The 109,746-nt window shown below is 38.8% G+C and overlaps 4 protein-coding genes across 4 annotated transcripts; 2 read left to right on the top strand and 2 right to left on the bottom strand.

The window, feature by feature from the left end:
* Positions 1-28,460: 28,460 nt before the first annotated feature.
* Positions 28,461-29,628, bottom strand: LOC117274810 (uncharacterized). Its single transcript, XM_033654172.2, has 2 exons — positions 29,134-29,628; positions 28,461-29,057 (listed from the first exon to the last, which is right to left on the bottom strand). The coding sequence occupies exons 1-2, from the start codon at positions 29,626-29,628 to the stop codon at positions 28,461-28,463; spliced, it is 1,092 nt and encodes a 363-aa protein (XP_033510063.1).
* A 4,007-nt stretch (positions 29,629-33,635) lies between these two features.
* LOC104088838 (zinc finger A20 and AN1 domain-containing stress-associated protein 4-like) lies at positions 33,636-36,922 on the bottom strand. The gene is made up of 3 exons (XM_009593585.4): positions 36,824-36,922; positions 36,600-36,653; positions 33,636-34,438 (listed from the first exon to the last, which is right to left on the bottom strand). The coding sequence occupies exon 3, from the start codon at positions 34,425-34,427 to the stop codon at positions 33,921-33,923; it is 507 nt and encodes a 168-aa protein (XP_009591880.1). The 5' UTR covers positions 34,428-34,438; positions 36,600-36,653; positions 36,824-36,922; the 3' UTR covers positions 33,636-33,920.
* A 22,994-nt stretch (positions 36,923-59,916) lies between these two features.
* Positions 59,917-69,788, top strand: LOC104094389 (uncharacterized). Its single transcript, XM_009600312.4, has 9 exons — positions 59,917-60,287; positions 61,278-61,378; positions 61,464-61,812; positions 64,155-65,018; positions 65,105-65,162; positions 65,443-65,504; positions 65,603-65,709; positions 65,793-65,880; positions 68,830-69,788. Exons 1-9 carry the CDS (start codon positions 60,150-60,152, stop codon positions 69,145-69,147), a joined length of 2,085 nt encoding a protein of 694 aa, XP_009598607.1. The 5' UTR covers positions 59,917-60,149; the 3' UTR covers positions 69,148-69,788.
* An 8,017-nt stretch (positions 69,789-77,805) lies between these two features.
* LOC104094390 (expansin-B6-like) lies at positions 77,806-87,993 on the top strand. The gene is made up of 5 exons (XM_018770180.2): positions 77,806-77,950; positions 78,327-78,439; positions 78,792-78,988; positions 79,144-79,450; positions 87,856-87,993. The coding sequence occupies exons 1-5, from the start codon at positions 77,806-77,808 to the stop codon at positions 87,991-87,993; spliced, it is 900 nt and encodes a 299-aa protein (XP_018625696.2).
* The last annotated feature ends 21,753 nt before the right edge of the window (positions 87,994-109,746 follow it).

The following is a 109,746-nucleotide window of genomic DNA, read 5'->3' as shown; positions in this document are numbered from 1 at the left end:
AGAATCTTTAATATCATAGTACCTCTTTATTTTTTAACTTTTTATATTTGATAAAAGTATATAGGTTAATTTTACCCTATTCAAGCTTACATTAGAAATACAAAAATCTCTATCAAGATCAATTAATAAATATTTTTTCTTTGTTAATCAGTAGTCACAACTCGTGTATTTGAGCAAAATAAGGGATAACACTTTGATCAATAAAATATATTTATAATTAATTAATAATTATGTGTTAGATATTACATTATCATAACTTATCATAAAAGAATAAGAACTTAAGGTGCAAGCATTGGGTTCAAAGTTCAAACAATATGAGACTTTATTTTGCTTCAATATATTAAGTGGAATCAATTTCATCTTCGGAAAGTCAGAAAATTGAGTTTCCTTCTTTAATGAAGTTTTTAAACCCGCACCGCATCACACCCGTATATGTTTAACCCGCACTGCCCCGCATGTGTCTAAACCCGTACCGCCCCGCATTCGCACCACCCTATTGTCATCCCTACTCAACATCCCTTATGTATACGGATAAAATCAAGCTCATGATACATCCCGGCCTCCGACGAGATAAGCCATGCTCGAGACATGCTAGCAAGGGACCAAAATCGAGCCAAAAGTCCCATCGAGCCAGAATCCGGAGGTAGGACGCCTGCCCTCGAGAATTTCGAGGTCATGGTTCCGGAATCGGTCCTAGCCTCGAACGACTTCGAAAAATATTGTCGGACAATCAAGCATAGCCAACAGAAGGCCGAAACATCTGTGACCGGCCGGATATCACGGCGGGGATCTCGGCACGTAACGATAAGAAACCGACAATCAGTTAATCAGAAGATTTTTTTACCTTATATAGAGTTGTACCTAAAATAGGACTCCCCTACTATATAAAAGGTGTATGATAATTCATGAAGGACATTGTAACACTCATACCAAAGCAATATATCGTTATTTTCTGTATCCCTAACTCTTTCTCTTCTTCATTGGTATTGGCTGTGGTGAGCCCGACTCGAGAGTGACTATTTCACTAAGGATGGAACTAGGAGTGGCAAACGGGCAGGTCGGGTCGTATATGGTTCGGATCGGATACGGGTAATGAAAAATTGGATAAATTATTCAACCCGACCCATATTTAATACGGATAAAAAATGAGTTAACCGGCGGATAATATGGGTAACCATATTATCCATGACTTCTTACATATGATCACTTTTGGGAGAATTCTTAGTCTCTCTAACTTGAGGAACCCCAAATTTGAGGCTTTACAAATGTAAAAGTTAGACCCATTGGTTATCCGTTTTCTAAATGGATAATATGGTTCTTATCCATATTTGACCCGTTTTTAAAAAGTTCATTATCCAACCCATTTTTAGCGGATAATATGGGTGGTTAACTGTTTTCTTTTAACCTTTTTACCACCCCTAGCTGGAACTATCCTACTCGTGTGGTTTGAATTTATTTTATCTTTGTTTGTTCAGTAGTAACGTAATTTATCGCTTTGTATTAAATTAATCCGTGTGTCCTTAAAACCACTTACAAATTTAATTGTTATCCCATTTTGAGGGTAAAAAGTTTGGCGCCTACCGTGGGACTAAGGATAATAATGATGATTTGATACAAATTTTCGTAACACACCCTACTTTACACTTGTTCTTTGAAGTGCCTTTGCTTTTCGGTCTACGTTAAAATGTCGAACTCCCAATCTGCCCCTCTAAACACGGATGCTGAGTCTGGACACCATGGCGAGAACAACAATATAACACCCGGTAACGAGGTGCCCCCCGCCTACCCCAACGGAATTCCGGTCGCGAACCCGATCGACGCCAGCTCACATATGGCCATCAACACGAATTTGCCCACCGATCCTGAGAACAACATCCGCGGGAGAGTCCGGTCGGTAGCTCAAAATGCTCGTGACGGTGAGGGAGATGGGATCAGCTTACGGGTGATCTTCGAAATATTATAGGCTCAGCAGGCAGCGATAGCCTAACTGCAGAACCGAAGCCGCGCTCCCAGTAGAGTTGAGCCCGAATCATCTCGGGAAAATACTCGCAGAAATAAACCACTGTAGATAGGCCAAATGAAGTTGAACCTGGAACCAATCCCGAAATAATAAAAATCATCGAGGAATTGAAAAATGGGGTGGAAACGGGAGAAAATAAAATTGAAGCTAACGACAAGAAGGTGGAGACTTACAACACCGGGGTCGACCAAATCCCCGGAGCGCCACCAATATTGAAAGGCCTAGACTCCAAGAAGTTTGCTCAAAAACCCTTCCCTCCGAGCGCATCCCCGAAGCCGATCCCTAAAAAGTTGCGCATGCCTGAAATTCCTAAGTACAACGGAACAACTGACCCAAATGAACATGTGACCTCATACACGTGTACAATCAAGGGGAATGACTTAGAAGAAGGTGAGATCGAATATGTCTTGCTGAAAAAATTTGAAGAGACCCTGTCAAAAGGAGTTATGATACGGTATCACAACCTACCTCCTAACTCTATTGACTTGTTTGTTATGCTTGCAGATTCCTTCATAAAAGCACACACCGGAGCTACCAAGGTCGAGACGAGGAAGTCGGACCTTTTCAAAGTGAAACAGAGGGATAATGAGATGCTCAGAGGATCCGTGTCCCGGTTTCAGATGGAACGGATGGACATGCCTCTGGTCGCGGACGATTGGGCCGTTCAAGCCTTCACTCAAGGACTCATTACTCGAAGCTCATTCGCTTCACAGCAGTTGAAGCAAAATCTGGTAGAACATCCGGCCGTAACTTGGGCCGATATGCATAATCGATATCAGTCAAAAATTAGAGTCGAAGATGATCAGTTCGGAGCTCCTTCCGGGTCTGTTTATCATATTCGAGCCAGTGACAGACCCAAAAGAGACATTGATCGTGAATTGAGGCTAAGTAGGGACCGATATCAGCCGTATATCAGTGATCGTAGGAGTAACGGATCCGGACGAAATCCTGCGATAAATGAAAGGAGAAGCGATCGAAGTCAAAATAACCGGTGACTCATAAGCAAAACGGTTTTGACAGGCCCATCGGGCCTAAGGAAGCACCAAGGTTATCATAATACAACTTCAACGTTGATGCTACTGCTATCGTAACGGCCATCGAACGCATCAGAGACATCAAGTGGCCTCGACCTCTACAGTCCAATCCAGCCCAAAGGGATCCTAACCTAATGTGCAAATATCATGGCACTCACGACCACATAACGGAGGACTGCCAATAATTAAGAGAGGAAGTAGCCCGGTTATTCAACAACGTACATCTACGAGAGTTTCTGAGCGATTGAGCCAAGAATCATTTCAGGAATAGAGATTATAATAAACAGATCGGGCAGGAGGAACCTCAGCATGTCATTAACATGATCATCGGCGGGGTCGACGTTCCCCAGGGGCCGATGTTGAAGCACACCAAAGTATCCATCACAAGGGAAAAACGAACTCGAGATTACATACCGGAGGGAACCTTGTCTTTTAACGACGAAGACGCTGAAGGGATCATGCAGCCCCACAATGATGCACTGGTAATAACTGTACTCATAAATAAATCTCGAGTTAAGCGTGTGTTGATTGATCCAGGTAGCTCGGCCAACATCATCAGATCGAGGGTCGTTGAACAACTCGGTCTACAAGATCAGATCGCGCCTGCAGTCCGAGTTCTAAACAGATTCAATATGGCATGTGAGACTACTGAAGGGAAGATAACATTATCGGTAAACGTCACTGGGACCATTCAGGAAGCTAAGTTCTATGTAATCGAAGGAGACATGAGGTACAACGCTCTGTTCGGAAGGCCATTGATCCACAACATGAGAGCGGTACCCTCGACTCTGCACCAAGTGATGAAATTCCCAACTCCAGAAGGGATAAAAATAATTTACGGAGAACAACCGGCCCCAAAAGAGATGTTCGCGGTCGACGAGGTGGTTCCGGTATCCGCACTTACAACGATAAAAGATATGGGTTCGGCGCCAAGCAAAAAGCCAAATAGCAATTACCTACACCGTCCCCGACCCAACCGTAGAAGTAGGGGAATGTTGAAGATGATGATTATGGGGTTCCCAGGTCTTTTATTACCCCCGACGATTCCGATTCTACCAAATCGACAGTCGAGGAACTGGATCAAGTCGTACTGATCGAGCACTTGCCCGATTGAAAGGTATACCTGGGCACAGGGTTGAGTCCCGAGCTTCGGGAAAAACTCATTCAATTACTTATAGCTAACATAGGTTGTTTCGCTTGGTCCCACCTTGCTATGACAGGGATCCCGCCGGAAATAACCACTCACAAGCTAAGCCTGGACCAGAAGTTCCCCCCAGTCAAGCAGAAGAGGAGACCCCAGTCCGAGGCCAAGGATCACAATCTTCCACAGTAAAGGATGAATCTGATCGAGACATACCTCGTATCTCTTACATAAATATATAATTATCGGGTCCACCGATCCCAATGTAAAGGGATAAGTGTAAATACTCAGGAATCCCTCGACATGGGTGGTAATGGCCTCCTTAGGGTCGGGGACCACTATGTTTTTATTGGCCCAGTTGCAGTCTTTTCGGACCGTAGGGAGGACCTTTTCGGTAATCGAGCAGATGTATCTCGAGACCTCCTCACACCGGCCCTATACGGAGGAAGGCTTTTTAACCTTGAAATCGTCGTTGACCGAGCATCCCCATGTGGTGAACATTTTCAAGGGGGGTTCGGATACTGATTCATCAACAGTCACGCCCGGAGCGGTCTCCTCGACCTCAGTGGTCGGCCGGGAAGTAGAAGGAGCTTCTTTCTGGGAAACAATTTTGGAAGTCTTTGTCATTCCTTTAGAAAGTAATAATGGAGGAATATCTGAAAAAGATGAAGAAAGAAAGGAAGTTGAAGGATTAAACTTGTTAGCTTGAGTAGAAGATGGGTAAATTTTTTTGCAAAGGACCTCGAGTAACGGGGGTAAAAGTGCTAAAGGATATTGAAATCGTGAGGATACGAGGGTAGAAGGTTTGATGTAAAGTGAAAATGAACAAAGAAGGGGGTATTTATAGTAGTTCAGCGACGTTTCACGTCTAGGGACAGCCAACCAGCGGCCTACATGCATTTAATGCCATTATGACGTGATTGGCGAGACTTTTCGGGTTTTTTGTCGTTTCTGCCGCGACATGTCGAAGTAGGAATTAGAAGCTCATGTCGTTTCTCGTCATTTACTCTCTGAGAAACGAGGGGACTATCTGTATATGGGTAAAACCAAGCTCATGGTACACCTCGGCTTCCGACGAGATAAGCCAGGCTCGAGATATGGTAGCAAGGTACTAAAAGTCCCATCGAGCCAAAGGTCCCACCGATCCAGAATCCGAGGGCATGACGCCTGCCCTCGAGAATGTCGAGGTTATGGTTCTGGAATCGGTCCTAGCCTCGAACGACTTCGAAAAACATTGTCGGACAATCAAGCATAGCCAACAGAAGGCCGAAATATCCGTGACCGGCCGGATATCACGGCAGGGATCTCTGCATGTATCGATAAGAAACCGACAATCAGTTAGGCAGAAGATTTTTTACATTATATAGAGTTATACCTAAAGTAGGACTCTTCTACTATATAAAGGGGGTCTGATAATTCATGAAGTTTATTGTAACACTCACACCAAAGCAATATATCGTTACTTTCTCTGTTACTAGCTCTTTCTCTTCTTCATTGGTGTTGGCCGTGGTGAGCCCGACTTGAGGGTGACTATTTCATTAAGGTTGGAACTATCCTACTCGTGTGGTTTGAATTTATTTTATCTTTGTTTGTTTAACAGTATCTTAATTTATTGTTTTGTATCAAATTAATCCGCGTATCCTTAAAATCACTTACAAATTTAATTGTTATCCAAGTTTGTGGGTAAACACCTTCCAAGCTCCGTCTCTCATAATTGAAGTAGATACAACAACAATAACATACCCAATATTATCCCACACCGCGGAGTTTGAGGAAGGTAGTGATATAACATATCAATTTATTTATACAGTTATTAAACGTGATTTTATTGTTGGAATATTTTTTTCCTTGAAAAAAGTTAATAGTTGAGTAACAAATAAGAGTAATACACAGGGGCGACTCTAAGGCTTTGGGCAATGAGGTCATTGCCTTAGGCTCCCAAATTTTGAAGGCCCCCAAATTTATTTTAAATTCTTATTATTATTGTTACTATTATATATTATATAATTTATATAAATAATTAGAATAAAAAAAGTGTTACAGTATATTTTTTGTTACTTGATTGAGGTTATTTTATATAATAAATTTATAAATTATGATAATTTTCTTCCCTCATTAAATAGTATATTTGACAAGAGTCGGTTGCTCTAGTGGTGAGCACCATCTACTTTCAACCAAGAGGTTGTGAGTTCGAGTCACCCAAGAGCAAGGTGGAGAGTTCTTGGAGGGAGGGAGCATAGGGTCTATCGAAAACAGTCTCTCTACTCCAGGGTAGGGGTAAGATCTGCGTACAAACTACCCTCCCCAGATCTCACTAGTGGAATTATACTAAAATTAAGGGCCTCCAAATATGATTTCGTCTTAGGCCACGAGATTCGTTGAGCCGCCTGGTAATACATATCACATCAGTTTTTATCAGTGAACGCTAGATATCAAAATGCAAAAGATTCTCTCTTCTTTTTTTTTTTTTTTTTGGGCTATTGAGTGCTAACCGAACATTTGGAGTTCGAAAGACATAAAATCTGAAGAAAGGAAAATACAGTACAGCATGACTAGAATTTTTGAGAAATATATAGACTTGATATTTGATCAAATATCGCAAAGATATGAAGACAGCAGGAAAAGAAAAGAAAAAAAAAAGGGAAAAACATATGATGGTGGATTGCTGAAAGTTGTTGGAATCAATATAGTTTCAACAGTAACATAGTAATGGGATCAATTGGTTTTGTGGCTCATTACAAATTTATATTTAGTTTTATGACCACATCTTTTTTTTTTATACATGAGAGATTTGTTTTTACACATAAGAAATATGTCTTTTACACATAATAGATCTAAAAAAAATATTTTCTTAAATTCAACATTGTAAAATGTCAAAGCCTAAAACCTCCATAGTAACTATGTGTGTTAATTCTAATGGTTTCCATCTAAGTCCATCCCAAGGTCCAAATTAAAAATAAATTAACGCTTTATTATTTTTAACTTTAACATATAAATAAATTTTATGCATATAAATTTATTCAACTCAGTTTGATATTTGTTTCTTTTATAGAAGTAAAATTTTTACCTATAATTATAGATATATACCGAAATCTGCGATATTATTACTAAAACTATAATAATTTGTTCGATAAATTTCGGTTTAATTATTTTTTTAATATTTATGGTTTAAGAAAGTAGGTTAAATTAAGAGTAACTTCATATAAGTCTGTGGTATAATATCGATCCCTTTCTAATTTCATTTTGGATCATATCCGGATGAGTAAGAAGATTAGGTCAGGACAAGTGTGGTCTTAGAGTTTCTTCTACCAATAACTTTTGCACTAATAAATTTACTGAATATTTATAAAAATTTAATAATAATTTTATTATTATTATATATTTATTTGATGTGGTCGTAGAAATTCATAAACTTCAAAATATAAAAGAACATAACGTTAAAGGCACAAGTTGATCCACTGGACAATTTTTCTAATATAAAATCAGTAACATTTAATATCACATTTCTTACATTTCAAATGGCTGTCTCCTCTTGACTTACCAAAGTTATTAAAAGTTGGTCACTTGAGCATGTGAAAAATACTAAATAAAAAAATCTCCAACTTCTATAGCAAATTGCAATACAACTTGGTTTCCTCTTTTTTTACTCACCACTTGACATGATTTGCCTAAAGACGGCACATTTATTTATTTGTTTCTTTAAAAAGGAAAAAAACATAACATGATAAGTTGATACATGCAACCTGAGGTTATATTTGGAATTTTACGCAAACCTCGTACCCCACAAGTTGAGCGGCTTTGAGTTGATAAGGGAAAAAGAAAGGATAAAGGCAAATGCCTCAGCTCCAGCTTTTACAGCCGCCCACTCTGACTCCTTTTCCTTTCCCTTTCCCTTGGGGTCACTCTTGTGAATGAAAATTTATTCTGATATTTTTATGAAAATATCATAATTTACTATAATTATAAATAATAAACTAATATGATATTGGTGCGTTTAGTTAGTGTGACGGAAAATAAATTTTTAAAAATATTCTTATTTTTTGATAATTAGTTGAAGAGGACAAGAAATTTTCAAAAAATATATTTTTAAAGAGTGATAATAATGTAAAAATTCAATAATGTTTGGAGGAAATTTTTGAGTATTAAAAGGGTAGCGAATTGCAATAATTATTATCACGTTCAAGCTTGATTGCGTGAAAGTTGTTGCCTCTAGGCGCATCTGTTTTTTTGCTCCTAATGAGCGCAAATTTTAATCCAATACTCCATGAGTTATGCATTTAGAGATGAAAAAAAAAGATTTTTATGCTTATTTTAGCATTTGGTCTTTTCCTCAAAGACGAATACACTTGAATTAGTGTTAGACTACGAAAGAGTTAGGATAACGAGGATGAAAAGTTGAATATGTCGAAATGTTAATAGGAACAATAACATGAAGTTAAGAGTTAAAACCTGTGAATGACCATAATTTTCACTCAAATCAGTAAAGTCATATTCCCATTTAATGAAAAATATTCTGTCAACTAAATACCACAAAGACTTATTTTTTACGGAACATTATTTTACAAAAAATTATCATATCAAACACTTTAATTTATTATTTGATCGCAAAACTAATAAAATTATGAAAATTTACATATTACGATTAGTTTGATGAAACGTAACGACTGAACTTGAATAAATATTTTATGACATCCACGTGGCACTTTGAACACTGCGACGTGTATTGTTTATATAGGTGTGGTTCAATTTGCCTTAGTTGCCGGTCTCCGCGTTCATATGCGCTTCCTTGAAAGATTCTATGGCCACATAATGGACACTCCCATTATACTTTTGAGAAAAAGGAAATGACGGGAGGGTTTATCCTTCTCTTTTGTTTGGTAATGGTATGTATATATAAAGAAAAAGAGCGAATAGAAGGAAAATGGTCGCAAAAATATATTTAATCAGATGGAAACGAAACAATTTTTTTTTGGTTCTTCATTTCCTCTCAAACTGACAATCCATATTAAAGGAAAGAGCATAATTAGGTTACTTTGCTTAGAAATAAGGGAGAAAAAAAGAAATGAAGCGAAGTCGAAGCCTTTTCCTTCCCTTGTAAAGTAAAGATAGAGGAGTACTTCTTCTCCATTGAGCCCACAAAATTATTCTCCATTATCATTTGTTTTTGAAAACAAATGTATGTTGTCTTTTATTTATCTGTTTGTACCTTTCCCTTTCTTTAACTTATCTAATTATTTTCTGACGCAAACTTGCTTTCTCATTTATCTTTTGCTCCTTTGTTCGGATAAATGGACATCGAATCTAACTCAACCCCAAAAGCTAGCTTATGAGGTGATGATCGACCAAAATTATATAAGGAGACCTAAATCCCTCAGATGTGGTGGGACAACTCAACATGTTTTCCTTTTCCCTTCTCTTCCTTATTTTGATATAGAAAAAAGATATAAGAACTCAAATTGAAGTGTAAATGTCTTTCGTTCATGTCACTTAACTTATCAGGAGAGAATGGGCTGTTTTTTCTAATGTTCAAATCAGTAAAAATCCTTAAAAAGATCGTTGAAAGAAAAAGAAAAAACAAATGGACGACATAGCACTGGAAAATATAAATGAAAGAGACACGAAAACTTTTTGTTTTCAAAAAGTTCTCACAGTTTTACTTGAGTGCATACACTTCTTGTAGTTATAACCTGAAAAGTATTGTCGGTGTTGTTTCTCATTTTTGTAGTGGAATTTGGTCTTCTCAGAAATTAAGTATTTGGTTCGCGCATATAGATCAAATAGATCAAATGTTCATTTGAGATTTGGACTAGTTGAAAATAAAGTTAAGAAATAATACATAAGTAACAGTCTCTGAAAGTATTTTTTTTAAAAATTTATTAGGAGTACTACTTTTCAACTCTTCTTTAAGTGACAAACCAGAAAAAGAAAAGATTTCATCCTCAGATAATTGTCAAGTTAAATAAAAATAAATAGTAGTTGAATCTTTGACGAAGCTAGTAATATTGGGACCAAAAGTTTCAAATTCATATTCCAGAAAAAAAAAGGCACATTCAATTTAAATGTTACTCATATTCTTCTTAACTAGTCGTATATTAGATTAGATCAGTTTCAACCACTTAGTTGTGTAACTATAGATATATGGCCTCGTACTCTTTAACAAAAATAGAATTAGATAAAAAAAAAATTCACTTATATGCACTAAGTTAACCAATTGATATACTGTACTTGCACTGAAAAGAATTAAACTTATAAAATAGAATAGCAAGGAGAAATTCTTGTTGTACAAGAAAGTAGTTCACCTAAACCAACAGTAGTTAATTAGCGAGAAAAAAACAAAAGAAAAAACAAACAGTTCATGAATTATGAAAGAGGACTCATTGGCTGCTAGTTTCTTACGTGGCAAGTTGTGAACTAGGGTGTATACTTGTCTCTTTTTGTTAGTTCACATGTAATATCCTCCCAAAGTGGTCCCCACATATCAACTTCCTGTGGGACCAGTCAAATGGCGCCCCCACAGTTTCCTTTTAATTTTGCTGATGAGGATTGGGTCTTACTTTAGTCTTTCTGTTTCTTCTTTTTTCCTTTTTGTGTTTTTTGAAATACTATTCAAATCCAGGCATAGAAAAAAGTTCCAGCAATAATCCAATTTTGTGCTAAGTATATGATTGGGTAAATATTTTATTTGTCATAATAAATTTTTAGATTATTATCATAATTTAACTTAATATAGCATGTTACTCACAGTTTATTTATGTTATCAATTAATATTAGTAAATAAAAATAATTATAATTACCGTTTAAGTGACCTCATTGTATAATATTTTTATATTATCATGCATACTAAATTAAATTGTTGTACCATAAGTTTTTTATAAAACTTATGGTAAAAACGTATCCGCACCGAATATTTAAATTAAATTAATAAATAAAAGACATATATCTTGTACAAATATTTTTAACACTTAACTATAATTAACTAATATACATTTTTACTTTATTTTTACGAATTCTTAAAGTTAATTATTTAGTTAAATGTAAACATCCCATGCGGAAAAGTATTTACTACTGTAGTTTTTATCGAGCGTAAGAGAAGAAGAACCCAAAAATCAAGGGGAAGGTTGGGAGGAGAAACAACAACCAATATTGTTGCGAAACAGGTTGGCTAACCAGCATTGCTGAGATTGCACATGACACACTTACTAATCATTTACTACTAGCATGTTTGGTTAAACCGGAGAAATCAGCTTATTTTGATAAGTATTTTTTTCAAAAATACTTTTGAAAAAAGTACTTTTGGAAAGAAATAGTTTGTGTTTGGCTAATCACTCTGAAAAATACTTTTGAACAATAATTTGTGTTTGGCCAACCTTTTCAGAAAATGCATTTAAGTATCAAATTACGAATAATGACATGAATAAATTTACTTAATAGTTAATAATATAAGTAAATAAATAATCTTAAAAATTTGTTATTACATCCAATAATTAAATCTTTTCATTTTATTTAAGTAAAACATGAAAATAAAATTTAAAAGTACTTAATTCTTTTAATATAAGTTAAATATATTAAAAATTATTTAACAAATATAAAAGCATTCACCCCTAAAGTCACTATATATTAGAAAGCTATCCTAAAAATAATAAGAAATATTTATACATTAATATCCTAAGTAAGAAGAAAAGTCAAAATTGTTTTTGCTTCTGCTTTTGGGAAGAAGCTACTTTTTCTGCTTTTCAGAAACTGTTTCTGCTTCTTCCCAAAAGCACTTTTTCCCCAAAAAAACTTGGTCAAACACCTCAAGTTAGGAAAAAAAATACTTTTGAGAAAAAAAACACTCTTGAGAAGCTTGGCCAAACAGGCTATACATCACCTTCTCCCCACCCCAAACCCCCAAAACAACCCACACCCCTCTTAAAAGTCAAATCTTTTTAACCTTTCTGGAGATTTTATGGAGAGTTGTCAAAACCTTCACTCCGCCTTCAGATAAAAAAAATCTCAAAATTCAATTACCAAGAATTGGGAGGATATGGAAATCTGTGAAGAGAAGTATCTCAAAGTACTTTGCCTTCAGATAAAAAAATTGATATGGACCACCCAAATCCTTCAAATGGGGGAAATGGCATAATTCTTGTTTACCTTAAAATATATGTTAGAATGTTATTAGTTACATTCCTTTATATTAAAAGACTTAAAATTTTGTCCATTCTAATAAAATACTTAGATATTGTTAAAAAGTGTTGTATAGGCCAAAATCCGTTTTCAATGGGCCGACTCATCGACTGACCTCAGTATAAGCAGAATCCAGAAAAGATCGAAAAAGTGATAACAGGAGAGATTCGGCGACCTCACGGCCGAACCGGGAACGACATCTCCCATATGTCAGGACTACCGCTGTATCCTCACCTCGCCATGAAGAAGGCCCACCCCGACTCACCGGAATGAAAGAGGTATGCCCCATTTATTATCCGCTCACAACTTTTGCATGTCACCTACAGAGATCGTCTACGCCCTGGAGAAGCTCGGACCAAAGGTAAAGTGGCCGCAGAAAATGAGGTCAGACCCTAATACCAGAAAATCAGACGCCCTATGCGATTTCCATCAAGAGCGAGGGCACAAAATCGAAGATTGCATCGCCCTACGACAAAAAGTCGTAAACATGTTGCGACACGGACACCTCAAAGAATTGCTGAGCGATCGGGGAAGAACCAACTTTGCTAGGGGACGCAAACAACATCAAGGGTCGCCGAAGCCGCCCTCGCCAGCCCGCACCATCCACATGATCATCGGCGGAGGAGACGACGCTTCCATCAATAGTGTGAAGTTCACCACGACCCACAAGCTCAAACGGTTGATCACCCATGAACGATATGATGAACTCGAAGAAAGTATCATCTACGATAAGTCAGATACCAATGGTTTGGCATTCCTTCACTATGACGCTCTTGTTATTACTTTACAAATTTTAGATACCGACGTAATACAGATTATAGTAGATGACGGGAGCGACGCGTGTATTATCCATCCCCGAGTACTCACACAAATGAAACTCGAGGACAAGGTAGTACCACGCTACATCACCCTAATAAGATTTAACAATGTAGTTGAACGAACATCTGGCAAGATCACACTCCCCGTCCTGGCGGGTGACATCACTCCGAGACCACATTCCACATCATGGACCAGGATATGGCATACAACGCCATAATAGGACGACCGTGGGTACACACCATGAGGGCCATACCATCCAGCTTGTACCAGGTCATAAAATTCCCAACTCCGTGGGGCATATTCAGCATAAACGGGGAACAACGCACATCCCAAGAGTGCTACCGCATCGCCCTAGACTGCATGGCCGCTCAACAAATGAGAGACAAAGAGAAGGAAGCATAGCAATCAACATGGTTGAGGTCAGTAGGCGACGACATCGAGGACGTCATTAGAGACCCCGATGTGGTCGAAGCCACAAGATCGACCATAGAGGACATCGACCTCGTTTAGCTAGACGCCAATGACCATAACAAGAAGGCTTACATCGGCTGCAAACTCCAAGAACCGGGTAAGTTTCGCAAATTTCTTAATTCTAAAGCGGACTTGTTTGCTTTTAGCCATGCAGATATACCAGGTATCCCAAAAGAGATCGCCACACACAGATTGAACGTCGACCCACTCTACCCTCCGGTAAGGCAGGTTAGACGTAAGTTCAACCCCGCAATCAATAACGCGGTGCGCGAAGAAGTGGAGCAACTATTGGAAAATGGTTCCATCACGGAGTCGAAGTACCCCCAATTGGTTGCCAACGTGATCATGGTGAAAAAAAGAATGGTAAGTGGCGGATGTGTCTAGATTTCACCGACCTAAACAAAGCCTACCATTAGGACTTTTTCCCATGGCCCCACATTGACCAACTCATCGACGCGACAGCCGGGCACGAGTTGCTAAGTTTCTTGGATGCCTACTCGGGCTACAACCAGATTCTTATGGCGGAAGAGGATTAGGAAAAGACCACCTTCATCACCCACCAGGGGACGTACTGCTACAGGGTCATGCCTTTCGGATTGAGAAATGTGGGGGCAACTTACCAATGGTTGGTGACGAAGTTGTTCAAAGAACAACTCGAAAAGACGATGGAGGTATACATCGACAACATGCTGGTCAAGTCTAAAAGAAGAGAAGATCACATCGGCCACTTAAAAAAAGCATTCAGTATACTCAGGCAATACGATATGAAACTGAACCCCGAGAAATGTGCCTTCGGCGTGGCCTCAGGAAAATTCTTGTGTTTCCTAGTGTCGCAACGGGGTGTCGAGGTCAATCCCGACCAAATCAAGGCCATCAAGGGTATACCAGAGCACTTGACTACCAAAAAGCAAGTCCATAAGCTAACCGACCGAGTAGTCGCTCTGTCAAGGTTCATGTCACGACCCAATTTTCCCTCCGTTGGGTATCGTGATAGCACTTAGTCTTAGGGACTAGGTAAGCCTTACATTTACTGAATAACAACCATAATAAATAACATCCAACAACTTGAAATGGAATTCTTTATAAAAATTTATAATTCCCAAAACCGGTAGTACAAGTCATAAGCTCTACAGAGATTGCTACAAATTTCTAAATACAACTGTTTGGAAATAGGTAAACAGTGTGAATACAAAATAGGAAGGTGACTCCGAAGCCTGCGAACGCAACAGGAGGTTTACCTTGAGTCTCCACAACAACAATCCGCACAGCTAGCTAATGATCAACTCACTTCGAAATACCTGGATCTGCACAAAAATGTACAAAAGTGTAGTATGAGTACACACGGCGATACCCAGCAAGTATCAAGACTAACCTCAGTGGAGTAGTGACGAGGAACAGTCAAGACACCTACTGGACTAAATGACCTGAACACAGTATAAGTATAGAAACCACAGAGTATAATATCTACATAAAGACTACGCAATATGACTAACAATACAGTAATTGCAATAGGAAAGGACAAGAACAACTATCAGCGGAATCGCATAATAATGACACAGAAGGGTAAACGTATACACAACCTAAATCTGAAATCACAAATACAACAAAAACAAATAATAACTCAGCAACAACGACCGCTTTCACATCATGTTTTAGTTAACAAACTCCATAAGGTACCGAACCTCGGACAAATCACAACTCACGGGTCTCAATACCTGAACCCTAACACTTGGCATCTTGTGCCCTCATTACACCTCATAACCGCACTGACGACTCGCGTGCCAAATAGAGCCATTCTTACATAGAAGGCAAGTAAGCAAGGTTGTGCATTTATACTCAACAATATCAAGAAAACCTCTTATCCGATAAGAGTGCTTAACTACGTGTATGCTTGTGCAAGTGTTCTAACATAGTTCATACCAGCTAGTGAGCACAAGAAAAAAGAACGGACAACACGTAGAATGTTTTCTCACAACTTTCACAAGATAAGCTCACACGGGTAAGTGTACCACTACACAAATATCAATAATAAGAATGCCCTCAGGCTATCACAAATCAATCCCTAACATAGCCCACCTTGTCTCGCCACGTGTGCAATAGTAAACTAAATGCCCGCCTTATCTTGCCACACGTACATAATAATGTTCCCACCTTGTCTTGCCACATGCACAACCCACAAATATATATCCTGCCTTGTCACACCGCATGTGCAAATATCAATAGTAACAATAGCATGGCAGAAATCTCGTGCAACCCCATAACAAAGAGATGTCAACAAAGGGCACTCCCGAGATATCGTCTCGTAATCCCAAAAGTAAATTCTCAACAGGGGATCTCCCGAGGTACCGCCTCGTAGTCCCGAAAGTAAATATGCAAGACGGGGGGATCTCCCGAGGTACCGCCTCGTAGTCCCAAAGTAAATATGCAAGACAAGGGGATCTTCCGAAGTACCGCCTCGTAGTCCCAAAGTAAATATGCAATAACAACAGGTACACCAACAATAATAAAACTAATACAAGGGTACGACAAATAAATCAACTCAGAAATTCCAGAACTCCAAGGAACGGAGGAATTAATTCACGAGGAGTGGCCACAATAGAGAATGCTAGTCATAATAAGAACAACTCAACAAGATAGGAAATATTATGTAACAACGGTCCACAATGTACAGTTCGACAACGAGGGAGCTAACACAAGGCGAATAATTCCAAATAAGGACAAGTCAACTAAAATATAGAATATCTAACTTCTTTTAAGGTTGGCAAATAAGAAAGAGATACAACAAATTTAATTAGGGATAAACAACAGAAAGATAATCATAGCCTCAATTAAGGATGAGCAATTACCAAAGAGATAATTATAACTTCAAATAAAAATAAGCAGTTAGGGGAAAGATAACATGGCAATATAAGAGATAACAATTTCAGTTAAGGCATAGATGACTCAAATAAGCATCAAGGGAGGATCATGCAGCAATTAATTCTAATTAAAGCAGGTAGAGGTGAAACTAGTAATTAGGAGACATATTCATAACATAACAAATGCATAATCAGTGAATACAAGGATCTAAGAACCCTAAAAGGCCAATTTCCACAAATAAGTCCGAGCACGTACTCGTCACCTAGCGTACACGGACTACAATTAGCATAGAAGACTCAAATCTTAAGGGGTAGTTCCCCCACACGAAGTTAGGCAAGATACTTACCTCAAAGAAGACAGACTGGTACTCTAAAATGAACTTCTTAGGTGAAATAACCTCCGGACGGCTCAAATCTAACCAAAATAACTTCAAAGCACAAATAAAACTCATAAGAAACTATTCCAGATCATAAAGCCTCAATCTTTATCAAAATCTAAAAATCGACCCAAAAGTCGACCCCCGGGACCGCACCTCGAAACCCGACAATTTTTACAGAACCCGAATACCAATTTCGATACGGGTTCAACCATACTAAAATTATCAAATTTCGATACCATTTCATCCCTCAAATCAGGATTTTTCATTTTTCATTTTTCTTCAAAAACCTCCATTTTCCTCAACTCAAAACACAATTTAAATGATAAAAATGAAGATAAAATCATAAAATATATTAAATTCTAGGTGAAGAACACTTACCCAATCGTTTTGCTTGAAAAACCCACAAGGAAGCTCCCAAAACCGAAGTCTAAAACTCAAAATATGAAGAAAATGGCCAAACCATAGACTTAAATGATTCTGCCAGGAATTCCGCATCTGCGGACAAGGAGGCGCACCTGCGCACACGCATTTGCGAGAAAGAGTCCGCATCTGCGAACTCAGCTAGCCAGGCCTGGAACCACATCTGTGGATTTACAGCCGCACCAACGGCACCGCTGAAGCGCAAGGGGGAAACGCAGAAGCGAGATTCTTCGCAGATGCGACCACTGGACCGCAAAAGCGGCCTTCGCACATGCGAGCCGGCCTCCGCAGAAGCGAGCGAGCCTCCAGGCAACCATGACCGCAGAAGCGACCAGGCTCGCGTGGAAGCGAAGCCACACCTGCGCTCCAAAGCGTCGCAGGTGCGAAAACACCAGAACCAGACTTGTTCAAAACCATTAAAAACATCTGAAACTCGTCCGAAACACACCCAGGCCCCGGGAAACCGTCCAAGCATACCAACAATTTCCATACCCTCATACACACTCGCTCGAGGTCTCAAATCACATCAAACAACGCTAAAAACACGAATCACCCTCCAATTCAAACTTAATGAACTTGGAACTTCAAATTTCTACAACCGATGCCGAAACCTATCAAACCGCGCCTGATTGACCCCTGATTTTGCATACAAGTCATATTTAACATTACGGACCTACTCCAACTTCCGGAATTGGATTCCGAATCCGATATCAAAAAGTCCACTACCGGTCAAAATCTCCAAAAATTCGACTTTCGCCATTTCAAGCCTAAATGAGCTACAGACCTCCAAAGCACAATCCGGACACGCCCCTAAGTCCAAAATCACCCAACGGAGCTAACGGAACCAATGAAACTCCATTCCGGAGTCGTATTCACGCAGTTTCGCTTCCGTTTTAGGGACTAAGTGTCCCAAATCACTCTGAATCATCCGGTAATTGAATTCAACCACGCACGCAAGTCAATACACATAATATGAAGCTGATCAGGGATTTATGTAGCCGAGCGAAACTTAAATTCTCAAAACGACCGACCGGGTCGTTACATCCTTCACCTATTAAACAAACGTTCGTCCTCGAACGTGCCAATAATCGCCTCGAAGTCTTCAAATCACTAAAAGCACATCTCCAACATATATACGCGGGTGACCCCACGTCACCCCAATCCACGTAAGCCTGACGACACCATCTCAACTGTAATTTATCCTTTCTACCAGCACCGATAAGCCTTAGAGTCAGAATTCTCACCTTCCATTCATCTCCAAAAGATCCGATTCTAAATCCATACCCGGTATCAGTCTCAACCAGCTTCGGCAACTCATGCCTACACCCGCAAGGTACAACCACACAACGTGACACACCACACATAGGCCTATAATAACATTCCTGATCACAATAGCTGCCCGTAATCAAAACCAGCACCGACAATTAGCCTCATATCCGTTAGCAACCCATTTCAAACCTCCACAACGCTGACAATGATGCAGCAACACGAAGACCTCATAACTATAAACCCGGATCAACAAGTCACAACTAACACCACCGGGCACACACCCCGCAAGCTAAAACTCAAGAAGCACATAACGAAAATGACTAAATATTTAAAGAGAAACACATAAGAGAAATATCAAACAAGCCCGACAGACACAACTCTCTATCAGTACCATACTACGAATCAATTTAAAAAGGAAGAATTGATGTATATGAACAAATCACAAGAATCTCATCCTGATATAACTTCCACCGCGACACGCAACCCGACTCAAACATATCAAATCACATGGAAATCGCGAGGGTCTCACCCTCAACTCTGAATCAGAAGTCGAATACACATCATACCAATTGAAATCATTCACTAACTCAATTCTACCAATAAAGTCACAACACTTACTGAACTCTCACCCCGGTAGAGTATCAAATTACAAATCGTATCGAAATTACTCAGGAATCACATCAAACCTGCCATAATAGACAACATGAATTTACTTCTAGTCTCATAACTTTCAATAATGAATTAAAACAACGATAAACACGGCTATCATTCATAGAATCTCCCAACAAGGGCAAACACATAAACATAATACTAGGTCATGAACTCACCCATAGGTGGGACAACAAATAGGGGAACTCGCCCCGATAAGAAGAACCGAATCAAAATACGAATGGTGCCCCTCTGTAACAAATAAAAAGCATACCGGTAGGACATCATCTGGTGCAGTGGCCTCAAGCCTACTATATGAAACACATCAACAGGCTGGGCCTTCCCCTCTTGGGCGCCCTCTACTCGCCTAAATACTCCGTTGTGACACATCTGTCTAGAGTCTAGGAGAATCTCTCACCCAATGGCTGGCATCTCCACACTCGAAGCAACCTCTTTGCTGACGTGGCTGTGATAACTGTGCGGTACAGGTACTGTGAGACCCATGAGCACCTAAAACGTTGTGTGCAGTCTGAAGTGCAAACTGAACTGGCTGACCCACAAAACCTCTATCATGTCGTACCTGTCTCCAAAATAAGGACCAGTAGATCTCTCCGGTCTACGAGGCCTCCTCGCCTCCCTATCCTCTCTCTCATGGTCCCACATGCTCTCCAATCGGCGAGCGGTACCTACCATCTACTGAAACGAAACATTCAACTCTAGCTCTCGAGCCATGCTGAACCGAATATCATGCCTGAGCCCCTCAATGAATATACAGACACGCTCTCTAACTGTAGCGACCAAAGGAGGTGCATGTCCAGCCAAATCACTGAATCTAACAGCATACTTTGACACTGACATAGTGCCCTGGCGCAGCTGCTCAAACTCTGTGCGCCATACATCTCGAAGGGACTGAGGTACAAACTCTCTCAGGAACATCTCTAAAAACTGAACCCATGTAAGTGAAGCTGACTCGACCGGGCTACCCAACTCGTATGCCCGCCACCACTGATAAGCCGCTCACCTGAGGTGGAACGTAGTAAAAGCAACCCCGCTCGTCTCCACAATACCCATAGTACGGAGAATGCGGTGACACTCCTCCAGAAAACCCTGCGCATCATCTGTCGCCAATCCATTGAAGGTAGGAGGGTGGTACTTCTTGTACCTCTCGAGTCTAAGCTGTTCTTCCTCAGATGCTGCTACCTTAACCGCGGGCTGAACTGGGACCACAGGTTGTGTCGCCATGACACCTAGAACCTGACCAACATGAACTCGCTGCTCTGGAGTGTGGGCGGCGGGAGTCTGAGCTCCTCCCCCTGTCTGTGAAATAGCTGGTGCAACCGAAATCAACCCCGCCTCAGCCAATGTACCAAACATGCTCAGGAACTAGGAAGGTTTCCTGAAGTCCGGGGGTAACACCAGGCGCCTTCGGTACCTGTCCCCCAATCGGAGCTACTGGCAGCTCCTCAATTGCTACTCTGGTGGATGCTCTAGATGCGACGCGTGCTCCTCTTCGGACTCTGCCTCTTCCCCTAGCGACATCTGCTCCGGGGGTAACGTCATCAGTGACTGCAACTCATGTCCTTACCATCTGTGAGAGAATGGAATGATAAAAGTTCAAACTTCGAGATCAATGAACTCGCACGATAGGAATGAAGGAAGTGAAACTGTCCTAATAGTTACGTAGCCTCTCGAACATAAGTACAGACGTCTTCGTACCGATACGCAAGACTCTACTAAACTTACTTATGACTCGTAGGACCTATGAATCTACAGCTCCGATAACAACTTGTCACGACCCAATTTTCCCTCCGTTGGGTATCGTGATGGCACCTAGTCTTAGGGACTAGGTAAGCCTTACATTTACTGAATAACAACCATAATAAATAACATCCAACAACTTGAAATGGAATTCTTTATAAAAATTTATAATTCCCAAAACCGGTAGTACAAGTCATAAGCTCTACAGAGATTGCTACAAATTTCTAAATACAACTGTTTGGAAATAGGTAAACAGTGTGAATACAAAATAGGAAGGTGACTCCGAAGCCTGCAAATGCAACATGAGGTTTACCTTGAGTCTCCACAACAACAATCCGCACAACTAGCTAATGATCAACTCACTTCGAAATACCTGGATCTGCACAAAAATGTACAAAAGTGTAGTATGAGTACACACGGCGATACCCAGCAAGTATCAAGACTAACCTCAGTGGAGTAGTGACGAGGAACAGTCAAGACACCTACTGGACTAAATGACCTGAACACAGTATAAGTATAGAAACCACAGAGTATAATATCTACATAAAGACTACGCAATATGACTAACAATACAGTAATTGCAATAGGAAAGGACAACAACAACTATCAGCGGAATCGCATAATAATGACACAGAAGGGTAAATGTAAACACAACCTAAATTTGAAATCACAAATACAACAAAAACAAATAATAACTCAGCAACAACGACCGCTTTCACATCATGTTTTAGTTAACAAACTTCATGAGGTACCGAACCTCGGACAAATCACAACTCACGGGTCTCAATACCTGAACCCTAACACTTGGCATCTTGTGCCCTCATTACACCTCATAACCGCACTGACGACTCGCGTGCCAAATAGAGCCATTCTTACATAGAAGGCAAGTAAGCAAGGTTGTGCATTTATACTCAACAATATCAAGAAAACCTCTTATCCGATAAGAGTGCTTAACTACGTGTATGCTTGTGCAAGTGTTCTAACATAGTTCATACCAGCTAGTGAGCACAAGAAAAAAGAACGGACAACACGTAGAATATTTTCTCACAACTTTCACAAGATAAGCTCACACGGGTAAGTGTACCACTACACAAATATCAATAATAAGAATGCCCTCAGGCCATCACAAATCAATCCCTGACATAGCCCACCTTGTCTCGCCACGTGTGCAATAGTAAACTAAATGCAGCCTTATCTTGTCACACGTGCATAATAATGTTCCCACCTTGTCTCGCCACATGCACAACCCACAAATATATATCCTGCCTTGTCACACCGCATGTGCAAATATCAATAGTAACAATAGCATGGCAGAAATCTCGTGCAACCCCATAACAAAGAGATGTCAACAAAGGGCACTCCCGAGATATCGTCTCGTAATCCCAAAAGTAAATTCTCAACAGGGGATCTCCCGAGGTACCGCCTCGTAGTCCCCAAGTAAATATGCAAGACAAGGGGATCTTCCGAAGTACCGCCTCGTAGTCCCAAAGTAAATATGCAAGAACAACAAGTACAAAAACAACAATAACACTAATACAAGGGTAGGGCAAATAAATCAACTCAGAAATTCCAGAACTCCAAGGAACAGAGGAATTAATTCACGAGGAGTAGCCACAATAGAGAATGCTAGTCATAATAAGAACAACTTAACAAGATAGGAAGTATTATGTAACAACGGTCCACAATGTACAGTTCGACAACGAGGGAGCTAACACAAGGCGAATAATTCCAAATAAGGACAAGTCAACTAAAATATAGGATATCTAACTTCTTTTACGATTGGCAAATAAGAAAGAGATACAACAAATTCAATTAGGGATAAACATCATAAAGATAATCATAGCCTCAATTAAGGATAAATAATTACAAAAGAGATAATTATAACTTTAAATAAAAATAAGCAATTAAGGGAAAGACAATATGGCAATAGAAGAGATAAAAATTTCAGTTAAGGCACAGACGACTCAAACAAGCATCAAGGGCTGATCATGAAGCAATTAATTCTAATTAAAGAAGGTAGAGGTGAAACTAGTAATTAAGAGACGTATTCATAACATAACAAATGCATAATCAGTGAATACAAGGACCTAAGAACCCTAAAAGGCCAATTTCCACAAATAAGTCCGAGCACGTACTCGTCACCTCGCGTACACGGACTATAATTAGCATAGAAGACTCAAATCCTAAGGGGTAGTTCCCCAACACAAAGTTAGGCAAGATACTTACCTCAAAGAAGACAGGTCGGTACTCTAAAATGAACTTCTTAGGTGAAATGACCTCCGGACGGCTCAAATCTAACCAAAATAACTTCAAAGCACAAATAAAACTCATAAGAAACTATTCTGGATCATAAAGCCTCAATCTTTATCAAAATCTAAAAATCGACCCAAAAGTCGACCCCCGGGCCCGCACCTCGAAACCCGACAATTTTCACAGAACCCGAACACCAATTTCGAACACCAATTTCGATACGGGTTCAACCATACTAAAATTATCAAATTCTGATACCATTTCGTCCCTCAAATCAAGATTTTTTATTTTGAAATTTTTCTTCAAAAACCTCTATTTTCCTCAACTCAAAACACAATTTAAATGATAAAAATGAAGATAAAATCAAAAAATATATTAAATTCTAGGTGAAGAACACTTACCCAATCGTTTTGCTTGAAAAACCCACAAGGAAGCTCCCAAAACCGAAGTGTAAAACTCAAAATATGAAGAAAATGGCCAAACCCTCAACTTAAAATAATTCTGCCAGGATTTTCGCATCTGCGAACAAGGAGGCGCACCTGCGCACACACATTTGCGAGAAAGAGTCTGCATCTGCGAACTCAGCTTGCCAGGCTTGGAACCGCATCTGCAAATTTACAGCCGCGAGCGAGCCTCCAGGCCACCATGACCGCAGAAGCGACCAGGCTCACGCAGAAGCGGAGCCGCACCTGCGCTCCAAAGCATCGCAGGTGCGAAAACACCAGAACGAGACTTGTTCAAAACAATGAAAAACATCTGAAATACACCCAGGCCCCCAGGACCCCGTCCAAGCATACCAAAAAGTTCCATACCCTAATACGGACTTACTCGAGGTCTCAAATCACATCAAACAACTCTAAAAATATGAATCACCCTCCAATTCAAACTTAATGAACTTGAAACTTTAAATTTCTACAACCGATGCCGAAAACCTATCGAACCGCGTCCGATTGACCCCAAATTTTGCACACAAGTCATATTCAACATTACGGACCTATTCCAACTTCCAGAATCGGATTCCGACCCCGATATCAAAAAGTCCACTACCAATCAAAATCTCCAAAAATTTGACTTTCGCAATTTCAAGCCTAAATGAGCTAGATACTTCCAAAGCACAATCCAGACACGCCCCTAAGTCCAAAATCACCTAACGGAGGTAACAGAACCGATGAAATTCCATTCCGGAGTTATCTTCACACAGTTTCGACTACGGTCAAAATTCTAAGGCTTAAGCTTCCGTTTTAGGGACTAAGTGTTCCAAATCACTCTGAATCATCCGGTAATTGAATTCAACCACACACGCAAATTAATACCCATAATACGAAGCTGCTCAGGGCCTTATGCCGCCGAACGAGACTTATATTCTCAAAACGATCGGCCGGGTCGTTACAGTTTATCTCGCGATCCTCTCATAGGTGCCACAAGTTCTTCGGCGTACTCAAAAAGGAGTGCGGCCTCTAATGGACCATGAGTGTGTCCAAGCACTGAAAGAGTTAAAGGTGTACCTATCCTCGCCGTCTTTTATCTCAAAATCAGAACCAGGACAACCCCTTCTTATATATCTCGTCGTGTCCGAAGTAGTTGTGAATGCAGTCTTAGTCCAAGAAAAAAAAGGTACGCAATCTCCCATATATTTCATTAGCAAAACACTAGTCGACGCTGAGACGAGGTACCCACGTCTTGAAAAACTGGTTCTACGTTAGACCGTATTTCCAATGCCATCCCATCTCGGTGGTCACGACTTTCCCCCTAAGAAGCATTTTACACAAACCCAAACTTTCGGGCAGATTGGCCAAATGGTTCATTGAACTAAGAGAGCATGATATTACATATCGACCGCGAACGACAATAAAGTCTTAGGTCCTCACCGACTTCAGTGCGCACATATTGCTTGAAGTCGTAAAGGAAGCTGTCCACGCTCCTTCCCAAATACACGACCTCTGGGTCCTATACACTGACGTCGCATCTAACGCGTCGGGGTCCGGGTTGGGACTCGTACTCGAAGTCCCAACAGGCGAAGGGATTCGCCAGTCCATAAGATGCTCGGACACGACTAACAACGAGACCGAATATGAGGCCGTAATTGCAGGATTAAGACTAGCACTCAAATACGGGGCGAAACGGCTAAGGTTGCGCTGCGACTCTCAGATCGTGGTCAACCAAGTTACAGGAACTTTCCAAATCAAGGAGCAGAGGTTACGAAAATACCACACCGAAATCTGCAAACTACTACCCGAGTTCGACGAATGTCAGCTCGACCAGATTCCCCGAACAAAGAATATTAAGGCGGACGTCCTCGCCAAATTAGTGGCAACCACCAAAAACATCACAATCGGAGACCAAAATATGGTTCACCTCCTCAACTCGTCGGTAGACCAAATCGAGGTAAGAACTATAAACCTAACTTGGGACAGGCGCAACCGTATTATTACATATTTGCAGGACGACGCACTCCCCAGTGACAATAAAAGGCCAAGAAGCTGCGAATGCAAGCGGCCAGGTACAACCTCGTTCACAACTACCTGTACAAAAGGACATATGGCGCCTCCCCTAGCGAAATGCTTGGGTCCAAATCAGACGTGGCGCGTCCTTGAAGAAGTGTACGAACGCCACTGTGGAGCTCATTTCGGCAATCGAGCGTTGGTCAGGTGCCTCATACGAGCAGGATACTATTGGCGCACCATGAAAAATGAGGCCGAAGATTTCGTAAACTAATGTGAGCAATGCCAGAAGTACGCCCCAATGATCCACCAGGCACACAAACATCTACACTCAGTAACTTTCCCTTAGTCGTTCATCAAATGAGGAATGAATATCGTGGGCCCTTTCCCGGCCGGACGAGGTAACGTACCATTTCTCTTAGTTTTAACTGACTATTTCTCTAAATGGCTGGAAGCAGGAGCATTCGCTCAAATACGCGAACAGGAAGTAATCACCTTCATATGGAAGAACATCATATGCCGTTTTGGGCTCCCCAAAGAAATCAGTTGTGACAACGGACCTCAATTTGCAGGAAATAAGGTCATCGACTTTTACGAAAAAGGCACATCAAAATAATACTATCAATGCCTTACCACCCCGCGGGTAACGGGCAAGCGAAATCCTCCAACAAGTCAATACTGAACATCATGAAGAAGAAGCTCGAAGACGCAAAGGGACTGTGGCCGGAGATATTACCAGAAGTACTCTGGGCCTACCGAACAACGCCAAAAATGAGCACAGGGGAAACGCCATACTCGTTAGTCTATGGGACTGATCCAGTAATACCAGTCGAGGTCGGAGAGCCCAGCATAAGATACTTCCGTGAAAGAGGACCCTAGAACGATGACGGTAGAAGGCAGGAGCTCGATGAAGTCAAGGAACGAAGAGATATGGCCTATGTGAGAATGGTCGCCCAAAAGCGGCAAGCAGAACACTACTATAACAAAAGAGCAAAGATCAGGCCACTTAAAGTCAGGGACTACGTGCTGAAAGCTAAAACACAAGCAAGCAAAAATCTACGAGAAGGCAAACTAGGAGAAAACTGGGACGGCCCCTACAAAGTCACGGCAACGGCAAGAAAATGGTCATTCACACTAGAAATAATGGAAGGAAAGCGACTACCAAACAACTGGAACATTACACACCTCAAGTACTTTAACTTTTAAAGGAAGAGGTCCCCAAAGTCGCATTATTTTTCCCTTACTCGAAGTTTTGTCCTAATTGGGTTTTCTCGAGGAGGTTTTTAACCAGGTGAGGACGAGGATACTTCAGGATTGAGGTGCACACAGACGAGGGCACTGAACGACTAGTTCATTGCTCGATCTCTCACTATTTTTCCAGTTCGACCAATGAAAGGACTAGATAGACTATGACTGGGACTGAACTACCAGCCAGCGCCCGAAAAATATGTAAATCTCTCCAAGAATATGAATAAAGCATAAGCATATAAAGTTTATCCCCGTTCTCCCCAAGTAAAGGTTACATTCGACCTCGTTCGAATTAACACTTATTCGGCCCACGACCTCAATTAAGTAAGGGTTATATTCGACCTCGTTCGAATTAACACCCTTTCGGCCCACGACCTCAATTAAGTAAGGGTTATATTCGACTTGGTTCGAATTAACACCTTTTTCGGCCCACGACCTCAATTAAGTAAGGATTACATTCGACCTCGTTCGAATTAACACTTTTTCGGCCCACAACCTCAATTAAGTAAGGGTTGCATTCGACCTCGTTCGAATTAACACCTTTTCGGCCCACTGCCCCAATTAAGTAAAGGTTACATTCGACCTCGTTCGAATTAACATCTTTTCGGCCTACAACCTCAATTATGTAAGGGTTACATTCGACCTTGTTCGAATTAACACATTTTCGGCCCACGGTCTCAATTAAGTAAGGATTACATTCGACCTCGTTCGAATTAACACCTATTTGGCCCACAACCTCGATTAAGGGTTACATTCAACCTCGTTCAAATTAACACTTTTTCGGCCCATGTCCTCAATTAATTAAAGGTTACATCCGACCTCAATCGAATTAACACCTTTTCGGCCTATGGCCTCAATTAATTAAAGGTTACACCCGACCTCATTCGAATTGACTCTTATTCGGCCTACGACCTCAAATAATTAAATGTTATGTTCGACCTCATTCGAATTAACACCTACTCGGCCCACAGTCTTAACTAAATGAAGGCTACTTTCAACCTTGTTCAGCCTACTCAAATGAATTAGTTACGACAAAGGCAATCAAGCAACGAAATCAGAAAAAAGCACACAAACTCGAACAAAGAAAAGGAATCAGGTACGAATAATAAAACACTTCATACTTTGAATAGTTGTTCTTTACAAAGGCTTGAATCCTCGCCTACAAACAATATGCACAAATCTGCGGCTAAACAAAAAAGAACAACTAATCACCACGAGCTTTATCGCCCAGACCGTCTCCACCTACCACATCGCCATCGCTAGCGGGATATTCACCCTCGTACCAGGCGGCCTATTCAATCTGATCCACACCCGCATTCTCCTCCTCGTCGTCAGCTTACGGTCTAGCGGGATCATATCCACAAGCAAACCGAGCCTCACACGCCTTAGCACGAGCATCCTCGAGGTCGGCTTCTGAAACAACCCCCGCCCCCATCAGATCCCTGAATATGTCCAGCTAAGCCTCAGCATGAATCCATTCCTCGTACAAATCCAGCGGAACATCAGGGAAAGCAGAAGTCCGGGATGAGGACGGCTAAGCCAACAACTGCGCTTTCTCGGCCTCGAGAGCAGCAACCCGATCTCTAATGCTCGAAGCCTCTTTTTCCAGCTCTCCTACCCGCTCATCAAGTCGCTTCTCTCTGAGCTTGGCCGTCTCCAGGGAACTCTCCCTCTCAGAAAGCAGGACGCGGATCACGATTGTAAAAGTTTTCTCTCTTCTCACATCCGACAACTGAGCCGACTCCGCCTTCTCTAAGCTCGCTGCCTTTTCAGCAACCTCACCACTCAGAGCAACTGCTTTGAGTTGGTACTCCTCAAGCTCGGCGCGCTGTGAAACCACCTGATCCTGAAGATCGGCGCATTGGGCCTCAACCCCCTTACTGACCATAAGTTCTTCCTCTTTATCCCTCAACGCCCCCTCGAGGATGCTGCATTTTCTGATGACCCTCACCAACTCATCGTCCTTCTCCGTCAAATCGTCTCGGAGAGCCCGAAAATTACTGCTCCCACCAAGCCTCCTGCAAAGCTCGCGATGTTTATCACGGTATTCGCGATACTTCCGCTCCATCTTCTGAAAAATGGCCTTACGCCTCTCCTCCCGCCGGGAACTCTCGATCTCCAAAATCACAGTCTGAAAGAAAGACAGAAAACAAGGAATAAGAACAAAACTGAGCTCAACAAAAAAAAAAAAAAATCAAAAGGCTCACCCTGAGAGCGAGGCCGGCTATACTCCTCGACAAAGTAGCATCCTTTAACTTCTCAAGGGTCTTACCCTCCACATCAGAACAGAGAGGACCAAGAGAAGGGACCACGTCCTCGGTATCCACCAGCAAATCCCGGTCTAAGGGGATCGCAATGGTTCGCGTGGTCCTCTCCAATCTCACCTCTAGTCGAGTAAGCCCTTCCCCAATCATCCTCACCTCCTCGATGTCCATGTCGTAGCCCGTTTCGTAACCTTCCTCGGCTATGCTTTTACCCTTTGCGTCAACCCGGGAAGAAGGACCCTTGGCTGGTAGCGAGGCTGATGTCTCATCCTGCCATAAGGCGTCATGGACTCTCGCCGACGGCCCTTCAAAGTTCATCACGGTCTCGGGGAGAGACGTACCCTCCTCGGTCCCCAGTGACGGCAGAATCGTGAGCGACAACTCAACATCAACTCCGATGTTTATGGTCGACGTTTCTCGAATGACGAAATCACTCATTACCGAACTCGCCACTCGGACGGCATCATTGCCGACATCTACAGATCACCTCTTACGGGGGAGCAAGTTATCATTATTCGGCGATAACTCCTCCTCATCGTCCTCGTCTACTAGATGGCGTAGAGGGGAGGTCAAGATCCTTGCCGCAGGTGTAGTCAACGACCGAGCGGACCTCAACGCAACAGAAGGAATAGAAGTTGCCTTCCTTTTACGGAATGCTAAAGTTGGAGCCTTCGACCTCCTTGAAGACCCTCGAGCTGAAAAAGAAAGCCAAATTTTTTTTTAGAAGACTATCACCTCTTGTGAAAAATCGTGACGAACAGACGACAACGCTGTCAAAACGACAGAGAAAGGATAACAAGTACCCATGTATAAATAAAAACATATAGACGAACTCACTAGTCACGGAAGGTGCGGGCCCAAATTTCTTGATGAAAGTCGTCCATTCACGAATCCCCAATGTGTGAGGTAAGACTTGGCTGACCCAGTCGTGGATGTCCCTAACCAAAGGAGGGGGCGAAGTCTCGGCTGCACAAAGAAAGGACGGAATGTCAGGTCATGACTAAAACGGATAAAATAAGTTCGAAAGAAAATACTTACGGGCATAATTCCAAGCCTCAGGCAACCAGCTCGCGTTGGCTACCATGTCCTCGGTCTTGACGAAGAAATCGATTCGCCTTATCGTCCATCTTTACCACCAAACTCTTACTTCCTCGATGGCGAAGATGCAACATCATCTCCCTATAGAAACTGGGGGCGAAGAGATGCATCAGGTGGCGAAGAGAGACCCCACGGCCAGCCAACTCTGCATATTTTGCCAACATACGGATAAGCTTATAGACGTAGGGGGAAAGTTGAGCCGGGCAGACGCCATAGTAACGGCAAAACTCCTCCGCCAATGGGAGAAGAGGAAAGGAATAACCTACAAAGAACGGGTACGCGTAGAACGCGCGATAACCCAGGTGATGTATCTGTACCACATCGCACCCCGCCGGAATCAGATTGATGTAAGCCGAGATTTTGGACTTTGCCCTGAACTCGGCAAGGTCGGCCTCGTTCATCATCGACTTTGAGGCCTCGGAATCGTCTTCAGGCAATTTCGAAAAATCAGATTTATTCTCACTACGAAGAATTATTTCCTCTACCATAGGAAACCTCTCGTCTTCAAGGGCAACAGAGACATCGTCACCGTGAGGAGTCATACGCACCACCAAAGGGGTAGGACCAGCCTCCATGCGAGAACCAGAAGGTGCGTTAACCATATTCTCGAGAAAGAAGGTTTTAAACGCAGAAGGGTTGAAAATAGTAAGAATCACTAAAATTGCTAAGGAGCTTCGAACAATGGAGAGAGAAAAAAATACAAAGTATGCCGAGTATCAGAGGATTTGTAAATGTTAAAACGTTGCCCACACATCCCTATTTATAAGGATACATGCATCAAAATCGAGAAATCAGGCCATCATTACCCAGCGCAAGTATCGAAACATCACATGCGCAGGAAACGACGCAAGGTGTCAGGAAAACGCGTCATAACGATGCATAATATCGTGACGTCATTCTGAAACAATGCATCCCTAAAGTTTGCATCTCACGAAGAGTCATGGCGCCACCTCGCCTAAAACAACGCTACCCAGCTCGCTCGCCTTATTTCGTCGACTATGACATACGGAGTCCGCTCACCAAGGCCATCTGAGCTCGGCCTTAATAAGCGGAGGGACTAACTGTATAGGCCAAAATCCGTGTTCAGAATATTTAGCGTAATATGATATTGAAGAAAGTTATCGATCGAGCTCGCCCAAGATGCAGCGAGGTCAATGGCCGACGTGCCGACATGAGCCGTGGTCAAGATATCGACGGTTGTCGCAATCAAGATGTCAGCAAAGGTCGGGGTCGAGATCGACTGCTGATGATAGGATTTGTAACTGCTAATTTGTTAAGATAGGGTACTAAAAGGGAATATTCTCTGCCTTTGTACTATTAAGATTTTCTTAGAAAAAGGCCATATATATATATATATATATATATATATATATATATATATATATATATATATATATATATATATATAGAGAGAGAGAGAGAGAGAGAGAGAGAGAGAGAGAGAAAGAAAGAAGAGACAATGAGAGGGGGGAGTATCCATTTTCAAATCAGAACACTTTTGAGAAGGAGACTTTTCCTCTTACAAAAATACAAATATTACCTTTTTACAAAGATTCTTGTCGATACTGTTCTCCACTTTTCCATCAGATTCGAGAACCGTTCTTGCGAATCTTAGATTTATCTGTCATTCATCGCTGTCAGGCAAGTTATTCGTTTAACCCATCCATTATTGGGTGAATCATTCTCATTATTTACTCAAATGCCATTTATTGACATTTATTGTTCATTATATCTTCCTTAATTCTTGCTTTAAGTGTATCCTATATTTATTGCCACCAGTCAGATACAGAATCTGTTCCAACTAATACACGTCTTAGTACTTAAATATCTAGACTTATTATCATTGACTAAATTTAACCCATCACCGTATAAATTTAATAATTTAAACCGAAAATTATATTCTTCGGTCAAACAAGTGCATCTCCGAAAATCATATACTTCGACACCTACTAAGGCACCTTCCTTTGAGATGAATCACTGGTAGAGGAAATTAGGAATATTTTGAAACTGTGGGCTCTAAAAAGATAAACAAGAATGGCCATAGCAGCCATGTATTAATTCAAGTGCCCAAGTGACAGGTAAATTATGGAAATTATAAAAGATTGCTGCATTTGCATGTGCACCCTACACATGCAATACCCCATTCATCACCCCTGTACTTCTTTGTTTTCCCAAAGCATAGAAAGACAAAGCTGTCTTTGGCTGTTGGCAACCGTCGTGAGAAATTTTTCAATGAAAACACACCACACAGTAGAAGGAAAAGGGGAACACGCAATCAATGGTTTTGAGACTGTGTCAAAACATGTGAATGATACAAGCCAGGAAGAGTCTACCATATACAAATTTAGTAATATTATGATTTTGGCCTTGACCATACTCACTTCTATCGCAAAATAAATACACTCGTTTTACAAGGGCTTAACCACGGGAAAAAAAAATCCTTCTGCGCTTCCTCATATATTATCTCCAATACTATACTTATTTCCTTTGTGATCGTCTGATTCGGAACAAAATTATCCTGGGACACATCCAATATGAAACGGATATACCAAGATTTTGGTATAAAAATATAAAAATACTACTAACTAATACTAATAGCTAAACGCTGAATAATCATAATTTCAAATTTATATCGAAACTAGTGGGCATGTGAACTCGTGGTCTCTTTATAAAATTAGATATTTTATGTACATATTTTCTAAAATTGGTATAATATTAATTGTTGGCACACATGTTCCAAGAAGGTTAAATGGTGCATTTGATTGAATGTTAAGTTATTTACCAAGAGGTATAGGGATCAATTCCCATTGGATACTTATTTTTAGTGGTGCACTTATGTACTGAAAATCCTAGATCCGCTTACGGGAGTTAGCATTCTTTTCCTTGGAAAATGGAATAGGAAGGAAGCAGTTGGCTTGGTATTAACTATTAAGGTTGTATTTGGTTTAGTTCTTTATTATCTAAGTGCAAATTTTTATTTTTAAATTTAAAACCCGCAATGCAATGCTATAAAAATCAAATAAATTCTGAAGGTTAGAAAGGCACTTACTACAAACAAAAAGGTGGAGTATCTTTGCATAGAAAACTCATGTTCAAACGCACCGCGACAATGGTCACACGAGTCATATCCAAGAAAAGCAAGGAATTAAACTGCCGGATTCTCACACCCCAAAAATGATGAAAGCTGCAATGTAAAAGCCAGAAACAATTTAAAGCGTAACCTTTTGAAAACTCTTAGTCCAATGTAACAAAGCCTGAATTTTCGTATCTCATGTTCTTACCCAGTAATCCTGAATTTCTTGTTCGACAAAAACTCATTTTTCTTTAAAGAACAGGATAGAAAAGGATTTGATAGAAAGAAACTTCTTTTATACTTAAAAGACACCAGCTTTTATGTTATTAAATTGGGAATCACTACATCAAAAGATAACCCAAAAGAATGTCCATCACAAGCACAAACAAGCACTAAAGATATAACCACAACATTCCTTGCTCGATTCCAGGATGCCTTATGCTTCTTTCTCTCAACCCCTTGTAATCCTAGGCACCTAACAACAGTCGTCAACAGAGAGCCCCACGGGTGTAGAAGACAACTTTGATAATACTGCAGCTCATAAACTCAGAACCTTCCATTATATCTTGTCAAGCTTTTCAGCCTTAACAACTGGGTTGGCTTTCGCAATAGCATCTTGAGCAGCCTTGTGATAATCATAGGGACAGTCATGCTTGTCAGAGTAGCGATGGGTTGAGCAGAAAAGATGCCCACATCGGCAATTGAAGCCAGTCAAACCAACTCGTTTCCTACAGGTATTGCACCGCTTTGGCCCCTCTTTAGGCTTCTCTACATTGTCATTCTCTGGTGGTACGCATACAACTTGCTTGGGTATTACCAGGGACTCTGCCGGACCTTCCTGAACACCCACAGCAACATCAACAGCCTTTGCAGTGGGGCTTGAACTTCCATTCACAAAGCTCTCAATAGATGAAGCAGCAAGTTCAGCTTGTTCTTGCTTAAACATCATGTCCTTGTAGCACTTTGAGCACATGTTCATTGTTGTTGCAGTTCCAAAAAACCCACAATTGTTAACACAAAGGGTAGGAGCTTGAGGAGCTTGGCAGCCTGCGTCATTTTGCTCCATCTTAAATTTTCCTGGAAAAAAGGATGAGTTAGTGTACCATTCTAGCAACCGCGGGATACAATATCCCTAATTTCATTTTACCCCACTGCATTGCATGCGTTCTTACAGAGAATAAATTGCATTTAGCCAACATTTAGCCAGAGGCCATTGGCACATATTGACTGAGAAAGTAATATCAAAACTGCCAAGTATACCAAGTTATATTGGAAAGTGAAAACTTCTCATTTCCTTGAAAGGCAATTCATGATGGTAATTTATCAGCTGATACATCATGGACTGCATTCACATATTGCAGTAATCCGTTTTGTATGTCCGAGCAGCATAGAGAAAAAGGCAAGGTACAACCAAGACCTCAAGAAAATGACAGAATCAAACGCCAAAGCTACATGTGTTATTCTTATGCTATTGTATCTTAATGGTCTGACGACCAACCAATGGCTAGCTACTTTCCACTTAAGCATCATAACTAAAATACATATAAATTTCAATAACCATGGATTGCCTCCATATCTTGTTCTACAAGGTGAAATCACGCCTTCAGAGACTGCCAACAAGAACTATTACCATATTGGGTCCACAATATTATAAACACAACTATAATCCACCTTGTGTTGTTGCCTTGCCCCACGGATACATCAATGTAATCACCACTACCCAATCTCCTTCTTAAAAGATCACCACAAGCCCATAGCCAAAAGAGCTTGACATGACTGTACCATTCAGGATTATCAAAAGGAATAGATAGGGTACAAGGAACAGGTGCTACTAAATGGACACTGTTCCAGTCTGTTGTAAGTTTGTAATAGGCCTTATTACCAAGGCTAGTACCCATCTTCCCTTTGGCCGAACATTCTCAAATTCAGATCTAGACCACCTATATAGCATATTAAAATTCACTACCTTCCGTTTAAGATACTGCCACAATTATAAGTACTTATGAAGCAGATCAACTGTGGAAGTCAAGAATATAGAACAATGAGGCGGTCAACGAAAATTCGGTGGGGAGGTCCGACGCTTGAGTTAAGCCAAGTACTTGTAAGGGTCGCATAACACATGTATGGCCAGAATGTAGAAGGTTGAAGGGAAACTTTGCAGACTTACATGGTAAGTCAAAAGGGAGTTGGAAACTAAGGAAGACGAGAAAAGGAAATGATGACTAACAGCTGAAGGCTGTGTCGCCCTAGAAAATGCTGAACAAGAGAGATGCATGTAGGAGGTAACTGCATTGAAAGCAATCAAACTAAGCTCAGATATAGAACACCAAAACTAGCCCCACATGTTCCTCTCACCTCAGCGACAAATAAGCTTTGGAGGAAAATTATCTCAAAGAACCTATAGTTTTACAGAATAAACACGGACTCAACAAAAAACGAAACACAATAGGAGCAAATATTGGTGAGAATAACTAGTTGGAATTCAAGCATAATTATAAAATCACACTCATATTAAAATCTTCTTATCATCCAGTAAAAACTTGTCTGTTCGTGTAGAGATAGATATTAGAGCACCTCAACTTTCACAGATCCTTAATTTCCGATAAAGGCAAATTATTTAGTATTGTGAAAAGAAACTTGAATAGATCAAAGTACATAAAAGGAGCTACGTGGGGATTGAGGCATAGTGAATGGATATGAATGCACCAGAGGTCAAAGGGCCATACCATTCTCCCCAATCTTTCTCCTAAACTAAAAAAAAAAAAAAAAAAAAAAATGAGGATACTATTGAAAGGGCTCTCATCGCCTTCAAGGAAATCCATTATATTAATTGGAAGACTCTAAAATCAGCCAATAAATTCAATCCATAGCCACGTTGTGGGCTGATAGTAACTTTTTATATATTGAACGTATAAAATTTTGAAATTTCTAAATTCTTACCATATTTTTTTGTTGATAAAGCTATATAAAAGAAAAAAGTTAGATGCTTTTAATATTTTACAATCGCTAAAAGGTAGTACCAAAGCTGAGCTAATGAATCTCTATTCATCTCCCCCTCTTACAAAATCAACAAAAGCATGACTCAGAGAATAAGAGCACGCAAGTTTAGCTATTTTGGTTTGTTTGGATTGAATCAAGTATAAACCTCCCTGCTGAGATCAAAAGTGAACTGACAACTACACCCTATTACCCAATTTCAATTTGAAACAATTTTTTTTAAAAAAAAAAAAACTCTCACCTGTTCGCAGAAGACAACAAAATCCTTTCTTTAGAGAATTTTCGCCTCCTATCCCTTCAAAAAAACAAACAAACATATTAAACCACACAAAACCTACTATACCACTTCAAAAAAAAAGTAATAATAATACAAAACAAAAGATCAAAACCATAAAAAGTCTAATTTTGCAGCGATAATCAAACCCAGTAAGAGAAAAAGGGGGGAAAAAGAAGAAGAAAACTAACCCTAGAAACGAACAGGAAAAGGTCTGGAGAAGCCAGAGAAGAGAGAATAGAAGAAACTGGAGAAAAAGAAATTATTTATTATTATATAGAGGTGGAAAGAGTGAAAATGGAGTTGTACTTGGAGGTGGAAAAGTGCTTAACACGTGTTGATTTGTAATTGGATATTGTAAAGATTTTAGGAGCTAATATCCAATTGAATGGGAAATAGGTGAAAAGGTGGTGGGCGTGAGTATAGGAGATTGTACCAGAAAAAGCAGTAGTTTTACGTGTTCACGCATGTTGGGCTTCGGCTTTGTTGATTTGAAAGAGGGCGAGTCATGTGAAACGTGGCATGTTACGTGCTGTTGATCGGCTTCTAACCGACTTATCAAGTCAAATTCAAGTTGTCGTTCGAAAAACAAATTACTCTCTCTTTGGGTACTTGTATTTGTTTCTGTTCTAGTTCTACGCCTGACATGGGGCCGGCCGGTTCATCGTTTTAACTCGGCAACCCGACCCTTATCTAGCTTGAAAATAGCATGAGCTAATAATTGGGAGTTTGGACATAAGAAATGTAAAATTTCAAAAAGAAATTTAAGTGAAAATAATATTTAAAAATTAGAGTTGTGTTTGGACATGAATATAATTTTGGGTTGTTTTTGAAGTTTTGTGAGTGATATAAGTGAAAATTTTGAAAAACAGCTTTTTGGAGTTTTTCAAATTTTCGAAAATTTTCAAAATTCATCTTCAAATAAAAATTGAAAATTTTATGGCCAAACACTCATTTCGAAAAAAAGTAAAACAAATTCGAAAAAAAAAAGTGAATTTTTTTAATGTCCAAACGGGCTCTAAGTTTTCGGACTAGTAATCGAAAAATAACTAACGTTTGCAAAGTCAATAAAAAATAACTACTATTTAGTCCAGCCAGCATATTATGTTGGAACTCCAACACATTATGAAATTTCAGCACATTATGTTGGAATCTCATATGTAAATAATTCGAACTCCAGCATATTATGCTGGAATTATTTTGGATTTTAAGGGTATTTTTGTTTAGATTTTATCTTTATATGAAAAAGTGGCTAAATTTCGATTACTTTTGAAATTGTGACTATTTTTCTATTACCAGTTATAAATCAGACTATTTCTAATTTTCCCCCTTAACTAGCTCATGTTACTGTAGCGGGTTCAGGTTGGCCCAACTCTCTAGTGGGCTTCAGTTGCTTCTAGATTTTTTGGCCCATAACTAAAAGACCATATCTTCAGAAAAAAGATTTTTACCGAGATGTACTATATTTTTACAGTAACTGTATGTATCATTGTATTTCAGTATGTTGTATGCGTTGATACAGCCATTTAGAGCGAATTAATACAAGTGATACATGTTCGTAATAATAGAACAAACTATAAATGGTAATAAGGCAAACTATATTTACGTATGATAATTAAGCTCTAAAGTTATTTACTCTTACTAAAGAAGTTTTAACTTAATAATTTAATATATAATTATATATAAATTAGTTATAAATCAAGATTATTTAATATTAGAAATTTAATACGAAATAAATGATACCCACATATCTCTCTCCTCTACCTTATTTTTCTTCCTTCATGTTATGTGTTTTTCTTCCCTTTTTTCATCTCCTTTCTTCTTGAGGAAATTCAACAATAGATTTCACATTATCACATGTCATCAGCCGTTGTCTGCTAGCCGTCGACTCTTCATCATTGACAACCATTAAAATATTTCAAAGCTTTGATTTTAAATTCGAGTTTTCTAAAGTTATTATTTGTTTAGATGATGTGTTGTTGCAAACGATTGCAATATCTTTTGAAGTTTATATCTCTATTTTGAGGGTATTTGGTGAAAATTATAATTGATTTTGACTGAATTTTCAGATTTGCAGATTGACTTTCAAAATTTTATTAAAGTTATATACAAAATTATAAAAATTATATTTAAATTGTATGGTGTTGTAGTTATAATACTTGTGTATAAATGTTGTAAAAGAGTTGTTAATAAATTGTATATTGGATGAATAGTTGTATGAAATTTATATTGAAGTTATAAATACTCTCTCTTACGTAAATTATATATACCCATCACAATTGTATTAAAATTATATTATAGTTGTACGAAAATTATATTTAAGTGTATGCAAGTTAATCTTGTCGGACTGCTAGTTGAGCTTCTTAAATAGAAATATTTCACCCTTATTGCTTGTGTCACATAGTTGTCACTGCCATTTATTTTTCGTCAATATTTTATAAGATTTAATGGCTTTACTTTTTTATTTTTAAAGAATATTTAAATTTTCAGTTGAGCAAGCCTATTATAAATTATGTACATATTATTGCTCTCCTATATATATATATATATACTATGTCAGATGACACACTTGATAAATTTTGTGTTCACCATTACAATTGTTTGTTTTAGATGTTAGTTGAAAATTAAAAATAAAAGGGGAAGAACTAAATAATACAAAGTGAGGTGAGTAGGAACAAAAATTGGTGAAGAAAAATAAAGATGAGTTGCAGTAGCCGTGGGAGAGACAGAAATAGAGAGATTAAGGGTGTGTTTCGTATGAAAGAAAAAATATTTTTCGGAAAATATTTTTAAATTTTTTTTCAACCTTCTCAACCCTATTCTTCATCCCCACCAACCCCACCAAGCCACCCTCACCCACTCCACCCCAACCCCCCTGCAATCCACCTTAAATATAACTATTATTAAGAGTAATTTTCTTTTCATGTTGTAGATAGAGTATTTTATTTTATTTCAACAAAATGAATATTTTTTTTCATGATGTAGTAAAAGTATTTTCTTTCATTTCAACGTACGAGTAATTTTTTTTATGATGTAGAAAAAGTATTTTCTTTTATTTCAAGAAAACGAGTACTTTCTTTTCATGATATAGAAAAAATATTTTCTTTTATTTCAACAAACTAAGTATTTTATTTTCCTGAAATAGAAAAAGTATTTTTTTTTTCAACAAAATGAGTACTTTCTTTTCATGATATAGAAAAAATATTTTTTTTTCATTTCAACAAACTATGTATTTTCTTTTTCTGATGTAGAAAAAAATATTTTCTTTCAATTCAACAAACTGAGTATTTTCTTTTAATTCAACAAAATGAGTAATTTCTTTTCATGTTGTAGAAAGGATACTTTTTTTCAACAAAATAAAGTATTTTCTTTTTAGTTATCGAGCTCAGATTTCAACGTTGTTCTTGTGTGAAAAAATAAAGTATCACATTAGTTCCTTTGGGTTTGTGTGAATTTTGAAAAGAATAATTAAACTATTGAAGAAAATAGAGTCCGGGGAAGGGGAGAGGAGTACAGGAAACATGGAGATTTTGGGGAAGGTGGGTTGAGGAGAGTAGCATAAAAATAATTTTTCTAAAAATATTTTATACTCTCTAATCAAACACTAGAAAATATTTTCAAAATTGTTTTCACTCCCCAACCAAAGAACGAAAAATAAGTGATAAAACCACTCATTTTTCAGAAAAATATTTGTATGGGGTAAAATTGGTTTATAATGAATGGTCGAATAATGGCATGACAAGTGAAATCGAAGACAGGTAAAAGGCGAGTCAACTAACAACCAGTACCGGGAACAATAACTACAATCAACATCGGGTAAATGCCGAAGGGAGAATAGTCAACGTGAGTAAATCGAGTATTTATTATTGGATAGCATTCAATGAGAGAATATTCTTTAACATTAAATGGGCAACCGTTGTAGAGAATATTTGTATTCATAGCCTGTCGTTACATGTTCATCAATGACTCTTTTATTGTCATTTAAGTAGCGCTTGATCTTAGGATCTTGTTTTCCTAGATATAGCTATAAATAGGTGGCTCAACACCCATTTTAGGACAGGAAATTCTTAGCAAAAATATATGCTATATTTTATTTTTGCTCTCAATTAAACAGCTCTATTTACTTTTTTACATTGCTTTTATTTTTATCTTCGGAGACATTGCGCTCGGAGCCAAGCTTGTCATCTTCTTCAATTTTGATTGCTAAGTCTTATTTTAAATCTTATTTCTTTATCATTTTTGGATAAATCACTTCACTTGTCTATAAATCACGTGACAAATTCAATTGTTCTGTTTTACGGGTAAACAGTTTGGCGCCCACCGTGGGGCTTAGACAGTTGTGTTATTGCTTTGATATTACGCTTGTTACTAACGTATTTGATTTTTTCCTTTGCAAGGAATCAGAAATAGCAGCTAATGATGTCCACATCATACACAACGTTGAGAGATGCGAATACTTGCCTCAACATGAAGACTCAATCAACGACACCCGTAGTGAAGGGGAAGAAGCGACCCCGGTTCATGAAGGGCAGTATCCCCGCCATGTGCGGAAGCAAACTTCCGATGATGCGGAGGAGGAACATGTCATGAAAACCTTAAGAGAGCAACAGAAAGCCATCACGAGCTACCTTTCAATGCAGTATGGGGTAATGACGAAGTTGAAACTGGTGATGTCAGGCGCTTCCAATAATGCGAGTAGAAGGGGCCTGGTTCCTCCCAACATTCCTGCAAATCAAACGACTTAGAGAGTCGGTAACAACACCCCAAGAGGTGAGGTTGGTTTCGACGGTGCCGGAGGGACCAATAGCAAATCTGGTAATGACAACGAGAATGATCCCTTCAAAACTGAGCTTATGAGGAAATAAATGAGCAGCTGGATCAAAATGTGAAGGAGTTTCACGCCCGAATGGATCAAATTCTGGGCGCACCACCAATTTTAAAAGGCCTACATTTGAAAGAATACACACAATTACCATTCAAACCGAGCACAACACCAGAGTTGATCCCGAAGAGGTTCAAGATGTGGGACATACCAAAATATGATAGGACCTCGAATCTACAGGATCACATCACAACCTACACCACGGCTGTGAAAGGGAACGATTTGTCTTAACATGAGATCGAATAGGTCTTACTTAAGAAGTTTGGTGAAACCCTCACAAAGGGGCCCCTAACTTGGTATTCACTCTTATCCGAGCATTCGATTGATTCTTTTTAAATGTTTGTAGATTCATTCATTAAGCCCATGTCGGGATAAGGAAGGTCCAAACCAGGAAGAAAGACATATCTAGGATTAAGCAAGGTAGTCTGAATTGCTGCGGGAATTCATGATTCGGTTCCAGAAAGAGAGGATGTTGCTATCGGTTATACCAGACGAGTGGGCAGTGGAGTCATTCGCAAAAGGTTTGAATCCAATGAGCTTTGACGCCTCCCGAAAGTTGAAGAAAAGTGTGCTCAAATTCCAAGCAACTACATGATTTTCGGAGTGAATAAAATTAATGGCATAACCTTATCGACGGCCAAGAAAACAAAGATATCAGTGACTCATAACAAGAGACTCCAGAAAGTCGCAGAAGATGATATCACCTTCACGGAGGAAGACGCTGATGGACTTCTTCTGCTGCATAATGACGCTTTCATAATCTCTCTTAATGTTTTTAATTTCAAAATTAAGCGTGTTTTGGTTGACCCAGGAAGCTCAACCAACATTATTTAATGGAGAGTGTTGGAGCAAACAAAGTTGATCGGAAGCATCAGTTCGGCGACAAAAAACTCTTAGCTGGATTCAACTTGACCAGTGTGACAACCCGAGGAGAGATCTTGATGCCCATGAACGCCGAAGGGGTAACTAAAACCACCTTACTCGAATTGATAGACAGCGACATGGGCTACAACGTAATCCTCGGAAGGCCGCGGATACACGAAATAAAGGTTGTGTCCTCAACATATCATCAACTGTTGAAATTCCCACCCTGGAGGGAATCAAGCAGATAAGAGGAGATCAACCGGCGGCAATGAAGATGAATGCAGTGACAATTTCCAGCAGCAAGGGGAAGGAGCCCAGCAAATAGCAATTATAGGAACCGATGCCTTCTTCCTTACCAAATGAAGATGATAAATGCGAGGAGTCATCGGAATCCTACCAGGTGCCAAGATACATTCAGGTACCGGAGGAGACAGATGCAACCAAGTCTAGTGCAGAAGAACTAGAGCAAGTGGATTTATTCGAAGAATTCTTGGAAGGGAAGTTTCACTTGGGAACATGACTCAATCCCGATCTCAGGTTAGATTTTATAAATTTTCTTAAAGCTAATGCAGATTACTTTGCACGGTAGCACTCGGATATGACAGGTATCACATTGGAAGTGGTCGTGCACAAGCTAAGCCTGAACCCAAACTACCCGCCGGTAAGGCAGAAGAAACGCACGATTGGCGAGGTCAGGAATATGTTTGTTAAATAAGAGGTAACCCGATTACTCAATATCAGTTCCATACGGGAGTTAAAATATCCAGAAAATTAGCCAATGTAGTTATAGCACCAAAAAAGAATAACAAGTTTAGAATGTGCGTAGATTATAAAGATCTAAATAAGGCATGCCCTAAGACTCATTCCCATCGCCAAATATTGATCAAATGATTGATGCTACGGCCGAGCATGAGTTAATGAGTTTCCTTGATGCTTACTCCGGATACAATCAAATCAAGATGAACCTGGAGGATCAGGAAAAAACTTCGTTCATAACAAACTTTGGCATATATTGTTATAATGTGATGTCATTTGGGCTCAAGAACGCCGGAGCCACATATCAGATGCTCGTTAACAAAATGTTTTAAAATCAGATAGGAAAAACAATGGAAGTATACATTGACGACATGTTAGTCAAGTCTTTAAATGCAGTAGATCACTTGAAACACCTCCAAGAAACCTTCGATATCTTGAGGAAGCATAACATGAAACTCAACCCGGAAAAATGTGCGTTCAGGGTTGGTTCCGAAAAACTCTTGGGGTTCCAGGTCTCGCAAAGAGGGATATCGAGGTAAATACCGAAAAAAACAAAGCTATCAAGGACATTCTGGATCAATTGACAAATGTAAAGGAGGTACAAAGAGTAACCGATAGGTTAGCAGACTCAGGCAGGTTCATCTCACGATCTTCTGAGAAGTGCCATCATTTCTTTTCACTTTTGAAAAAGAATAGCAATTTTGAATGGACTCCGGAATGCCAACAGGCCTTGAAAGACCTGAAAAGTTACCTATCAAGCCCCTCATTACTGTCGAAACCGGGGGAAGGCGAGAAAGAAGGTACGAAATTTCATATTTATTTATGTTAGTAAGATATTATTGGGGGCGGAGACTCGTTATCCGCACCTCGAAAAGCTAGTTTTAGCTCTCGTAGTCGCCTCTCGAAAGCTTATGCCTTATTTTCAATGCCACCCAATAGCCATTGTGACAACCTTCCCCCTGAGGAATGTTCTTCACAAGCCTGAGTTGTTATGCCATTTGGCTAAATGGGCGGTCTAAATTAGTGAGTTCGACATCGAGTACAAGCCTAGGACTGCGATCAAGTCACAAGTTTTGGCCAACTTTGTGGCCGATTTCAGTCCTGGAATAACGCCCTTGACTGCTAAGGAAGCGGTGCTAGTGTCGAAAATAACATCAGGAGTTTGGACCTTGTTTATGGATGGAGCTTCCAATATAAAAGGGTATGGTCTCGGGGTAGTTCTAGTCACACCCTTGGGAGAAACCCCGAGGCAGGCCATTAAGACTGTTCCATTAACTAACAATGATGTTGAGTATGAGGCTTTGGTTATAGAACTTGAACTGGCCGGGAACTTGGCTACGAGGTCATCGAGATTAAATATGATTCCCAGTTGGTAATAAACCAAGTGTACGTGATTTTTGACACAAAGTAAGAACACATGCAACAAATTGTGAACAAGGTTCAAACAGTGATTGCACTATTCAGGGAATGGTTGGTCATACATATTCTGAGAGAAGAGAATGTGGAGGCAGATGCATTGGCTAATTTGGGGTCATTTTCGGAGATGAAAGGATCTGACTCCGGTACCGTCGTTCAACTTCTACATTCGGTATTAGATGTGGATGGTTATTTTGAAGTCAATTGAACCAACCTAGTATGACACTGGAAGAACGAGTTCGTCAAATATCTTCAACATGGCAAATTACCCGAAGACCTAAAGGCGTCCCGGACACTACGCACCAAAGCCACTCGTTCATGCCTCGTGGATGGGCAATTATATAAGAGATCATACCAAGGCCCGTTGGCCCGATGTCTAGGAGCCTCAAAGGCGAACTACATGATGAGAGAAGTTCACGAAGGAATTTGCGGGAACCATTCCAGTGCATATTCGTTAGTTCTAAAGCTGGTTAGGGCAGGTTACTACTTGCCCTGAATGGAGCAAGACACAAAGGCATTCGTTCATAAGTGCGAAAAATGTCAACGCCATGCACAATTGGTGCACCAGCCGGCAGAACTCTTGGATTTGGTGTTGTCCCCATGGTCATTCATAAAATGGGGAATGGACATGGTCGGTCCTCTACTACAGGGCCCCGAAAAGGTAAGATTTCTTCTAGTTTTAACTAACTACTTCACTAAGTGGATTGAAGTAGGTCCTTACCAAAAGATCGGTAAATGTAAAATGATCGACTTCATATGGGACCACATAATATGCTGATTCGGAATACCGAAGGAGAATGCCTGCGACTACGGACCACAGTTCATAGCTCAAAAGTCACAAATGTTTTGAAAGATTTGAAAATCAAGAGGATTACATCCTCACCGTACCATCAGGTGCTACGGACATGCTGAATCAACCAATAAGGTGGTTATCCAAAACTTTAAAAATAAGTTAGAAGCTGCTTAGGATAAATGGCCCAAAGAGCTACCGGTTATACTATGGGCATACCGGACAAAGGTGAAATCAAGTACGAGAGAAATACCTTTCTTTCGTATATGGCACGAAATCTCTAATAGCGGTAGAAGTGCGGGAGCTAACTTTACGGTTTTCCCAAGCAAATGAAGAAGCAAACAACGAGGCATTACTGTTGAAGCTGGATTTGCTCAATAAACATATGGACTTAGCGTACGTGAGGATGGTGGCCCAAAAGCAAAGGAGAGAAAGATATTATAATCGGAGGGCCAATCTATGCTACTTCAAAGTATGAGATTTGGTTTTAAGAAAAGTGACTCAGAGCACTCGGGAAGTTAAAGTCGGAAAGCTGGGTTCAACATGGAAAGGTCCTTATCGGGTTTCAACTATCATCGATAAAGTGTCGTACGAGTTGAAAAATCAAGATGGAATTAAATTTCCTAGTAATTAGAATGTGAATCACCTCAAAAGGTATTACTGCTGATGGATCCTATCAGTACTGAAAGTATGCGATGTACTCTTTTTCCATTCGACCAGTTTTTGTCCCAATCAGATATTTCTGGCAAGGTATTTAACGAGACAGCAACGAAAAACATATTACGAAAGGAGAGTCATCGGAAAGGATAAGACCTTTAAATGACAAGGCATTGAAGTCTTTACATAAATAATAAACCGCTATGGGGATGGTTAAATAATCTTTGGCTTGATGGAAAATTGTTGATGGGAAGCAAAGCTTGCCATCGAACCAAAGACTATTTAACCATTCACAAGTTGTTTCCACCAACGAAGCAAGACTTCCAATGTTTCAATTCGCATATTTCGCGTTCGAATACTGGAGGGGAACAATATAAGATACAGCAACAAGAATTCCACAAAACCAAGGAGGTTATTATCGATGAGGATGGTGTTCCGCAACTCCAGGGTGGCCTATGTGTTCCTAATGTTGATGGCTTGAGGGAGAAGATTCTAGAGGAGGCACACAATTCTCGGTATTCTATTTATCCAGGTGCTACGAAGATGTATCGCGACTTGAGGCAACATTATTGGTGGCGGCGAATGAAGAAGGGCATAGTTGAATATGTAGCGAGGTGTCTAAATTGTCAGTAGGTTAAGTATGAGCACCAAAGGTCAGGTAGCCTACTCCAGCAGATGGTTATACCGGGGTGAAAATGGGAGCGGATCACTATGGACTTTGTAGTTGGGCTGCCGTAGATGTTGAGGAAGTTTGATGTTGTTTGGGTCATTGTAGATATGCTGACCAAGTTGGCACACTTTATTCCGGTTGTGACTGTGTACTCTTTAAAGAGATTGGCCCAGATTTACATCCAAGAGATTGTTCGGTTGCATGGTGTGCCTGTTTCCATCATTTCAGATAGAGGCCCTTAGTTCACTTCACATTTTTGGAGAGCAGTACAGAGCGAGTTGGGCACCTGAGTAGAGCTCAGTACAACCTTTCATCCGCAAACCGACGGGATCGATTCTTGCCTTTGGCTGAATTTTCTTATAACAACAGTTATCATTCCAGCATCGAGATGGCTCCATTTTAAGATTTATATGGCCGGTGATGTCGTTCGCCCATCAAATGATTTGAGCCCGGCGAGGCTAGGTTATATGGCACTAATTTAGTGAAGGATACCTTGGAGAAGGTAAAGTTGATTTAGGAGCGGCTTCGTGGAGCACAATCCAGATAAAAGAGTTACACGGATCAAAAGGCGCGTGATTTATCATTTATGGTAGGCGAGAAGGTTCTCTTGAAAGTCTCACTGATGAAGGGTATCATGAGGTTCAAGAAGAAGGGCAAGCTGAGCCCACGGTAATTGCCCCATTTGAGGTGTTGAGGCGAGTTGGGGAGGTTGCTTATGAGCTTGTTTTGCCTCCTAGTCTATCGGGAGTTCACACAGTCTTCCATGTGTCTATGCTCCAGAAGTACCATGCCGACAGGTCACATGTGTTAGATTATAGTACGATTCTGCTAGATGAGAACTTGGGTTATGGGGAGGAACCAGTTGTTATTGTTGAGAAGCAGGTTCGCTAGTTGAGGTCCAAGAAGTTTTTTATGGTAAAGGTCCAGCGGAGGGGTCAACCAGTCGAGGAAGCAACTTGGGAGGCTAAGGAGGACATGAGGATCAGATATCCATACTTATTCAGCACTCCATGTATAATTCTAGACTCGTTCGAGGACGAATGTTTATTTAAGAGATGGAGAATATAACGACCCGACCGATCATTTTATTTTTTAGGTCCTCGTTCCCCTAATTAAGACTCTCGCGTGTGATTTTACTATTTTATGACTTGCGGGGATGGTTGGTTTAGGTTTGGAAAGGTTTGTGTTGAAATCGGAATACTTAGTTTCTTAATAATGGCCTATGATGGCCAAGTTTGACTTGAGTCAATATTTTGTGTGAACGACCTCGGAACCGGGATTTGATGGTTTTAGTACGTTCGTATGATGATTTGGACTTAGGCGTGAGTTCAGATCGGGTTTCTGGTGATCCGGGGGTATTTCGGCGCTTAATGTTAAAACTTGGTTCATTGAAGATTTTCTAGTTCTATAAATTTGGTTTGGAGTAGACTTTAAAGTTATCAAGGTCCATTTGGGATTTTGAGTCTGGGAATAGTTCTGTATGGTGATTTATGACTTGTACGCAAAATTTGGTATCATTCCGAGGAGTCTAACCATAACCGTATTATGGTTATGGATTTGTTGGTGCATTTGGACGGGGTCCCTGGGGATCGGGTGCGTTTCGAACTGCCTGGAACTAAGTCCAAAACTACTGGTGTGTTAGTTATGGTTTCCTTCTTCGCGAACGCAGAAGGACCCTTGCGTTTGCGATGAAGGATTTGGGGACTAGGTGCTTTTGCCCTTCGTGTTCGCGAAGCTTCTGAGCATGTGGCCTTCACATTCACGATAGACACATCGCGTTCACATAGAAGGGTTCGGGGGCCAATGGTATGTGGTTCATTGCCCTTCGCGTTCACGAAGGGCGGGTCACGCGCGATGCTTGGGCTGGTCTAGCCTTCGCGATCGCGAGGAGCCTGTCACGTTAGCGAAGAAAGGTTTCAGGGCCTGGGCAGACTTTGCCTTCACGATCGCGAGGCCCTTTTCACGATCGCGAATAAAGGTCATCTTGGCAGTGACTTTAATAAAAATCGGGACTTAGGACATTTTCTCTCATTTTCACTTCCCTTGGACGAAGTGGGAGCTTCTTGGAGAAGGATTTTCACCTATTTATTGAAGCAAGTGATTTTTACATAATGAAAGTTAAATACATAGATTATGGGTAGATTCTAACATGTAAAAATAGGGAAATGATAGGAGTTGTTATGAAATTTAGGTTTTAATAAAAATGAGATTAGACCACTAAAATGATTATGGAATTGGGTAAAATTTGTATATTATTATTTGCGAGGTTGTGGGTAACAACTATTTAAAATAAATTCGGAATACGACACGTGGGCCCGAGGTAAAATTTAGGAACATTTCAAATTGGGTTGGGTAGTTACTTTAATAGGTAAATTATGAACTTCGGAGCACATATTGATTAGTTTGTACAATATTTGGTTAGTTTCGGATTGCGTGGCATCGATTTGAGGCTTTAGAGTGATTTGTGGACCGGAAAGTGGATTTGGAAACGAGGTAAGTCTCTTGCCTAACCTTGTAAGAGGGAATTAACTACACAGGTGTTTAAATTGTTATTTTGCTACTAATTGTGGGTGCTACATACGTACGAAGTGACGAGAGTCCGTGCATAGCTAAAATTCATGTTATGTTGGGGGTAGACATAGGCCTTTATTATGCTATTACTTGTACTATTTAAACTCAATTTGCTAGTTTAATTGCTTGTACTAATAAGTCAAATTTGGTTAAAGATTATGTTAAATCGAGCTTCATTACTTAGAGATTTGGCGGAATGTTTAATTATTGATAAAAATTTATATTCTTTCATGGGCTTACCTTAGAGTTGTAAATACATAATTTGTAATCAGAAGAGTTTCTCTATTCATGTGGATCGGGCTGAACGCCTCGGCAAATAGTTATATATATATATATATATATATATATATATATATATATATATATATATATATTATGGGATGCATCCATGGATCGGTCCGTACAACCTCGGTAGTGTATGTACACGATTATTATGGATCAGGTCGTACGACCTCGGCATAACTCGTGCGTGTTGTCACTAGGAGTCCGATTATACTTGATATATCTTTCATGACTTGATAATTTATACATACATGTTGGCCCCTACTTGTTGAGATTAGCATGTTATATTTGGGGATTTTTAATTGTTATTTTGTTAAAGGATCATTTAATTATTGCTTCTTATTCCATTATTGATGTTGTATTTCATGCCTATTTAATATTCTTGTACATTATGTATATTGCCCACTAGTAAGTGTCGATGTAGATCCCTCGTCACTACTTTTTCGAGGTTAGACTAGATACTTACTGGGTACACGTTGTTTATGTACTCACGCTACACTTCTGCACATATTGTGCAGGTTCTGTGGCAGGTACGTCTGGAGTTCGTCCAGGCACGCATCCGCATTACCCGAAAGCCTAATGGTGAGTTGCTTCTCATGCTCCATTCTGCGTCACCCAGAGCCTTCTCTTGTTATGTTCATCATTTCTGTCTATTTTGTTTCAAATAGTAGTTCTTAGGGAGTTTTGTATATTCTACTAGATGCTCGTGCACTTGCGACACCGGGTTTTGGGAATTTTAGTAGACACTTATGGTTTTGATTATTTAAATTCACTATCTTACTCTCACGTTTAGTTTATGCTTTACATTTCTACGCTCACTTACTAATTGTTCTTTTATTTATTAAAAATAAATGACTTTAAAAATGTTAAAATGAACAATTAAATGGGTAGTTCACCATTGGCTTGCCTAGCGGCGACGTTGGACGCCATTACTGCCCATATAAAAATTGGATCGTGACAAGCTAGTTCATAGCTACAACTCCGGTGAATGCTGGTAGGTGATTCTCAAAAGATTTGACACATAACGTAAGAAAAAATTAATATTTTCATCCTTTTTTATTTTAGGATTTAAAATTTAGTGATAAAAAAATTTGATTTCGTTGGATAGAGTAAAACATGTCGATTTTGGGAATGAGGCGATGATTTTATCAGCAGTTTGAAGTATGAAAATAATCCTCTTAAGTGTAAAAGAATAGTTCTGTAGATAAATGTGGCTGACCTTGAAAATATTTTAGCAATGTATGTTCATATAGAAGATGATGATGATGGAAGAATTGAATTGGAGGCAGTGTATATTCCTATATAAGATTATGTTAGAGGGATGGTTAAGATGAAGGAATAAATTTGATAAGTGAATTGCGCTCTTGTGCGTCATTGTTGGGTTCATCGCAGCTTGGGTGATGAAATGAGAAGGAATATTAGTTTGTTGGTAGGAATAGTTTAATTATTCTAAGTTTCCTTTGTTGGAAGTGTTTTGGATCATGTAATGTTCTACTAAATGAAGGATATTAAACAATTTATTTAGTAATGTGATATTTGATAAAGTTATTATATGCAAGTTTGAGTCTATTACACAACTAAATAGTTAGTTTATTAATGGACACACTGTCTATGACGCAACCAAGTAGCTAATTTATTACCAGACATATTATCTATTACATAATCTCTATCTTGTTGTGATACAAAAAAGAAGTGCATCAAAATAAAAATTACAGCAACAACAGTTAATTGACAAAAAGGTTATTTCACTACATAATGATTGATCCAAATATCATAAATTATAACTAGTACACCACAAATAAAATTTGTTACATGACCAATTCAAACTCAGGAATTAATGGAACATCCTGGTCACCTTCATCTGCTCCATCTGTTTCACTTTCCAACTCATTTTCACCATCTTCAGCTTGTTCATCATCATCTTAGCAATTGATTTCTTCTTCATGTTACCTACATGCAAATGTGCAATATCATATTTAATAATTTGAAACTTACGATCAGAATAGGAAAAACAAACCCTGGTTCCAGCTAATAGCTATGACCAGACGACAATCGACCACAAGTTTATTAATAAATATTAGGCCTACAAACTAAAAAAAATTTAAAATACAGAGCCCAAAGGTAATTGAACAAGGAAATATAACCACCTATACCATATAAGATACGGTTATACACAACTAAATTGAAATTGCAAATGCACATGTACAAATCCCTCTATAAACCCCAAATCACTGTTGTAAGAAACGAAAAAAATAAAAATTTAGAATTTACCCAAAATTGGATAGTTTTCAGTAAATATATAGTACGATTTGGGTCTATATAGATGATTCAATCCAAAATCGAAGCTTGATTCTTGTCGGAGGCCGCCGAAAATTACTGTGGTCGAGTGAGTGAGTAAGAAAGAGAAAAGAAGAGAAGAAAGAGAATTTGGAGGAAAATATGAAGGAAATAAAGGGTTTTCAATGTTTGATAGTTGATCTATAAGTTTTAAAAATATTAAAAAGGTCCCAACCACCTTAATCCACTCATTTAGTCGTTTTCCTAACCAAAACAAATTGAGAAAGAAAATAGGAAATCATATGGCCAATTCAAGTTTGGTGGAGGTCTCTATTACAATATATCCGGATTCCTTCATAAATTGAGTTATTTTGGTGAAAATAGAGTAGAAACAATAATTTGATTTTACTTGACTTTCCTGTTTTCTGTATGCATTTCTAGTGGTTATCTGTATATTCCAGGCATTGGTTTTGAAGTTAGAAGTTTATAAGTTCTTTAGGCTTGAATCAATGCGCGATTCTTGGTTTTAGTGTTGTTTGAGGTGATTTGAGGCTTCGAGCGAGTTCATATAATGATTTAGTACTTTTTGGTGTGTTTGGACAGGGTCCCGGGGGCCCGGGCATATTTCAGGTTGAGTTCAGACCATTTGCTCTTGAATTAGGACTGCTAGTTTTCTATTCTGGTTTCCTTGTACGCGCTCGTGAAGGTTCTCCCGCGATCGCGTAAAGTCCTTAGGGACTGCTAGGATTTTTCTCTTCGCGTTCGCTAAGTTGGGGGTGCAATCGCGAAGGTTGCTGAGCTTAGGCATCGCGAAAATGTGATGTCGATCGTGTTCGCGTATAAGGAAGGTGAGACTGGGGCTGAGGCACGCGTTGTTCTTCGTGATCGCATAAGTTGAGGAAGCTGGTCATCATGTTCGCGACTAGCTTCACGCGATAACGAAGAAGGTTTTTTGAGCTGGAAGAATTATTCTATGCGATCGCGAGTCTTTGTGCGCGATCGCGAAAGAGGATAAGTGGGCAGTGGTGTTAAATTTCCAAAATGAGGGTTTTATCTCATTTTTCATCTTTTAGACCTAAAGAGCTCGGTTTGTGGTGATTTTTCGAGGAACTTTCAAGGAAATCATCTAGGTAAGTGATTCTAACTCTGATTTGGCTATTTACGTGAATCCATCTTTATTTTTGTCATTTAGTTAGTGATTTGAGTTGGAAATTTTGAGAAAATTTGTGAAACTTCACAGACCAAATTTTGGGGATTTGAAAGGCGATTTGAGATCGGATTTTTGTATGGTTGAACTCGTTATCGAATAGGTGTTTAGATTTTATAAGTTTGGTCGGGTTCCGAGACGTGGACCCGGGGTTATCTTTTTGAGTTGTCTTTTTGTTTCTCTTTAAAGATTGCAACTTTATTGTTCGGAGTAGTTTCCTATGGTTTGTATTTATGGTATAAAATTATTTTGGCTAAATTCGAGCCGTTCAGAGTTGGATAATCGCATAAAAGACTTGCTAGTGGATTGAGTTAGCGTGTTTTGAGGTAAGTGTCTTGACTAACTTTGTGTGAAGGAATTACCCCTTAGGATTGGTGTTGTTTTGTGCTAATTGTGGTATGTGGAAGCCGAGTACGCAAGGTGACGAGTGTGTACACATGCTAAATGTGATAATTGACTGGTTTTAGCTATGTAGACTCCTTCCATGCCTTTATTTGAGTTGCCATAACATGTTATATTCATCATCAGTCTATCTTCACATGCTTTACTTGACATTGTTAAAACTTGTCTTATCTTTTACTTGCTAATTGCCTTTGCATGTTTAGTTGAAGCTATTGTTCTCTCAATTCCTTGCTTATTATTTAATCGTTGAGTTCCTTTATTTGAAGTTATTATTTCTTGGAATATCTTATTGTTGAATTTCTGTTGTTGAAGTTATAAAGGTCGTGATTCACATTGAAGCAAAGTTGTAAATTGTTGAAATACCATTCTTGTTGAGTTATTCACTTTCAATTGTTACTATTGAGACGCTTGTACATGTTGTGGTTGAGCTATGGGCTATTTATTCTGGAAACACTATTATTGTTGATTTCCTTGGCAATTTGTGGTATTGGGCACTTGAGGTGCGATTTGTGTTATGTTGTGATATTGATACGCATGTGGCGGTATAAGGATTGGGATTGAAATGCATACGGTGAGATAAGATGGGCTTGATATGCGTGTTGCTAGTAGGGGAACTACTTGAAGCCACGCGGTGTGATAAGGTGGGCTAAAACGCGGGTAGTTATTTCGAAAAAATAATTTTCAAACTAAATGCAAGGTTCCCGCGGTGAGATAAGGAAAGATTTTGATTTGATTTGTGAAATGAGACTACGAGGCGGTACCTCGGTAGTGATTCTTGTTGATACCTTTCATTTACATCACTTGTATTTTTGGTTGCATCATTTCCTTGGTATTCTTATTATGTGTTTCTTCTGTGATGCCTTAATTGTCTTATTCTTAGTGTAGCTATTCATCTTATATATCTTTCTCGTATTATTCCCCTTGTTTTCATTATCATATTATGCTATACCTGCTCATTTTCTTTATTTATTCTAGTAGATGTCTTGACCCGACCTCGTCACTACTCTACCGAGGTTAGGCTTAGTAGGTACGGTTGTGGTATACTCATGCTACGCTTCTGCACATCTTTTGTACAGATACAAGTACCTCATACCTTCCTAGGCACCAATGAGTCAAGCTCGGATCGGAGACTTCAAGGTATACATGCCGGCGTACGCGGGCCTCAGAGTCACCCTCTAACTAGTTCTACATCATTCTTCTTTTATTAGATACTGTTATTTAGGGATGTTCAATATACTCATGTAGGGCTTGTGACTTGGTATCACCGGAGTTTGGGAGTTTTGTTCTGTTGAGTTGCAGAGTTCTTTTAATGATAGTTGTTGGTTAATTTGAAAGTTTTATCATTATCTCAGTTAAATTCTGCATGTATGTAAGGCTTACCCAATTTTAGTGACTAGGTGCCATCACGACATCTTTCGGAGGGAAATTAGGGTCGTGATAGTAATTTGAGGTCATGAGTAGCTTCGTATGATGTATTATGACTTGTGTGTATCATCGGTTTCGATTTTCAGGTGATTCAGGATTGATTTGGACGCATGATTCTCATTTTAAAAGCTTTAAGTTGGAATAGTTGATCAAGTTTGACTTTTGTATATTTGACCCAAGATTAGAGTTTTGATGGCTCTATTATGGGCCAGATAGTGATTCTGGACTTGGATGTATGCCCGAATTTGCATTTGGATGTTTCTAGAAGGTTTCAGCACTATTTGGCGAAAGTTGGCTTTGGAAGGTTCATAAGTTTGGCCGGGAGTTGACTTTAATGATATCGCATTCATATTATTGTTTCGGGAGTTGAAATAGGTTCTTTATGTCATTTGAATCTTGTATGCAAAATTTGGGTTCATTCCGAATTGGTTAGGCTTGAATCGGACACTTGGTTTGAAGTTTGAAGTTTATGAACTTAAGAAATTGATCTTGATCGACGATTCGTAGTTTTGTTATTGTTAAGTGGGATTTAAGGCCTCGGGCAGTTTGGAACTTACTGGTATGTTCGGACGGGGTTCCGAGGGGATCGGGTGAGTTTCATATAGGTGTGGGTTATGTTGCGCTCGTTTTTTATATTTCGATGTCGTTTCCTCAAGCATAAGTGGTGTCACATTAAGCAAATGAGCTCCAAATTCTATTTTGATTGAAGTATTAGATCTTTATCGTAATTACGGAGCCATCGCAAAAAGAATCATCGAATTTAGACATTGTATGAGGGAGTTATGCTCATTTTAGTGTCGGAGAAGAAACTTAGTGCTGGTGCTTCGCAGATGCGAAGTTGGGTCCGCATCTGCGACCCCGCATGTGCAAAAAACTATCCGCAAAAGTGGAAATGACAGGTGGAAAACCGTTGGTGTGGATTTTTGGGCGCAAAAGTGGAAATCCCTATGTATAAAAAAAAATCAGATTGCGTTCTTTTGGTATTTTGAGCATATCTTGAGTTCTAGAACTCCGATTGAGGTGATTTTTGCGGTGTTCTTCTCGTATATTCATGGAGGTAAGTATTTAATCTCATTTTTTTAAATTTTAATATGATTAAAGTAGTTCATCTGTGAATTAATCCGTATTTTGATTGGAAAATTGGGATTTTTATCAAAAAGTTTTCTAAAGAGAATAAATGAATTTTGAACATCGATTCAGAGTCAGAAATAGATGAAATTAGTATGGTTAGACTCGTAATTAAATGAGTTGTAGATTTTTGTGAGTTTTATCAGATTCCGAGGTGCGAACCCAAAGTTGACTTTTTGATAGACTTTGACTATTTGATTAAAGATTCGACCTTTATCATTTGGATTTGTTCCTTTTGATATTATTTGATATTTTTGAGTTGCTTTTGGCTAGTTTCGAGTTGTTTGGAGGATGATTCACGCGGGATGAAATTTCTAGAGTATTGTTTGGCTTGCTCTATTGTTTGGCTTGTTCGATATTTGATTTGGCTTGTTCAAGGTAAGTAATATTTCTAAACTTGGATTTGAGGGTAATTATCCTTGAGAACTATGTTAATTGTGAGGTGTTGAGGTGACACACATTCTAGTGAAGGGCGTGTGGGCGTGCACTATGGTAATCATGATCCGAGTTGACTTTTAGACTATTACCGGACTTGTTTTGTTGTTATATCTTGTTATATCTGTGTTCTCCCTACTTGTTTGATTATCAGAGCTGTGATTCATGTTATAAATCATGTTTTGGTTATATGATTATTTGGTTAAGACCTAACAGGACTATTTCTGTTGTTTTGGACTATCTGATTTGACTGTAATTTTACACTCATTCATGATTCTTCAGTTGGATGTCATACCTCAGTCTTTGTTCATTATTCATTGTTACATCACATGTTATTGTTATTCTTCCATATGTGGTACTATTTGCGCTGAGTGATACGAGATTGTGAGCCTTGAGACTTGAGAGGTTGATGACTGAACTACTACTACAACAACTACTATTATTCTTCCATATGTGGTACTGTTTGGGCTAAGTGATACGAGATTGTGAACTTTGAGACTTGAGAGGTTGATGACTACTACTACTACTAGTGTGTGTATGTGTGTGTGATGGAGTGGGGCATTGAGCCAGGCATCTTGAGTGGGATGAGAGTGAGGGTACTTGATGATATCACTGTGAAACTATTTATTTGACATATATACTTGACATGTAGGCATAGAGATGTATTATTTTTCTCATGCTAGATAGTATAAGACATTGATGACTTGACATGTATATTGTCATATAGGCATAAAGATGTACTTTCTCATGCTATTTGGTAAACGAAAAGTCGTATCTGATGATGTAAATTGAAAAACACAGTCTTTTTTGATAAACACATGTTTAATTGATTTACAAAGGTGAAATTTGGTCTTGATTGTTCTACTTGAAGGCATGTCTACTTTTTCTTAGTTGTGAATGAGCTGAGCATGATAATTCCTTTGGGCTATTTGATGTTACTGTCATCATTATATCATGTGTTGTTATTGTTGTTAGCTTTTGGCATTGGAGTCTGACCTTCTTCCAAGCTCGTCACTGCTTTCAACCTGAGATTAGGTTTGTTACTTATTGAGTACATGGGTCGGTTATACTCATACTATACTTCTACACCTTGTGTGTAGATCTTAGAGCTGATGTTGATGTGTACGGTGGGAGCTGTCATTGAAGATGTACATGCGTTCCAGTTATAGCTGCCACTCGTTCTTGGTAGCTTTAGTTTTGCAAATCTATTTATGTATATTTCAAATAGATGATATATTTATTTCATACCCGCTTTATAAAATCTAAGTCTTAGAAGCTCATGATTTGCACTACCAATCCTTGGGAGTTTGAATAGAAATTCAGTCATTTTACTCATTTACTTTTATTATTCTCGTATGAGTTATGTTGAATGTTACTTGGCTTACCTAGCGGGTTGAGTTAGGTGCCATCACGCCTAGCTGAATTTTAGATCGTGACAGTAATTAGTCATCAAATTGTATATATTGCCTTAATATTATGTTATATTAATGGACATTAGTTGTATACCGATAGTTGTATTAACCAGTTATCGACTAGGTAATTATCGATATGATCGATACGTAATACTAATGCAGTTAATCTAATTCAAAGTGTGTAATTACCTAATAATGATGAATAAGTACAACTTTAGGTTATGCACAAATAATTATCATATTTGTATTACAATAAATAAATTACTATTTTACACTAATGAATAACTAATAATCGATGACCACCCCAAATCCTATTCCATATGATTGATATATAATTCTTAATCCTTTAACTTGAGTAGATGAATGGGTAAATTCAAGTTATTTTAACACTTCAATCATTGATGGAGAATATACCTATTGTGAAGTTGAGTGTATTCGATCATCTATTGGTTTACATTAATAATATAATTATAAAATATTAGTTGGGTAGAGTATAGACTGTAATTTTTTTTTAAAAAAATTCACATGAAAAATTTGAATTTCATTAGCAGAAAATTCAAACATTTTGAATCTAAAAAAGTTATATCCCCTGGGTTATATTTTTCAATTGGAACCTCTTTATTCTACTTTTTTTTTTTTTTGTTAGTATTCTCAAACGGCAAAAAAGAGATGTAGAAACTAGGAATTAAAAGACAATAAGTAAAATAAATAATTTTATATATTATCTCCCTTCATAACAACACACATATTTACCATACAAGGCAGAAAAATAAATTAGTGAATGTTACTCTCTTACCTGACCCTGTCTTCTTGGATTTCTCGAATAAGCCTATCTAGTGACTTCCCGATGAAGATTGCATCCATACTTGGCCTTGGCCTTAGAGGTATTTCTCTTTTAAGTGATTGAGTTGCATGTCAGCATTAGTTTACTTGAAAGAATGATGAATAGTTTTAGATGAGATATACTATATTTACACACTAAATGGTTCATTCCTTATACCTTCTTGTAAATAACGTGACTGTCGAGAGTTTGCATAATCGATTAGATGCTTTGAGTCTACATATTCGATGGATTTTAATTAATTAGACAAGTCCTTTGCACATTGACTGTCATCGCTTATTCACATTGGACATTAAATTAACTACATAAATTAGTGGTTGCCAATAGAATCGTATGTGATGCGGTAACAAAGTTTTGTGGCCAAGTCCTTGCAGGTGGAACATTTATTTTTGCCCCTTTTCTGGTGCCCGAACAAATATGTACAATTGCTGCGTATACTGACATGTATTCTAACCTTTGTATAGGAATTCCAATTCCAACTATTTTGCCCTTTAGCCCATTCAACAGAATAAAGATTGCGTACTAATATACAATCTCCCATCAACCTATTGTCAACTAATGGTCTATTCTTATAGTGGTCTATTATATACTAGTGGTTGAGTACTGTGCATAGAAAATCTGCAGAAATCCAAATAAACAATGACGAAGAAGATGAGATACAAACACTTACTAGACGAAGGAATTACACAATATACCATCTAAAATGACTTATCAATTAATGTACTGCCAATTTTATTCCCAAATCGACAGATATAAAAATTCTTGCTTCCTCTCTGCAATCGATCAATCAAAAGAATGAGGCTTTCAGAGGAATGTGGAAGAAGGGAGACAACCTATGCGCGAGGAATGTAAGAAAAGTATGCTGAAATGGAGGATTAAACCGTGGAAAATGGGAATTGGGAAGTGCTGAAACATTGAGAATCGATTAAGAGTTTTTTTTTTTTTTTTTAAATATTCTAAAAATATTATATTTATATATGTTGGGGCCAAAGTGTAATAAGTAAAATATTAGAGATAAAGTCTGAATTTTTTTTTTTCACTTTATAATTAACCCAAATTCCATTTAAGCACTAATTAAGCAAGAATATCAATCTACAATAATTAAAAATTGAAGATCAATTTGCACTTCAAGTTTTAAAAAGAGGGCAGGAAGAAGCAATGCCTACCATTTTCAAATAATTATATCCGGATAAAAATATTTTACTACCATAATTTTAGAGAGTAAATACCATACCATTTATAAGAACATCAAGGGTTAGTAGAAAAATAACATAGGTCCCTTGTCTCATCATACATAGGGTTAGAAGTCTTTTTTACACTACCCATTCCCCAAAGGTTTTGGGTTTTCTCGTTTTCTTTTTTCCTTTCCTCTCCGCCATGAAATGAATTAGATTTCCCGGAAAACCCCATCCAATCAGCAGATAGCATTTTCCGATTATTTAATCTCTTAATTATTTATATATAATCTAGATAATTGAATTATTTAGGGATTTGGTGAAATAATGGGCAGTGGAAATGGAGAAGATGATCGGACGTTTAGGGTAAATAATTTCACTGCCGAAGGATTCTCGAAGCTTCGGGAACGAGTTAAGGATAAACTCAAGGAGTTCATGGGTGACTACACTGATGATACTCTCGTGGTATGGTTTATTTCTAGGGCTTAGAACAAATAATGGTGGATTACGACACATTGTGCTGAAAAGTGTTGAAAATTTTGGGTCTGAAGTTGTTGTTGTTGTAGCAAAGAGTATTAAAAGTATAATTTTGTTGTAGTATTGAGTTCTGGATTGATTTCATCACTTGTTTCACCACCATTTACCTTTTGAGTTGGTGCACGTTTCTAATTGGATTGTGTGAAGTGTTGAACTGCTTACATAGATTTGATTTTGTAATTTTTCATTTTGATTTATGGTTTAAATAAGCGGTTTACAAAAGATACTGACTGTTAAAAGATGATATTAACTGTTTATTCTTCCTGGTATAGACAAACTTATAATATTGACTTCTATGCAAAAGTTCTAATTTTACCAGATGTTCCCTGACGGGCTTGTATCAAATTTTATGTTCTCTCATACTAAATCCTGTTTCATCTATGAGGTCCTTGCAAGATGGTTGGTGTCATTTAGTGGAGACCCATTCCCAGTTTCTATGTTAAAAGGCGCTTTTAGTTCTTTTCGTGGAACCAGACCCCTCTGCTATATTACGGCTTGGAACTTTAAACGTTCTTTGTATTATTGATGCAATGTCAACTTGCACAAGAATTTTCGTTGGATTGTATTTTACATATTGATTTCTCATGTACTATATTATTGGAATTTTGTTGTTATTCTGAATCTAGCGAGAACAGATATTGATATATCTCATTGCAATGCATGTGGAGGATCACATTGTTTGTTCGTTTACATCCATGTATTTTTCTTCTGCCCGTGATATTTGAGCATCCTTACTCTTTGATTTATTATATTGATCTGTGCATCTTTTGGAGCCTCATTTTAGTTGTATCAGATTCTTGTATCACCTTAGACTTCGAGTCTAGCTACCACACATATTTTGTTGATATGGTGTTCCTTATGGGTGTGTCATATTTCTCCTTAAAATTTATCATGCTAATTTCTGCTATGCACCTGCAGGAATATGTTATAGTGTTGTTAAAAAATGGAAGGCGGAAAGAGGAAGCAAGAAATGAATTAAATGTTTTTCTCGGAGAAGACAGTGACTCATTTGTTGCTTGGTAATATAATAGCCATACTGCGGTTATAGTATTTGTTCCGTGCTAAGTATTATTTTACCATTCTGATTCTTGTAATGTTGTGTAGGCTATGGGATCACCTGGGATCAAATATAGGTCTTTATGTGCAACAAAAGGATCCTGATACAGGAGGAGGGACAAAAACCAAACCTGCTAGTGCAGAGCAAGCTGCAAAGAGTGATTTGCACCACCTGGACTCTGATGCTGATAAAGTGAAGTCAAACAAATCTAGAAGCCGCCGAAGGGAATGGAAAGGGCTGGTTACCGTTGAACACCCTACTCTACATAGTTCTTTGGCAGAAAGCACTCCTATGGAGGAGGAAGCTCTTCAAAAAGTTGGTCATTCAAAGCGATCCCTTTCACCCCAGCCAGAACTTCAGAGAAAACGAAGCCGACCTGAAGAAAGGCCGAAAAAGGTTTCTGAAATTTCTGTACATTGCATTGTTTTGAGGATTGAGAGAGTGCTGCTGAATTGAGATATTACCATGAAGGAGTTCTTAATTGAATTACTTGAAATTTTTCGTGTTTTCAAGCTGAATGCTGTGCCGAATTTGACTTTTTGATCAACTTTTCTGTCCCAAATGTGCATGTCTAATCTAACTATTTCCTTTCGTTAATGCCTGTGTATATCATCCTACCATGAACAACTATTGTTAGACGTCTTACTTGGCTGTCTGGGCATAATTAAACATAGAGCTGTGTTCGCACATATGTCATAGTACACATATCTATATGGTGATGTTCGCCACTTCTTCTCTTTCGCGCTAAAAAATGCTCTCTTTTTTTCCCCTCGTTGTTTGGGGGGGGGGGGGGGGAGGTGAAGGAGTTTTTACTTGAATAGAAGCTGGGGGTTCCATTTCCTAGTGTATTAAGTGATGCAAAGTAACAAGCTGCTTTTTACTTTATGGAAGAACCGGAATTGCAGTTAAGACTCACCCTTTCATGTTTTTATGGAGTGGTTGGTTTATTGAGCTGGCTTTGCTGTTGTCATTTAGTTATCATGTTATTTGGTCTTGGGTTCCATGGAGAAATTACTTTTTCCTTCCCTTCTTTCTTGGACTGTTCCCTTTTGTTTTTCGATTGTAACGGGAGGCGACAATGTGGGTGATGAAAATTTCTGTTGATTTAATTGAAGTTGAGTATAGGTGGTGGGTATATTAAGTTTGACGTGCAAAATAATTTAAATCACATACCATTTAATGAGAGTTTATTCTTGAAAGCAATTAAATCTTCCACCCATTCATCACCTCAGAAAAGGAATCGTTCAAGATTGTTGATTTCAAATATTTTGAAATGAGATATTTTTTTTAGCAATGTCTTGCGCGGACCCGGTTGGTAAATCACGTTTCTCCAAGCACCCAACGATGGGCGTAGTGGTCAATGAAGTGGTTGCAAACCTTGGAGACGTGGATTCAAATACTAGCAGAGTGAAAAAACACAAGGTGATTTCTTGTCTAAGTCTTGGTAGGCAGAGTTATCAGGTATCTGAGCTGGTAGGATGTAGCAAGTACCTGGGGGAATTGAGATGTGCAAGTTGGCCTGGACACCACCATAACTAGAAAAATCACCTATATCCTTTGTTTTAAAATAGAAGATAAAAAGTAAAAATCACTTTCCGCCACATCTATACATCTGTTTTAACCGAGGGTCAAGTTATTCACAAATGATGAATGTTTAATGCTTTTGTCGTTGTTGAGAGTACCTTAACTTGTGGGTGGATTACAAACAATAATAAGCTTATATTCTGGGTACTTTTTATTTAGTAGTTCTGTTAATTGGGACCATATAAATGTGTGTTGGCAGCATCACTAGGGTAAAATTGATTTCTAGGTTTTTTCGTATTATGGTATGTATTATATTGCCATATTGATAGGATCGTGAGTTCTCCCTTCCTCTGTGGGTGTGTGGGGGTCCCTTTTCTTCTTTAATTAGGTTTTCTTGTTTCTGGTATCATTTATTCTATTCTTTTCTCCATGGTTTTTTCACTTTTGTGATATTTCTTTCTTCATAAGTTCAGGTTGGTTAAATTACCATGCCAATTTGAACGAAGTTTAAAATGAATTACTGCCTGTGATTTGCTCTGGTTGTGTCCCCCACTACTGTCTTTTCAGAATTTCTGAGAATGTAGTTGACTTTTAGCGTATTGCTACTTTTTACTTCTTGGTGTTAATTATAGTCTTTTTAATGTTATTGTATTTTCAGTGCTAACATTACTTTCTTAGTTCTTTTTTAAATATTATTTTGCTGTTATTGCTGTACATAGACAGACTCCCTATCATATAATACAATATAAATCATGGTTATGCATTTTTTTGTAAGATAAATGTGGATAGCTTTGTTGAATAAGGATTGAGTAAGCTGATTACAAGATGAATTACATAAAAACCGAATCAAGTTCAGTATTAAAGTTTTTTCTAATCTAGTTTAAACGAGCAAGAGAGTATGAGGTTTGATCTAGTTTTGAATGTTAAATAGTGCATTCTTAGTTAGCTTTATCTTCATGAAACTATTCCACCAATCTTGGCTCTAGAAGTTATTCTGTACACGTCCATCTTCGCTCCTTCTTAGCTGTTGTTCTATCCTTTCGTTTTGCGGTTGGATGGCTCTAGTTGAGAAAACCAAGATCTCCAATCGTATGATATTTTCGGATTGGATTGTTGATGGATTGAACTTCCTTTGAGTAGTCCTCTCGACTTTTTATTTTCAAATCGCTACTTCAGGTAATAATCTCCTTTGATTAAATTATTTGCTTTTGTAGAGGGAAGGCATTCGTCAACCAGCAATTGCTGCTACTCGAAGGTTGCTGCAATTTGCAGTAAGAGATGCCGTGGCTACTTCTAGGCCATCCAATTCCAATCTAGAATCCTCACCTTCACTAAAGCGTCTTCGCTCTGTGGTCTCTACATCTGTGGAGGACCCATCCCTTGAAGAACGCCCACAGAGGATACGATCGGTTGCAAGAGCACCAAATGCCATGGCCACCGCTATAAGAGCCGTCGCAGAAGCTGCAAAAGATGTGGCAAAAGTTAGATCGTCGGCTAATGTGTTTGACAGGCTGGGTTGTGCTACTGGCGCTCTCGATCCTTCAAGCCGATTGGAAGAATCTAAACAAGCTATTGCTGAAGATGTACAAGATCAATCTTTTGCTGATGCCTCAGCTTACCTTCACAGAAGTAATTATAGAGGAAAGCATATTGGGAAGTCTTCGTTGAACGATGATGCTGTGGTGATTTATAATTCAGCATCGGATGATGAAGCTGATCATGGTATCAGCCCTGTTAATAAAGGGGCTATAGATGCCCCGAGAACTGGTGCACGTGTAAAAAACATAGGCCAGACTCCACTTGTAGTTGAGTATGGTGTTGCTGACAATGCCAATGATATTTTGTACAAGTCACAGAAGGACCAGGATCAACCGACTTTTGCTCCTGGTGCTCCTCACCAGCCAATAAATGTTCCACTAAATGTGAATACCTGGAAATCACCTCAGTATCAGGAGGCAAGGCAGGCATTGGAGATAGAGAATCAGAGATCTACACAAAGCAGCGAAGGCTTGGCCATCGAACCTTACATGCTGTTGACCAAAGAAAGCACCAATCCCATTGCAGTTGCTAATGGAAATGTAAACATCTATAATCTGCTATGAATCATTATGGCTTAAATCTTTGTAGTCTTTAAATAATACTTAAACAATATGCTCTTTGCTAGGTGAAACCATATGCGGGCACACAGAAGGAATCTCAAAAGATGGCTTCTATTAATCAGGGTGAGTTTGATCATCTCTAGTTCTGTGTACTTCTACTTTCTAGGCATGGTATAGATAAATAATAAGATTAATTAGGGCATTGTCAAGCTAATATTAGGATTGAGTTTAGGGTTTATTACTTTCACTATGCGTTGCTTGTATTACTCTAACTTTGTGAGGTGAAGTACCATCAATTGCTCTAGTCACTGCATTAATATGTGTTTAGCACTCCCATTCTGCAATTCTCTAGTGCCACCTTTTTTTCTTTATCTTATGTGTAGGTCATTTTCTGGTATGTCAGGTTTGTATTCTACTGGTCCACCTACAGAAGATTCTGATTCACGGACCATCTTTGTCAACAATGTAAGTTTCTTGTCAATTAACAATTGGTCCATATTCACTAGATATATCCTTTCTTGCTTAATTCCTGAAAAGTATTTATTTTGTCTCCTTTGTTTCAGGTTCATTTTGCTGCTACAAAGGATAGTCTTTCTCGGCACTTCAATAAATTTGGGGAAGTGCTTAAAGTGGTCATCCTGACTGATGTAGCAACTGGGCAACCCAAAGGGTCAGTTAATGTTTTCATCACTTTTTATCAATCTCTTATCTAATATTATTGAGTGCTAATGCCTAAACATATAACATAAACAGGTCAGCTTACGTGGAGTTCATGAGAAAAGAATCTGCAGAGAATGCTTTATCTCTTGATGGAACATCGTTCATGTCACGCATTCTGAAGGTATGTTTCCAAGACGGATGATATTATTTGTCATAAGTTGGTGCATTGATTTTGTCTTTACTGCAGTGTGATGTGGAGCAGTTCCCTTTTCTTTTTCCACTTTATTGTTTTTATGGTTTTTCTTTTTGTTTTTGGGCCTTTAACACTCCCTTCAAGTTTTTCTCAGTTATTTCTTCAGCTACAAGTTAACTGATTTTCGTACCGATGACCACCATTCTGATTTGGTTGTAATTGGTTGGGTTGAAAGTGGGTTGTATAAATTGGTAACAACTCTTCCATACAGCTTGAAGAAATAAATAAGATAATATGGGTTGATTTGTTTCATGCGGTTTCAATTTATTGTTGAGTGCTGAAAGTCGACAGATATGATGGTGCGCTCCCAAGCCTTCTGCAAGAGCTATAGGATGTTAATGCTATAGAATTAGAACGTTTGAGTTTCTCAGAAAATAAGTAAAAGCTCACTTTTCCAAAATTATCACCTTCAACAAGGAAATTTGTCATGAATTTATCACAATAAGAAACATCACATCTGGCATCCAAGGGTGTGTGATGCAGCGGTCAATGAAGTGGATGAAAACCACGGGATAACAAGGATCAAATCCGAACAGAGACAAAAAAGTTAGGCGATTTCTTCCTATCTGCCCAAGTCTTGGGTGCCTCCGACCTATGTTGTGTGCTGATGGGATGTTTAGCAGGTAATTGTGGAATAAACGAGGTGCGCGTAAGCTGATTTGTACTACTGTATTAAAAAGACGAACATACATCTGACTATCACCTAAAAATTTATTACTAAAACAAAGGGAGGGAAAAGGATTGCCAGAAATGCAAACTAAGTTGAGTATGGATATAAGCAAACATACTCAGTAGCTGCTGCAGGCTCTTTTCAGTTTTGTTGCTCGGACTCTCCGAAAATGTCGATGTGTGCGTGTCGGATCCGCCAAAAGTTATTTTTGGAGGATCTGACACGGGTGCGACAACTGTTTTGGAGAGTCCGCGCAACATAACTTTTCAGCAATATGCATGTGATGCAAGTACTGCCAAGCAGTATATCTGCAGTATAAATCAACAATGCTTAATAAAGAAAAATAAACAAACAATGCTTAGTGAGTGACAAGAAGCTTATGGGTTGTGCCTACTTGTAGCTTTTCATCTTTATTTTTTGTTTGTTTAATTTATCATTTTGATAATGGTGGTGTATGGTCAAGCTTGCATGGCAACTTGACTATTCCACCAGGTACCTGCTACTTCCCACCAGCACATGTACCAACCAAGACTTAGACAGATGGGAAGAAATCACCTAGTATATTTTGTCTCTGCTGTAATCTTAACCCTACTAGTCTTCAAGGCTTGCACTCACTCATTGACCACTAATCCACACCCTTGGTGCATTACTTTTTATCTTTTATTTGGGATGTATGCAAGTGTGTGAAAGTGGTTTGGAGGTCTTGCTTGGTCACTTTTGTGGAAACTTCTTAATTTCTTGTTTATGTTATAGTTTGAATTCTAGTAAAACTGTGTTAGGTTTCATAGAGCATTCATTCTCCTAATAATAAGTTGCTAACACGAAAAAACACTGTGCAATAAAACAAAAAAACCACTTTATGTAGGATTTGCACTTCTTAAATTTTATGTGCGATTCGTACTGCAATCTTCTATGCTTACTAGTCTTCAAGGCTTGCACTCACTCATTGACCTCTAATCCACAATCCACACCCTTGGTGCATTACGTTTCATCTTTTATTTGGGATGTATACAAGTGTGTGAAAGTGGTTTGGAGGTCTTGCTTGGTCACTTTTTTGGAGACTTCTTAATTTCTTGTTTGTGTTATAGTTTGAATTCTAGTAAAAATTGTGTTAGGTTTCAGGGAGCATTAATTCTCCTAATAATAAGTTGCTAACATGAAAAAACACTGCAATATAACAAAAAACAAAAAAACCACTTTGTGTAGGATTTGCACTTCTTAAATTTTATGTGCGATTCTTACTGCAACCTTCTATGTAATGATGATTACTAACTAGGGAAAGACGGAACTGGTAACTCTAGAAAAGGCACATAGTAGCTTAGCTCCATAAGTATATCCCGTATCCAATTTAGGATCATTGTATTGGTTTCTTTTTTTTTTTTGGGGGGGGGGGGAGAGCAATAGTATGTGCATGAGTTATGGTTTAATAGGGACAATAGTATGTGCATGAGTTATTGGTTTCTTTCGAGTGGAAACATATAAACAAACCGGTTTTAAATTTTATTTAAGGAAAGCATATTCAGCGATTGGATTGTTCAGGATTCACCTAAATTCCACTCACAAAGATTCCCCCCCCCCCCCCCCCCCCCCCAAAAAAAAGGGAAAAAAAGAAGAAGAGTCCACTCCCATTTTGTTGAGAAGAACTTGTTGTACCTACTCTCATTGCCAACAATATAGAATTATTTGGCAATTTGTTACGATTTGCTAAAATATCCTCTTCACCATGTGAAGTGAATTGTATAACTAACTTGATGCCCTACCCCCATGAGTAGGGGAAATTTGAAGAATGGGACAAGCTCCTATTCTTTTAGCAATTTATGCTTCTAATTGCAAAATACTGTTTTGTTTCTAGTTTCTTTTTGGTGTACTCATGAGGTCCCTATTTGTATTGAGGATTGGGCCTCTTTTCTTGAGAACCATACTTTGGTGTAGGTTCTCTTCTTTTGGTATATGGTTTGTTTACGGGGTTTCCCCCAGTTAATAAAATTATTTACTTTATCAAAAAGAAATTGTTGGGAAGGCTCTTCTCTTTGGCAACTGAAGTATGAAGATAAGCTGTTCCTAAACTTCTTGGTTGTGCAAGTTTATAATTAATGAGGTTTTTTTTAGGGTGGGTGGGTGGGGTGGGGGGTATAGACATTTCTACATCTCTTTTTTTGAGGGACCTCTCTGTTCATTTAAGCACTGAGTATTATTCGTTTATGCAGGTTGTGAGGAAAAGCTCTGCTACTCCTGAAGCAGCATCTGTCACTGTATGGCCTCGTGTTACCAGGGCTGGTCCTTTTGCGGTTTCTAGGTTTGGTCGGGTTCCTTTTCCTAGAGGCATCCCCACTTTGTACAGGTCCCGGCTCCCAGTCAGGCCTGGTGCTAGAAGTATGCAATGGAAGCGTGATGCTCAGCCCACATCGGCTGAGAATTCCGGTTTGCTAACACCCTCAAGTAATGCAGTTCCTTCTTCCATTCCTCGGAGTATGACATATATACGAGCAGAATCTAAGACTAATGGAGATTCTAGTGCGGCTTAGTTGATTATAGCAGTTCCCGTAGTCCTATCTCTCCGAGAATCCAGCTCTTTGTGGGATGGGTTGAAGTCCAACAGACGTACTTAGACCGTACATGATTGCTTCATCTGGTGCATCAGTCAAGATAGGGATACATGTGCGCGTAATCACGAACAGAGTGTTACTGGTTTTGCTTTATCTTAGTGTTCTTTCCATATTGTTGGGCGGGAAAGACATTGGGTAAATGTTATTAGATTAGGTTTTTGAAGTGGTTATTATCAGATTGTTGGATCCAGGTATCTGAAGGAGTTATTGTCAACTTCGAGCTGGAATCTGTGAATAGAAGGTGGAATGGTGGATGTGGTGTTTATTTGATTAGACATTTGAAATTTCATTCTTGACAAGGGAAAAAGAAAGAAAAAAAGTTTAGAAGAGGAAAAAAAATGAAAAACAAAGTGTGCTGCCTTAGCTGCATTTTACATAGTAGTATCTTGTTTTGGTCCAATAATATGCTTACTAGTTGGGATCTGCAATCAGTGCGAATTTAGTTGATGATTTGGCATTATTGTTAACAGAGCTTTTAAAAGAAATGCAGAGCCTGAAAAGGACTATTTTACTGTATCATTCTGTAATTTGCTTTGGCCAACAAATTCATGTTTTCGAAAGCAGAGCCTGAAAAGGACTATTTTACTGTATCATCCTGTAATTTGCTTTGGCCAACAAATTCATGTATCTATAATTTTGTATTCAAGGGAATACCTGGTCACTTTGACCAAACTGACTGTGAAATTGTTTGGTCAAAGTAACAATAATAGCCGTTGGAAAAGAAAAGAAAAATTAGATACAGTTGTGTGTTTGTGTGTTTTCTTACTAACAGTTTTGTGGTCAAGACCAAAACCCTTTGTGGGTTGGATCACCTCCAGTAATTTTCAATACACATCTTGATTGAAGCCACGTGTCTGTGGAAATTAGATGGCCCGAACAAAAGAGAATACAGAATCCAAATTAAAAGAGTGACTAGTGGGGAGTATGTTTCGGTTCGGCCTGTTATTTTATAAAATTTGTATTATACTAATTTTTTGGTTATTTTATTTTAAATAATTAAAATTAGACTTTTCAAAATTGTCTCAATCATCTCGGTTTCTCTTCGGTATCGTTACGGTATGATTATTTTTTGGTATTTATTTAAAATGGTCATGTAAGAGTTGTGAGTAGAAGTTAGAACATGATAATATACGCACTAACATAGGACTTGGGCAAACTTTGGATATTTTTATTGTTCAAAAAGTAATGAATCAAGAGAATGTAAAAGATATTCAGAATAGAGATCCATTCCACTATTCTACGATAGCGTAAACTAAATAAAGCAAAAATAAGAGAAATATAAATCATACGAGTGAAAAGATATTAATTAAGTTGAGATTTAAGAATAGAGTCAATTAGATTAAGTATCAAACAAAAGATCTAAATCATATGAGAGGAAAGATATCTAATACTTACTACTCAAGATCATTGGAATATCTTGTGGCTTGCTACTCAAGATGTTGGAACTAATTTAGTGCCAAGAGGAGTAGCATATTAGGTTTGGGTGTTAATTACTTGTTGGCTTGTAGCCGTTTCCATAATTCTAAGGCTCAAGGAATTTTTTTTAATGATTTATTATTTTAAACTTAATATATAAAATATATCTTTCATATATAAATTTAATTGGTAAGATTTACTATTTTTTCGATTTATTTTTATAAAATTTAAAATCTACCATAATAATTCGGTATGATTATAGATTTATACAAATATGTATTCTTGAAAGAAACCTAATAATCGATTCGGTACGATTCGATTCGGTCGGTTTAGTCGGTTTTAAAAGATTCATTGACCCCTATAGTTGTTCACAAAGTTGTTATTTCGGGTGTACGATTTAATACGAGTACTAATTATAGATGTACTACATATTTTGACCATTTCGAGTTAACAATTGACTACAAACAATGCGTTGAACCACATTATTAGGATTAACGAAAAAGGAAGAGTTCGAAGTATTTTGTACAGCAAAGTTAAATAAGACTAAAACTTGCAATATGTCTCAACTTTTAAACTATGCGAAAATTTTGAAAATCAATTGAAGCAGTGTAACGTAAGAAGTTTCATATTGATCCGTTTTCTCTTTCATTTTTCCTATGGTTGAGTATACTATTGTCAGGTTTTCAATATCAGGTATTGAACAAAAAAATATTACAATTTTTTGTGATAGTCAAAGTGCTATTCAATTAGCGAAGAACCAAGTTTATCATGCAAGGACGAAGCACATTGATGTTCGGTATCATTTCGTACGAGAAATCATAGAAGAAGGTGGAGTCACGGTGAAGAAAATTCATACTACGGAGAACCCTGCTGATATGCTGACAAAAGTGGTGACTGCGGTCAAGTTTCAACATTGTTTGGATTTGATCAACATTGTTGAACACTAAAGATTGAAGATGAAGACACAACCAAAATTTGTTATTGAGAGAAAATTGAAGATGTGGAATTTTGCCAAGGTGGAGATTTGTTGAAATTGGCAAAAGTACCACATCGGTGGATGACAATTTTGAATGAGAATTTCACCCTATAAAAGGAGGCCTAATGTTTAGGATTTAAATACACCTCTCATTTGCCTTTTATCTTCTTAAGGCATTTGTATCTTCTCTCTTTAGTATTATTTCACTTGTAATTTTGGAGTGGAATAAAATATTGATTGTGTCCGAGGAAGTAGGCAAAATTGGCCGAACCTCGTAAATTCTGGTGTTCTTTTATTGTTGTCTTATTGTCTTGTTTATTATTTAGTGGTTGTCATAATTTTTGGTATAGTAGTTGTGACTCATTCACACTATATACATTTGGCTTCCGCAACAATTGGTATCAGAGCCAAGGTACTGTCTAAGTATGCTCTGTGGTTGCAGCATAGTCTGATCTTCCACATCAGAAAAGATCTATCTTGGTAACTGAGTCAAGGTTCTGTCTGAGTATGCTCTGTGGTTGCAGCTTAGTCTGATCTTCCACACCAGAAAGGAAATAATCTTGATTTGTGTCGTCAGCTACTAAATAATATTTGTGTCAAAATGGAAGACAATAAACAAGAAGAATCTACATCAAGTGTCAATAATACGTCATCGTTGGCATCTTCGCTTATGACAAGAATTGTGTCAAATGCGAAATTTGCGGTAGAAATTTTTGACGGGTCAGGACATTTTGGGATGTGGCAAGGCGAGGTTCTAGATGTTCTTTTTCAACAAGGGCTAGATCTTGCCATTGAAGAAAAGAAGCCAGATGTTATTGGAGAAGAAGATTGGAAAATTATCAATCGTGTTGCTTGCGGTACCATTCGATCCTACCTTGCTAGAGAGCAGAAATATCCATACACAAAGAAAACTTCTGCAAGTAAATTATGAAAAGCACTGGAGGATAAATTTTTGAAGAAAAACAGTCAAAATAAATTGTACATGAAGAAGAGACTGTTTCGCTTCACCTATGTTCCTGGTACCACAATGAATGGACATATCACCAGTTTCAATAAGTTAGTCACAGATTTGCAAAATATGGATGCAACTTTTGATGATGGTGACTTGGCCTTGATGTTGTTGGGGTCACTTCCTAATGAGTATGAGCACCTTGAAACTACTCTACTCCATGAAAATGACGAAATTTCTCTTAGAGAAGTTTGTTCGGCTTTGTACAGCTATGAACAAAGAAAGGGAGAAAAACAGAAGGGGGGAGAAGGAGAAGCACTAATTGTGAGGGGTCGTCCTCAAAATAAAACGAGGACTAAGAAGGGAAGATCCAAGTCGAGATCTAGACCTAGCAAAGATGAATGTGCCTTTTGTCGAGAAAAAGGGCACTGGAAGAAAGACTGTCCGAAGTTGAAGAATAAGGCCAGACATAACAATAGAAAGGCCATTATGGATTCAAATGTAGCTGATTGTGATGATTCAGACTTCTCATTAGTTACAACAGAGTTACCAACATCATCAGACATATGGTTGATGGACTCGGCTTGTAGCTATCATATGTGTCTCAACAAGGACTGGTTCGTAAATTTTCAAGAAGGAGAATATGGAGTCATCCACACAGCGGATAACAGCTCTCTTACCTCATATGACATTGGTTCAATAAGATTAAGGAGCCATGATGGAATGATCAGAACATTAACAGATGTTTGATATGTACCGGGTTTGAAGAAGAATCTCATCTCTGTGGGAGCCCTAGAATCAAAAGGGTTCAAAATCATTGCAGAAAATTGAGTGATGAGAATATGCTCCGGTGCACTAGTGGTAATGAAGGCCAATCGGAAGAACAATAACATGTACTGCTATCGTGGTAGTACAGTTATTGGGACAACAACAGTGACATCCAGTGATGACAAAGAGGCAGAAACAACCAGGCTATGGCACATGCGCATGGGACATGCTGGAGGGAAATCCTTGAAAGCTCTATCTAATCAAGGATTGTTAAAAGGCGTAAAGACTTGCAACTTGGATTTTTGCGAGCATTGTGTCAAAGGGAAACAGACAAGGGTTAAATTTGGTACAACAATCCATAATACTAAAGGCATTTTGGATTATGTACACTCTGATGTTTGGGGTCCTTCCAAAACATCTTCATTGGGTGGAAAATACTATTTTGTAACCTTTGTTGATGATTTTTCCCGAAGAGTATGGGTGTATACAATGAAGAGGAAAGATAAAGTGTTGGGAATTTTTCTCAAATGGAAAACGATAGTGGAGAATCAAACAGGTAGGAGGATCAAGTGTATTCGCACAGACAATGGAGGTGAATACAAAAATGATCATTTCAATAAGGTTTGTGAAAATGATGGCATCGTCCGACACTTCACTGTCAGACATACACCACAACAGAATGGAGTGGCAGAACATATAAACCGGACTTTACTGGAGAAGGTACAGTGTATGTTGTCCAATGCTGGCTTGGGCAAAGAATTTTGGGCTGAGGCAATTACATATGCATGCCACCTCATTAATCGTCTACCATCTGCTGCTATTGATGGCAAGACACCATTTGAAAAATGGTATGGAAAACCTGCTGTAGATTATGACTCTTTGCACGTGTTTGGCTCAATTGCATACTATCATGTGAAAGAGTCAAAATTGGATCCGAGAGCAAAGAAGGCTATATTTATGGGGATTACTTCTGGAGTCAAAGGATACCGCTTATGGTGTCCAGAGACAAGGAATATTATATTCAGCAGAGATGTTACCTTTGATGAATCTGCCATAACAGATAAGGTGACAGTTGAAGATGTCAAACAAACTGGTGGTGCATCAAAGCAGGTGGAGTTTGAGGGAAAATTTATTTTTCCTACACAAGAAGCAGAGGAGGAAACTCATGAAGATTACCCTCTGGAAGAAGAGCCAGTAGAGAGGGAGATTCCAACTCAGGAACCTCGACAACAACTTGAATCAATAGCAACCAGCAGGCCAAAAAGGACAATAACGAAACCTGTTCGTCTTATAGAGACGGTTGCTTGTGCAACCTCAATTGTAGCTGATGGTGTTCCTACCACTTATAAAGACGCAATCCAAAGTTCAGAAGAAGATAAGTGGAGGATTGCCATGAATGAAGAAATGCAGTCCCTTCATCAGAATCATACATGGAAATTGGCCAATCTCCCGAAGGGAAAGAAAGCAATTGGGTGCAAATGGGTATTTGCAAAGAAAGAAGGATTTCCTAACCAAGAAGATGTTCGCTACAAAGCAAGATTGGTGGCCAAAGGATATGCTCAAAAGGAGGGAATTGATTACAATGAAGTATTTTCTCCAGTTGTAAAACATTCCTCCATTAGAATTATGTTGGCTTTGGTAGCACAGTTGGATTTGGAACTAGTTCAGATGGATGTAAAAACTGCGTTTTTACATGGAAACTTGGAGGAGGAAATCTACATGACTCAGCCAGAAGGATTCAAAGTTGCTGGAAAAGAAAATATGGTATGCAAACTTGAAAAATCGTTGTACGGATTGAAACAATCTTCTAGACAATGGTACAAGCGATTTGACAAGTTTATGTTGCGGCAAGGGTACAAGAGAAGCAAATACGATCATTGTGTGTATTTGCGCAAACTTAATGATGGTTCCTTTGTATATCTTCTCCTATATGTTGATGATATGTTGATAACTTCCAAGAATTCGGAAGAAATTGATAAGTTGAAGATTCAACTGAAGGAGGAGTTCGAGATGAAGGATCTGGGTGAGGCAAAGAAAATTCTTGGCATGGAGATAATAAGAGATAGACGTTCAAAGAAACTCTGTTTATCTCAGAAAGAATATTTGAAGAGAGTACTACAGCGTTTTGGCATAGATAAGAAGACTAAGCCAATTAGTACGCCACTTGCTCCCCATTTTAAGCTAAGTACTACTATGTCGCCAAAGGATGAAACTGAACAGGAGTATATGTCAAGGGTACCATACGCAAATGCTGTTGGTAGCTTGATGTATGCAATGGTTTGTACGAGACCTGACATTTCACAAGCCGTTGGAGTTATTAGCAGATATATGCATAATCCAGGAAAGGAGCATTGGCAAGCTGTGAAATGGATTCTACGGTATATTCATAGTACTGTAGATGTTGGGTTAGTTTTTGAGCAGGAAGGCAATCGGTCTGTAGTTGGATATTGTGACTCAGATTTTGCGGGTGATCTGGACAAACGAAGGTCAACTACTGGTTATGTGTTTACTTTTGCAAAGGCACCAGTTAGTTGGAAGTCTACTTTGCAGTCAACAGTTGCTTTGTCTACAACAGAGGCAGAGTACATGGCTATTACGGAGGCTGTGAAGGAGGCAATTTGGCTTCAGGGGTTGCTAAAGGAGCTTGGTATTGAACAAAAAAATATTACAATTTTTTGTGATAGTCAAAGTGCTATTCAATTAGCGAAGAACCAAGTTTATCATGCAAGGACGAAGCACATTGATGTTCGGTATCATTTCGTACGAGAAATCATAGAAGAAGGTGGAGTCACGGTGAAGAAAATTCATACTACGGAGAACCCTGCTGATATGCTGACAAAAGTGGTGACTGCGGTCAAGTTTCAACATTGTTTGGATTTGATCAACATTGTTGAACACTAAAGATTGAAGATGAAGACACAACCAAAATTTGTTATTGAGAGAAAATTGAAGATGTGGAATTTTGCCAAGGTGGAGATTTGTTGAAATTGTCAAAAGTCCCACATCGGTGGATGACAATTTTGAATGGGAATTTCACCCTATAAAAGGAGGCCTAATGTTTAGGATTTAAACACACCTCTCATTTGCCTTTTTTTTATCTTCTTAAGGCATTTGTATCTTTTCTCTTTAGTATTATTTCACTTGTAATTTTGGAGTGGAATAAAATATTGATTGTGTCCGAGGAAGTAGGCAAAATTGGCCGAACCTCGTAAATTCTGGTGTTCTTTTATTGTTGTCTTATTATCTTGTTTATTATTTAGTGGTTGTCATAATATTTGGTATAGTAGTTGTGACTCATTCACACTATATACATTTGGCTTCCGCAACATAAAGGTTGTATTTGAAGCGTCACGAATCAAATATTCATTAAAATGCCATTGCATCAATATATTTTTCGTACATTTGATCCCTTATTTTATTTTTTTGTACATTTAACCAATATTATCGCGAAAAATAGGTTTGACATACAATTGTTTTTAAATAGTTAAATCTTATTATTAATACGTGTATTCTTATTCCATATTCTAAATTTCCGCAAAATTTAATATGAATATTATTCAGTACTGTTAACCAAACACCATATGAGAAATTTTATGTTGGGATTAATTATTTGTAAACACTAGTCAAACACTGTAATTGCTGACATTTGATTAATCAAACGATCCCTAATTATGTAGATTGACACTTGTTGACAGATTTGTGATGTTGTAGCCAAGTCTGAGATAAGTGGAGACTTTACCCTTTAAATGCTCATTTTGACTAAATTTAACACATCAATTGGTTAGAAAATTGCGAGAAAATTTTAATCCTTATTGGACAGTCATGTATATGTGGGAACAAGTGTACATGATTTTAAAGTTACAATTGAGATCAGATCAGTTTGAGCTTCAAATAATTATTTTAAAGTTACAATTTATACGGTGCTTGTTATAAAAGAAAAGAATGAGGTTTATCACTGCAAAAAAAGCTTCTTATGAAAAAAGTTAAATCATTTAAAAAATTAAGCAAGTATTTATTAATCAATATCTTTTTCTTCTGATCTACTTAACTTACGGTTAATTGTTATGCATTTCGATATGTACATGCCTCTTGTCCTGTATTTGTAGAGATCTTGAATCATTTAGTGTTTAGTTGGCATATGACAAAAAGAAATAAAAGAATTAAAGAGATGATGAGAATTATGAGATGTAGTAATCTTTCAATCTCCATCCTTTATAATCCTGCATTACAAGTCTGCAAAAATCAGAAAGTGAGACAATAAAGTTCTTACCTTAAATTGGCAAAATGGTTCATTATTCATAATTAATATCCTCAACTTTGACAAAGTGGTTCATTATTCATAATTAATATCCTCAACTAACTAATATTCATTTTTACTATAAATAGTATCAATTAACATGGCATTACATAAGCAATTAGCAAAAATATTAGAGCATCACTTAGTTAATCAAAGATAATTTACCAGGCCATGGCTACAAATTTCCCTAAGTGTCTTTTCCTTTGGATTTTTGCAGCTTTTTGCTCGTATTTGGTTAGATTTTCCTCTTGCCAACCAAGCGGTTATTCACAAGCTGTTGCAACCTTTTATGAAAATCCTACTAGTCCTGGGAGTGGTAATGTCTTGAATTTTCGTTTGTTTCTACTCTTCTTTTTCATAAGACTTATGTACTAGACCTATAAGATTAAATTAAATTAAATATGCTTTAGATTTCAAATATAACTTTGAAGGTAAATCTTAATGGTTCAGTTATTGGCTATCTGAATTTCACTTTGTTAGTAAGGGTATGATTTGCTCTTGTAATTATTCCCTTAACAATTTCTTCTTCACTTCCCCTACATAATAATAATAAAAAACATACGAATAGAATTTTGTAGGCAAATGTTCACCAAAATGGCTTGATCAATATAGTCTTGATTTTACATACTTTATTAATGATTCTAGGGCTAAATGATTAAAAAACATAAATTATTTTTATTATTCTATTCTAGGTGGAGCATGTGGGCTCGAAAATGACGTAGCAAGCACTCCCTACAATGCAATGATCACGGCGGGAAATCAAGCTCTTTTTAAGCAAGGCTCTGGATGTGGTGTATGCTACCAGGTAAACATATTTTATGTGGCGGAGCCACACAAAATGAATGAAATTCAACCAAGAAAGTTATATAACATAAATTGGGTAAAAATAATTAAAATATATAAAATTTTAAATCTCCTTTAAGAAAAAATATAGGTACAAATTCTAAATGTAATATTTTTAGATCTCTTCGAATCCACTTGACAAAATTTCTGATTCTCGACTGATTTTATAAATCTATAATTTTAGAATAAACACACCTTATTTTGCATGAGATGACAAGGAATAAAACTCTAAAAGAAAAGAGAGAATGTGCATGAATATTTTAGTTTCATGCATAAATGCATGACATCTCTATAATGTTGGCATTGCTTTTCAGGTGTTGTGCACTCAAGACCAAAATCCACATTGTTCGGGAAATCCAATAACAGTAACCCTTACAGATGAGTGTCCAGGAGCATGCAATAATGATCCGGTTCACTTCGATATAAGTGGAATTGCCTTTGAAAAATTGACGAAGTCTGGTGAAGCTTCACAATTATATAATGCAGGAAGAATCTCGATTTTTTACCAAAGGTGAGTTGTTCTACAAAAGCTAAAAATTACTTCATTTATTCCATCTTATTCGTACGTTTTATATAAGAAGCAATAAATTGATTTTTTCCTCTTATTTTCCTTATGAGGAACACCGCTAATGGATTAATTTATTTTATTTTTATTGGACCTTACAGGGTAGCATGTAATTACAACACAAATATCTTATTTAAGGTGAACAAAGGCTCCAATCCTAATTTCTTTGCAGTTACATCTGAAGCAGTAGATGGAGATGGTGACCTTTCTTTGGTTGAAATCCAAACAAGCAATTCGAGTTGGGTACCAATGCAACGAATGATTGGGGCAACTTGGAGTGTTGGCATACAACCAGACACACAGAAACCTCCTTTTTCCCTCAGACTTACTTCAGAAACAAAGCAGAGTGTCACTGCCCCGAATGTCATTCCAGACGGTTGGCAACCAAGATCAGTTTACAAATCAAATGTTAATTTCCCAAATAACCTATAGGGTGAAAGTACTAAAGAAGGGAACAATACGAGGGTACGATGTAGATTGTTGAATACCATTAATTTACCTACCCTATCAAGTATAATTAATAAAGTAAAAATACCTTCTTTAATTTATTTTGAATATGCGACTAATTCTATTTCATGCCTTTTCTTTAATTTGAGCTCTCTCTAATAAAATAAAAAATGGCTGCTACCTTTGTTGTAATTACTCTTTTTCATAGAAAAATGACGAGTTAGTTCTTTATGTTTGCGACAAAGAAGCACTTTTGGTCCAACAGGTCGAGAATTCCTGGATCCACATGGCCAGAGATAAACTAACTTTGACGATATAATCTCTTAATTAAATTATTCCCTAGACTATTAACATTTCCCTAGGTGCAAAACATGTACATGGTAGATAATGTTTTTTCTTTTTATAAACATGTATTTCTTTGTGGTAATTAGAAAAGAAAAGAAAACGTAAGCTTGAAATTTTTCTTCAGAAAATAAACGTCTTCTAATAATTTGATGACTATTTACCATAATTTTTTTTTTTTTTAACTGTATGGAGTAGTTAATAAATGCTACTACTACTATAGCAGTAGAATAGTACTAACATTAAAGAAAGTGTGTATTCTCAACACACAATTTTCATTGACCAAAGAAAAAGGAGATTAGGCCTTTCTTGGGCCTCTTAGAACTGGAACGCATGGAAAAAACACAAAAGTAGCTCTCGACACGACTCCAAAAGACTTGCTCTACATTCCAAGTCTTCACGGTCGTTCTCAGTAAATATTATGTAAAATCAAATTATGTAATTCTCTAAATTGACCAATAACCTAAGGCAGATCCCCATATCCTTTATACCCTATGGAACACGTGTCACGACTCCAATTTCCCACCTTTGGATATCACGATGATACTTAGTCTCTCAGACTAGGTGGTCATAACACATGCTGATTTAATAACAGAATTGAATTATTTAATCATTTATCATAAACTATTAAATGACATACATAGCCGCAAGTGGCCAATAGTTATACATTTTCCAAAACCGATAGTATGGAGTCATAAGCACTACTAAAACACACTAGAATTTCTAAACACAATACTGTTTTGAATTATAATTTAACAGTAGTATAATGAAGTAAGATGGTGACTCAGAGGCCTGCGAACGTCAACCAGGTATACCTTGAAGTCTCCGGCGGCGCAGACGTAACTCTCAACAACACAATCAGAATACCTGGATCTGCATAAAAATATGCAGAAGCATAGCATAAGTACACCACATCGGTACCCAGTAAGTATCAAGTCTAACCTCGGTAGAGCAGTGATGAGGTCAGGTCAAGACACCTACTAGACATAGAAACATGTTCAAGATATACATAAGCTAACAATGGAAAGAACATATATGTAACACCAACAACGAAAAATTTATTGATTTACAACCAATAATGAAGTAATAGAAACATAAATGGCAGCAAGTAGTAAACGAGTAATAAAGAAACAACATAATCAGAACACCGATGAGATGTAACTGAACTCAAATAAGAAAAAACGGATGACAACTCAAATAATCAAATCGCTCCCAACGCATGGACTTATAACAAGAATTACTCCGAAGCATCACACCTCATAAACCACAAGTCATGGACCACAATTTCTAAATCTTACACATATGGCACCTCGTGCCCACAATAACAATTACCTTCGCAGGGCAAAGTCCACGTGCTACCATGTACTTTGCAACCGTGACAAATATCAATTTAGATGAACGAGAGATACATTTAAATACCATAAAATATAATAACAATCTTGAATAAAATAAAGTAAAATAATATACCATTTATACGAAACATTGTATAGGATGCGTTTAATTTAGAAATCAATAAAATTGAGTAAAAATATCATTTTTAAACAAAGCAAAATATTAGTTAAATTAACGAATTAAATATAGAATTTTATTAAGGAAAAACACGATAACAATTTTAAGTAGGGTAAACATCTAACAGGGTGATGAGGCACCAAGTGAGATAACGAGTTCTATCTTAAGAGGCACATGAACTAAAACATGTTAATAATTATTTTATTTAAATCATTATGTGTCACGACCCGGAATTCCAACCTCGGGGTCGTGATGACGCCTAACATCCACTTCCTAGGCAAGTCGATGTGAGATAGTTAATTAGTCAAATTTTAACAGTTTAAAACAAAGTGATGGTAAATAATGAGGGATAGGTACTCAAACTAATACAACAACAGCATAAGTCATGTAATAACATCTACTCCCAAAGATCCGGAGTCACGAGTACACGAACTACTAGAAGTTCTACAAATAGAGTCTGAAATAAATACAACTATTTCGGATAAAATGAACAGTAAAAGAGGAAAGAGAAAGGGGACTTCACGGTCTGCGGACGTCAGCAAATCCACCTCAAGTCTCCGTATATGATAATCCGAGCTAGTGTACCTCACGTACAGCTGGGACCAGTATCAAAATCTGCACAAGAAGTGCATAGTGTAGTATGAGTACAACCGACCCAATGCACTCCGTAATTGTCGAGCCTAATTTCGACGAGGTAGTGACAAGGCTATGACAGGACACTCACGTAATTAAACCTGTACAAACATAGATATATGTACCAAACAACAACAAAATAGATATTTAATATGTACAGTTATGAGGGGACATGCAAAAGGGGGGAAAAGATACGATAACTACAACAGAAATGACAACACAAGACAGTCAAATAAATCATCAACCAAGGAGGACATATAACATACGATATGAGAATGACACGGCATCACCCTTCGTGCTTTTACTCTCATCCTTACCATGAAATGATGTCATAAGAGAAATAAAATTCGTGCTTTTACTCTCGAGCTCACCATGTAACAGTGAATAACTGATATAGATTGGTACGACATCACCCTTCGTGCTTTAACACTCTCCCTTACCATGTCATAATGAATATACAAAACCGAGAGATAAATAATGCAAGTGATATACTTTACGTCAATTACGATTCCAAGATACCAAACCTCAACTTCCAACATACTCAACCATTACTAATTAATCCATAAATACGGAAAGAATGATCAAATAAGTAATAATCTAATCTAAGCATGAATGTCATAATTAAAAGGCAATAAATCACAAGGAAACAAGTTCTACCCGCATGCTTTAATCCCAACAACAACACATAAGTACTCCTCACCTCACATATACGTTGTACCCACACATTAAACACATAATAAATAGGCAAACAAGTCATAACTCCTCAAGTCAAGGTTAACCACGACACTTACCTCGCTCCGCAACCAATTCAAGGTTCAACTACGGCCTTGCCTTTCGAACAAGCCTCCGAACCAACTAAATCTAGTAAATTATCAACCAAACAATTTAAAATAGGCCTTAGAAACTACCCATGAATGAAAGAGGTTCAATTTAGATCATTTTTGAAAAAGTCAACCTCTCGGGCCCGCTTGGTCAAAACCCGAGGTTCGGACTAAAACCTGATCACCCATTCACTCCGAGCCCGATTATGCAATTCAATTCGAAATCCGACCTCAATTCGAGGTCTAAATTCTAATTTTATAAAAATTCCTAATTCTACCCAAATCCCTAATTTCTACCATGAAATTCTTAGATTTAAGGTTGAAATCTTATGGAATATAATGGGTAATTATAATAAAGTAGATTAGAGTCACTTACCAATGAATTGAGGAAGAAAAGCCCTTGGAAACATTGCCTCTAGGGTATTTAGGGTAGAGAATTTGAGAGAATGAGCTAAAATCCCATTTTCTCAGCTTTTGACGAGGCGTAGATGTCGCAATTGCGACCTGGTGAACCCCGCAAATGCAAAAAAGTCTTCGCAAATGCAAAGGTTTCACACCTCTGTTGCCATCGAAAATGCGAACAATTTGTTCTCAATTGCGAACATGATACTATCGCAAATGCGATAGAAATCTTGCAAATATGAGAATCCCAGTCCCAGCCCATGCTCGCAAATGCGAAGTGTCCTTCGCAAAAGCGAGGCTCGCATTTGCGAAGTCTGCAGTCCAGCAACTTGGATAATTGTTGGCATTTATTTAATCATCTATTTGCTATGCCTCAAATCACATTTATTGAATTTGTTTTTATATGACAATTTGATGTAATTATTACTTATAAATTTATGTGAATTCCGTGAGTTTGATGGTTTGATATTTCTTGGATTTTTTTATGCAATTAATTAATTAAGCAAGCTTAAGAAGAAGTGTTAATATAGTTATCAAAGTTTGAATTAATGAAGGCGTTACCCTATGCTGATTATTTTATATCTCTGTTGATTATTTTTAAGGTTTTATATACATTATGTGGAGCCTTGGACCAATTGTTGTGATATTAATTGATTCGTTATATCTTTGGAATTGGTTGTGGCCATTGGGCAAATTGTGTTATGAATTGATTTTTGTTATGTTGCCGTGATAATATTCGGTGTAAATTGTTGAGTTATTATTTTGAGGATATAAGGGTGGCATTTCACTGTTGATATTATGTGGGTATAAAGGTGGCATTTCACTGTTATTATGTGTGTTGGGGTATTGTCTGGGCAGAGCGATAAGGGTGGCTATAAGAGAGATAAGAGTGACTATAGGAGAGATAAGGGTGGCTGTAGTAGCGATAAGGGTGGCTATTGATATTGTTAGGGTGGAGGGATAATGAATGCTATTATAGGAGTGATAAGGGTGGCTATAGGGGAGATAAGGGTGGCTATTATTAGGGATGATATATGATGATGTGGAGTGGTTGCATTGGTGATTTTTATGTGACGTTGTGATTTTTCTTGTGTTAATTTTTATACCTTGTGCAATTTGTCTTGTTGTTGGTAAATTGATAATAGTCTCATTTATGTTGAAATTGGGAGCCTGTGGCTATTGTCAGGCGGATTATGAAAGGAAATGTGGGCACGAGGTGCCGTGAGTAAATAATGATGATATTGGCACGTGAATTGTCCGTGCAGTTGAGATATGAAATGTGGGCACGAAGTGTCAGGAAAAATCTGATAGTTTTATTATTGGCACGTGAACTGTCCGTGCAGATGTGATATGAAAAGTGAGCACGAGGTGCCGGAAAAATATGATGATTTAATTATGGGCACGAAGTGCCGTGAAAATATGAAAGTGGGTTGAGACTCGTATTTTATGATTTTTAAATGAGGGTCACATGGTGACTTTTATTCGAAAGATATTTATTTGAGAAAATTATATTTTTTCTAGAGATTTATTGAAAGAATTATATTTGAAGAATATTTATTTGAGGAAATTATATTTGAAAGAGATTTATTGAAATAATTATATTTGAAGAATATTTATTTGAGGAAATTATATGTGAAAGATATTTATTTGAAGGACTTGATTTAATTGGGTGTACTTGTATTTACTATTTGTTGAGCAATATTAATGGTGTTCTTGTTGCCCTGCTGTGCATATCACTGATTGATTTGTGTTGCCCTTATTGTTATTTGTTTCCTATTATTTTGTATATTATATTGCACATGTTATTAGACTAGTGAGTGTCTTGACTGTACCTCGTCTCTACTCCACTGAGGTTAGTCTTGATACTTACTGGGTACCGACCGTGGTGTACTCATACTACACTTTTACATATTTTTATGCAGTGCCAGGTATTGAAGATATCGGACTCGGACACAGTTAGAGTGGGATCACAAGGATTCAAGGTAGAGCTGCTTGGTCGTCGCAGTTCATTGGAGTCTTTTTATTTTTTTCGTACTGTTAATTATTATTCAAACAGTATTGAGTATTCGATCCTTGAGATCATTTCATATATTCAGTTAGAGTTCGTGACTTATTATTACCAGTTTTGGGAAGCTTGTTATATTTGTAATTATTTCCGCTGATAGTTTTGACACTAGTATTTAATTATATGTTAAAAAAAAAAATAGCTTGAATTGTAATTAAAATCGGCTTATTTAGTCTTAGATACTAAGTGTCATCACGACGTCTGTGGTGAGATTTTGGATCGTGACATCTTCAGTTTCTACGGCCTCTCTCACAAGTCTCTGTGTTCTTGCTGGTGCTGTAGCTATCTTCTAATTTTTCCCTTATTGCCTTCTCTATGTACTCATCCTTTTTTTTTTTTTTGGTCTTCTTTTGAGTTCTCATCATGTTTCTTAATTTTTGTAATCCAATGGCACCTGTGAGTTAAATTTGCAAGTGTGATTGAAAGAAAAGAGCAGATAATGAGAGCAATTACATTTGCTTTAGACTCCGTTTTGAAAAGTATTCTCTCCCGATCTGGTTAGACTCCTAATTTTGCAACTTCGTAGCTGTTGTGTGCAAAATCTAAGGGTATGATTGAGATCAGTAGATGGAAATTAGCTCTATAATTTTTCTAATTACGTAATGGGTTCCATACTTAATTTAGTTGCGGATCTCTGAAAATAGATAGATGATTTACTATGGCTTGTGTGGCTTATGCTTATGTTGGTTTCATATCCTTTTAATTAGTGGCCGTCAAAAGTGTTCTTTTTTGCAAAAGCAATTTCAACATATATAGTATGAGGATGATGACAGTGATATAAATCTCGATACTGATGAGATGTTCAGAGAAGACAAGCGAAGTTTAGTAAAAGTTCCAATTAAATCGTTCACTGGCTTAATTTCTTTTTCGACTAACCTGCTTTGCGACAATCCTCTTTAATTTAGTGCTTTGTTGGTTACTTTGTTGGGTATGTTAAATTCCCTTTCATAATTTCTTCTTTTAGGTATACTCAGAAGGATATCAAACATATTACTAATTATTAGCCACTTAAAAGTTCTTTTGGTCATTCATATTGGATTTTGAGAAGGGTACTTTTAGAAGCTTCGGCATTATATTTGCCATCCAGATGTTTTTGTTGTACTCCATTTATTTGAAGTAAGATTTACCTTTCATTTTTGTGAGCACTGACAATTGATCATCACGTACAGTTGTTTTTTGTGAAGAACTGTTAAGAAGAAGATTAAACACAACACAGAAAAAGCATCACCATTTGCCAATGAATAAATAGTATAAAATGAAGATAATTCGCCCATATATAATGTAGATAATGTGACACTTATGCATCTAACAGTATGATGCTGTCATATAGTTAAAGAATGTATTATTTGTCAACCAGATGACATCCATGAGTGGATATTTCGTTTCAAAATGCATGTAAATAATATCTTACAATTAGTATGCGATGTTGCCTAGGTGATTCAATACTTATAGTATCAAGTTTCACAATGGCACGGGCTAACCCCACCTAGCTAGTACCATAAATAAAGAAGGAAATTTTACCTCATATAGCAAGCTATTACACCCTATTTATTATAAATCAAAACAATTTAAAAATATTATTACTTATAGCTGTCTTTTCTATTTATAGCAAAATAGGTGATCATTCATATTGGATTTTGAGAAAGGTACTTTTAGAGAAAGAGAGAAAGAGAGACAAAGGTTGATAATATAAAGGGTAAAGTATGCATTTAAAATAGTCAATTGAAACATAAGGGGAAGAATATTCATTACTTAAAGTTGGAGGGGAAGTTTGGTCTTTAAAGTAGAGTTGGGGCAAAAATAAAACAAGGTAACTCCTATAACTATCCCTCCCGCTCGTTTCAACTTAATAAGCCTTTAAAAGCTAACTCTCTCTCTTTATATATATATATATAACCAATTCTTGTTTTCAGTCTTCTCTCTCTCTCATTTCAACTCAGTCAAGTCCTTTACAATCTTTTGAAAAAACTTCTTTTGAAAGAAGAATACAATATATACATTCTTGATGAAATGCAATTAACTATGAATGTATGTTTATATATATTTCTAATCAACAATGTGGCCGAAGCTTAAAATCTCTAACCAGATGAAGAACATTCTTGGTGCAGCAATTAGAACTTCCATGTAATTATCTTTCTTTAATTTTTTTTCTCTTGAGATAGAACTGTGATGCGAGATATTTTTATGGACGGTGGACGAACACTGTGAGGAAAATGGTAGTCTTCTACTTTCTTTGATCATTAGGTTCTGGCTAGGTAAACCATTTCAATGGAATGTGCGTTGTTTATCCCTTAATCCGTGGGAACTAAGTACTACAAACTAAAATAAAAAATGAAAGCAAAAAGGATGAAAGGAACTGGTGATTATATCACAGTCTAATGGACTGGTATTTAGTCACCTTCTAGAGAGAGAATGAGTTAGAGGAGGAATTACACAGTATTAAGTGTAATTATAAAATTGAAGAATTTACTGAAAAGATGCTTAATTGCTTCCTCATTTTAGTTGCTTTAATATATTCTTGAACTTTGTCGGAATATCATGACTCAACCAATACTTTCACCAATAACTCTCCCTATTTCTCTCCTTGCTATCAGACAATTCTTCAGAAAATTCAAAAGGAAACATATGCTTATAAGAAAAATTATATGGAAGAGGATGGAGCAGAAACTCAAATGGATGATCAGGAAGCTACTTCGGGAGATAGAGTTGCAGAAATTGAAAGGGATGATTAGGAAGCATGCCCACGACAATACACTGATCGGTACACCTTGTACACTGAGTCTGAAGAAAAGAACCAGCTTGGCTACCTGAAAACATGCCCACTATCATTGAGGAAGAATTTTTTTTTGTGCAATCATTAACTACTAATTTTTCAAATTATTTCTCAAGACTTTTTAAAATACTATCAATATTATGGGTGTTATGGTAAAAAAATATACTTCATTTATTATTTCTTAAGGAACATGTTAAGTCTATTGTGGACAAGTAAAAGTGAATGGATAGAGTAAATTAAAGTGCAACGAATTAAAGTACATGACAAGTTAGTATTTCACATATCTAAGTTAGACATGGGTGTCAATACAGTACCTTGATTCTTGTTGTCAAAAATCTTATTGATACATGAAGATTTGAATAGTTTAATGCAAAGTTCTAAAATATTAGATAAAGTTTATAACTTTGACAAATTGAAACTATAACTTTGAAATTTGAGAAGGAGATTTATTATACATGTCATGACCATACAATGAAATAATAAAGTTTTTAAAAATAACGGTAACTTTTAACAAAATGGCAGTTTTCTTATGGTAAATAACTTTGAATTAAATAAAAATATCAAATAACGAAAAATGTTAAAGCAACTTGATCGGTCGAGTTACAAAACTAATATATACATCTGTTCTATTTTTATACTGCCTTGAATTGGATTTGTTTCTTTGTATTTGTTTTAGTGTTTTCACTTTATTTCATCCCGTGATAAAGTTATAGTCAATTAACTTAAATGTTGTATCATTAGCTCCTAATATTTAGACTTTACAGCTGAATGTCTCGTCCTTAGTTGTTAACTAAGTACACGTGCGGCACTTGCCAACTCGCTCACGATCTTGCACAACTTGCTCATGTTCTTGCTATGCCAAATCAACCTTACTACACTCGAGATCACTAAGAGAATGGTAGAAAGAACACAAGAGAATTGTTAAAGGAAGCTTTGTATTAGAGAGAATTTGAATTGTTTGCTTGGTGAATGACAAATGAATTGCCCCCTTTATATACTTGTAACGACTCGATCAGTCGTTTTGAGCTCTAGCGCGTCATTCGGCGGTTTAAATCCTCAAGTAGCTTCACTTCATGTTTTATGACTTGTAAGCGTAGTCGGAATTGAATTTCGGGAAGTTTGGAGTTGATTTGGAAAGAAAATTCTAAATTCGGAAGCTTTAAGTTAGAAGAGTTGACTAAGGTTTGACTTTTGAGTAAACGACCTCGAAATCAAGATTATGATTTTGGACTTGGGTGTGTATTCGGGTTGAGTATCGGGTGGTCTGGGAGCACTTCGGTGCTTATTATGGAAAGTTAGCATTTTGAAGGTTTTAGAATTTTTTAAGGTTTGAAGTGGATTTTGGTGTTATCGGTGTCTGCTTGGAGTTTCGAGCCTTGTAATAGGTTCGTATCGTGATTTTTGATTTGCACGTAAAGTTTGGCATCATCCCGAGATGTTTAAGTATAATTCAGATTCGTTCGGCAAAGTTTGAAAGTTTGAAAGTTGAATGAAAGATCTTGATCATCGATTCATAGTTTGGATGTTGTTTGGTGTGATTTTGAGGCCTCGAACAAGTTTGTGTCATGTTTTAGGACTGGTTGGTATGATTGGATGGGGTCCCGGGGACCTCGGGTGCGAATCGGATCGAGTTTGGACTTAAAGAATTCCTGAAGCTTTAGGCTTCTGGTGCGATCGCACCTCCGAGGTTTTACCTGTAGGTGCGAGGTCGCAGAAGCGGCCCAGGGGTCGCAGAAGCAGTTGGGGATGAGGCTATATGGATTCGCAGTGCGAGGGACTTACCGCACCTGCGAGCTCGTAGATGCAGGTAGTGAGCACAGATGCAAAGAGCTGAGGAGGCGTGGTTTTTCCGCAGATGCGGAGGCTCAAGCATAAGTGCGCTTCCGCAGGTGCGAGGTATTTTCCGCAGAAGCGAAAAGGGGCCTTAGGATGAAGACGCGCAGAAGCGGAGAAAGTACGCAGAAGCAGACCCGTAGAAGCGGACCCTTGTCTGCAAAAGCGAAGTGCTGGAGGCAGAGGGTAATCACAGATGCGATCTTTGGACTGCACCTGTGGGACCGCAGATGCGGTCAAGTGACCGCAGGTGCGATGATCGCTGGGCAGATGTCATGACCCAAAATCCCACCACATGCGTCATGATGGCACCTAGTCTCTAAGACTAGGTAAGCCGATTTCAATTATATTTTTAAGCCATTTTTTTAAATTACATAAGTAATCAAAACTAACAGCGGAACAAATATGAATATACAACCTCCTAAGACTGGTAGTACTGAGTCACGAACTCTAACTGAATACATGGAATGATCACGAGGGCCGAATATACAATACTGTTTGATTAAAAATTAACATTACAATGAAATGAAAAAACTCCAAGGTACTGCGATGACCAAGCAGCTCTACCTTGAATTCTTACGATCCCGCTTTAACTCTGCTGAAGTCCAATATCTCTAATACCTGGCTCTGCACAAAAATGTGCAGAAGTATAGTATGAGTACACCACGGTCGGTACCCAATAAGTATCAAGACTAACCTCAGTGGAGTAGAGACGAGGTATGGTCAAGATACTCACTAGTCTAATAGCCTGTGCAATATAATATACAAAATAATAGGAAACAAATAATAATAATGGCAACATAGAACAACCAGTGATATGCACAACAAGACAACAAGAATACCATAAATAAATGCAATTAAACCCAGTTAAATCAAGTCCTTCAAATAATTGTCTTTTACATATAATTCTTCCAAATAATTCTCTTCCAAATATAAATTCTTCAAATAAATATTTTTTAAATATACTTCCTTTAAATAAATATCTTTCAAATGTAATCCTTTCCAATAAATCTTTTTGCATAAAAATCCTTCCAATTAAATATTTTGAATATAATTCTTTCAATTAAAAAGTCACCATGTGACACTTCATTTCATAATCATTCAACCACGGGTCTCAGCCCATTTTCATATTTTTCATAAACACGGGTCTCAGCCCATTTTTTATATTTCCATGGTACTTCGTGCCCATAATTAAATTATTATATTTCTCCGGCACCTCGTGCCCTCATTTCATATCACAACTGCACGGACAATTCACGTGCCAATTATTATTATCAACTCACGGCATCTCATGTCCATATTTTATTTTATAATCCACCTGGCAATAGCCACAGGCTCCCAATTTCAATATAAATCAGATTATTATCAATTTACCAACAACAAGACAAATTGCCAAATTATAAAAATGAACACAAGGAAAATTACAACATCACCTAAAAATCACCAATGCAACCACTCCTCATCATCACATACCATCCCTGACAATAGCCACCCTTATCTCTCCTATATCCACCCTTATTCCTCCGTCCTAACAATATCAATAGCCACACTTATCGCTCCTATTGCCGCCCTTATCCCTCCGTCCTGACAATAACGATAGCCACCCTTATCGCTCCTATTGCCACCCTTATCGCTCCTATAGCCTCCCTTATTTCTCCGCCCATATAATATTCCAACAAACACAACAATAATGAAATGCCACCCTTATACCCACATAATATCAACGGTGAAATGCCACCCTTATCTTCTCAAAATAATAACTCACACAACACAACAATTTACACGAGAAATTATCACGGCAACATAACAAAATCAATTCATATCACAATTTGCCCAATGGCCACAACCAAAATTCCAAAGATACAACCAAGTCAATTAATTTCACAACAAATAGCCGAAGACTCCACACAATGTGTATAACACCCCAAAAATAATCAATAGAGACAACAAAAATAATCAACATAGGGCACACCTTCATTAATCCAAATTTAGATAATTATATAGACACCTCTTCTTAAGCTCATTTAATTAATTACTTGCAGAGAGAAAATCCATAATAAAATCAAATTCCAAGAAATATCAAACCATCCAGCTCAAGGAAGTCACATAAATATACAGGTAATAATTACATCGAATTGTCATATAAAAACAAGTTTAATAATTGTGATTTGAGACATGGCAATTACAACAACCCAGTATAATCCCACTAGTGGGGTCTGGGGAGGATAGTTTGTACGCAGACCTTACCCCTACTATGAGGTAGAGAGGCTGTTTCCAATAGACCCTCGACATCCTTCCCTCCAAGAACTCCCCACCTTGCTCTTGGGGTGACTCGAACTCACAACCTCTTGGTTGGAAGTGGAGGTTGTTTACCATCAGAACAACCCCTCTTGTCTAAGACATGGCAATTAGATGATTAAATATATGCCAATAATTATCCATTTTACTACACAATATACCCTAGACTTTAATTCAATAAATTTTGCACATATAAGCCCAAGTACGTACTCGTCGCCTCGCGTACACGGCTTTTCACATTTCACAAATGGCACATAAGACTCAATGCCTAAGGGGTAATTCCCCCACTCGAGGTTAAGCAAGACACTTACTTTTTTGAAGTTAGGCCGATATTCCAAATTTGGATAGCTCAAATCTATCAAAATTAATTGTATAACTTCATTAAAATTCATCAAAAATAATTCCGGATAATAATACGTCGACTTAAAAATTTATTTCAAAAAGTTAACAAAAGTCAACGCGGGGCCTGTCTCTCGGAACCCGACGTAATTTTCATGAAATCCGAACACCCATTCCGATATGAGTTCAACCATGCCAATTTTATCGAATTCCAATAACAAATCGACCTCCAAATTTTAAATTTAAACCAAGAGGGTTTTCACAAATTTTCCAACTAAATTCACTGAATAAATGTTAAAAACAACCATGGATTCGGGTAATTTAACCAATATTGAGTTAAGAACACTTACCCCGTTATTTTCTCAAAAAATCTCCCAAAACTCGCCTCAATCCGAGCTCCAAATCGGTAAAAATGGAAAATGGGACCCATATTCAGAACTTAAACTCACTGCCCAATGATTTATTTAACGCGATCGCGAAGCCCAATTTCAACACTGCCAAAATTAACTCTACGCGATAGCAGAAAGTCCCACGCGATCGTGAATCACTGACTCCGCTACCCTACGCGATCGCGAACCTGCTGACGCGATCGCGAAGCATTAAGCGTGTTTTCCTAGCTCCTCCCTCCATTCCTCTTCGCGAACGCGGCCTTAGCCACGCGTTCGCATGACACAGCTCGCCCAACCTACGCGATCGCGAACTTGCCCACGCGATCACATAGAACAAATTTTTCTGTTGCCCAATTAAGCCTACGCGATCACAATCCCATTCACGTGATCGCGTAGAACAAAGTCACCTCTGTCCAAATTACTCTATGCGATTGCAGACGAACTTACGCGATCGCGTATAAGGAAAATCAGAAGAAAATGCCAGCAACTTTCAGCTGTTTTCCAAAGTCCAAAATGATCCGTTAGCCGTCCGCAACTCACCCGAGCCCCTCGGAACCTCAACCAAATATACCAACAGGTCCTAAAAATTCATACGAACTTAGTCAAATTCTCAAATTACCTCAAATAACATCAAAACGACGAATCGCACCATAAATCGAACTTATGAACTTTCAAATCTTCCAACTCCTAAAACTCGCGCCAAAACCTATCAAACCAACCCGTAATGACGTCAAATTTTGCAGGCAAGTCCCAAATAACATAACGGAGTTGTTTTAACTCTCGGAATTACATTCCGACCCCGATATCAAAAAGTCAACCCCCGGTCAAACTTCCCAAAAATTCATCTTTCGCCATTTCAAGCCTAATTCCACTACAAACCTCCAAATAATTTTTCGAACACGCTCCTAAGTCCAAAATTACCATACGGAGCTATTGACATCATCAAAATTCCATTCCGAAGTCATTTGCTCAAAAGTCAACTCTCGTCAACTCTTTTTATTTAAGCTTCTAAATAAGAATTGTTCCTTTAATTTGATTCCGAATCTTCCGAAAATCAAACTCGACCACACCGGCGGGTCATAATACATATTACAAAGTTTCTCGAGACCTTAAGTCTCTGAACATGGCATTAATTTATAAAACGACAAGTCGGATCGTTACAACAGAAGTGAACTTTATAATTCGGAACTTAGCCCATTTCTCTCACATTTTCACTTAATTGAGCAATTTTTGGAGCTTTTGAAGAGGAGATTTTCATCATCTATCATGAGTTACGTGATTGCCACGTGTTATGAGTTAAATACATGGATTATATGTGGATTTAAATCATGAAAGGTTATGGAAATTGTGGAATTTTTGGAAGAAAACCTAGAAATTGTGTTTTTGGATTTTGACCATAAAATTGGACATGAAATTGGGAATAAATTATAGACTTGAGTTCGTGATGCTATGGGCAATATTTATCTTTGAAAATATTCGGAATTCGGGTACGTGGGACCGATGGTTGACTTTGTTGACTTTTCGAGCGGAGTTGGGAATTGTAAATTGATTAAATAAGAGTTTTGGGTATATTTTGATTGGTTGCACGTTGTTTGACTAGTTTCAAATCGTTCGGCATTGGTTGAGGAGTTAGAGAGGCATTGGATATAGTTGTGTAACTTCATAGCGAGGTAAGTCTCATGTCTAACCTTGTAAAGGGGAAATTACCCCTAGGTGACGTAATTATTATTTGCTACTAGTTGTGTGTGCTACGTACGCACGAGGTGACGAGAGTCCGTACGTAGCTAAATCATGTTTATGTCCGGGTAGACTTAAGATCTTATCATGTAATATTTGAATTATTTGAACTCAATTTGCTAGCTTAATTAATTGAATTTATAATTGAAATTGATTTGAGAATATATTAGGCCAAGCTTTATCACCTTGAGTTGTTGCCAAGATATTGGATAAACGGTAAAGGTTATATTCATTATTATACACATGTATTTGTGTTGTAAGCACGTGAATTGTAATTCGATAAGTTTCTTCCTTTCTTGTGGATCGAGCCGAACGCCTTGACAGTATATTGGGATGCATCTCTGGCTAGCGTAGGTAGACCCTCAACAATGTACACACCACTCTAGATCGGGCCGTACGACCTCGGCATGATCGTGCGTCATATCGCTAGCATTCCAAATATTCACGAGATTTTCCTTCTACTGATGCCTGGCATTTTATATGGTATTCCTTATCCGTTTGATATTGGCACTTGATATTTCTGAACCGTTGAGATATAATACGAGATTGAGAAATTAATATTGTTAAAAGAAATTTTTGAAGATTATGTTAGTTACAGTTTTACCTCACTACTACTGTTGTGGCTCATATCTGTTATGAGTTATCATATTGATTTATTGGACCACTAGTAAGTGTCGATGTCGACTCCTCGTCACTACTTCTTCGGGGTTAGGCTAGATACTTACTGGGTACGCGTTGATTTACGTACTCATGCTATACTTTTGTACTAAATGTGCAGGATCTGACATGTTCATTTGGTGGTCATCTTGGCACGTAGACACAACTGCTTAGGAGACTTTATGGTGACCTGCATTCCAAGCTATGTATCGCAACCCACAGAGTCTCCATCGTACTATTTACTTTATCTAGGTTATTTACATTCCAGACAAATATTGTATTATTATTGTACTCCTTAGTAAATGCTCATGCACGCGTGACACCAGGTTTTGGGATACTCTAGTGGTTATTTATGGTTCGGCTTGATATTGTCATCTTTTATTTTATATCTTACTAATATTTTTAGTATTCATGATTTTAAATACATTTAATCCTTTACATAATAAGACTTACGATTTTAAAAATAATAAAATGAATAATTGAATTGGTAGTTCACCGTTGGCTTGCCTAACGACGACGTTTGGCGCCATCACGACCCATAATGGGAAATTGGGTCGTGAGAATACTAGTCTCCTAGGGGCTAGTATATAAATATTAATTGTTATAGAAGTCCTAATATTTACAAGATAAGGGCTTTCTCTAGAACTCTCTACAAACCTAGAAGATTCCAAGGACTTTCCTAGTAAATCCATAGGGATCTAGGGTCTTCCTAAGGAAATGTCCACACTTTTCTAGAATCTTCTCACAAATACTAGCCTTCCTCTTGTGTAATCTTCTACATGGCATTAATATATGCCTATGTGGCATAATGACGTGGTGGGTCATCACACTCTCCCCCACCTAATGTTGCGATGACTGCGGTGCAATGCTGCTGCGTATACTCTCAAATCTTATCTTTGAACTGCCATATGTCTTGATATCGTTCCCACGTGGCCTCCTCCGGTGATTGCCCCTTCTAATGGACGAGGAACATAACAGTGGATTTTTGCCGCTTCCAATGGTAGTCAATGATAGCCTCAATCTCCCGATCATGCGAGGCGGTGATCGTAATAGGCGCTCCACTTGATTGGCCCCTACTTGGATCATCTTTGTATAATGATATGGCTTAAGCATGCTAGCATGGAAGACATGGTAGATCTTGAGATACGATGACATTCAAGCTTGTATGAGATCTTGCCTACCTTGGCGACGATCTTAAATGGCCCTTCATACTTGTGAATCAGATTCTGATGCATGTCCTGTAGTGCCTTGAACTGTCTCGGGTTGAACTTCACCATGACCTTGTACCCAACTCTATAGTCTATGGGACACCGGTTACGGTTCACAAACTTCTTCACCTTCTTAGTTGCCTTGACCAAGTAGGACTTAGCAGTGTCAAGCTGCTTCTCCCATCCCTTAGCCATAAGATAAGCCCCCATACTCTTTTCCTCAAACGTGGCTGGTAATGAATGTGGAGTTTGTGGCTGTTGGACTGTGGCTAGCTCAAATGGTGTCCACCCCATGGACTCACTCCGCTGCAATTTATAAGATAATTAGGAGATGTCCAGGAACCTTGCCCAATATTTCTTATGCGCGCTTATATAATGCCTCAAGTAGCATTCTAGTAAGGCATTGACGCGTTCCGCTTGTCCATCTGTCTGTGGGTGAAAACTAGTGGAAAAGTGAAGTCCCGTGACAAGTATGTCGAATAACTCTCTCCAAAAGTTCCCAGTGAAACGGGGGTCTCGATCACTAATGATATGCCTTGGTAAGCCCCAATACTTCACCACCTTCTTCAAGAATAGCTTGGAAGCTTCCTTGGCTGTTGAACCTGGTGAGACGGGCATGAAGGTGGCATATTTAGAAAATCTAGCTACGACCACCATAATAGTACCATAGCTATCAGACTTTGGTAGACAAGTAATAAAGTCCATAGTCACACTCTCCCATGGACACTCTGCAACTGGTATTGGCTCCAAAAGTTCTCCGGGCTGTTGTTGCACGAGTGGACTTGTCAGACGCAAAATAATCTCACACCAAAATAGGTTAGGTGGCAGGATTTCTTGGCTCGGTTTCATTATATGATGAAGTATAAGTCGGACAAAGGTAACGTTGCAGCCGATGCCTTGAGCCGGAAATCCGAGCTCGCTGCCATCACTTCAGCAAGTTTGGACATTCGTGAGGCTATAAAAGAAGGCATGCAACATGATCAAGCAGCCAAACAGCTTATCGATTTATCAAATCAAGGCAAGACGAGACATTTTTGGGTAGAAGACGGTATATTGCTTACCACGAATGTCATGACATAATGTCTGATAGCTACGGTACTATTATGGTGGTCGTAGCTAGATTTTAGCTATTATGCCATACGGCCAGCCAAGAACAACTTTCAGCTATGCAGGATGTCAAGGGGATCAAGAAGAGGGAGCCAACATTCGTGGAAACCATTGCAAGTGTGGAGGAAGACAAGGGTTTTCAAGAGACATTGTCGCCTTGCATAGAGAAGTTACTTGAGGAAAACAAAGATGTCATGCCCGAGGAGTTGCCTAAGCAATTGCCGCCTAGGCGAGAGGTAGATCACAAAATTGAGTTGGAGCCAGGGGCTAAGCCACCCGTATTTTCCTCATATCGTATGACATCGCCCAAGCTAGAGGAGCTCAGGAAATAATTGAAAGAGATGCTAGATGTTGGTCACATTCGCCCATAAAAGGCACATTTCAGCACACCAGTATTGTTCCAGAAGAAGAAGGATGTATCGTTGCGCTTGTGCATAGACTACCGAGCACTTAATAAGGTCACAATGAAGAATAAGTACCCAATCCCGCTCATTACTGGCTTGTTCGATAGACTTGGGCAAGCCAAGTACTTTACCAAGTTGGATATTCGCAAGGGCTACTAGCAGGTTCGCATTGCAGAACGGGATGAGCCGAAGATAGCATGTGTGACGAGATATGGAGACTTTGAGTGGTTGGTGATTCCATTCGGCTTAACAAATGCACCGGCCACATTTTGCACCCTTATGAACAAGATTTTCCATCCCTACCTTTATTAGTTTGTGGTAGTCTACCTAGACGACATAGTCATCTACAACAACACGTTGGAGGAGCACATACAGCACTTAAGGAAGGTTTTCCAAGTCTTGCGGGAGAACGAGTTATACATCAAGAGGGAGAAATGCGAGTTTGCACAATCAAAGGTGCAGTTCTCAGGCCATGTCATTAGCAATGGCGAGCTACACATGGACAAGGCTAAGGTACATGTTATCCAGGAGTGGGAGGAACCTATAAAGGTAACTGAGTTGAGATCCTTCCTTGGACTTGTTAACTACTATCGTCGGTTCATCAGTGGCTACTCACCAAAGACCGCACCATTAACTGAGTTGCTAAAGAAGAACAAGCCATGTGTTTGGACAGAGCATTGTCAAAAGGCGTTTGAAAGCCTTAAGGAAGTTGTAACAAAGGAGCCAATCTTGGCGTTACCTGACTTTGCCAATACATTTGAGATGCACAGAGATGCCTCAGACTTTGCCATTGGGGGTGTCCTAATGCACGATAAGCATCCCATAGCATTTGAGAGTCGCAAGTTAAATGAGATGGAGCGACGTTATACGGTGCAAGAGAAGGAGATGACTGCCATTGTCCATTGCCTTGAGATCCATGTACTAATTGTCATTCTCGGTAGGTTGGATAGCTTGCTTCTTGACAGCACCACATAATCTGATCATCCCTGACTGTGCAGTTCCCGAACTCTCTCCTTGCGGCTACTCCTTCCGTTCACGGACCACGGCACTGAGGCTCTTGAGGTTCGGAAAATTCCTGACGTCGTGCGACACTCTACATATATAGCATCCGTTCTTCTTAGACTGCGCCTTCTTCTCGACATAGCTCTGACGGCCACTCGACTTTTCAAAATCTTGAGTCTTGGAGTATTGTTATTGTATCTCCTTGATTTTGCCATGGTCTCCCCCACCTTTGATATTGTTAACCTTTGACTCCTTGCCTTTTCCTTTGTCGTGCTTGTAATGCCTGACATCCATCAATGATTCGGCCTCCACTATGGCTTGATCTATATCTGCGACTTGCTGGTGTTGCAACTCCTGCTTTGCTTAATTTTGCAACCCGTTCATGAACTGGAACAACAAGTTATCATTGGTTAGGTTGGGGATTAGAAGCATAAGGGTAGTGAACTCCTTGACATAGTCATGTATGCTCCCTATTTGCTTCAACTCCCTAAGTTTACGCCTTGCCTCGTACAAGATATTGTTTGGAAAGAACTGCCACTTGAACTCGGCTTTGAACTGATCCCACGTGCCTATAGTACAAAACCTTTATCCATGTAGGCCATCTTTCTTCTTCACCATAGCATGGCATTCTCTGAGAGGTACAACATGGCAATGTTGATCTTGGGCTCGTCGTCCCTCACTTTTTCGTGCCTGAAGTAGTTCTCCAAGTGCCAAAGGAAGTTTTCCGCTTCTTGTGCATCACGAACACCTTTGAACACCGGGGGTTTGCGAACCTCGATCTTGGCCTCCCTCGTCACCACAACATTGTTGGCTTCCTCGGTCACGCCAGCATCAACATGCTCCTTGAGTGACTCTATCTTTGCCTTCATAGCATCGATAGTACTCAAAGCCTCCATGAGTCTGCACTCTAAGGCAGTGATGGTTTGCCTTAGTTCCATCTCGGTGTCATGACCCAAAAATTTCACATGTCGTGATGGCGCCTATATCAATACTAGGCAAGCCGACAACCACAATAAATTACAAAATTCTTTAATTTTGAAAATATAATAAATAAATTTAAGAGAAGAATCCCATAATTACTGATACAAAATACCGCGACTAAATACAACATTCCCAAAAATCCGGTGTCACTGAGTACATGATCATATATATGAGATCATAGTCTGACTGATAAAACACTATCTAGAAATATAGAACGGTACAATAACTAAAATGAAGGAGAGTCAAGGTCTGCGGTCGACAAAGCAGCTACCTCGAGAATTTTTGAACTGATAAAACTCCAAAATTAGCAACCACCGTGCCCGGAAGTACCTCGATCTGCACACGAAGTGTAAAATATAGTATGAGTACAATTAACTCAATAATTAATAAGTCTAACCTCTGGACTGAAAGTAGTGACGAGCTCAACAGGTATAGTCCAAATATAAAAATAACATTACAGAAATGTAGATATGCTTTCAAGTATAACAATTAAAGCTCAAAAAGGAAAAAATAGACCATGTCTGAATAATATGAGGAATATGACATCTCTATATCTGCATGCCAATGTGCATGTCGTATGTGATGCAACACAATGAAGGCCTCGCATACTCATACTCTCGGAGTACTCAACCCGACTGCCTCAATTCTCACTCATCACACTCAATCACTCAGCACGGTACAGGGCAGATCCAACCCAAATGTAAATAAATTCTCACAATCAGTCCCTCGACCTCACTCAATCATCAATCTCTCCAGTCTCTTGGCCTCACAATGTCATGAAAATCAGCCCAAAAATGATGATATGATTTATCAATAAATAGCAACAGAGACTGAGATATGGTATGAGTTACAATTTCTACGGAACAAGCCCATCACCTAGTACATGCATCACCTCTATACCAATCACATGACACGAAATTCAGGGATTTATACCCTAAAAATCAAGTTTAGAAATGTTACTTACCTCAAACCGTGCAACTCTCTACTCCAACAAGCCCTTGCCTCACGAATTGGCCTTGGAATGCCTCGAATCTAGTCACAAATAATTCGATGCAATCAACACGAGGTATATGAATCAATTCCATATGAAAATGCTAAGTTTCCAAATTAAAATCCGAAAAGTCAACTCAAAAGTCAATAGTGGGGCCCACATCTTGGAACCCGACAAAAGTTATAAAATACGAAAGCCCATTCAACTACGAGTCCAACCATACCAAATTTACCAAATTCCGACATCAACTCATCCCTCAAATCCCCAATTCTTATTTTTAAATCCATAGGCCAAAATTCTCGACTTACACCTCAAAATCACGTAAACTAGTCGGAATATTCAATGATAATATTCAATATTATTGACTAAAAATAGTCACAAGTGACTTACCTCAAGAATTTCTATGAAATATCCCTCAGAAATTTCCCCCAACCGAGCTTGAAAGGTCCAAAAATGAGAAGAAGTCTCAGACCCTTCGACTTATACACTGCCGAGGGATTTCGCACCTGCGACCCATTTCTTCGCTTCTGCGACACCGCTTCTACGACACCACTTCTGCTGTTGCCCTATGAAGGCTCTGCCTTCGCTTTTGCGAGCATGACTCCGCATTTGCGGATTCGCACCTGCGACTATAGCTCCGCGCCTATGGAAAGATGCCTACCTTAAGCCCTTCGCACCTGCGCTCCTTTTCTCGCATATGCGCTATCGCATGTGCTTCAGAATATCTCGCACCCGTGCATTCCTTCAGCCCAGCCAAAACTCGCCTCTACGATGCCAAGCTCGCACATGCCGCCTCGCACCTGCGATCAAAAGCTTCGCAGGTGTGATCACACCAGTATGCAAAAATCTAGATTTCTCTAAGTCTAATTTTTGGTCCGTTAACCATCCCGAATCCACCCAAAGCCCTCGGGACCTCAACCAAATATACCAACAAGTCCTAAAATATGATACGAACTTAGTCGAGGCCTCAAATCACATCAAACAATGCTAAAACCATGAATCGTACCCCAATTCAAGCCTAATGAAAACTAAGTAATTCTAACTTCTATATTCAATGTCGAAACCTATGAAATGAAGTCCGATTGACCTCAAATTTTGCACACAAGTCAAAAATAACACAACAGACCTATTAAAATTTCTGGAACCAAAACCCGAGCCCGATAACCATAAAGTCAACTCTTGGTCAAATTTCTCAATTTCTAAAACTTCTAATTTTCCAACTTTCGCTGTTTCAAGCCAAATTCAACTACGGACTTCTAAATAATTATTCGGACACACTCTTAAATCCAAAATCACCATACAAAGCTATTGGAATCATCAAAACTATATTTCGGGGTCGTTTACATAAAAGTCAATATCCGGTCATAAAAGTCAATATCCGGTCAACCTTTTCAGATATAGTTTCCAACCTTGAGCCTAAGTGTCTCAACTCATTCCGAAATATTCCTGAAATCAAACCAACTACCCCGGCAAGTCATAATACAAAATACAAAGCTGCTCGAGACTTTAAACCGCTGCACAGGATGCTAATTCTCAAAACGATCAGTCGGGTTGTTACATTCTCCCCCTTTTAAACAAACGTTCATCCTCGAACGTGCCAAGAACTATTCCAAGTTCATCAATTACTGAATGTACTTTTTACACATATACTCGCGGGGTGATCCCACGTCACCCCAGTTGACATAAGCCCGATAACACCATCTCAATTGGAGAGCTAAATTTCTCACCATTCGATCATTTCCAAAAGACCCGATTCCTACATCAACACGCAGTATCAGCCTCAACCTGCTGTAACAACTCATGCCTACACTCGCACGGTACAACCACATAACATAGCATATCATACATAGGCCCATAGCAATAACTCTGACCACAATAGATGTCCATGATCAAACACAACACCAACAATTAGCCTTATCTTAGTTAGAACCCCATTCCAACTCTTCACAACACTAATAACAAACACGAGACAAAAGTCCTCTTAACTATTCACCTGAATCATCAGTCACATTTAATGCCACTTGGGTACATACCTCGTAAGCTAAAACCCTGTCACGCCCCGAACCTAGGAGCGAGACAAGCACCCGGTGCCTCACCTAACCTGGCGTACCAAATTACGACGAAGGGACTCTTTAATATACCATAGTAGGCTCGCTCATAGGCGCTCGGCCATACTAGGCTATGTATCTCGACCATGCTGGGCTCGCTCATAGGCGCTCGGCCACAGTAGGCTCGGTATATAACTTTTCATCTGATCAGAGGTTGCCCAATAGGGGCCTGCCCATCGATTATAGCTCGATGGTAATGAAAATACTGTAATACTGTATATATAGGCTTGCTGCTCTCTTGACTGGAAGAAGACAATACTAAATTGAATATAGAATCTCGATAAGGAATAATATTGTAACTTATGAGACTAGAATAGTGTGAATAAATTCATGAATATGAACTTCTCTTTTTGTCTCATTACTAACACATGTAGCTACGAGATCATGCCAAAATGAAGGAAGGCTTAGCCTTAACATACCTTATCACAATCTTTCCAATCACCAAGTTGAACTCACCTCTTTGCACCTTAATCTACAAGAACGATAATAATACTATCGTTAAGTTACGAAAGGTACAACTATCGCACAACGAACGACAAACTTATTTTGTATTAAAACGGGCAGCATCTCCCCTATAATCCTTACTTCCTCCAAATTCAAGATAACACCAACAATACAAGAACAGAACAATAACAACATATATACATCATTTTCCAGCCCTATATACACCATCAAATACTACCAAACAGCCCAACACACCCCAATCTCTTCGTACACAAAATGACCACCGTAGTAGTGTCAAACGACCCAAAAATGTTATGACGAACGACTAGCCAACCACCCTACATTTATATGGTGTTTATAAACCCCCTTCCTCTTCCAAAACTCCACAAAATAGTAGTAAAACATGCAGCCCAACAGCAACACAAAACAGTCCACAAAACAGTCCGCTACAAGTGAATAACTCGAACTCACGGCTTCCGATCACCGTCCCGTGAGTTCTTACAAGTATAGAACGACTTACCATGAATTTACAGAAGAAAAATTGGATGAAAGAGAGCAGTAAACTCACCTTATTTGTTGGATAACTCAGCTCTTATCTTGGTTCTTCAAACTCTAGGTTTTACCTCCAATTAGAACTTGAAAGAGAGAGAAAATCAATTAGGGTTTGTGGGAAATTTTTGGGAGGATTCTTTGCAGAGCTTATGTCTGGTTATTATGCTATATTTTAAGTCTAATATATGAAGAAAATAGGCCCTTAAAAGGCCTCTTTGGACGACCCGAAATGGCCCATTTTTGGGCTTTCATTTAAGCAAGTAGGTGACACACCTACTTGTCACCTAGCAGCTTGCGCAGTATCGCACAAATACCCATATCTTTCTACTCCAATGTCGTATTGACAAACGGTTTAATGCGTTGGAAAATAGACTCATAGATCTTTAATTTGATGTTAGAACACCCCATAACTCTAAGTATATTGGGAGAAAACCGCAGTTACATGTGACCCAAAATTTCAGTAAAACTTATGAGTGTAACTTGTGATGACTTTCATCGACTTTTGTTCCACAACTCGCTTGACATTAAAACATAACACACGGATGTCATACGACTAATATAAATCATAACATAATCTCCTTATCATGTTAATCACCCTAGTCTCACCCCAAAGGTACATGTTATAACATTCCCAACTTGTCGACTTTCGACGAAACATTGTTTTATTTAATTGCTTTAGCTTCTGAACTGTCCAACCCTCTTTGTACTTGTTGTTCATGATCTTCAATATTTGTAACCTCAGAGGTAACATGATTAACTTACTTTATATACTTTTAAATATTATCTCATTTTTGGTCCTACATTAGTTTGCTTACGACGCATTTTTACGTACGAAAATATAGGGTGTAACATCACTCCCCCTTGGGAACATTCGTCCTCGAATGTTTACTCTTAGAGACTTTGGATAATTTTGCCAAAGTATCCTTCGTACACTAGGTTAAAACCAACCTGCACGTAGCCAGAAACATACTATGCATGCCACATATGGCCAATCTTTATAAATAGCAGCAATTTGCCTCACCGACTGTAAATCATAAATATTGAAAGTGAAAAATAAAAGCTTACCTGATGACCTGCTAGCCTACATAGAGCTATGTTGTAGCGTCCCATCTCGAACCATATCTTCAGTTTGAAATAGGTGGGGGTATTTAGACTTTATTTCTTCCTCCGATTCCCACGTCATCTCTTCTACATTCTTGCTCCTCCATAAAACCTTTACGGAAGCTACCTCCTTATTTTGTAGATTGCGGATTTGTCGGTCTAGGATGGCAACTGGAATTTCCTCGTATGACAAGTCCTCTGTAATCTGTACATCATCCGTGGGCACCACTCGGGTAGGATCGCCAATGCACTTCCGTAGCATAGATACGTGAAAAACCGGATGGACAGACTCCAATTCTGAGGGCAACTCTAACTCATAAGCTACTTGGCCCACTCTCCGAATGATCCTATAAGGCCCAATATACCGTGGGCTAAGCTTGCCTTTCTTGCCAAACCTCATCACGCCCTTCATAGGTGATACCTTTAAGAATACCCAGTCATTAATCCTGAACTCTAAGTCTCGTCGCCGCACGTCAGAATATGACTTCTGACGACTCTGAGCTGTCAACAGTCGCTCCCGGATAAGCTTTACTTTCTCTATGGCCTGTTGAACCAGGTCTGGCCCATATAACCCAGATTCCCCAACATCAAACCACCCTATAGGAGATCTGCACTTACGCCCATACAAAGCCTCGTACGGAGCCATCTGAATACTGGAGTGGTAACTGTTATTATATGCAAACTCGACAAGAGGTAGATGTTCATCCCAACTTCTTTTAAAATCCAACACACATACTCGTAACATATCCTCGAGCGTCTGAATTGTGCGCTCGGCTTGTCCATCAGTCTGTGGATGAAAAGCTGTGCTGAGATTCACCTGAGTCCCTAGACCTCTCTGAAATGACCTCCAAAAATGTGCTGTAAACTGAGCCCCACGGTCAGATATAATAGAAACTGGTACTCCGTGTAGCCGCACTATCTCCTTAATATATAACTTTGCATAATCTTCTGCTGTATATGTAGATCTGACCGGTAGGAAGTGAGCTGATTTTGTGAGCCTATCGACTATCACCCATATGGAATCGAACTTACGATTAGAACGAGGTAAACCCGTGATAAAGTCCATGTTTATCGCCTCCCATTTCCATGTTGGGATCTCTATAGTCTGCATTAGCCCTCCAGGCTTCTGGTGCTCTATCTTCACTTGCTGGCAACTAGTACATTGGGCGACAAACTCATCAATGTTCTTCTTCATATCATTCCACCAGTACACATCCTTAATGTCATGATACATCTTCGTCGACCCAGGATGGATGGAATACCATGAATAATGTGCCTCTGACATAATCCTGTCTTGTAGCCCTGCTACATCTGGAACACACAAACGACCCCTATATCTGAGAACCCCATCTCCCTTTAGCTCTAACAGTGGTTTCTTCTGCTGCGGAACTCGCTCTCTCAGCTCGACCAACTCTGGGTCCTCGTACTGCCTTTCCTTGACTTCCGCTATGAGGGATGATTTTGTAGTGTTTTGGAGTACAACTCCACCATCCTCAGAATCTACTAACCGAACCCCCAATGAAGACAATTGATGAATCTCTCTAGCTAATTGTCTTTTCTTGGGCTCTACATGTGCTAAGCTACCCATAGATCGGCGACTTAAGGCATCTGCTACAACATTAGCTTTCCCTGGATGGTAGAGAATGTTAACATCGTAATCTTTCAATAACTCAAGCCATCGCCTCTGTCGCAAATTCAACTCTTTCTGCTTGAAGATATATTGTAGGCTTTTATGATCAGTAAATACATCAACATGAACACCATATAAATAATGCCGCCATATCTTAAGTGCATGGACAACCGCAGCTAACTCGAGGTCGTGGGTCGGATAATTCCTCTCGTGCTTCCTCAACTGCCTTGAAGCATACGCAATTACCTTCCCATGTTGCATCAGGACACATCCTAACCCGACACCTGATGCATCACAATACACGGCATAACCCTCTAGACCCTCTGGAAGTGTTAGAACTGGAGCTGAGGTCAACCTGTTCTTAAGCTCTTGGAAACTCCGCTCACAAGCCTCTGTCCATTGAAATTTAGTTTCTTTCTGTGTCAACTTCGTCAATGGTGCCGAAAGGGAAGAAAAACCCTCTACGAACCTCCGATAGTATCCTGCTAAGCCTAGAAAGCTACGAACCTCTGTCGGAGTGGTAGGTCTAGGCCAATATTTCACGGCCTCAATCTTCTGAGTGTCCACCTTTATCCCTTCATCTGATACAATATGCCCCAAGGATGCTACAGACTTCAACCAGAGCTCACATTTAGAAAACTTAGCATACAACTTACGATCACGGAGGGTTTAGAGTACCGCTCGCAGGTGGTCCGCATGCTCATCCTCTGAACGGGAATAAACCAGAATATCATCAATAAATACTATCACGAACAGATCTAAAAATGGCCGGAATAGGCTATTCATCAAGTCCATAAATACAGCAGGTGCATTAGTCAACCCGAAGGACATGACAAGGAACTCGAAGTGGCCATATCGGGTCCTGAAGGCTGTCTTCGGAATATCTTTTTCCCGAACTCTGACCTGGTGGTACCCCGACCTCAAATCTATCTTTGAAAAGCATCTAGCCCCCTGCAACTGATCAAACAAGTCATCGATCCTTGGAAGTGGATACTTATTCTTAATAGTTACCTTGTTCAGCTGCCTATAATCGATACACATCCTCAGCGAGCCGTCTTTCTTCCGCACAAATAGTACTGGTGCACCCCAAGGTGAGGTACTGGGCCTGATGTAACCTTTCTCCAGCAAATCTTTTAACTGCTCCTTCAACTCCTTCAATTCGCCAGGTGCCATTCTATACGGAGGGACGGATATTGGTTGAGTTCCTGGAAGCAAATCGATGCTAAAATCAATCTCTCGCTCTGGAGGAATACCTGGAAGCTCATCTGGAAACACATCTGCATACTCTTTGACTACGGGAATAGACTGAAGTGTAGGTATCTCAGCATCTGCATCTCTAACTCGCACAATATGATAAATGCACCCTTTTGCGATCATTTTCCTCGCCTTCAGATAGGAAATAAACCTACCTCTGGGTGTTGGTGTATTACCTACCCATTCAAGGACTGGCTCACCCAGAAAATGAAATCTGGCTACCTTTGCTCGGCAATCAACTGTGGCATAGCAAGCTGCCAACCAGTCCATGCCCATGATAGCATCAAAATCCATCATCTCTAGCTCAACTAGGTCAGCTGAGGTCTGACGACTACAAATTGTCACCGTACAACCTCGGTAAACCCGTCTAGCAATAATCGATTCTCCGACCGGTGTAGATACCACAAAAGGATCACTTAGTATTTCAGGCACTATACCAAACTTCCTCGCGACAAATGGGGTAATATACGATAAAGTAGATCCTGGGTCTATCAAAGCATAAGCATCATGAGAGCAAATGGTTAATATACCTGTCACAACGTCTGGTGAAGACTCCTGGTCCTGTCGACCCGCTAAAGCATAGATACGATTCTGATTACCACTTGAACTGGAACCTCTACCTCTGCCCCGACCTCTACCAGCCGAAGACTGAGACTCGCGCCCTGAAGGATGCACGGACATAGATGATCTTGTTGCTGAACTCGCTGGTTGTGCCATTCCCCCCGAATCTCTATTTGGGAAATCTCGCATCATATGCCCTGGACGCCCACATGTATAACAAGCATCAGAACCTGCTCGGCATTGGCCCAAGTGTCCTCTACCACAGATGTCACACCATGGAGGAAATGACCATGTCTGCGCAGATCCTCGCTGTCGCTGCAAACCCGACGCCCGTGAGCTCTCACCTGGTCCTGACTGATTATAGCGGTCATACCTGTAACCCTGTAACTGAGGTGGCGGAGGCCTAGGTGGCCGTCCGAAGTACTGGGTCCTATAACTACCCTGATATTGCTCCTGAGACCTGGGAAATCTCATCCTCTTACGTTGCCCTTGCTCAGCCCTTTCTGTACCCTGCTGCCGACGCCTACCCCTTTCTATATTCTAGGCGAATGCCTGAATCCGGGAGATATCCATACTATCCTGCAATGCAGCGGTGGCACATGCCTCGGTTAACTCTGGGGCTAACCCTGCTATAAACCTGTGAATCCTGTCCCACATAGTAGCAACTATGGATGGTGCATATCTGGCCAATGAGTCAAAACGGAGACTATACTCTCGAACACTCATATTACCCTGCTTGAGGGCTAGAAACTGATCGACTCGAGCCTGTCGGATCTCCCGTGGTAAGTACTGGTCAAGGAAGGCATCTGAAAAATTCTCCCAAATAGCTGGAGGTGCATCACGTCCCCTGGACCTCTCCCATCCCTCATACCAAAGGATGGCTATATCTCGGAGTCGAAAAGCTGCCAGCTCAACTGCCTCTTTCTCCGTGGCATGCATAACACGAAAGATCCTGTGAAGCTGATTCTATGAAATCCTGCGGGTCCTCCCTCTGATCTGTCCCCGTGAACTCTGGGGGACTCAAAGCAATAAACTCTCGGACCCTTGAACTCCCAGACCCCTCAGAAGTTCCTGCACTAGCTGATGCCCTAGCCTGTTGCTGGGTAGCTACCAACT

Source organism: Nicotiana tomentosiformis, chromosome 1 (assembly GCF_000390325.3).
Source record: "Nicotiana tomentosiformis chromosome 1, ASM39032v3, whole genome shotgun sequence".
In the NCBI taxonomy this organism is placed as follows: domain Eukaryota; kingdom Viridiplantae; phylum Streptophyta; class Magnoliopsida; order Solanales; family Solanaceae; genus Nicotiana; species Nicotiana tomentosiformis.
Note: the sequence above shows the minus strand (reverse complement) of the source record. Positions and strands in the feature narration are given on the sequence as shown.

Coding starts and splice junctions, on each gene's coding strand:
- LOC104088838 (XM_009593585.4), bottom strand. CDS start 34,427: ATGGAGCAAAATGACGCAGGCTGCCAAGCTCCTCAAGCTCCTACCCTT.
- LOC104094389 (XM_009600312.4), top strand. CDS start 60,150: ATGGGCAGTGGAAATGGAGAAGATGATCGGACGTTTAGGGTAAATAAT. Junction 65,505..65,602: donor GGACCATCTTTGTCAACAAT/GTAAGTTTCTTG, acceptor CCTTTGTTTCAG/GTTCATTTTGCTGCTACAAA. Junction 65,710..65,792: donor GCAACTGGGCAACCCAAAGG/GTCAGTTAATGT, acceptor TAACATAAACAG/GTCAGCTTACGTGGAGTTCA.
- LOC117274810 (XM_033654172.2), bottom strand. CDS start 29,628: ATGAGTGATTTCGTCATTCGAGAAACGTCGACCATAAACATCGGAGTT. Junction 29,058..29,133: donor TAGCCGGCCTCGCTCTCAGG/GTGAGCCTTTTG, acceptor TCTTTCTTTCAG/ACTGTGATTTTGGAGATCGA.
- LOC104094390 (XM_018770180.2), top strand. CDS start 77,806: ATGGCTACAAATTTCCCTAAGTGTCTTTTCCTTTGGATTTTTGCAGCT. Junction 77,951..78,326: donor TCCTACTAGTCCTGGGAGTG/GTAATGTCTTGA, acceptor ATTCTATTCTAG/GTGGAGCATGTGGGCTCGAA. Junction 78,440..78,791: donor GATGTGGTGTATGCTACCAG/GTAAACATATTT, acceptor ATTGCTTTTCAG/GTGTTGTGCACTCAAGACCA.